Below are 129,442 nucleotides of genomic sequence, written 5' to 3' on the forward strand. Positions count from 1 at the left end.
TGAAACATTTTTCTGGATATTTCTCTAATGGTGTTTTGGGATGAGATTAAAATTTAAACCAGTAGACTAAGTAAAGCAGATTGCCCTCCCAATCAGTTGGAGGCTTACATAGAACCAAAATGCTGACCTCCCTCAAATAAGAGAGAATTCTTTCCATTTGTCTTCTTTTGATATAAGATATCAGTTATCTCCTGCCATTCAACTCATATTGAAACATTAGCTTTTCCTAGGTCTGAAACTGCCAGCCTTCAAACTGGTCAATTCTCGTGGCTCTCAGGCCATCAGTCTCAGACTAGAACTCCATCAGCTCTCCAGTTTGCCAGTTCACACTGAAGATTTTGGGAATTCTCAACCTCCATCATCACATGAAATAAGTCCTTATAATAAAAAGAAATATCACTCTCTCCCCCTCTCTCAATCTCTCTCTCCCTCACCTCTCTCTCTCTCTCTCTCTCTCTCTCTCTCTCTCTCTCTCTCTCTCTCACACACACACACACACACACACCCTACTTTGTCTTCTTTCTCTGGAGAACACTTACTAATACAAAGACCATCTAAAGAGACGGGTTCACAGTTTATGCATTCCACATAACGGGCACTCAATAAAAAATAGTCTCAATTGGTATGATGCAATTGGGTGTCAGGAAGGTTCATTTAGGATCAATCAGATCTGAAATTGAGGTTAGAAATTAGGGCTGGCAGAGTGGCTCAAGTGGTACAGCACCTGCCTAGCAAGCATAAGGCCCTGAATTCAACCCCTAGTACGGCAAAAAAAAAGAAGTCAGATTTCCCCATCCTGTGCTAGATGCTGAAATGAATTAATCAGATGGGATCTGAGTCCTTGAATCCATCGACACACTATGAGTATCTGCTATCTACCAGAACTTTCTGCAGACATTAAAATGTTCATATTTGCTCTGTTCAATAGGTAGCTACCACTCATGTGTGGCTATTAAGCACTTGAAATGTGACTTAGGGACTAGGTTTTAATTTAATTTTAATTAATGCATATATAAATATAAATATCTAGTGGCGCTTTAGAATCAAATCCAAACTCCTAAATACACATGCCAAGCCCCAGAAGGGCACTTTCATATAGATGTAACCATAAAGCCATATTCATCGTTCTTTAGCTTCACGACTGACTGTGTGTCCAGCCTCTAAAAGCTAAGACTTTTCTTGGAGAAACCAAAACAAGTTAACACAGGGTACTTTTCAGGTGTTTTTCCACCTATCTAGTCTTATTTCCCACCTTTTCCAATACAAATATTTTTCCTCAACCAAAACAAGAATCTTATAATTCACCAATCATAATAATGTCACATCTCTCTGCTTTTGCACTTTGAATTCTTTCTGCCAAGATGACATTTCTTGCCAGTGGCTCATACCACACCTGTAATCCTAGCTACTCAGGAGGCAGAGATCAGGAAGATCGAGGTACAAAGCCAGCCTGGGCAAATAGTTTGAGAGACCCTGTGTCAAAAACACCCAACATAAAAAAGAGCTGGTGGAGTGGCTCAAGGTGAAGGCCCTGAGTTCAAGCCCCAGTACTGAAAAAAGAAAAGAGATGACATTTCTTAACTCACGCACTTGAGTCTTCTCTTTAAGATACAAGTCAAATGTTGCCTTTCCTGTTCAGTTTCTTCCAACCACTTCACAGGAATGGTGTGGTCCCTTCTCTGTACTTTCACAGTTCTTTCCTTATGCCCTCAAGACAGTGTACTGTAACTACTTGTTTATTTGTATATCTTCTCCACTAGATTGCAAAAAACTTTTAGAGGAATAGTCTTAATTTTTCTTTGTGTCTTCAACATTTGATACAGGACACAGAACATAATGAGGCTTCAAAAAGTGTTGAATGAAACAATAAGTATGTGACTGTTTAAAAGCTCTTAGATACAAATTTAAGATCTCTGAATTTTAGATTTTTCAGGATCTTCAATCACACACACATACACATGAAAAAAGTGAACAGGGGCTGTGGATGTAGCTCAGTGGTAGAATGTTTTCCTAGCATGGGCAAGTCTCTGGGTTCAGTCCCCAGCACTGAAAAAAAAAAAAAAGAGTAGAGGTATTTGACCTTTCTGGATTTATTTTTGCAAGCTAACCTTCTTTTTAAAAGCTTTAAAAAAAACTGCCCCAGTCCTCAGCAAACCACGTCAGAGAAAGCCTTAGGGAACAAGAGAACAAACGGAGGCCCTTTAGAAGACTATATTTGATCTTAGGTTAAGCTTCCTTTAAAGTAATAAGACTATGGTCACTTATAATAAAAAAAAAGTTTCCCAATGGTGCTGAAAAGCTCTAATTTATAGCTTAAGTGCAAATATATAAACTAAGCTACCTCAAACTAAAAGCTATTTTAGCTTTAGTGGAGTTTTTTTACTTTTATTTTTTGGGTGCAATTTTGTTACAAAGAAAATTATACTTAAAAAGCGATATATATAAATCCTGGAGATACAAGAGGACTGGCTACCCAGGAAAAGCCAGAAAGATATGGTGCTGACGTCCTAGCCTCTACTTGACTGGCAGTTTTCTGCTTGTGCAGGGCTGGGCTGGGTAAGTAGTGATTACCTAATCCTGGAGAAAAAGCTAAAGAATGATGAAAGAGGCTGAAAGAGGGAAGCTCAAGTGGTAGTGAGATCATAGAAACCCATAAGAAGGGAGAGAGAGGGTGAAGAGGATTACTTACCAGGCAGCTTAATATGCAACTCAGACAAGAATCTTTCTAGAAGCCCCAAACCCATGTTCTAGTTCTAGTTGATTTAGCTCAGTCTCAAGCATGGGAACACTGGGAGAGTCCCTGCTGCACAGAGCTCCTCCAGCATAGGGATATTAGAACACCTATGCACCTTATTCTCATGCCTTTCAGGTCGACCTGCTGTAAACCTGTTGTAGCTTACACATTGCTCAACACAAGAAAACTTTTCTTATGGACTAGGAAGAGTTCTTTGTATTGTTGTTGCCCAAGGCCCCAATGGCACATATATACAGGGAGACCAAAGCAGAAAAATCATAATTCCACTCTAGCAAACCACTCATAGCCTCTATTGTATGTGACTTGTCTGGTAACATGAGATTAGAAGACACAGATACAAAATTTTAAAATTATAATGTGGAGGCAGTTTTTGAAATTGACTTCTCAGAGGATCATAAATCTTGGACATATTGAGATAGGAGCTTCTGACCTTCATCTCCAACTATTCCCTTTATCTCTATTTCCTCATTTATTTATTTATTTATTTTGCAGTACTGGGGCTTGAACTCAGGGCCTACACCTTGATCCACTCCACCAACTCTTTTTTTTTTTCTTATTTATTCATATGTGCATACAATGTTTGGGTCATTTCTCCCCCCTACCCCTTGCCTCCTCCCTTCCCTCCCCACCCCCTCCTCTTCCCCCTACCCCTCACTTCCAGGCAGAAACTGTTCTGCCCTTATCTCTAATTTTGTTGAAGAGAGAGTATAAACAATAATAAGAAGGACAAAGCATTTTTGCTAGTTGAGATAAGGGAGATTCCTAGCATTGCTCCCATGTACCTATGTGTTACATTCGAAGTTGATTCTTCTCGGACTGACCTTTTCTCTAGTTCCTGATCCCCTCTCCTATTGGTCTCTGTCCATTTAAAGTTTCTGCATTAGTTCCTTTGCATTGAGGACATCAAATACTATCATGTTTTTTGGGTTTCTTACCTATCCTCATACCTCCCTTGTGTGCTCTCACCTTACCATGTGACCAAAGTCCAATCCCCTTTCTGGATTTGCCTTTGATCTAAAGTCCACATATGAGGGAGAACATACGATTATTGGTCTTCTGAGCCTGGCTAACCTCACTCAGTATGATGTTCTCCAGCCACCAACTCTTTTTTGTGATGGTTTGTTGTTATTTTTTTTCTTGAGATAGGGTTTCGAGAAGTTTTTGCCTGGGCTGGCTTTGAACTGAAATCCTCCTGATCTCCTCTGTCTCCTGAGTAGCTAGGATTATAGGGGTGAGCCACCAGTGCCCAGCCTTTTGGAGCTCTTAAGAGGTAAGCGGGGGGGCGGGGGGCGGTGAAATCCTTAACTATAAAACATTTAGAAAATGAAGAAAGTTAAAAACAAACAAAAAACACCACTCAAAGACAACCAGTATGTTAACATTTCACTATATTTTTCTTTTCTCCATGTCTTTTAAAAATAGTTTTGAATGGGTCACTGATGCCTTAAACCTGTAATCCTAGTCACTTAAGGAGGCAGAGATCAGAAGGACCGAGGTTTGCAGCCAGCCCCTGGAAATTGTCAAGAGACACTATCTCGAAAAAAACCCATCACAAAAAAGAGCTGGTGGAGTGGCTCATGGTGTAGGCCCGGAATTCAAATCCCAGTACCACAAAAAAATAGTTTTGATATATTCTGTACACATTTTGAGAAGTTTTCTTTCCAATATTTTATGATGTCATTTATTAAAAACTCATTGCAAACATCATTTTGTAGCTGTATATTATTCTGTTACAAAAATGTGTCATTGCGCCCCAAATTGTTACTTTTTTTGAGTTGGGGTACTAGAGTTTGAACTCAGGGCTTCATGCTTGCTAGGCAGGCGCTCTACCATACGAGTCACTCCAACAGCACTTTTTTGTCTTGCATATTTTTAAGACAGGGTCCATGAACTAATTGCTCCTGCTGGCTTTGAACTGCTATTCTCCTGATCTCTGCCTCCCTAGTAGCTAGAATTACTGGTGTGAGCCACTAGTGCCTGGTTCATATTGTTACTTTTGATATTACAGATCAATTTGCAATTTGCTATTAAAGATTACTTTCTTGCTCTCTTCAGAAGTATTGCAATCACAAGAATCACAATTAGGTCTACATGGATTTCTTTTGAGGCTCATGATATATTTTGTCATATTGCTATCTATTTTTCTGTTTCCTGTTTTACCATATCTTCATAAACATTGAATTTTAACGTGTTCAAAAGCTTTCCAAATTTGTTAAAGAAACATTTTACCTCAAAAAACTACAAATTCTTTGCAAGTTTGGAAGTTTAAAAGTGTGGGTTTTAATTTTAATTTTTATTGTCTTTCCCCTATACTTTTTTAGCCAATTGTATTTCCTTTGTAAATTATCTGCTCATATACTTCCCCTTTGTCCTTTGGAGTCCTCACAATTTCAGTCTTTTATACATGCTCTTATGTTCTAGGAAGAAGTTTACTTTCTGGGAAAGAACACCATTCTGGAACTGAAGAAATCTGGGTTCAAATCCCAGTTCTACTGTTTTGAGACCAGGAGCAAATCAATTCTCCCTCTAGGTCTCAGTAGCCAGAATTATAAAATGCAGCTGATGGACTAACAGCTCTAAGATCAAAGGAAAGGCTAAGAGTGATGTGGATGGGGCTACTCTCTAAAACTCCTGCTCTCCACTTTGACCAGAGAAAGTCCTCTTTTATCCACTGTTATAAAAATATAACTGAGGCCCTTTTATCTGTAATAGTTTCATATTCCATTATTCTGCTGTACATAGGTAATTATCTAGCTATAGAACAATTCTATGATTTTTTCCATTTTATAGATGAGGAAACTGAGTCTCACTCCATACGAATAAATTATTCTTAAGTCTACAAGGAAGTCACCCAGATCTGCCAAACTCTCATGGTTCCTAGCTCCTTTTTTTTTTTTTTTTTAGAGGGACTGAGATTTGAATTCAGGCCTTCATGCTTGCAAAGCAAGTGCTCTAACACTTGAGCCACACCTCCAGTCCATTTTGCTCTGGTTATTTTGGAGCTGAGATCTTGCAAACTATTTGCCCTGGCTGGCCTTGAACCACAATCTTCCCAATCTTAGCCTTTCAAGTAGGTAGGAATACCTGTGTGAGCCACCAGTGCCCAGCTCCTAGCCCCTCCTTGACCCCAGAACCACCCTCATAATCTGAATCCTGAACTGTTTAGCATGTCCTTCAACATGCATGTTCTTCCCTGAAATGACCCACAAATCTCCACACTAAGCCACTTGAGGTAACCTGTTCTCTACAAACAAAATAAGTAAACTTGGCAGAGTAAAACAGAGCCACCCTGAGTTGCCAATGCTGTTTTGACATAAGAACTAGTGACTGAGCCAGGCACCAGTGGCTCATTTCTGTAATCCTAACTACTTGGAAGGCAGAGATCAGGGGAATGGAAGTTCAAAGCTAGCCCCACAAATAGTTCACAAGACCCCTATCTCAAAAATACCCAACACAAAAACATAGCTGGCAGAGTGGCTCAAGTGGTAGAGTGCCTGCCTAGCAAGCATGAGGCCCTGAGTTCAAACTCCAGTACCACAAAAACAAATAAACAAACAAAAAACTTGTGACCTGGAGCTGGTCACTCACGCCTGTAATCCTAGCTATTCAGGAGGCAGAGATCAGGAGGATCACAGTTCAAAGCCAGCCTAAGCAAATAATTTGAGAGACACTATCTCGAAAAAAACCATCACAAAGAAAGGGCTGGTATAGTGGCTCAAGGTGTAGGCCTCGAGTTCAAACTTCAGTACTGCCAAGAAAAAAAAAACCAAACAAACAAAACTTGTGACTAGTCTCTTAAAGGACTCTCCTATATGTTTGCCAGTATAGCCTTATAAGAATTACTGCACAGTCAGGTATGGTGGCTCAAGCTATAAAAAATCTAAGCACTCAGCAGGGCTGAAGCAGAAGGACCTCAACTTCAAGATCAGCCTGGTCTACACAGCAAATTCCAGGCCAACCTAAGCTACATAGTGAGATTCTATCTCAAAAAACCATAGGCTGACTCAAGTGATGGAACATCTACCAGGCACAAGGCTCTGAGTTCAAACCCAGTACTCACCCCACCCCCCAAAAAAGATAAAAATAAATAAATAAGTTACTTAAAAGCTATGGACTGGGGATATAGCTGAGGGGCAGAGCATTTGCCTAGTATACACAAGGTCCTAGGTTCGACCCCCAATATACAATTGACTTTTGACATACCTCCTACAATTTTCTGAGTAATAATAATTCTTCAAAATTTTCAAGCTTTATTTTAAACAATTATATGCTGTCCAGTATAACACCATCAACCCAGTGCCTTCTTTTTTCTAAAATAACTTCACAGACATTTTCTTGATTGTTTTTCACAATGGTCTTACAAAGCACATTTAAGGACTCTTAACCTCACTATGAGATGAACATATTAAGGCTCAAAGAGTTGAAGAGCCTTGCTTAAATATCATACAGAAAGTAGACTTAAGTTTTCAGTGCTCTTTTCATGCAACATCATTGCATTTGGTATTTGTTAGCTGGAAACCCATATTCAGGCCAGTTTGTCATTATTACAGAGTCCCAGGGAGGACAGTTCCATGCAAACCCTGGGCCACGTGGAAAGGACTAAAAGTTACTTCTCTCCAGCCAAATAAATATGCAGATACATGCATGGAAAATCCCCCTTTTTGCTGAGCACAGTGGTATGTATGCCTATAGCTCCAGCTGCTCAGGAAACTGAAGCAGAATTCCTTGAACCCCAAGAGTTTGAGGACAGCCTAGGCAACACAAAAAGATCCTGTCTGGAAATGAAGGGAAAAAGGGAGAGGGGAATTAGAGATGTAGTTCCAGGATACTAAGCTTGCCTAGCACTAGCATTGTGAGTGCATGAGATTCTGGGTTGCATCCACAGCAACAAAGGAGGAAAAAAATAAAAGCTCCCTCTTCCCTGCCTGTCTACAAGCAAACCACATGTATATACCTCCCTAGGAAATCTAGCTGGGAAGATTGGAGCCAGAAGTCCTAACTTTTACTTCCTCCCTCTCTTCCTCCCCTCCCACTTTTTCCTCCCTCAATCCCTCCCATCCTCCCACCCCCACCTCTGTCTCTCTGAACTAGGGAGAGAGACCAAGTAAAACTAGTTAACAGATGACATTTTATCTGTAAAGGATTTAGCCTTAGAGAAGGTTCTGCTTGGTAAGACACTCTTACTTTAGTGAAAGTTTCCTCCTTCCTCAGCGGTCTGTACCATCCCAGATGTTATGATTCTGAGTTTCTCAATTGTACTACTCTAGCATTCTAAGATCATGAATTCCTAAGGCTCTAAAGTCTCATAATTCTTGTAGAACAACTTGACAAAGGGATAGTGAAGTTGTAGAACAGCCAATTCCTAGCTGATCCTTCTTCCCTCATCTCCAATCAGCTAACCACTGAATTTTGTGTTTAAATGCTCAACTGGCAGAACCCAGGGCCTTGGGCAAGTGCTCTACTATTCTGCTCAGTTGGGAAATACAAAAATTATGTTAGGTGTGGCTCAAGTGGTAAAACGCCTGCCTAGGAAGGGTGAAACTCTGAGTTCAAACTCCAGTACAGCCAAAAAAGAAAAAAAAAAAAAATGCAGCAAACTCATCCACAAACTCATTCTGTGCATTCAGTTAAAATGACAGAGAGGGGATAGAGGGGAGAGATGGCCCAAACAATGTATACACATATGAATAAATGTATAAACAATAAAAATAAGATGACAGAGAGAAACAGTATGCAACTAACAATACACAATTTATACAGTTTGTTCCACTGTGTTAAAATAGATTCACAGAAAAATAAAAGGATGACAAAGGTTAACTGCAATTGTTTCAGGTTGGTAGGATAACACATCGCTTTTATTTCCACTAAACTCTTCATAATCTCCCCGTTTTCTAGCATATGCACTATTGTTTATAAGCAGAAAAAAAAATTTTTTTTAAGTTTCAACGTGTCAGGCCACACCTGGTGCTAACTTATCTGGGAGTTGGGAGAAAGACGCGTCATCTTAAAGGAGGAGGAGTCAACAGGGCTGGCCTGGAAGGGGAGAGACAGCCACTGGACAGAGAGGAGACTGATCCGTTCTGCCGGAGTTCAACCGGAAGCGCTAACGGTGGCACAACGCTGGGCAAAATCCAGTCCCAGAAGCTGAAGCTAACGTGGCAGCCGCAGCCCTGGCAGGCCGGCCGGGACTAGCCAGTCCCACCTTCCTAGGACCGCCCACCCGGCTAGCCACGCCTCTTCCCTCCTCCTATTGGTCCACGGAAGCTCGGTTTTTGTCCCCTCTGACGAGGGTAGGGGCGAGGCCGCCATGCTGAGTGTGGCGGACAGAGAAGGGGTGAGGGGTGCAGTTCTTTCTCACTGCCACGGCTATCTCCCAGGGACTCTGCGCGTGCTCCTCCTTAGTCAGGGTTCTCGGGAACGAAGGAAAGTGGTGGTCTTCTGCCAAAATGATCTTCACTTGAGAACTAGGTGTTTGTGTGAAGTGTACACGTCTCCCAGCGCTGCCTCTAATTCTCTAGCGGGTTTTACTTTAATAGAGGTGATGTCATCCACAGACTTATCCAAGGTCCTAATGCCCGCGGTTTAGGGTCTTATACCCCACTCAAAATCAGAGCTCCTTAGAGATAGGTGACCAAATAATTTATTGTTCATATCTGGAGCTGGACTGTTCTAGGGTTTATAGCTACAGTACATAGCAATCATGAGTTAATTGTGGTGAAATATATGTAAGCAAAATTTTCCATTTTAAGCAGTAGCATTAATTACATTCACAATGCCATGCAGCCATCACTGTTATGTATTAAGATTTTTCCATTATGGCAAGCAATCTCTACATCCATTAAACACTGACTTCCCACTAATCTCTTCCACTAGCTCCAGGTAATGTCCAATTTACCTCCCGTCTCTATGAATTTGCCCCTTCTAGATATTTCACATAAGGAGAATCACACATTTGTTCTTCTCCATTTGGTTTATTTCAAGTAGCATTTTTTCAAGATTTATCCATACTGTGGCATGTATCAATGTTCTGTTCTGTGGCTGAACAATATTCCCTTGTATGGCTATGTCTCTATTGGGTTATCCATTCATCTGTTGATGGATACTTGTTTCTACCTGTGGACTATTGTGAATAATGTTGAGTCTTTGTGTAGTTACTCATTTGAGGGTCCCAGTTTGTCCATATCTTTTCTTTTTTTTGTGACACTGGGACTTGAACTCAGAGCCTACACCTTGAGTCACTCCACCAGCCCTTTTTTGTGATGGGTTTTTTCCAGATAGGTTCTCATGAGCTATTCACCTGGGCTTGCTTCAAATCATGATCCTCCTGATCTCTGCATCCTGAGTAGCTAGGATTACAGGCGTGAGCCACGGGTGCCAGGCTCTCCGTATCTTTGACGATACTTGTTTTATATTTTATTTAGTTTTTGGAAGTACTGGGGGTGTGAACTCAGGACATCACACCTGCTAGGCAGGTGTACTACCTGAGCCACTCCATCAGCCCTATTTTGTATCGGGTATTTTTGAGATAGGCTCTTGAGAACTATTTGCAAGGGGCTGACTTCCAAGCCAGATTCTCCTGAACTCTGCCTGATGAGCAGCTAGGATTATAGACATGAGCCACTGGCACCCAGCTGTATTTTTAAAGCCATTCTAGTGTCTGAAATGGTATCTTATCATGGTTTTGGTGTACATTTCCTTCAGTGATGCTAATGTAATGGTGTTGATCATCTTTTCATCTGCTAATTGCCATTTGTGTATCTGCTGCAGAGAAATGTCTATTTAGGCCTTTGCTCATTTTTGAAATGGATTGTTTGCCTCTTTGTTGCTGAGTTGTAAGAATTCTCTCTATATACTCTGGATATCAATTGTTTATTGGATGTATGATTAGCAAATTTTTTTTCCCCATTATGTGGTTCTTTTCACTCTTTTTTTGGTGGGACTGGAGCTTGAACTCAGGACTTCATGCTTACTGAGCAGGTACTCTACCACTTAAGCCACACCTATAGTCTATTTTGCTGGGGGGGGGCTCCTCACAAACTTTTTGCCAGACTGGCCTCGAACCTCGATCCTCCCAATCTCAGCCTCCCAAGTAGCTAAGATTACAGGTGTAAACGACCAGCACCCAGAACTTTTTCATGGTATTCTTTGTTACATGAGAATTTTTAATTTTAGCAAAGTCCAGCTAATCTATTTTTCTTTAGCTGCCTGTGCTTTGGGGTCATATTTAATAAACCATTGCCAAACCCAAGGTCACGTAGCCATCTCATTTTACAGGTATAGAAAGTAAAGCTTATAGAAGAAAGGCCTGATACCTCAAGGTCAGTGGATGTTAGTGACAGCTGGAGCTAAAACCCAGATTTCTCATCACAACCAATGTTAAAAAACAAAACAAAAACCTTAAAAGCAAGTCACTTAGTGGTTATTGTTATTCACAATAACAAATTACTGCAGAAAAGTTTAAATGTATATATATATAATTATTTTGACAGTAAACAATTCCAATTGAATAATTTTTGATCAGGATTAAGGAAACAGTTGCTTTCTTTGTCTTTTTTTTTCACAGTGCTGTGATGGGAACCTGTGGAGATCAGATTATGAGAACTGGACATAGGCAAGGTGAGATGCAGCTCAACAGCTTTTCCCAAAATGTTTATCTGTAGGCCAAGATTGGCACAGCCCCAGCCACAGAAGAGGACAAGCAGAGTAGCTGCTTCTCTCAAGTTGTTTATGTTCAGAGAAGCAGGAACGCAGGTTTCTCCTGTTATAATGTCATGCCCCTCCCAAGAACTGCCGCTCCACCCTGTTTAAAACAGTTTCTATTCAGTGGATATAAAAAACTCACTAAGGAGGACAGGGACTTTTGCTTTGGAAGTTTTTGGCTTTGGGGCTTTTGGCTTCTGGATGAAGGGAGGCCTTTTAATGTGGGAGGGCTTCAGAAGGGAAAAGGATTGCTGAAGGGAAAAGAATTGCTAAAGGGAAATTGCTAAAGGGGAATTGCTAAAGAGGGGTTGATAGAAACTGCACCAAGAACTTTATACATAAGCTTTAGAAAAGCTAAGCTAAAGAAAAACTACAGAGAACATAGGATAGTGCAAGTCTGGGGGCAAAGACTCTAAGAGAGATTATGCTAAAGAAAAGCTAAGAGAAAACATGGGACAGTGTGAGTCTAAATAAAGAGGTTTTAAGCAAGGTTTTAAAGAAGACTTTAGAAGAAGCAAGGTTTTAAAGAACTGTGAAGGAGTAAGGCCTTAAAGAATAAAGACAGAGAAAAGAAGCAGAGTAAAATGAAGAGAATAATAGAAGAAAGAAGCAATGACAGTTGTGCATCTCCACCAGAGAGCCCAACACACCTGATCCCACTTTCTGTCTGTCTATCCTGTGTCTTTTCTGAAACTCCAGTCACCCCCAGTTTAGCCGAGTTAGGTTCAGTAATAACCAGGAGCAAGAGAAAGCTCTCTCCAACAAGGGAACAAGAAAAAGCTCAGTCCAAGAACCTAAGTCCTCAGGCATGCTAGGCAAGTGCTCTGCCATTGAGTTCCCAAATTGCCACCTTTGATAAAGAAACAAACAGGATTCTGGCTTATCTCAGAACATAAAGTTTATAAAATGGTCTTTTCATTCATGGCTTGTGATAATAGGATTTTAGAAATGTAAATCTTTCCTGGTTTAATTACCTGAAGGGCTCCCTGTCTGAAACCAAGAGCCAAAATGTCAACTTCACTTGAAATTTTTTTTTACCAGTATACATTAATAGAAATGCCCTAACAACTTCAGTTTTTGTTTTTGTTTGTTTCTCTCTTTTTGGTGGTACTAGGATTTGAACTCAGGGCTTACCACTTGCTAGGCAGGCATTCCACTGCTTGAGCCATACCTCTAGGCCAAAATTTGACTTTTTTTTTTTTAATTAAGGGTACATGTTTGAAGTTTATTTATTTATTTGTTTCTTTTTTGCTTTTTTAATTTGTTTGTTTTTTGCTTTTTTGTGTGCTTGCAATTTAAAAATCATTTTATTCCTCCAATATCTATAAAGGAACTTAGATACATTAGGGTCTTTATCCTTACTTTATCCATTAATTTGAAAAGTAAATATTAGGAATTTTCCTTTCTATGTCTTTGGAGTATTGGTCCTTTCCAGGTATTTGTATTTGTTTTTAGAGCTGCAGTGAAGCTCTGTCTTGGAATCAGCTTGTTCATTGTCATTAAAGCATAAATATCTGTGATTGAAAGATTATCAGTCCAGGAGTATAGCTCAGGGTGTAGCTTGCTGAAGGCCCTGTGTTCACCTCTCAGCACTACAAAGAAAGGAAAAGAATAAATGTGTGCTGCTGTGCTTTCTATTTCTAGTGTTTATAAGGTCATTGAATGTTCTCCAAGAATACTGGAGCGTATCTCTTGCCTCAGTTAGCCATAAGGATGAAATCGAATGATGTTTGTAAAGCACGTAGCACCTAGAAAAAACATAATACAGACTTACCATCTCTCAAAGGGAGAGATGAAAACCATAAATATTTCTGTAGAGATGTTGCTCTCTCTCCTTGAAATGCCATACCTTTTGCATTATTTGATAGGAAACTTAACATTAGGATCTGAATTATTAACTCATTGTACCTACGAACTCATAAGTTAGAGAATGAAATTATGAACTGGGGACATGATTCAAGTGGTAGAGCACAAGCCTAGCAAATGTTAAGCCCTGAGTTCAAACCTAGTACTATTAAAAAAAAAGAAGTTAAATTACACTGTAAATTATTTATAAGTTGCAAAGGAGCCTAGGGTTCCTTTATGTACCATCTTCTCAAGTATTTGTTTAGGGATCATTAAATTCCATAAATTCTTAACAGAAGGCAAAACCAATAGCACAAGAATAACAAACCATTATTGATTAAATACCAATCATACAGTAAAGCAAATTTGAAATTATAATTTAAAGAATCATTTAGGTGTTTAGTGTTCTAATCTTTTACTTTACTGTGTGGAGAGTTACAATGTAAGACAGTTCTAATCAATCACAGATATTTATGCTTTAGTGACAAAACACTACCTACCACTGAGCTATACTCCTGGACTGATAATCTTTCCTAATGTGAGGAGTTTTATGAAAGTAAAGATTTGGGTTAGACATTAGGAAAAAACTTCCTGATAATGAAGAACTAAAACAAGGGAGACGGGAAGAAAGAGGACATATTCTTCGCTACAGAGACTGCCAAAAATCAGGTGATGTTTATATGCCTGGAAGCCAACAGAAGAGAAATGCTATCAATATTATCTGCGCTCAGCAATTCTGGGAAATAGAATTTACCTAGAGATCAAAGTGGCAGTCTTTATCTTCTGTGCATTACTGTTTCCACCTATTGTGGAAACTTGCACTAAGCAATTTGCTGCCATTTCTACCTCTAACATAAAAGATAGGCTGGGGATGTGGCTCAAGTGGTGTGATAGAGTGCCTGCCTAGCAGGTTCTGAGTTCAAACCCCAGTACCACCAAAATAATAACAACTAAATATAAGTAAAGTAAAAGGTAATAATTATCTACATCCAGTTATTTGGCTTCTTACATCCAAAGGCATTGTTTAAAGGAAAACTCACTATCTTCCTCCTTTTCTGAAACTATGTGCCTTATTTATTTATTGTGGTACTGAGATTTGAACTCAGGGCCTACACCTTGAGCCACTCCACCAGCCCTTTTTTGTGATGGGTCCTTTTCAAGATAGGGTCTCTCAAACTATTTTCCCAGGCTGGCTTCGAACTGTGATCCTCCTGATCTCTGCATCCTAAGTAGCTAGGATTACAGGCGTGAGCCACCAGCACCTGGCACCTGTGTGCCTCTTTAGTCAATATTTTTTTTCTTTCCTTCCCTTAGAATCAAATTCCTTAAATGAAAATCTTTACCTCCTGCCTTCATTTCTTCATCTTAAATATACTCCTAACCCAACTTTAGCTTCCCAAATTATATCATTGCAACTTCTTAGACCAGGCAAACTTTTTTTTTTTTTTTTTTGCGGTACTGGGGTTTGAACTCAGAGCCTTGAGTTTGCTAAGCAGGTGCTCTTCCATGTGCCATGAGCCACGCGCCCAGCCCAAGAACAGTTTTTGTTTGTTTGTTTGTTTGGCAGTACCAGGCTTTGAACTTAAGACCCTGCACGTGCTTAGGTAGGTGCTGTACCGCTTGAGCCACACTCCCAGCCCAAGAACAGTTTTTTGAGCTATAATTTATGTATCATAAAAGTCACTCATGGCCAGTTACTAAAAAAAAAAAAAAAAAAAAAGAAAAGAAAAGAAAAAGTCACTCATTTTAAGCTCACAATCCAGTGATTTTTAGGAAATACACAGAATTGTATGATCATCACCACAATCTCATTTTAGAACATTTCTATCACCCCTAAATATCCCTGTGTTCATGCGCAATTACTCACCTTTTTGAAATGTAATACAATTTTATTATTATGTTCAGCTATACTAATTATACAAATTAGTGGGGCTTATTGTGCCATTTCTGCACATGCCTATAATGTGCTTTAATTGTATCCCTCCTCCCTACTTCCCTATATTATCTATTTTCCTGATGGCTATAGAAGATGAGCATTTTTTATATATTTATTAATTATGTTCTGTGTGTTGTCTGTTTGAGACAGGATCTCACTCTATACCCCGGCTGGCCTCAAACTTGCAATCATCCTGCCTCAGCCTCAGGACTGGGATTACAGGTGTCCACCGCCATACCTGCCTTTATATTTCTTGTTTTAAGAAGTATCTGTTTAGATAATTTGCTCATTCATTGATTGAATTACTTATTCTTGTTAACTTTGTTCTTTCTATTCTGGATATTTTGACAGCAGATTCAATTACTCTTTACAGTTCTAAACTTAGTTATTCTGATGTATTTGACATACCTTTCTTTTTGAAACGTCATCTTTCTGTGTCTTTCTTGTCACTATTCTCCTCCTAACCTTCTGGTATTTCTTCACAGATTACTTTTTCTTTGACTGATATTTTGCCTGTTCCAGTCAGGCACAGTGGCATGCACCTGTAGTCCCAGCTATTTGGGAGGCTGATGGTGAAGGATCACTTGAGCCCAGGGGTTTAAGGTCAGCCTGCACAATATAGAGAGATGGAAGGAAGGAAGGAAGGGAGGGAGGAGTCTGATGCTCAGGGTCCTGGCCTTCTCGTCTTTGCTGTACTGAAGCGATCACTGTCCATCCTGGTTATTACCTCAACTGCCACTGATAAGCGAATGCCACCAAAATCTCTATCTCCAGCTCACACTTACTCCCTGAGCGCCACACTGATGTGCATAGTAGTAAAAGTACTTATCAACAGTGGTTCATCTCTGGGGCATTATCATAAAATGCAAATACAAAACTCACTGAATTAGAAGGTAAATCTTGTTCTTTTTGGAGAAGGGAATTAAAATTTTACCATATTGTTTAAGTTTTTTGTTGTTGTTGGTACTGGAGTTTAAACTCAGGGCTTCATACTTGCTAGGTGGGCGCTCTACCACTTCAGCCAATCCTTTTACTAAGTTTTCAAAGTGCTGGATGAAATAGGAACTATATATGATCTCTGTGTCTATACACCGAAATATACGCGTCTTAGTAGATCCCACAAGTTAGAGTTGTAAGGTAACTGTACCTCTTTTACTTTGTTTATTTGGATTTAAATTTAGGTTCTTTGTTTCTCTCTCTCTTTCTCTGTTTTTTTTTCTCTCTCCCCTCTCTTCCTCTGTCCTCCCTTTCTCTCTCTCCTTCTGTCTTTTTCTCTCTTCCTCCCTCCCTCCCTCCCTTCCTTTCTTCCTTTCTTTTACATTTGCCTCACCAGTAGATTGATGCAACCTCACAAACAAGACAAAATCTTTTTTCTACTTGGCATTTCCAGTGGAAAGAAAAGTACTGGCACACAGTAGTCAAAGTGTTTATGGAATGCATAAATGAAAAAATAAGTGTTTCAGTGCACAGCATACTGGAAACTGAGCTGGTGTGGACTGTCAAATGTCCTGTTGCATCTTTTCCTCTTTACAACACAATTACAATTTTATAGCAATAATCCATCTTTCTCCACACAACCATATATCTATTTCAGTCATAGTAATTACATTTCTCTTGCAATATGAAGCAATTCTGGCCAATGAAGTGTAATGTGTAGTCTCCTGGAGGGTTCTGGGAAATTTTTTCACTTAGAGGTACATAGACGCATCTCCTTTCTTTGGACTTTATAGCGTCTAGATGTGTCAACTTGAACTATGGCAGCCATCTTTCTAGTTTCTAACAGCAATATCAACATTCTGAGGAAGGCAGAGCAGAAAGACCCTGGTCCTGGTCCTTGTCAACATGGCTGGATGGGAACTATCCAACCCTAAAGCAGTTCTAGCATGGGACTTTATGTGATTTTCCCTATTGTTTAAACTATTTAAAATTGAGTGTTCTGTTTCTTGCAGATAAAAAGTTTCCAACTGATCCTGTTAGTAAATGGATCACATATCAAACAATTGTGCCTTAAAAAAAAACTGTGGAATGGCTGAGTATAAGTTAGGAAATGAGGAGTTTGATGCTAGAGAGAAAGAAAGAAAGAAGGGAGGGAGGAAGGAAGGAAGAAAAAAAACTGCAGAGTATGAACAAAGGGCATATGTGAAGCCTCTTGTAATCTCTCTTGTCTGGATTGGACTACAGGTATAATTTAGCTGTTCCTGTAAGCCTTCTCTGGAAAGGATACACAATGACCTTGATAGTCTCAGATCTGGATAACAGAAATAGCAGTTAATGTGGCAGGTGAAGCTAGGAAAGCAGATAGTGGAATCAGCAATATGAAAGCATCTTATTTTTGGTGGAGAAAATAATGAGAATTTCAATGAACTCTACCATCCAATGCTGGCATTTTCCAACTAAGGAGAGAATCCCTTAGGTAATTTTCAGGATAGTTGATATATATTGACATTAGTTCTTTGCTGTTATCACCATGTTTTTTACACAAGTTTCGCTATGTTTGTCTTTTTCTCCTCCCCTTCTGTCTACTCAAATCCTGCCCATGTGCTTCATGCAACTGATATTTAACCCTTGTTATAACCCCTCTCTCTTCTAATCTGTTACAGAGGCCTTTGTACCTTATTTGTCAGTACTGGATTTGAACTCAGGTGTTGTACTTGCTAAGCAAATGCTCTACCACTTAAGCCATGTCCCCAGCCCTTGCTGCCTTATTTGGCAACTAGTCATGCAATGCTTTGTGAGATCTTTATGATTTTTAAGTGTTCAAATCTTTATTATTTATTTAATTTAATTTTTATTTATCTTTTTACATATCTTTCCTCTTCAATTAAATTGTAAGCTCCTCAACGGAAGAATAGATGTCAAGGTATCCCCACACACATACTTCATCTATTGGATAATAAAATGTATTAAATTGTCACACATTATTTTACTTTTTTTGTGTGTGTGGTACTGGGGATTGAACCCAGGGCCTCTCACACACTAGGAAAGTACTCTATCACTGTGCTACACCCCCAACCCTTTTTATTTGTTTATTTAGTACTGGAGTTTGAACTCAAGGCTTCATGCTTAATAGGCAGGTGCTCTACCACTTGAGCCACTCTGCCAGCCCTTAGTTTTTGTTTTTGAGATAACATGTTTCATTTACCGTTTGTCTGGGCTGACCTCAAACTCTCAACCCTCTGCCTCTACCTCCCATGTAGCTGGGATTATAGGTGTGGTTACCATACCTGACTCTTGTACATTTCAAAAATTGTGGTAAAGACACATAAAATTTACCAGCTTAATCATTTTTATCATTCTTTTTTATTATATTATTGCAGTATTGGGGGTACATTGTTACATTTTCAAAAGTTCTTACAAACCAGGAACTAGTGACTTACACCTGTAATCCTAGCTACTCAGATGCAGAGGTCACAAGGATCGCAGTTTGAAACCAGCCTGGGCAAATAGTTCGAGAGACCCTATCTCGAAAAAAACCCATCACCAAAAAGGGCTAGTGGAGTGGCTCAAGGTGAAGGCCCTGAGTTTAAGCTCTAGTACTGAAAAAGGAAAAAATAGTTCTTACAATATATCATAGCTGAATTCACCCCCTCTATCATTTTCCTTTATCCTCCTCTCTCCCCATTCCTGGAATAGTTTCAACATGTCTCATTTTTCCATTTTCATACATGAGTACATAATATTTCGAGTACATTCAGCCTCCTTCACCCTTTCCTTACATCCTCCCTTCTTCCACTGTAGGATCAACCCCTGACAGGATCTATTTTAGTTTTCTGCTCTCTGTTTTTTTTTTTTAGGAAATACAGCTTTTTTATTATTATAAATTTTTATTAGGATATATTCATTATATGAGGGGGATTCATAGTGAATACCCATTGTCTCTTCCCTTCAACCCCCTCCCCACCCCAATTAAAGCAATTGCAAGAGGTTATTTACTTCTGTTTCATAAAGGTATTTGTTCTCCATTTTTGAAAAAAAAAAAAGCCATTTTTGTTTGTGTAAGATAGCTCTACAGGGAGTTTCCTTTCAACATTTCCTTGTATATACATATTATAACCTGAATCAGTTCATGCCCTCCATTTTTCTCCTTCCTACCTTAGTCTCCTTCTTATGGTGATTTCAACAGGTTTAAAAATTCTATATTCATTCTTGTATAGAAAGTACATCAACCATATTTACTTTCTCAACTTCCTTCTTTTACCTTCCCTCTCCTGTTAGTGACATCCCCTTTTTGTGTGAACTATTTTTCATAATAATGCTTATATTTGTATTGTGTTTGTCTCCCACATGTGAGAGAATACATGCTGCCTTTGTCTTTCTGAGAGTTCTCTAATTACATCCATTTACCTTCAAATCATATCGTTTCATCCTTCCTTATGGCTTAATAAAACCTCATTAAATGTGTGTGTGTGTGTGTGTGTGTGTACCACATTTTCTTAATCCATTCTTCAGTTGTAGGGCATCTGGGTTGCTTCCATAGTTTAGCTATTGTGAACAGTGTTACAGTGTTGCAATAAACATCAGGTATGCAGGTGTATTTACTGTATCCTGATTTACATTCCTTTAGGTACATCCCTAGTAGTGGTATAGCTGGATCCTATGGCAGTTCTATTTTTAGTTTTTTGAGGCACCTCCATACTGTTTTCCATAGATAATTGTTTTTAAATATACAGTTCAGTGTATTTGAATTGTGGAATAGATCTCCAGAACTTATTCTCCTTGCAGCTCTGAAATTCTATACAATTAAACAACAGCTCCCCTATCCTCTTTCCTTTTAACCCCTGGAAACCACCATTCTGCTTTCTGTTCCTATGAGTTTGACTATGATAGATAGTAATCATTCTACTTCACAAAAGTGGAATCATGGAGTTTTTGTCTTTTGTGACTGGTTCATTTTACTTAGCATAATGCTTTCAAAAGTTTGTCCATCTTGCAGCCTGTGGTAGGATTCCCTTCCTTTTAGGGCTGAATAACATGTCATTTTATGTACCTACAGCATTTGGTCTATCCATTTTTGTTTTTGTTTTTGTTTTTTTTTGTAGTACTGGGGTTTGAACTCAGGGCCTCAAACTTGCTAGGCAGGCACTCTGCCGCTTGAGCCACTCCCCCAGCCCTGGTCTATCCATTTTTCCATCAATGGATTTTTGGGTTGCTTCCAGCTCTAAGGTATCATGAATGGTGCTGTTGTAAATGTTTGTGTGCAAATATCTCTCCAAGACCCTTTTTCAATTCTTTTGGCCCAGAAGTGGGATTGTTAGATCATACGGTAATTCTATTTTTTAATTTATTGAGGAGACTCCATAGTTTTCCATAATAGGTGCGCCAACAGCACCTAAGGGTCTCAACTTCTCCACATCATTGCCAATACTTGCTGTCTGTTCTAGTCACAGTATGCATCCTAATGAGTAAAAGCGATATCTCATTGTGGGTTTGATTTGCATTTTTCTGGTGATTAGTATTTCTGAGTATTCATAAACTTGTTGGCCATACTCATTAGTTTTGGAAAAAGTCTTATTCAAGTCCTTTCCCCCTGTTTCATTAGGTTATTTGATTTTTTTCTCAAATTCTTTATCTATTCTGGATATTAACCTCTTATCAGGTTGATTGTCTTTTTTTGAGAATTGAACTCAAGGCCTTATGTGTGCTAGGCAAGTGCTCTACTTCTGAGATACATCCCCAGCTCTAGACTGTACATTTTTAATTACAATGTTAAGAATATATAGAAGGAACCGATTTAACAAAGGAGTTAAAAATCTTAAAAACTGCCTATGTCATTTTGTTGGGAGAGCTAAACAGTTTTTTGTGATTGTAAAAATCATCTTTGCTTTACCTCTTATAGTGGGTGGTAATTCAGTGGTATAGGTATGGGGCATCAAAGAAGACGAGATTTGTTTAAGTGCTTGTGTGCAGTTGACCCCTATTCTTTATTTTCTCTCCCTTTTCCCAAGCACAAAGCATGGTGCCTTGTCTATCTTTTGTCCATACTAAATGTTGAAACATATTAGGAAATGTATAGAGACTTGAGGACAACCTCATGGCTATTGTGATGTTACGTTTTGTCTTACAAAAGTTTATAAGCATTATTTAATCTAATTTAGTATGCATTAAAAACCATTTTAAAGTAAAAAGAAGGCTTATGATACACATTGCTCTGTTTCATTCTCATAAGGACCCTGTGAGGTAGAACTGGTTATTTTATTTATTTATTTATTTTGGTGGGACTGGGGTTTGAACTCAGGACTTCAAACTTGTTAGGCAGGTGCTCTACAGTCCTCCCAGGTAGCTTTTTGAAAAATGAGAACTTGGGTGGTGAGTTGGGTTTTTTTTTTTCCTGCAGTAGTGGGTTTTGAACTCAGAACCTACACCTTGAGCTACTCTACAAGCTCTTTATTTTGAGATGGGTTTTTTTTGAGATAGGGTCTCTCAAACAATTTGCCCAAGTCTGGCTTTGAACCTTGATCCTCCTGATCTTTTATTCCTGAGTAGCTAGGATTACAGGGGTGAGCCACCAGCACCCAGGCCAGGAGGTGAGTTTTTGAGACCTAGTAGATCTGGAAATATTTGTACTTTACCCACACATATAAGTTTGCTTGAGAATAGAATTCAAGTTGAAAATCCTTGTTTAGGAATTGCTTCATTGTTTCCACGTTTCTTTAGCTACTATTAATGCCATTTTAGGTTTCAACCCTTTTAAGGTCTTTTTTCTTCCATGTTGTGAAATTTCATGATGATGCAACTGGATGTGGGTCTTGTTTTATTTTTGCTGGGCATCTGGCATACCCTTTCAATCTGGACATTCATTAGCTGCAGGTGTGGGACAAATTATTTGTTTGTTTGATTGTCATATTATTGTTGTGTTGTGACATTTACAAAAGTTCTTACAATATATCATAGTTGACTTCATCCTTGGAAATATTAATTCTTTTATAATTTTCTCCACACTAAAATTTTCTTTCTTTTCTTTCAATATAATTCTATGTGCTGAGCTCCTGGATTGGTCCTAGATACTCTCTAAATTATATACTGTCCATCTATTAGTTTTTTGCTATTATTTTTGGAACATTTCCTTACTGTTATCTTCCAATTCTTTAATTAAATTTAATTAATCAGTCAATTAATTAATTGTTTATGCTTTGAACCAAACTTGTGCATGCTAGGCAAGCACTCCACCACTGAGTTATATGTCCCAGCCATGAATTGGGTTCTATATTGTAGGATCTCTGTATTTCAAATCAAGAGGTCTTTTCTCTGTGAGATTTTGATCCATCTAGAAAAGGAAGTTTTTATCTCTATGTTCTGCATATGAGACTGGCTGTTTTATTATGGAAGATGCTTGGAGAGAGACAATTGGTTTTCAACCCCTTATTTTCTGACAGCACCTCACCTTGGTACTCTACTCTGTCTGGGTAACAGCCTGGAGCCTCTTGTGTACATTTGTAAGAACTGTACATTCTGAACATACAACTGAACATAGAAGGATGGATGGGTTTATAACTGCTATTTATGCAGGCTTTGGTACAATTCCCTAGCTTTTGGTCCCTCATCTTACCCCTACCTTACGTGGTACCTGGTGTTTCACATGCCTGAGCCTTTCTGGGGTTCTGCTTGCTTCTACTTACTTTGCTCTCCAGGAAGCACTTTCCATGCTCTATTCAGTCAGTTACCACTCTCAGTCTTTGTTTCTCAACCTAAAATATTATGGATATGGATTGGGGATGTCAAAGTCTGGATTTGCACTTTATTTATTTATATATTTATTTATTTAATTTTGGCCAAACTGGGGGTTTGAACTCAGGGCCTCATACTTGCTAGGCAGGTGCTCTACCACTTGAGGCATACCCCAAGCCCTGTACTTTAGTTTTTTTTCTTCTTCTTTTGGAATGGTTTCAGAAAAGGAAGGAGATAGAAATATCTTTAATTTATCCTCCTAAAACTGGATTTGTTTGTTTTCTTGGTAATATAGGAGTTTGAACTCAGGAGCTTATGCTTGCTGGGCAGGTGTTCTACCACTTGAGCCACACCACCAGCCTTTTTGTGTTGGGTCTTTTTGAGATAGGGTCTCTCAAACTATTTGTCCTAAGTAGTTTTGTACCATGATCCCCGCGATCTCTGCCTCATGGATAGCTGGGATGAAAGGTGTGAGCCACCAGTGCGTGGCCTAAAACTGGAATTTTGTTCAATTTTTCCCCAAGATATTGTGACTCATTATCTCACTAGGTAGTCTGAGGTACAATTTCTTTAATAACATTGATACCTTTTCATTTTTACATTAAGTAAAGTCCTAGTCAGTTTGAGCTATTCAAAACTCTGAAGAAAGAAAGATAGTTCTCCAAAAGGTAGTTCTCTTGATCTTTTAATTTTTTTCCAGCGGTACTGGGTATTGAACTCAGGGCCTTGTGCTAGGCAAGCACTCTACTGTTTGAGCCATGCCCCAAGTCCTTTTGCTTTTTAGTTTGGTTTTCAGTTAGGGCCTCCTGATTTGCCTGGAGCCAGGCTTGGACTTCAGTGCTCCAACCTCTACCTACTGCATAGCTGGGATTACAGGAATGGGTCATGCTCAGCTTGTGTTTTGTGCTAGGGTTTCAGTAACTTTCTTTCTTTCTTTCTTTTTCTGGTGTTGACTTTCAGCTGTGATCTTCCTATCCCTGCCTCCTAAGTAGCTGGGTTATAGGCAAGAATGACTACGCTTGGCCTCTCTTGACTTATTACTCAAGTTGCAATTTGACTGTCCAGTCTGTTAGAAATCTTCAGTGCAAGCAGTGTAGGTCACACTTTCCTAAGATATTGTGTTCTTTGTGAAAACAGCAATAGAAGCAGTTTTTCTCTTCTACTTGGAGAGTGATTATCTCTTAGTAGCAGCAGGTGGAGTGATTCATTCTCCTGTACATCTTAGAGAAAACTTTTTATGTGTGGGGGGTAGAGTGCAGGGAGAGAGTTCCAGCAATGTGTCAGGTATTACACATTCTGGACTAGCGTAACAAGAAGTATCTTCTTCCTCCACTGAAATTTCAAAGCCTGGAAGTAACACCCTACTTATCTGGCTCTAAGAAATCATATTATTCATAACAGGGACTGTGATTCACATAAAGAGAAAAAAATGGAATTGTCAAAAATAGATTCTGTATATCAATCTGTAGCAAAAATATCTTCTGAATTAGCGATGAATTGGCTATAATTACAGGAAGGACCATTCTATGTAAGTTCTGCCACCTTCTCCTCTACTTTGACTGACTAATCTTTATTCCTCTTTGATGGTATACCATTATACCATCAATGTACTTGGAAAACAAAGTTTTTAATTTTGGTTCTTCACAGGTTTTTGGGCTTGAACCCAGGGCCTCATGGAAAACAGGCTTTAAGATGAAGTGCCCCCTTTTTCTTGTGGTCCTCTTGAAATACTTACACATACTTTCTCTTAATTGTGCTCATTTAATTGATCACCTTAAGTTATTGAGCGTTTTTCATTTTTATGCTTTGTGTATTGACCCACTATTATTTTAAGTAGCAATGATTGTAATAACCTGGAGAGTGGGTTAGAAGGCATCACGTTTGATGGAATTTGAATTCTTGCCAGAGCTATTGTTTCAAATATGAGCAATATGATTTCAGTCCTTTTACCTGGGCAGTTTTTCTCCTTCTATTGATTTTCTGTCTCTCCAACAGTAATAAATCCTTTTTAGGGAGTAATAAAAGGAAAAGGCAGTTGCAGATGGATAACTACTATGACATTATAGATACACACACGCAACATTGGGTGCGTCATGTACAAGGAAGAGTGTGAGGGCTCTAAGGATCTAAAGATGAGAATGTCAGCTGCTTTCAGCTGTAACAATAACAATGAAATACAAAGACATTCATATTATAAAGGCATTATTAAATATAAAGATGTATTTTTTTTTAAAAAAGAAATCCAGAGAAAGACCAGTTCCAGAGTTGGTATAGTGGCTCATGATGCCTTTTATCTCTTTGCTTAGCCATCATCAATTGGCTGGCTTTTTTTCCTTCAGATTCATATACTAATGTTGACAAGCACTGTTTCAGCTCTAAGAATCAAGTCCTTACACAGTTGCATACAATGGCAATTTTTCAACTATATAATTTTTCATCAAGGAAGAAAATTTATCTCAGAATCCTCTAGTATATCTCCTTCATCTCCCATTGAATTAGATCTAGCCATGTGCCTGTACCATACCAGAAGAGAAGCTGGAAAGTGTGTGTGTGTGTGTGTGTGTGTGTGTGTGTGTGTGTGTATGTGTGTTGTGTATTGTTGGACAAGCAACTAATAGTGTCTAATACTATGTATAAGATGAAATTACTGGAGCATGATGATGCATACCTGTAATCCTGGTACTCAAGAAGCTGAAGCAGGAGGATTGTGAGTTCAAGGTCAGCCTGGGCTCTGTAGAGAGACTCTGTCCAAAAATGATCCTCCTCCCCCAAAAAGGTGAAATCACAGTCCTCCTTCAGGCTTTTTATCTCTCAGGGCACAAGAAAAGCAGTACTTTTTTGTGAGGCAGACACACTAATGGGCTTCAAATAACAGGTCCTGCCAGGTTTCAGTGGCTACTTGGGAGGCTGAGATTAGGAGGATCTTGGTTTAAGGCAAGCCCAAGCCAGTAATTTGAGAGACCCCCATATCCAAAACAACCAAAGTAAAATGGACTGCAGGTATGGCTTGAGTAGCAGAGTATCTGCTTTGCAACTTCAAAGTCCTAAATTCAGTTCCCAGTCTTCCCTACCCCCTCCAAAAATAAATTAAAGGTCCACTTTTAGTTGATCAAACAAAACTACTACAGGTATTTTGAATATGCAGCTGCCAAGCGAAGCCTGTTCTCTCCCATTGTTCCCAGATTTTACTTATGAAATCTGTTTTTGGCATCTTTTTCATAAATAATATTTAAGAATTAAGAGTCAATTTACATAACATGTTTTTTGGGTGAGATTCTCTTTCTCCAAAAGGTTCTTACCCTTACTTCTCCAAATGCTCAAATCCTATTCACTCTTTGAACATAGTGAAAAAAAATCTTATTTAATTTATTCAGCAAATATCTGTAACATGCTTACCATGTAGCAAGCACTCTTCTTCAAGACTTGGGGAAATAAGACATGAACTCTGATCCCATGGAGGTTAAAGTCAGGGAAGACTGGCAATTAACACTGGCAATTAGGCTGGGCATCTGTGGCTCTCGCCTGTAATCCTAGCTATTTAGGAAGCACAGATCAGGAGGATCATGGTTTAAAGCCAGCCTGGGTAAACAGCTGGCAAGACCCTATGTCAAAAAAAACCCAACACACACAAAAAAAGGGCTGGTGGAGTGGCTCAATGTGTAGGCCCTGAGTTCAAACCCCAGGACCGCAACAACAACAAAAAAACCCCAGTGACCTTTAAATGATGGGAAAGAATAGGGGACAATGGGAGGATAGGCAAGAATGCTCACACTGTTGGGGGAGATGACAGCTTAAATGTTTGTGTCCCCCTCAAACGTCATATGTGAAAATCCTAGTCACTAATGTGATTGTATTGAGAGGTGGGGGTCTTAGGAAGGTGATGAGGGTCATGAAGGTGGAGCCATCATGAATTGGACTAGTGCCCTAAGAAAAGAGACCCTGGAGAGCTCCCTTGCCCTCTTTCCCATATGAAGACACAGTGAGAAGATGATTGTTTATGAGTCAGGAAACGGTCCTCAGCAGACACTAAATCTTCTGGATTTAGTGATCTTGGATTTTCCTGTCTCTAGATTTATGAGAAATAAATGTTTGCTGTTTAAACCGTCCAGCCAAAATGGACTAAGACAACTTCTTTAAGGGATAACTGAAGGATGAGAATGAACTGGGGAGAGGAAAGAAGGAGAAAAGGTAGAGAAGTGTATGTAGGAAATTATGGAGGTGAAAATGATGGTAAAAGTGCTCTTTAAACCCTACGCCAGTGGCTCAGGCCTGTAATCCTAGCTACTTAGGAGGCAGAGATCAGGAGAATCTTGGTTCGAAGCCAGATCCGGCAAATATCTCTCAAGACCCTATAAAAAAAAAAAAAAAGAAAAGAAAAATCACAAAAAAGTTCTGGTTCTGGTGGAATGGCTCCAGTAGTAAGAGCGCTTTCATGAGGCTCTGAGTTCAAACCCCAATGCTGCCCCCCCAAAAAAAAAAAAAGGGAGAAAACAGACTCCTAATTCCTTCTTCTCCAAACTAATTTTTCCATGTGCTGAACCCCATAGCACTTAATATGCAACTGTCAGACCATAAGATCTCTGAAGGTAAAACATATGACTTTGAGGCAGAGAGTACTTGACAAATCTGAAGGAAGCTTCAGAGGAGAATAAGGCTGTATACATGTAAATGCGAAATGAAAGTTTAGCTGAGTCTTGGTCGAGTGCACCTAGAGTGCCATCAACCCTGGAGGCTGAGGCAGGGAGATTGTTTAAGACCAGGAGTGGGAGTCGGCCTGGGCAACAGAGTGAGACAGGTCTTTTAAAAAAAGGAAGAGAAGAAAGTTTAAAATATTTAAGGTCTGAGGTGCACTATACAGTTCCTAGAGAAACCCAAACAGCAGGGATGAGTTGATCCATAAAATTCTGGAGGAAGTACAAAGTAATTTTAATTCCAATCCTCAGATGCGACTTTAAAAGCTATTCCAGGAAACCTGAAAACCTGGTATCCATCATAGAAAAAACAGTCACTAACTTTTGTTTGTAAGAGCTTTTAAAATAAGTTTCTTGATATTAGCTGTTCTTTGTTTGCAAGGGTTCTGGGTTACTGTTGGGGAGGGCCCCATCAGTTCTGACAAGTTGCTTGTAAAATAAAAAGAATTGCTTTTATTTGAGGCAGGGTCTTGATATGTAACCCAGGCTGGCCTCAAACTCAAGATCCTCCTGCCTCAGACGCCTGAGTGGGATTACAGGTATTACTACCATACTCAGCTTAAAACCAAATATATAAAAAAATGAAATGTCCATGTCATGACTCAGGTTTTTGTTTTTTCACTTCGTTTTATTTATTTTAGTCTTCTATCATTCCAATTTTAGTATGTGTGCTGCCAAAGCGAGCACATATATTTTTATTTTAGATGCATGTTCCAAAACATGCATCTAAGTCTCTGAGTTCCTCTGAGTCTGCCACCTGACTCAGAGGAATGGGAAATTTCTTTGTTTTTTTTAAGGTACTGGGTATGTGCATGCTAGAGAAGCATTCTATCACAAGCTACACCCCCTGACTCAGGGAGCAAATTTTGATAGAGAAGACAGTATTAGGATATAGTTGTTTTCTTGATAGGCCAGAAAAGATACCATTTTAAGAACTTCAATTCCTTTCAATTTATTACAGGTCAGCAATTTATCCCTAGGATATCCTAGCCCTATCATTTCTAAATCTAAGTAAACAATTATTCCCAGATAATGAGAAAATGTATCTAAGTGAGTTTTGTGAATGATAAGATACTATGCACAAATGTAAGTACTTTTTATTATTAATCTGGGAATAATTCTGACACATTTTTTAAAGGGTCTCCTTCAAGGGCAGAAGTTTCTTTTTTGGATCTGTGACTGAAGTTGTGCAGACACCAAACTCTCTAATTTGATGGTTCTTAGCCTTATATCTTTTACTGATAGACTTTATTTGGAATAGTTTTAGGCTTACAGAAACATTAGAAAATTCTCATACATGCTTCCTGTTTCCTCCATTAATACCTTACATTATTAAGATACATCTGTAACAATTAATGAATCAATTGTATAGATAAAGAGGAGGGAAAGTAAATCTACCCCATACACACTTCAACCCAGGCCCTGTGCCTGGTCTGTATTGTGACTGGGAAGACATGGGGGGACGACAAACAAACAAACAAACAATTAATGAATCAATATAATACAGTAATTAACTAAGTCTGTTCAGATTCCTTTACTTTTTCTAATATCCTTTTTGTGTTCCAGGGCTTCATTCAGTTGAAAATTTGCATTCAATTGTATTAGTCAGTGTCATGTTACTTGTCCACATTATGCTTACTTCATGCCCTTTTTTCTTGTTTTTTGGTGGTACAGAGGTTTGAACTTAGGGCCTCATGCTTGCTAGGCAGGTGCTCTTAACGCTTGAGCCACTCTGCCAGCCCTCCTTTTTCTGTGATGTGATTTTTCGAGATTAGATCTCAGGAACTATTTGCTTGGGCTGGCCTTTAACCTTTATCCTCCTGATCTCTGCCTCCGGAGCCCCTTGTATTACGGGCATGAGCCACCAGCGCCAGGCTAGTTTGTGCCTTTTTTATATTCCTCTTGGTTGTGACAGTCATATTGGATCATGAGCCAGATTGAAAATGTGTATCCTCTCCACAGAAAGATGAACAAGGTCCAGGTGTCTAATTTTCAGAAACTCTGCTTTAGGGGGAAAAGGCCATCTTTGAAATATGCCCTTCCCCAAACACAACAATGGGATCGGACTTTGAGCACATGATAAAAGCGAGAGCACACAAGGAAGGGGTGAGGACAGGTAAGACACCTAAAAAATTAGCTAGCATTTGTTGCCCTCAACGCAGAGAAACTAAAGCAGATACCTTAAAAGCAACTGAGGCCAATAGGAGAAGGGGACGAGGAACTAGAGAAAAGGTTAGATCAAAAAGAATTAACTTAGAAGGTAACACCCACGCACAGGAAATCAATGTGAGTCAATGCCCTGTATAGCTATCCTTATCTCAACCAGCAAAAACCCTTGTTCCTTCCTATTATTGCTTATACTCTCTCTACAACAAAATTAGAGATAAGGGCAAAATAGTTTCTGCTGGGTATTGAGGGGGTGGGGGGAAAGGGAGGGGGCGGGGGGAGAGAGAGAGAGGGAGGTTGGGAGTGAAGGAGGGGATGGGGGCAGGGGGGAGAAATGACCCAAACATTGTATGCACATATGAATTAAAAAAAATAATAAATAAAAAGAAAAAAAAAGAACTATGCCCTTCCCCAAATTTGGGCTCTAATTCACGCTTTCCCTCTAGTTTGTTGTGTTGACCCTTTGCAAGTTGTTTCCCTCCTATGTGGCCTCAGTTTCCCCATCTGTGACATAAAGGGTTTGGGTTACAGGATATCTAAGCCCATTTCTGGCGAGAAAGAAGATGGGCATTATCTGGAGTTATCAACACTTGAGAACAAGATTGGCATCAGAAGATCAAGCCCTGGATCTGCCAGGAAGGGGATGCAGAGCTTCACTTGAAAAACCCGGCTTCCATTTCATGGCTTTATGGATTCTGCAAGTCATTTCCTCCCGCTAGGCTCCAGTTTCCTCATCTACAAAGCAGGGAGGCCCTGCTTCGGGTAGTTATGAAACTCCTGGGAGCAACGGAGGAGAATTATATAGTAAGATGCCATGTGAGGAATTACGATGAGAAAGGATGGAGAAGCTGAGTGAAGGGCGGATCTGAGGGATGAGGCGGGGCTGAGGGTTTAGCAAAGAGGCCCCTATTACACATCTAAGGGATACCCGACCCCACCCGCGTATTGTGCGGGGCGGGGGGTGGCATTCCACTTCTATCTGGGCTCCGCCCTCGCCCCACCTTCCCTTCCCTCCTCCCTTCCCCCCTCAGGGTGTGACGCGCCACACTTCGAATGGCCGCCATCGTACTCCGCTTTCCGTAGTTGGAGGGCCGCGCGCGCTCTCGTGCCGCCAACTCACTCTCTTCTCGGCCCGCCCTCGGCCTCCTCCGATTGGCTTGTGGAGTGAGTGACGTAAGTGCTCCAGTTTCTCCCACCCTCTGCTCCCACCGCCTCCTCGCTTCTCCCAACGGGTGTGGAAACCTAACCTGCCTTGTCTTCGTTGAGAGGGAGGAGCCAGGAGAGCTGGCTAGACCAAGAAGGCACTGCGTGGTAGCGCGCACGTACGGACGCACGCACGCCCGCCGGCAGCCGGCGAAGCGGCAGGCTCGCTCCCGAGTTCGCCTCGCGCCGCGCCAGAGGCTCGCGCACTCAGCAGGTTGGGCTGCGGCGGCGGCAGCTGTCGGAGCCGAGGCGCTGCGTGTGAAAGGTCCCAGACGCATCTGCGGCGCCGGCCTCGTCACACTCCGCCCCCCTCACCCCTGTCTTGGTGCGGGGTGTTGAGGGAAGGGACGACGCAAGCCTTGAGCACCTCGACACCGCCCTCCTTTCCCTTCGCAGCTGCGGGTCTCGCTTGGTGCTAGGCGACTCCGCGGGGAGGCGGCGGCGACTGCCTGTGTGTGTGTGGCCGACGAGCCCTGCTCCGTCCAGCCTTGCTGCTCCGCCCGGCCCTGCAGGGGCCGAGAGCTCGGCGCCCGCCCTTCCGCTCGCCCTTTGCCTCAGCGCGTTGGAGCAGCGTCGGTCCGGGAGGTCTCTGGGCTGAGGCGGCGGCGGCAGCTCCTTCGGCTCCATCATGTCCGCGGGCGGAGACTTCGGGAATCCGCTGAGGAAATTCAAGCTGGTGTTCCTGGGGGAGCAGAGCGGTGAGTGCGCGACTCCCCCGCTCCTGGCAGCCGGCCGCGGCTTCCCCGCACCAACCCCAGTGCGGCCCTTCTGGCGGCCGAGGCTCCTCGCCGGCCCCGTGTCCGCGCCCCGGCGCAGCCCGGCCCTTCACCCCGTCGCGCTTGTGCCCGGGTCCCCTGGCCCCGGCGGTCCCCGCAGCCCGGCCTCCCGTTCAGCCCTTTCTTCCTCCGCTCCCTAGGTCTCCCCTACCCCACCCTCATTCCGTGCCTTTTCCGGTTCTCCGCCCCTCCGCTGGGAACCGCGAGGAGGGTGGGATCTGGGCGTTGTTTCCCCCTGAGGCTGTCCCCGACTCGTGCGGATCTCCTCCTGGAAGGTGGGACGTGGTGGTCGGAGGTTAGATTTTCCACGAGGCGGGGATTCGTCTAGGTTCTGTCTACAGTTGGTGTACCTGAACTGGAGGCGACTTGGAAATGAGGTGGTTGCGGGCAGTGGGGTGGCGTTGGCAGTGACGATTTTTGCCCCTTGGGTTGGGTTGTGGCTTGTTGGAAAACCTCATTTTCTTCTCTTTCGTCGCTGACAGTTCTTTTGGCAGTGTTGGTGCTTTTTTGATCCCTGCCAGATGCTATGTCATGATCGTTTTACTTGGAATTTTTCATATCCCACCTCTCCTTTTTCTCGTTTCAACAAGAAACGGCGTTGGATTCTCTTCAAGGTGGTGCAAACAGGAATACCTGGGGAAATGTTAATTTAATGTTATTAATTTCTTGAATATTTTCCAATTGTGTATTTAGGATTCATGTGAGAGAAGGCTTAGAATAGTGAACATCTTTGTTTTGTAGGATTTCCTTTGGGTAATAGAGTAGTAATAGATTCATCATAAAGTTGTCTAAATTAGATTTAAATCCATTTGAACTAAATGATTGTTTTATATCTAATATTTCATGGTGTCTAAATTAGATTTAAATCCATTTGAACTAAATGATTGTTTTATATCTAATATTTCATGGTGTCTGATGAGTAAAATTGTTAATGTCATTTACCTGATTAGGGTTCTACTGCTGCTGTACTTTGTGCTAGATATGAGATCCTAATTTTGTGATGTGGTCTCTAAGATTACTTATTGCACTAACGCAGTTTTATGCAGTGCTGTTCAAACTTGACAGTTATTCAGATTGTCACCTTCTGTTTTTCTCACACTTTTCATGCCCATCTTTAAAAATTCAGACTTTGAGAGATTAGTTCTAAGTCATCAAGCATTGGATACTTACTTACTAGTTGTCTTAAGTTGGGTTATAGAAAAGCATTAGTCTTTGTTTTGACTGGAAGGCCTATAACTGAAACAAAATTGTATTAGTTGGAACTTGTGTGTGTGTGTGTGTGTGTGTGTGTGTGTGTGTGTGAGATTATAGTGTTTGAACTCCTCTTTACATGCAAAGCCGGCAGTCTGCCACCTGAGTCATATCTCCAGTCCCTTTTGCTAGGTATTTTGGAGATGGGGTCTTGCAAACTATTTGCCCTGGCTGGCCTGGAACTGCTATCCTTCCTATCTCAGCCTTCCAAGAAGCTAGTATTACAGATGTGAGCCACCAGCACCCAGCACTAGCTGGAACTATTTTTCCTGGAGGTTAATACTACTTGCAAAATTTCCTCCAGTTGGTCCTGGGAAATAATTTTTCTTCTTTCATGCTTTTCTTACCCTCTTAATGGTCTCCTTTGCTTATGGGTTTTCCTTCAAGATAAACTCTTAGGGAGGGGTTGGGGGCAGGGGGGAGAAATGAACCAAGCCTTGTATGCACATATGAATAATAAAAGAAAAATGAAAAAAAAAAAAAAAGATAAACTCTTTTCCTTAGGTGACTAACTTGGTGGAACCTGTGGAGTTGTTCCTGGTCCAGCTACTGTTAAATGGTAATTTCAGAACAGTGCCATACATAAAACATAGCTTATTGGCCATTATTGATAAGTAGACTCGAAAGTGTTCATTGTGCACTCTAGGGATGTTATTGTCTGCCTTATGTTGTGATACAGAGCTATTTAGTTTGCATGGAAAACCCATTAATCTCTCTGTCTTGGAAGTTTTTAGCATGAATATTTTTCCCCCCCCTGGTGGTACTGGGATTTGAACTCAGGAACTCAGGACCTCAAGGTTGCTAGGCAGGAGCTCTACCACATGAGCCATGCCCCCAGCCCATGAATAGAGATTTTAACTTCCTAAAGTATCTGCATGTATTTTATGGCTTATTTCTTTTGGGGGGGGGAAGAAAAGGTGGGACTGGGGTTTGAACTCAGGGCTTTGGGCTTGCAAAGCAAGCTCTCTACCACTTGAGCCACACTTCCAGTCCACTTTGCTCTGGTTATTTTGGAGATGGGAGTATCTCAGGAATGATTTGCCCAGGCTGGCCTCCATCCTCCCACTCTCAGCTTCCCAAGTAGTTAGGATTTACAGGTGTGAGTCACTGGCACCCAGCTGCTTTTTTTCATTTTTATTTATTTGTTTATATTTTGAGACTGGGTATCACTATGTAGCTCAGGCTGACCTGGAACTCAAGATCCTCCTGCTTTAGCTTCCCAAGTGCTGTAATTTCTTACTTTCTTTACACCTTTATTAACTCCTCCCCTCACCCGCTTCCCCTCCTTCCCACCTTAAGCCTTGTTAGATTTTTTTTTTAAATACTTTATATTTTTAGATTTACAGAAGATTTAAGAAGACAGTGCAGAGGTTTCATTTATACCCCTTCACCCTGCTCCCAAGTAACATCTTATATTAGTATGCTATTGAAACAGTTATTGTTATTGAAACAATATTTGATGTGTTTATTAACTAAAGTCCGTAGCTTATTTGCATTTCCTTAGTTTTCATTTAATGTCCTTTTTCTGATTCAGTTTTCTTTCAGGAAACCACATTACATTAGGTTGTTATGTCTCTTTAAGCTCCACTAAGTGTTTCTTTAGAGTTATGTTTACATGCTTTTTGCTCTATGGGACTGGGAGGTTAATTATCTTTTGCGATTACTGTATTGCTAAGTAATGCCATCCAATACTTCTGAATGAAAAATTGATCTCTATTTTCATGATCAGTGTCTGTATTATTCTTACGCATTAGCAAAAGTCTGTAGAATCTGTGTTATGTTGATGTAACTGTTCATGAATTATTTATTTTTAGGTCTTAGAATTCCACAAGCCAGCTTTCAGAGACTGCAGTTGTGGCAAAGTCTTCTTTATTTCCCTAATAGCAATTACTGCATTTATAGTTTTGTTTTGTTTTTGTTTTTGTTTTTTATAATGTGTTTTTCATCCGTTTCCCACAGCAGAATGCAAGTCCCATGAAGATAGAAACTATCATCATCTTATTGGTCTGGGGACTTAAGTGGTGAGGCCTTGTTCAATCCCTACTACCACCAAACAACAATTAAAAAAAAAAAAAAAAACCTGTCATCTTTGTTCATTGTGTCCCAATTGCCTAACAAAATGTCAGTGTAAGTAATTGCTCAGCAATATTTGGTGAATAAATAAATGATGGTTGAATATAATAATAACCAATTAGTAGCATCTGTTTTTTTTGCTGTGGTGAAATCTACATTTTCCCTTACGCAATTAATACTTTAACTTTTTTTTTTTTTCCTTTTTGTGGTACCAGGGCTTGAACTTGACCTCACTCTTGCTAGGTGGACACTCTACCACCTGAGCCACTCCCCCAGCCCTTTTTTGTATGAGTATTTTCAATATAGCGACTTGAGAACTGTTTGCCCAGGCTGGCTTCAAACTGGGATCCTCCTGATCTCTGCCTCCTGAATAGGTAGAATACAGGTGTAAGACACTGGCACTTGGCTAACAATAATATTTTATATTTAAATCATTTGATTGTATATAAGAATTCTCCAGGTGCTGGGGGTGGGGGCAGAGAGAGAAAACAATTTAGAGGTTTACCCATTTCCCTTAAAAAAAAGAACCTACACTTCCCCTCCCCCCCCTTTTTTTTTTTTGCAGTTCTGGGGTTGTACTCTGGGCCCTGTGCTTGCTATGCAGGCATTCTACCACTTAAAAGCTACTTTCCAGCCTTTTGTATTTTTTATTTGAGTTGAACAAAAATGGGCCTTTTTGTTGTTGTTAAAGCTGTTAAATTATTTGCTATTAATGTAACACATAAAAGTATGTTAGTTTACTGGGGGAGGACTGTGGGAAGGGGGAAGGAAGGTTGTAAGAGGAGTCTTGCCCCAGCAAAATTAGTGAGACAACTGTATCCTATTCAAAATTAATAAAAAGGGCTGGTAGAGAACTTTCCTAGCAAGGGTGAGGCCCTGGGACTTTGAAGAATGTCATTAAATGGTTTACAGTAGATTTTACTGTATAAATAATTATTACTGATTACTAGGAGATTTCATGGCAGGGTGAAGTGCATACCTAGTACTGCTTCTCTTCTCATTTTATATTGCCTTTTTTTTTTTTTTTTTTTTAGATCTTTCTACATCAACTCTTTTGAATTGCACTACACTAAGTAGGGAAATAGTGTCTTAGTATCTGAGACCAATACCACCAAACACTTTATATTTATTATAGATCACTGGTTCTCAAATTGGTGAGGACCCTAAAGAGCCCTGTATATGTAGTTTATATCAATATTTACTAGATTGAAAATTAACTTGGAAAATTAAAAAATAATTTAATACATTAAGAATAATAGTAATAAACCTATAACATGTTAACATAATCCCTTTTTATGAAAAAGAACTACTTTGCAAATCTCTGATGTCTGTACTTTTTTTTTGGTGGTGATGGTACTGGGGTTTGAACTCATGCTTGCTAGGCAGGCTCTCCTACAGTCACTCCAACAGACCATTTAATGTCTGACTTAATAGAAGACAGCTGCAGTCTCATAACTGCTTCTGCATTCAGTCTGTTATAATATCATACATCAGGTAGGGTTTTAGAAACTCCATTATACACTCACAAAGGAATAAGAGTGAAAAAGCCATATAGCATCTTAATATTACAAAAACTGTTTGGACCTCCATAGGGTTTATAGGCCCCCTAAAGGGTCTTGAAGGAGTCAGTGAACCCCACTTTGAGAGCCATTGAGTTGGATAGTATTGAGCAATTTGTGTCTTCTTGCCAGTTATGTATTGCTAGTTAAGAGACTCAAAGGGAAATGTTTTTCACATCTCCCCCTCCCCCAACCCAGTTTTTTTCTGTACTGGGGCTTGAACTCAGGGCCTTCACCTTGAGCCACTCCACCAACCCTATTTTTGTGAAGGGTTTTTCTAAATAGGGTCTCCCGAACTATTTGCCTGGGCTGGCTTCATACTGCGATCCTCCTGATCTCTGCCTCTGGAGTAGCTAGGATTATAGGCATGAGCTACCAGCACCCAGCTTCTTTTGAAACCTTAAAATCTAACAGTAGAGCACAAAGTCTGGGTACCATGTATTAGCACTGGCCACTGACCTTTGGCAAATTTACTTAACATTTCTTTATGTTCCAGTTTCTTTATAAGAAAAGGACAAGCATTAAGTCTTATTAGACCTATCATATAGAGTGAATGTGAATAAATTAGTTAATAAATGTAAAGTTTTTCTGAGAGCCTGGCACATAGGAAGTGCTTAGTAGATATTTTAATTTAACAAAAGTTTATTGAAAACTAGTAGTCAAGGGGTTTGATAGAGCCTATTCGTAAGGAAATTAGAGGGAACTCAGAGAAGAAATTCATAATATTTAGTTCAGTATTATATAATCTACAGTGCAATATAATAAAAGCTTTTAGTACTACTGAAAAAAGTACTACTAGTGAAAAAAGAAGCAATAGTAGGTATGCCATTCTTCCTGATATTACATATCCTAATTATGTAGTAAAATCCACTGCAAACACTTTATTGATATTCCTAAAATTATATAATACGTTAATGTTAGTATTTTTTTCTCTTCCAGGATTTCATCTAGAAAATACTATGTTATATTTAGTTGGTAGGTCTCCTTAGCCCCTTGTTGGCTTTGACAAACTATAGATTACTCTTAAGTTACTACCTCCTACTCTTAAGAATCTCCAGGAAAACAATTTTTTTTTTAAATTGCAACCAGGTCTTTCTATATTGTCCAGGATGGTTTCGAACTCTAACTCTTGGGTGTAAGTGAACCTCTCGTATGCTTCCCAAGGAGGTGGGACTACTACCACACCCAGTTAAATTTTGTAATTTTTAATATAAAACTTCATTATTTTAATTTTTTTTTCTTCCGTACTGGGGTTTGAAAATGGCCTCACGCTTGCTAGCCACTCCACCAGTTTCATTTTTATGAGATAGTCCTATTTTTTGAGATAGTGTCTTCTTAACTATTTGCTCGGGCTTGCTTTGAATTTCGAACCTTCTGATCTTTGTCTCCTGAGTAGCTAGGATTATAGGTGTGAGCCACCAGTGCCCAACTAAAAACCATCTTTTTTTCTTTTTTTTTTTTTTTGGGTTGGACTGGGGTATGCAAAGCAGATGTTCTGCTGCTTGAGCCACGCCTCCAGTCTTAAAATTCTTTAATCTAGTCTTATGCTACATAGTTGAGGTTTTCTTATTTGGGAGGTAATACTTTATGATAAATACAACTCCAGAGACAATCAGGCTTTGGTTAATCTTGATCCCGGTATTTTCAGAATGACCTTTGGTAGTTTTTTATAAGCTTGCCGAGCTTATCTCTTTTCCTTTTTTATATGACATTTATTAATATGGCAGTGTTTTCTTTCTTCTTTGAATATAAATTTACATCGTGGTTAGGTCAATATTTAATGCTTACATTATTGTTATTAGGGAAGTGATATTCATATTGGAGCCATGTAGCATATTGATAACTTGTACTCTTGCATAAGAGTATAAGTTTTTTTATACTCTTTTTTGTTTGGTTAGTTTCTTTGTTTTCCTTTGTGTTACTATTTGACTTGCCTTTTTCCTGTTTAATTAATATGCATATTATTAATTTATTCTTACTTTTTACCAATGATGTAAATCCTCAGTCTGTAAGACTGCATCAGTTGTTTGCTCATTTCATTCTCCTTGGGACCTTATTCCAGACCCTTCTGACCTGTCTTAATCTATACTAGTTGCCCACCATGACTAGTGTACAGCTGTTAATTTGGTATCTATCTTTATCATCATTCTGAAATTTTCTTCACTTCCTTACGATTGGATCCTGTGTTCCCTAGATTATGGGTTTTCTTTGTTGTTTTTATTTTCTCATTGTATTGAACATACCCTATAGTAGGCAGCTTCCTAATAAAGGGAACATGAAAGAAAAAAAGGATTTGGAACTTGTGTGTCTGAAAATGTATTCATATAACCCTTACACTGGTAAGTTTGGTGGGTTTAGCATTCTAGAGGGGATATACAGAAGTGTTTTCCTTTTATCCACAGGGGATATATTCTAAGAAGAATGGATGCCTAAAACAAAGGCTTATACTGTGCTCTATATATACACTGAATTCTATATACACTGTACATACCTATGATTATGTTTAATTTGTAAATTAGGGATAGTAAGAGATTAATGATAGTTAATAAAATAGAACAAGTATAACAATATACTGTAATAAAAATATGTGAAAATGGTCAAAATACCTTATAATACTCTTATTTACCCTTCTTGTTGACTGAGTAACTGAAACTGCAGAGACCAAAACATCACATAAGGTGGTACAGGAGCAGAAATCAAAGCCTCAGCTTTGGTTGAGGGAGGGTATGGCTCAAGTGATAGAGCATCTATGTAGCAAGTCGAAAGCCCTGAGTTCAAGCCCCAGTCCTCTGAGGGTGATAAAAAACTACCTATGGGGCTGGGGAACTACTATAGTCTTACTTCAGAAGTTTGAAGAAATTAATGTATTTCCTTGTAAATTACAGTGCTGATTGTGCTGAGTCTTGTTCTTTTGACACAATGATGTACCTATTTTCATTTTATGTGCTGGATACTAGGTTTACATCCCTTTCAAACTGAAGACTCATGCTGTTTAGATTGTTTTCCTTCAGTGTGAGATCAAACCTTGGACCTCACATATGCTAGACTCTACCATTGAGCTACATCCTCAGCCCTGAGCTGTCTAGTATAATTTTCTTGCTGGGCGCTGATGGCTTGTGCCTCTTATCCAGGTATTTGGGAGGCAGAGATCAAGAGGACTGAGGTTTGAAGCCAGCCAGGGCAAATAGTTCATGAGACCCTGTCTCAAAAACATCTAACACAGAACAGGGCTGGTGGAGTGGCTCAAGGTATAGGCCCTGAATTCGAGCTCCTCTCCCCTCTCCTCTCCTCCCCCTTAAAAGCACGTTTTGTCAGCCAAGGCAAAAAAGCTAATGAGACCCCATCTCAAGCTGGGCATGGTGATGTGAGTCTATGATTCCTGTACAAGAGGATCACTGTCCAAGGCTGATCCTGGGAAAAACAAGAGACCCTATTCAAAAAATAATTAAAGCAAAAAGGGCTGGGGGTATGAATCAAATGGTAGAGTCTGCCTAGCAAGCACAAGACCTTGGGTTCAGAACCCTAGTACTGTCTCCTAGCCCCACCCCCAAAACACATTTTATAAAATTAATTCATTTACAACTGCACTCAATAGTAGCATTATTTACAGTAGCCAAAAGGTAAAAACAACTAAATGTCCATTCGCAGATGAATAAACAAAATGTGATCTAGGGGTTCTGAGTATAGCTCAGTGGTAGAATATTGAGGCCCTGGATTTAGTCCCTAGCACTGCAAAAATAAGAAAAAGCAATATTATACATACAATGGAAATTCTGACACATTTTACAACATGGATGAGCCGTGTGGACATTATGTTAGGTAAATAAGCCAGTCATAAAAAGACAAATACTATGTTTGTTGGTGGTTTTCTTTTCGGGGGGCAGGCAATACTGGGGTTTTAAACTCAAGGCCTCACACTTGCTAGCTGGCCACTTTGTCAGCCTTGCTTTTTTATGTTGGGTATTTTCAAGATAGGGTCTTGAGAACTGTTTACCCAGGCTGGCTTTAAACCTTGACCCTCTTGAGTAGCTAGGATTACAGGTATGAGCCACCAGTGCCTGACTTTTTTTTTTTTTTTTTTTTTTTTGACACAGAGTCTTGTCTTGTACCCCAGGCTGACCTTGAACTCAAAATCCTGCTTCAGCCTACTTTTTCTGGGATTATAGGTGTGTACCACCATACCAAGATTACTGGTTTGTTTATTTACTATACTGGGGATTGAACCCAGGGCTTCACACTTGCTAGGCAAATGCTCTACCATTTGAGCCATGCCCTCGCCATTTTATTCTTGTTTTATTTTTGATAGTACTGGGGTTTGGACTCAGGGCCTCATACTGCTGGAGCCACTTTGCCAGACCTCTTTAGGATTGAGTGTTTTAGAGATGGGTTTGAACCTCCATCCTCCTGATCTCTGCCTCCTGTAACTAAGATTACAGGCTTGAGCCATGAGCACTGGCTTTATTTTGTTTCTGAGATAGGGTCTTAGTAATTTTACCCTGACTGGCCTCGAACTTGATCCTTCTAACTCTACCTCCCAAGTAGCTGAGATTACAGACATGCACCAACATGCCTGGCTCTATTGTATAATTTTTAAAGTTAACGAGTAAGCAAAAATCAGTTACCTTGTTTTGCCATTGTGCAATGGCAGAAGCATTATCCAGACACCCTACATAGATTTCTCTTTTGAAATAAAGTCAAAATTCTTCTGCCTAGTTAAAAGTTTTTCAGTTTGGTTTTTACCCTCCCATCTCTAATGGTGCTCATCTTTTCTTTTTTTTTCCTTTTGTGGTACTGGGGCTTGAACTCAGAGCCTCGCACTTGCTGGGCAGGTGCTCTACCACTTGAGTTATTGTGTTAACCCTGCTCATCTTTTACTGTTCTTACAAAGCCTAACAAATGCAAGGCCCTGAGCTTAAACTCTAATACTACTGAGAGATAGACAGACAGAGAGGATATTTAATTGATGATTTTTAGAAAATAGTTTCAGTAGAGTTTAGAGGAATAAACAGGCAGTAGGTATGTTAATTTGTGATTTAACTAAATTTTTTTGTGTGTTTGTGTGGTACTGGGGTTCCAATTCAGGGCCTTGCACTTGCTAGGTAGGCCCTCTACCACTTTAGCTATGCACCCAGCCTTTTTTTTTCCCCCTGCTTTATTTATTTTTTAAGTAGGGTCTCGAGTTTTTGCCCAGGGCTGACCTTCGACCATGAACATCCTACCTAAGACCTACATAGCTGGGATCACAGGCGTGCACAACCACGCCTAGCTTGTTAGTTGATAGGGGGTCTTGTTAACATTTTGCCTGGACTCACCTCAAACCTTGATCCTTTTGATCTCTGCCTCCTGAGTAGCTCGGATTATGTTTCAAGGCTCTTAAGATATTTAAAAATTTTTAATTGTGGGAAATTTTAAACGTAAAAAGTACGGAGAATATCATCATAAGCCATCATTAACGCTTATTATCAGTAACTGTCAGTTTATAACTTAATCTTGCTTCATCTATATAGCAGCTCCCTCATCCCCCTTGGGTTATTTTTTCATTTAAAATTCTCTTTATTTTTTAAATGCTATTTGTATATATTAGTCGTACAGGGGGTTTCTTTGTGACTTGTCCATATTTGTGTATGGTGTATCCCCTCCCTCCTTAAAATGAAGGTTTCAATGTCAGATATTTATACATGTATAGAAAATACATAGACCATATTCACCCTCTTCACTTACCCTTCCCTTCTCAGTAGTACCCTCCCTTTATCATGACTTGTTTTACCTTCCTGTCCTGTATTATCTGTCTGTTGTGCCTTGGTGTTTTACCTGTAAATAGATTGTACTTTAATCAGCTAACCACTTTTATTAGTCTTCCTTACCTTTTTTCCCCTACCCCATATTGTTCAGCAGTTTTCAGTGCATTTTGTTGTGTCTTGTTCCTACACAGATGCAGTGTATTTCAATATTGTTTGATCTCTATCTTTCTCTTCCTCTTTCCCTCCTCCTGTAGTCTCCTCTAACAGTCCCACTATTGGAAAAATGTTGTATGAATGTGTTATATGTATGTATTTGTATTTGGGTCTGTCTTCCACATATGAGAGAAACGTCCTTTGTGTTTCTGGCTTACTTCACTTAACATGATCTCTAGTTCCATCCATTTACCTTCAAAAGACTAAATTTCTTTCTTTCTTTTTTTTTTTTTTTTTTTTTGTAGGGGACTGGGGTTTGAACTTTCAGTCCTCACACTTGCTAGGCAGGCACTATTACTGCTTCAGCCACTCTGCGAGCCCTTTTTTATGATGGGTTTTTTTTTTGAGATGGGGTCTTACGAACTCTTTGCTTGGGGCTGGCTTCAAACTGTGATCCTCCTGATCTTTGCCTCCTGTACAGCTAGAATTATAGGTGTAGCTAGCCACTGACACCTGGCTCATTCTTCTTTATTGCTGAATAATATTTGATTTTATATATACCACATTTTCTTAATCCGTTCATCAGTTGTAGGACATCTGGACTGTTCCCATGGCTTGGCTATTATATATAACGCTGCAATAAACATGAGGGTGCAGTGTCTTTATAATGTCCTTTGAATATGTGCCCAGGAGTGGTAATGCTGGATCATATGGTAGTTCTATTTTTTAGTTTTTTGAGGAACCTTGATACTGCTTTCCATAGTGGTTACACTAATTTACACTACCACCAACAATGTATAAGGGTTTCCTTTTCTCTGCATCCTCACCAACATTTGTTGTTGTTGGTATTCTCAATGACAGCTATTCTAACTAGAGTGAGGTGGAATCTTAATGTGGTTTTGATTTGTAATTCCTTTATGGCAAGGGATGTTGAACATTCCTTCGTGTATTTTTTGGCCATTTGCACTTCTTCCTTTGACAAAAAATTTCTGTTCAGTTCATTTGCCCATTTCTTCAGTGGGTTATTTATTCTTTGGGGGGGTGTTTTGGTTTTTTGTTTGCTTGTTTTGTTTTTGGTGTTGGGGTTTGAACTCATTGCCTTATGCTTCCTAGGCAGGCGCTCTACCACTTGAGCCACTCCACCAGTGCAAGGGAGTTTAGTTTTTTGACCTCCCTTGTAAATTCTGGTTATTAATCCTTTGTCAGATGTATGTATAGCTAGTGAAGATTTTCTCCCATTTTATATGCTTCCTCTTCGGTCTGGTGACCTTTTTCTTTGCTGTACAGAAGCGTTTTAGTTTCATGTAGTTCCATTTGCTAATTCTTTCTCTTACTTACTGAGCTATTGGAGTTATATTTAGGAAGTTATTCCCTATACCTATATATTCCAGTGTGTTTCCTATTCTTCTGGTGTAGTTTCAAAGTTTCAGGTCTTACATTAAGGTATTTGATCCACTTTGAGTTGACATTAGTACAGGGTGAGAAATGGATCTAGTTTCAGTCTTCTTCATACAGATACCCAGTTTTCCCAGCATTTGTTGACGAGGCTCTCTTTTCTTTATAGTATGTTTTAGGCACCCTTGTCAACAATCGGTTGACTGTAGCTGTGTGGGTTTATGTGTGAGTTTTCTATTCTCTTCCATTTATCTTTGTGTCTGTTTTTGTGCTAGTACCATGCTGTTGTTATTGCTATGGCTCTGTAGTATAGTTTGAAATCAGGTGTTGTGATACCCCCAGTATTGCTCTTTTTGCCTAGTATTGCCTTTACTATTCCTAGTTTTTTGTGCTTCTGTGTGAACTTTATTTTTCTTTTCTGATGAGCTGGAGTCCCATATGAACTTTAGGGTTGATTTTTCAATCTCTGTGAGGAATGTCATTCAAATTTTGATGGGGATTGCATTGAAAAATATCAGTTGCTTTGGTAGCATAGCCATTTTCATGACATTAATTCTGCTGATCCATGAGCATGGGAGATCTTTCCATCTTCTTTCTGGTCTTCTTCAGTTTCTTTAGTGATTTATAGTTTTCATTGTAGAGGTCTTTCATTATCTTTGTTGAATTTATTCCTAGGTTTTTTTTTTTTTTTTTTTTGGTTTGTTTGCTTTTCCTCCCTGCGGCTATTGTGAATGGAATTGTTTTCCTAAATTCTTCCTCATTCTGTCCATTCTGCTGATTTTTGTTTACTGCTTTTGTGTCCTGCTACTTTGCTGAATGTGCTTGTTTGTTTATTTGTTTTTCCATACTAGCGTTTATACTCAGAGTCTCCACTTTGAGCCACTCCACCAGCCCTTTTTTTTTGTGATAGTTTTTTCAAGATAGTGTCTTGAGAACTATTTGCTCATGCTGTCTTGAAACTGCAGTCCTCCTTATCTCTGCCTCCTGAGTAGCTAGGATTACACATATGAGCCACTGGTGCACTGCCTTACTGAACATGTTTATGTCTAGGAGTTTTTTGGGTGAAGTTTGTAAGGTCTTTTAGGTACAGTTGCTAAAGATATGAGTCTTTATTGAAATATTCTTGACATTTATGTATATAAGTAATGGCTCACAGAGGCCTTTATTTTGGGGATACTCTCCTTTGTATGTTTTTAAGACTTAGCTAATATTTCAGGTTCTCTATATTAGTGCTGTACTGATTAACTTTCTGAGACAGAAACTTTCACAGACTTATGTCCGTGCCATCTAAAATGGTAGTGGTATAACTGGGGAATTGTTTCTTAAATTTTATATAATTTTAATTTCAGTCGTCTCATGTGGCCAATTAATTTTTTCCTGGCCTCCACCCTTCTCTTAAACCTGAAGAATACCTCTTCAGAAATACATACATGTTCACTTGAAATTACCTGCATAACCCAGTGTGGTGGTTCATGTCTATAATCTTAGCATTCCAAGGCTTACGGGAGAATATAAAGTTGGAGTTCATGGGGGAGGGAAGCAGGGGGGAGAAATGACCCAAACAATGTATGCACATGTGAATAAATGAATTAAAAAAAAAGTTGGAGTTCAGCCAGGGCTATGTAGCAAGACCCATTCTTTAAAAAAAAAATCTACATAATCAAAATGAATTGAGTCTAATAGGGAAAGTGATGACTCAGATTTAGACAGATTTTAAGTCATGTTTTAAGATATTTTAATGTGTCTGAAAGTTCTAACTCTCTAATCACATGATTGGTTCTTTTGGATACCAACTTTCCATCCTTTTGGGATTTCCAGAAATCGCCTCATTAATGTAAAGCCAGGAATGGTTAAAAGGGATTTGTAATGAATAATAAAAGATGACTATCACTTCTATTACAAAGAAATGCAAGGGCTGTTGTAAGAGGTATGCCAGGAACTGTGGAGTAGGCCAAAACAAGTATTTATTATTTAAATAACACATCCCCAAATTCATATGTTAAAAGTGTAACCTCCAATACCTTAGAATGTGAGGGTTGTTGGAAATAACCATATGATGGGGTTATAGTGGGGTATGATCCTAATACAATGTGGTTCTTGTCCTTACAAAAAGGAAAGTTAGATATAGGTGTACAAAGGGAGAATGCTGTGTGAAGATGAAAATTGAATTGATGCTTCTGTACACCAAGAAACGCTAAAGATTGCCAACAAACTACCAGAAGCTAGGGAAAGGAATTAGAACAGATTTTTTTTCTCACAGCCCTCAGAGGAACCACCTTGTAATACCGTGATCTTGGGTTTTTAGTCTCCAGAACTGTGAAACAATGAATTTCTGTTCGTGAAACCATTTGTGATGGTACTTTGTAGTACCACCCTAACAAGTTAATACAGTGCTTAATATTCCTTTGCAACCAAATGTAAAACTCCATCTAGCACATCCTGCCAACCATATGTCTCTTTCCTGTAAGACTACTAAATTTTTCTGCCAAACTACCTGTAGTTCTTGGATAAATCCATCTTTTGTGGTTGTTTCCAGGTATTATTTGTTTTCTTACATAATAATATCAACTAACATTTGATTACTAACTACATAGCATGGTCTGTTGTAAGTGCTTTACAATTTTAATTAATGTAATCCTTTAAATTTACCCTCTGAGCTCCTTGGAGAAAAATTTCTTTTAGGATTGGGTCAGGGAAAATTCAGATGAGTCTGGAGTATCTTGTGATAATAGAAAGTAAGGTGCGTAAAAGAGGAAGGGGCACTAGAGCTTAAAAAAGGACACAAGAGCCAGCGTGAAAAAGCTCCCCATAGAGAAAGCTAGAATAATTTGGACAACAAAATAAATAATGACAGTATTATATGTTAACCCACAGAATTATCCATGAATCCGTATTATTATAAATAAATGAAGGGAAAGTCCTTTTTTTCTCTTTCCTTCCCTTCCTTCCTTTCCAAGTCCTTTTTTCTTTCCTTTCCTTTCCCCTTCCTTTCTTTTCCTTTCCCCTTCCTTTCTTTTCCTTTCCCCTTTCCCTTTTCCCCTTTCCCTCCCCCTCTCCCTCTCCCTTTCCTTCCTTCTCTTTCTCTTTCTCTCTGTCTACTGTGTTTTGAAGTCAGGGCCTCATGCTTGCTAGACAGGCACTCTACCACTTGAGCCATGCCCCCAGCCTGGGCATGTTCTTTCTTATAAATGAATTCCAGTTAATAAATGTAGACAGAATGAGGTAATAGAAAAATCTCCTTTAGAACACCACAGTAATAAATGGTTGCAAATAAGATTTCTCTGATGAATGCTAAAATTAGTGGTCAGAAATTTGAGAACAGGGCTGGATTGGAGGTGTGTCTCAAGTGATAGAGTACCTGCCTAGCAAGTGAGAAGCCCTGAGTTCAGACTCCAGTACTGCCAAAAAAAAGAAAAAAAGAAAAATTTGAGGATATTTGCTTAGTTTTAGTAAGGTTAAGCTTCAGCAGTGAAGTTAAGTTAGATCTGACTGAAAGCATTTTAGAAATATTAGAGTGGGTTATGAAATCAAGTAGAGCAGTTCTTTTTGGAAAAGCTAGAAGTGCTCAGACAGATCCAGGAGTGTACCTCAACACTTATACTTATTCTGTGGAATAATTATTGATGATTAAATACCTTAGCTTGCTAGTTTTAGTTTGTCTTTCTTGCCTCAACATAAGCTTTCTTTTTATCAGAACATCTTAATGACTGATTTCATTTATTCTATATTATATAACTATTATATGGTAAAGATGTGAGTTTGGAATAGGAATAAAGACATTAGAGCATAATGCTGTATAAAGTTTGCACACAGGTGGCGGGGAAAAACAAAACTATTGTTGAACAAAAAAATGAATAGTCACAGTATTCAGGATAAAATTAGTTAGGTTCTTGAAATGGTCATTTAAACTTCATCTAGGGTTGAAGGTATAGCTCAGTGGTATAGCGCTTGACTGGTTTGCCTGACATTCATGAGGCCCTCCTTTTCTCCTTCCCTCCCCCTGTCTTTCTTCTCTCTCCTTCCCCCTCCTCTCCTCTTCTATCCCTTCCCTTCCTTTGCCCTCCCCTCCTGTCCCCTCCCTTCTGTTCTTTCCCTCCCCTCTTCTCTCCTCTAGGAAAGGTTTATTTTGTCTCATGTTTTCAGAGGTTTCAGTCCATGATCACTTGGCTTCATTTTTTTCTGGGCTGTGGTGAGAAAACGTCATGGTAGGGAGCATTGTGATGGAGCAAATCTGCTCGCCTCATGGTTGCTGGAGAGCAGTGGGCTTGTAGATGTCACAAATGGCTTGGCCTTTAGTTGGGATTGTAGAGGTGGAATGACCTAAGCAGGCACGTAATGTAGTTCAGGTCTTCTCAGATCTAGCTGCATTTGAATCCTAATTCTGTCACATACATCCATTTAACTCTGAGCTTTCCTTCATTTGTACTGGCAAACCCACTAGTATTAATTACTGGTATTAATTGTACCACCTCTCTTCTATAGTGATTTATTTTGGGGGGAAGTTATGAACTGCTATCTTGTTTGCTTCTTTTTATCTCCATTGTCTTTTAAGACACTCTTTTAGATTTTCCCATTGTAAAACTTGTTTAATAATTGTAATATTTTTCTTAGAAAAGCTAATGCATTCACACCAGTCATCTGCAGAATCATAGGATGCTTGTGAATTTTTGCTTAGATTATTGCTTGAATTAGAAGGATGTGAATTTGAACTGTGAAGAGCACTGTAGTTGTGTGAATTTTCTTCTGGAGAAAAACCAGTTCCTTGATATGTTCAGTGGAGCTACTGCTAACTCATCTCCAGATTCATAAGGCTTCAATTTCTTTAGTTATCATGGACTTTTAAGACTTTCTTTTTCTTACATTCTTCTTATCTAAGACTTCTGCAGGACCAGTAATGTCTCTATTAATTTCTAATACTTGTATTTTCTGTATTATCTTTTCTTGAGGATATTTTCTAGAGGTCTATTCATTTAATAGTTTTACAAAGAACTATTGCTTGGCCTTATTGGTCTTTTCACTTGTGTGTTTGCTACTCTGTTAATTTCTGGTCCTGTTTCTTGTTGTGTCTTTGAGTTTATTTTGCTGGTTTTATTCCAACTTTTTGAGAGATACACACGCTCGTTAACTTTTTAGTTCTTTCCCTCCTATGTTACATATATCTGAAATTGTGTAAGTTTTCCTATAAGTACTGCCAGTAACTTTGAAGTTTGTTATGCAGTATTCTTTTTTTGGGGAGTAGGGATAGTATTGGGATTTGAACTCAGCCTCATGCTTGCTAGGCAGGTGCTCTTACTTCTTGAGCCACCCAGCCAGCCATTTTTTTGTGATGGGCTTTTTTGGGATAGAGTCTCGTGACTGACTATTTGCTGGGAGCTGGCTTGGAACTACAGCAATCCTTCTGATCTCTGCCTCCTTGGTATCTAGGGTTACAGGATGAGCCATTGGTGCCTGGCTCTTTTTTATCTTTTTTTACACAGGGTCTCACTGTCACCCAGGATGATCCTAACTTCCTGGGCTCAGATGGTCTCTTTTCTTTTTCTTTTTTTTTTTTGAACAGGACTGGGGTTTGAACTCAGAGCATTTGCGCTTGCAAAGCAAGTGCTCTACTGCTTAAGTCACACCTTCAGTCCATTTTGCTCTGGTTATTTTGGATATGGGGGTCTCAAGAACCATTTACTTGGGCTGGCCTTAAACCACAGCTTCAAGTGATCTCTTGCATAGCTTAGACTGCAGGTATGTACCCTAGTACCTGACTTTACTTTAATATCAATATTAATATTTACTTTCAATATCAATATCATCTTTTGGTTAATGTTTTCTGTCTTTTTTATTTCAACCTTTTTAAATTCTTACGTTTCTTTTTCTTCTTTTTATCTCCCCCTCCCCCCAGCACTGGGGCTTGAACTCAGGACCTTCACCTTGAGCCACTCCACTAACCCATTTTTGTGATGGGGTTTTTTGAGAGAGGGTCTCATGAACTATTTGCCTGGGCTGAGTTTGAACCATGTGGTGTGAGCCATCAGTGCCCAGCAGTTGAATGTGATTTTGAAGAGTAATTTAGTTTCCCTTTCTTCAGGCAAAACCGTATCTGATTTCAAATTTATAAACTTATAATGTAAACAGGAAAGAAAAATTTTTTTTATTTTTTTATTATTCATATGTGCATACAAGGCTCTCCCCTGTCCCCACCCCCTCCCTTACCACCCACTCCATCCCCCTCTCTCTCCCCCCCATCCCCTCAATACCCAGCAGAAACTATTTTGCCCTTATCTCTAATTTTGTTGAAGAGAGAGTATAAGCAATAATAGGAAGGAACAAGTGTTTTTGCTTCAGGAAAGAAAATTTTCACAAAATCATTACATAAGAAAAGACTCAGAGACTCCAACATATATGCTATGCATAGAGAATAAGTGATAGCTTTCTGGGATTGGTAAATGTTTGTCAAGGATGGGAAATGAGACTAGAGGCTAGATTCAAATTTGTAAAGGTCCTCAAACAGCTGTAGCTTCCAAAGATTTTTAACTTTATCATATAGCTACTGTAGATCTCTGGAATGTTTAATAAACTGAGGAAAGTTGCCTCTGGCATTGTGGTGATTGGATGCTGTGTAATGCTTCTTTCTCTTGTTTTATTTGTATCTGTGCGTGTTTATTTCTGTTTTTTTAAAGTTGCACTTTTGTTTTTATTTTTGGTGGTCCGAGGTGTGAATTTAGGGCTTGAAAGTGCTAGGCAGGCACTTGTTTATTGCTATCAATAGATTGTAAACTCCTTTTAAATCTGGATCTTATTTGTTTTGCTTTCTTATCCTGTCTCTTTTCACTAGCATTTAGTAGTTTTGGAATGAGCTGAGAAATAAATAGTAGCCATTTAAGCATAACAATTTTTGTTTAGTTTTGATTTTTGGTGAGAATAGCCAGTGGGTTTTTACATTTAGGTGTTTTTCTTTCTTTAACTTTTATATAAGTTTTTTTTTAAAGGTTTAATTTTTTTAGATTAATTTCAGGTTCACAGCAAATTGCAAAGAAAGTGTAGAGATTTCCCATATGTTCCCTAACCCACACATAAATAACTTCACCTGTTTATCAACATCCCCTATCAGAGTGGTATACTTGTAAAACTGTTAAACCTGTTCCGAACAGAGCACATGGTAAAAAAAAAAAAAAAGATATGTCATTATCACCCAAAGTCCATCATTTACATTAGGGCTCTTTGTCAGTGGTATACATTCTATTTACTTGGGATTATAGTTCATTCTTTTTCCCTCTCCCTCTTGCCAAATCTAGCCTCAAACTCTCAGTCTTGATGCCTCAGCTCCCTAAGTGCAAGGCTTATAGGCATGTACCACCATGCCCTGCTCATTGTAGTCTTACAGAGTATACAGAGTATTTTCATCTCCCTGAACCTCCTGTTTAGCTCTCTCTCTAATCCTTGGCATACTAATATTTTTTGTTTTTACTGTCTCCTTAGTTTTACATTTTCTAGAATGTCTTATAGTAGTTGGAATCAAGCAGTATGTAGCTTTTTTGGATTGCTTTTCACTTAGTATGCATTTAAGGTTTCTGCATATCTTTCATGGTTTAATTTGCTCCCTTTTTTGTGCTGAATAAATGCCATTGTCTTTGCATACCACAGTTCATTTATCCATTACATACTGAAAGACATCTTAATTGCTTCTAAGTTTAACAATTATGAATAAAGCAGCTATAAACATCCCTGTGCACATATTGTTTTGTTTCTTGTGGTGCTGGGGATTGAATCCAGGGCCTTGTGAATACTAAGCAAGCACTCTTCTGCTGCTGAGCTGTATCCTCAGCTTCCCATGTGTAGTTTTTGAGCGGTTGTAAGTTTTCAACTCCTTTAGGTAAAAACCAAGGAGAACTCAGTTACTGAATCATATGGTGACAGTATGTTTCACTTTGTAAGGTAAATATTTTTTGGTTTTCTTTTGGATGTCTTTATTTATCATCCTGGAAGTTCATTCTACAGATTTAATTATTTATTGTACCCGTGCACACCTGCAATCCTAGCACTTGAAAGGCAGAAGCAGGAAGTTAGAGAGTTTGAGGTCAGCTGGCTACATGTTGCAACCCTGTCTCAAAAAAAAAAAAAAAAAAAAACCTTTATTAAAAACTCTTTAACATAGATATGATTTATTTCAACAAGTATTCTGTACCAAATTGATTGTTTCCATTTTAAAATATGATCATGTAGGTGTAGTTTGTTTTGTTTTGTCTTGCTTTTGTCTTGTTAGCTCAAGCTAGCATGGAACCGCAGATCTTCCTCCTGCTTCTCTGACTCCTGAATGGTAGAATTCAGGGATGCACCACCTTACATGATGTTTGGGATCTTTTTGAGACCAGGTCTCCCATAACAAATTATGACCTATTTCATAATTTTTGATCAGTTACATTGCCCAACTAGTACTCAATTAGATATTTATATTTTTACTCTTTTCCCCAAAGAAGTAAGCCTCTGGAAAGGATCAGTGTACTATAATTATTGTTGTTCAAATCATGTGCTTTAATTTTAAGAATAGAGCTAAGCAAAAAACACTATCTGTAGTCAGTGTTCCAACATGGTAACATAGAAAAGTACCTAGGGATCACAGTAGAAAAGCCCAGTTGCAACTAAATCTCATTGCATTATCCTACCCAAGGATATCTCACTTAGGTGTTGTAATTTTACAGCAAAAAGGAATTATTTAAACCAAACTAAGCTACTTTAGTGTTACTAACCCACTCAGTAACCTTAAAGTTTAAAAATGTAGTAGCTATCATTTTATAACCTTAAATGAAATTAAGATTTTGCTTCTCCTAAAATTATAAAACAAGCTGAGCTCAGTGGTACACATCTATAGTCCAGCTACTTGAGAGGCTGAGGCAGGAGGATCGCTGAGACCAGAAGTTTGAGATCAGTTTAGACAAAGAAGAATATTACTTTATTTACAAACATTTCACAATTTTCTAGACACCTTTTAGCTATAAATCTCTTACTCAATTCCACTGGGGGCAGAGAATGTAATCCATATGACTTTAAAAATGAAATTTGTCAAGACTTGCTTTATGGCTCAGAACTTTTGTTTTGTCCACCCACCCCACCCCCTGCCCTGCCCCCCTTGGTAATGCTGGGTATTATACCAGGGTTTCACGCATGCTAGGCAAGTGCTCTACCATTAACCTGACTCTCCAGATCCTAGCACTTGTTTCTCAACTATTAGGAGATATTTTCCTGTAGATGTATCTTCACTCTTCTAGTGAGACCTTTGATTGACAAAGAAGGAAATCTTCCAAAATGCTTTCTAATTGTTTACTACATTCACTGGGCATGTCTAAATCATATTAACTACTTTGCATGTATTAACACTCTTCAAGATAGGAAATTATCCTTATTTTATAGAAATGGGAAGATTAATTAGATTGTACAAGCTACATAGCTGATAAAAGGTAGGTTGAAGAATTGGCAAATTCATAGAGATAGAAAGTAGATTAATGGTTGCTAGGGAGTGGGGAGAGAGGAGAAATGGGACTCTTGGTATATGTAGGGAATTGGTTCCAGGACCCCCATCGATACCAAAAATCCATGTTTGCTTAAGTCCGTTATATAAAATGGCCTAGTATTTTTACCTATGCACATCCTCCTGTGTCCTCTTTTCTTGCTGTATACTTTAAATCATCTCTAGATTACTTTTAATACCTAATACAATATAAATGCTGTCTAAATAGTTACTAATACTATATAGTTTAGGGAACGATGACCAGAAAAATATCTGTTTATGTTAGTATGGACACATTTTTAAAAAAAATTTTTTTCAATATACTATTGGTTGAATCTGTGAATGGAGGGCCAACTGTATATATACATCAGAATGGAATATTTGACATTTTATTGTACTCTTCTAAACCAAAATAAGCTGTCTTGAGTGAAAGTGTTGCTTTTTGTATATAAAACTATTGCTTCTTTATAGAGGACTTAAGTAGACATTAGTGTTGTCAGTTGATCAGTCAAGAGTGATGTAATGGTATAATGATGACAAATGATATATATTTCAAAATGATTTATATATTAGTCCTAGGGATCAAACCCAGAACCTCCCATGTAATGATGTAGTGATGACAAATGATATATACTTCAAACTTATTTATTACTCTGAGGTATCAAACTCAGGACCTCCTATATGCTAGGCACATATTCTTACCAGTGCATACTTGAAGCCCCTAAATATCCTCCCTCCTGCCCCCCCCCCCTTTTTTTTTTATTTTTGAGACAGGGTCTTGCTGTGTAGTCCACGTTGGCCTCAAATGGGCTATCCTACTGCCTCTGTCTATAGAATGCTGGGCTTATAGGCCTTTACTACCATTCCTGGCTTTCATGTTACCATGTGTCTCAAAAAATTATCCTAGTATTACAGACTCCCACCCATGGGGTATGGGTGATCCTGTTTTCTAGTAGCTTTACTAATACTGAATTTGAAAGTAAAACAACCAAAATGTGTCTCACATTTATTTATTTACTTATTTATATTATTTTTGGACAGTGCTGGGGATCAAACCCAGGGTCTTGTGCCTACATTCTACAACTGAGCTACATTCCCAACCCTCTGTCCTCCCATTTTAAGTGACAAAATGTAATTAATAGTATGCAATACCATATAGAATCCCTAGCCTTTTTTCTATTTATAGATAGGATTTCTTCCTTCATTCCTTAATTCTGTTGTGTTGTTTTCAGTTGTGGTAGTACAACTCCTGTCTTTGCTTTCAACCATGAAATGGTTCTTTTCTTTGAACTTTATATAAATGGAATAATACAATATATATAGTTTTCTTTTTGAAATTATTTTTATTACTGTTGTACTAGGGGTATATTTTGACATTTACAAAAGTTCTTATATCATAGTTTAATTCACCCCCTCCATCATTCTCCTTTATCCCCTCTCCTGTATTTTCTTTTATGCCTAGTTTCTTTTATTCTATGTGTATTACTTGTGCATCACTGTGGCCAAAATGCCTGACAGAAACAACTTATAAAGAAAAGAGGAGAAGTTTATTTGAGCTCACAGTTTCAGAGTTATTACTCCATCATGACAAGGAGGGTGTGGTGGAGCAGGATGGTTCACATCATGGGGGCCAGAAAGCAGAAGAAGTGGAATACCAGAAAGGACCAGGGCAAGATACACACCTGCTGTGATCTACCTCCTCCAATTAGGCCCCACCGCCTGTCTTTCACCACTTCTCAATAATGCCATCGTATTATGAATTCATTAAGGGATTAATTTATACATTAGATCAGAACCCTGTTATCTAATTGTTTATGAAAATTCCATAGACACATAGGTATGTTTTACTAAAATTTTCTAGATGTTTCTTAATAAAGTTGACACTCAAAATTAATCATTACACTATGTAATGTTTGGAATTTATTTGTGTAGTTTTTATATGTCAGTAGGATATTATTTTTGTATTCTCTCTCCCTCCCTCCCTCCGTCCCTCCCTCCCTCCCTCTCTCTCTCTCTCTCTCTCTCTCTCTCTCTCTCTCTCTCTCTCTCTGTCTCTCTGTCTTGTACTGGGGCTTAAACTCAGGGCCTCACTCTTGCTATGTAGGCACTCTACCACTTGAAGTACTTGGCCAGTAAAACTTTACTTTGCTTTGATGGAGATGCCATTTTGAATCTGTAGATTAGTTTAAGAGTCAATTGACAATATTGAATCTTCCAAATCTTGAACATGGTATATCTCTCCATTTAGTCAGGTCCTCTTTAATTTCCCTTAGTAATATTTTGCAATTTTTCAGTGAAGAGTTACTCTATAATTTTTGTTAGATACTTAGCTGTTTTGATGTTGATATTGTCATAAGTGGGAGGTTACAAAATTTCATTTTCCAGTTGCTAATATATAGAAATACAGTTTATTTTTGTATATTGACCTTGTATTCAGTGACTTTGCTAAATTTACTTGATACAAAAAAATGCATTCTTTTGTATCCTTGGTCATGAGTAATACTGGCCTTTAAGTTTTCCTTTTTTGTAATACATTTTTTAAAAATCAGAGTTTTATAAGCAAGATTGATTTTAATATTCAAAAGTTAATCTTTCTAAGTCACTAAATAGCAGGGGGAAAGTTAGTAGATATAAGCAAGTTATTCCACAGAATTCAGAATCTGTCTGTGATTAGTTACAAACCTCTAAGAATAGAAGCATGGGGTCATTAAAAAAGAATAGAAGTGTTGGGCACCAGTGGCTCACACCTGTAATCTTAGCTACTCAGGAGGCAGAGATCAGGAGGATCTCGGTGTGAAGCCAGTCTGGGCAAATAGTTGGCCAGACCCTATCTTGAAAAAACCCACCACAAAAATAGGGCTGGCAGAGAGGTTCAGAGTATAAACCCTTAGTTCAGACCTCAATGCCAGGAAAAAAAAGAATAGAAGGTGTGGCTCAAGAGGTAGAGTGCCTGCTTTAGTAAGCACAAAGCTGTGAGTTCAAACTAGTACCGCCAAAAAAAAAAAAAAATCTAAATTTGATAAATGGTATTTGCTATTCCTCCCTCAAAAAAAAAACACTACAAATAGCATCATACTTAATACTGATCTCTTTTCTCTAATTTAGGAAACAGACTTTAATCTCCATAGGAGTATTTTAAAGCTAGTCCTAGAAATCTATCATTATATAAGTAAATATCTCAGCAATTAACCTGTATGGCAATGAAAAATACACAGGGTATGTTGCCCATGGTAAGTAAGTGATTTCATAAAACATTTATTTCAGTAATGTAATTGTGTCCTGGTTTGGTACTTAAAATTTGTTTCCCATTATGGTTAGGAAACCTAGAGACCACTGTTCTAGAGGTTGAGTCTTTTTTTTCCCTCAGTACTGGAGATCGAATGAAGGCATTTAATACTAGCGAGCACTTGAGCTATGCCTCCAGCCCTTTTTGTTTTTGAGGTAGGGTCTTGACAACTTTGCCCAGGCTGACCTCCAACTCTTGATCTTCCTGTCTCTGCCTCCTGAGTAACTGGGATTACAGGTGTGCACCCAAACCCAGTTTGAGGTTGAATATTTTTATAAGTTTAAGTACTGATGATTTGAAACTTCCTTTAAATGAAATGTATGCTAGCTGTCCTACTGAGGCTGTTTTGTGACAGATTTTTTTTCTTTTTTGGGGGGCAATAGTAGGGTTTGAACAAGGCTTTGCCTTTGCTAGGTAGGTACTCTACTACTTGAGTCACACTCCTAGTCCTTTTTACTTTAGTAATTTTTTGAATAGGGTTTAGCTTTTATGTCATGCTGGCCTGGACCATTATCTCTTCTTTATGATTCCTATGTATGTGGGATGACAATCATGAGCTTCATGCCCAGCTTTTAATGGTTGAGATGGTCTTGAGAATTTTTTGCCCAGACTGGCTTCAAACCTCAATCCTCCCAATCTCCACATTCTGAGTAGCTAGTAGTTTTTTCTTTTTTTGCTGCTGCTGTTGTTTAGAGTGTATGAATATTGAACTTTTAAATAAACTTTATTTTTTGAATAGTTTTAGATTTACAGAAGAACGAGACTGTACACTTCCCATAAACCATACCTAGTTTCCCCTGTTGCTGATCTCTTTCATAATACAGTGTATTTTCATATTTTGTGTACCAGTATTGTACATTATTATTAAGTAAGATTCATCCTTTATTGAGATTTCTTTAGCTTAACCTAGTGGCCCTTTTCTTTTCCAGGATTCTGTCAGATATCTTATTACATTAAGTCATTATTTATCTTAAGCTACTCTTGACTGTGATGGTTTCTCAAATATTGTTTGTTTGTGTTTGATGACTTTGACCATTTTGGGGAGTAATTATCAGCTATTTCTCAGGATAGTCCTCTTTTTGAATTTGTGGCTTTTTTTTTTTTAATTTTTTTGTGGTGCTAAGAATCAAATCAGGATCTCACATAATTAGTAAGGCATTATACTACTGAGCTATGACCCAACCCTGTTATTTGTCTTTATTTTTAACTGGGGTTAAAGGTTTTTGGGACTAATCCCTCTGTGAGGTAGTATACTGTAAATAAATGTAGAATGACCTTACTAAAGGCTGCAGTGAAGTGAAAAACTCATCTTTAAAAACTATTTGTGCATTGTCTGGCATAGCATAAATAATGTAGCATATAAAGAGTCCTAAGCTAACCATAAAAGCCTTCTTTTTTTTCCTTGCCATATTAGGGGTTGAACTTAGGGCCTCACCCTTGCTGGGCAGGTACTCTACCACTTGAGCTACTCCGCTAGTGCTTTTCTCGTTTATTTTTGAGATATTGTCTTGCTTTATGCCTGGGCTGTCCTGAATCTCAATCCTCCTGTTTGTGCTTCCCTGCCTAACTTCGATGTCAGGCACATGCAGTTGCACCCAGCCCAGTGGTTAAGATAGGGGGTCTTGTGAACTTTTTGGCCTGGGCTAACCTCAAACTGTGATCCTCCACATTTCTGCCTCCTAAGTAGCTAAGGTCATAGGCTTGGGCCACCATGCCCAGCCCTTTTTACTCTCAGTCCTGCTGCCTAAACCTTCCACTTGCTAGGAGTAAAAGCACATTATTACCCCTTTTTAAACTATATTCAGAGCACCTTGGTTGTTGTTGAGCCCTGTCAAGATCCCTCTGCTTTAGCATCCAAATTCTTGGGTTATAGGCATGTATCACCATACTAAGTTTACTGTATTTTTCAGTACCTTTTGATGTTTTGCTTTCTCATTAACACTCCTCATTAGAAGATTTTAAATCCCTTTTTACTTTTTTTTTTTCTTCATCATTTGGTGCTGGGATTGAACCCAGGGCTGTACCACTGAGCTACATCCCAGCCCCTTTTTACTTTTTTATGAAGACATTTTACCTTAACTTACTAGGTTCTTAAGTATTTCCATAAGTTTACTTACTTCTTAGATTTTAGAGTTTTAGGGTCACACTCCCACAATTAATATATGATCTTTAATTCCAAACATGCTTTCATCAGTGATGAGTGGTTTTAAAAGTTTGGGTCAGGGCAGGTGGAATGGCTTAAGTGATAGAACACCTGCCTAGCAAGCCTGACGCCCTGGGTTCAACCCCCTAGTACCGATTTTTAAAAAAATCTGGCTGGGCGCTGGTGGCTCACACCTGTAATCCTAGCTACTCAAGAGGCAGACATCAGGAGAATTGAAGTTCAAAGCCAACCTGGAAAAATAGTTCATGAGACCCTATCTCAAAAAACCCTTCACAAAACTAGGTGGAGTGGCTCAAGGTTTGGAACCAGTACCTCAAAAAAAAAAAAAATCTAAAGATTAAGAGGATTGGAGCAATAAGGAAATAGAACCAATTTGAGATTTCCCTTAAGTCATCTTCCATGGATTATTGGTGAGAAAATTTCCTTTGTTCAGATTAACTGTTTAGCATGAATTCCATTCCTGTGCTACTTTATTGCTATCAGAATTAAAGGTCTTCCTTTCTTCTTCTGCTTCCTTTTCCTCTCCTTCCTCCTCCTCTCCCCACCTCCTTCATACAGTTCTGCTATATAGCCCAGGCTGGCCTAGGTCTTGGAATCCTCCTCCCTCAGCCCAGTGCTGGGATTATAGGTATGTGCCACCACACTGGCCCAAAGCTCTTCTTTAAACAGAGGAAGTTGGCAGAAGATACTACATTTCTGTCTCACTAATTCTGGAAAGGTTAAGAATTAGGAAGAAAAACATGTATTAGCAAAAACTCTTTCTCTTCACAATTGTGAACCTGTTTGCCTGGAAATAAAATGCCATTATATCATTTTGGAAAAATAAACTACAGCTGTTTTTTAAAATCTTAATTTTCTACCTGGGGGCTGGTGGCTCACACCTGTAATCCTACCCCAGGAGGATGGAGGTTTGAAACCAACCTGAACAAGTAGTTTTCAAGATCCTATCTTGAAAATAACACATGGAAGGACTGGTGAAGAGGCTGTAGAGGCAGAGTGCCTGAATAGCAAGCTTGAGGCCCTAAGTTCAAACCCCAGTACGATCAAAAAAAAAAAAAAAGTTCCTTCTACCTTCTGAAGTTATAAAATGAACACGATGACCCTACTTAGAATATCAAAAAATAAGATAAAAATCTTAATTTTCTTATAATATTCTTTAGGTGCTAGTGAGGAAGAAAATTAGAAAATTGTTCTTTGGCTCTTTTGGAAGGGGGTGAAGTAGAGAAAAGAAAGTTTTGGTCTCAGAGGAATAGAGATGGTTACTCACCTGCCTAGAGACTTGTATCCATTTCTGTACTCTGTTCTTCATTGATCTCTTTTTCTGTCATTAAACCCATACCACATGTCCAGATTCCTGTAGTTTAAGTTTTGAGGTTAGAGGCTATAGATTATTAAGATTTGCTCATTGCTATCAAAATGGTTTTAAATACTCTAGATCCTTAACATTTCTCAAGAAGCTTTGAAATCTGTTAGTCTCTGTTTTAAAAAGGTTGAGTTTATGATTAGGCTTGTGTTGAATGGGTCATTTGGGGACAATTAACATTTTAACATTGACCAACTATATAGTATATCTTTCCATTTGTTTAGATTTTCTTGATTTTCCCTCTGCAGTGTTGTATTCACTTTAGTGGTCTTAGGTTTCTTGTTAATTTTATTGCTAAATATTTTTTATCTTTTAATGTTTTTATATATGGAATTAAAACAAATTTTAGTTATTTGCTCCTAGTCTTTAGAAATGTAATTGCCTTTGGTATATTGACCATCTTTACTGAGACCAGTGGTTTTTTTTTTTGTTTTTTTTTTCCGGGTTGGGGGGAGGAGGTTATGGAGTTTGAACTTGGTCTTGCTAGGCAATTGCTATACCACTTAAGCCACACACAGTCCTTTTGCTTAGTTTGTTTTTCAGTTAGCGCCTCTTGTGTAGTTGAGACTACAGGCCTTGTCCCACCATTCCCGGCTTGTTTGTCAAATAGGATCCTAATTTACTGTTGCCTGGACTGGCCTTGAACCTCAGATCCTCCTGTCTGTCTCCTGAGTAGCTGAAATTATAGGCATGTGCCACCTCGCCTGACTTTTTTCATGTTTTCACAGCCTATGAAAAAAGGGAAATATAAAGGTCAGGATCTAGTCTCTAAAAATTGAATTGAAATAAAAACTTACTTAAATTCATGCAAAAATATAAATGGATAGTTATGGTTTTTATCCTCCCCCAGTGTATTTACATTTTGGGTAGATGTTTGTTTACCCAGTTCCTTTCTAATTAATAGAATTTCTTGTATTTGTTTTGTGTTCACTGAGTTTGTGCCAAGTGACTGGAGAAATAGAAAGTGATTAGATACGTGTTTTTTTTTTTTTTTCTCTCAGAGAATTTGCTCATTAATAAGGAAATTGCCAGTGTTCTGTGATTTTTGACCTAGTAGTGCTCCTAAGAACACCAATACAAAATAGAGTTATGGATCTTTGGGATTTCTCTGTCAGAAAAGTAGAGATCTCATCTGATTCTCAGATAAGAGTTTCAAAACAGCTTTTCATGTCACTTCTTTACCACTCTTACATAGTCTAGTTTTTACAGCTTTCATTTCCCTCTTAGAACTCTCTTTTGTCCTTTTACTCCTAGTGATTATTTGATTCACTAAATAAAGAAGACCTGAACCTTCATGAATTCTTTTTGTTGGGGCCCAATAAATGTCTACCTGGCCTTTTGTGAATTAGGGATATCAACATACTTGATTGCTTTCTTCCGTCCTGTACAACTCTTCCTTTTCCTCAACTCTTAACTAATTAAATACTCTTTACCTGTGTTTTTAGTTTGAAGTGATTATTGTGTTTGTAGAGAAAGTCATTTTGGGGCTAGATGTTTTTAATTATGGTTAACTACTGTGGATGTTTTCCCACTGTATTTAATTGAAATTCTTTATAGAATTGCCTGAGAACCCAGTGTAATATGTTCACTGAACAAATCTTTTTTTCTTTTCATTTCAGTTGGAAAGACATCTTTGATCACCAGATTCATGTATGACAGTTTTGACAACACCTATCAGGTATTTTGTTTTTGCCAATTTTTTAGTTGTCTATTTTGTTACAAGTAATACTGAAGCTATTTTTTAAAGTACCTTTATTTACACGCAGTCATGGATGTAAAAGCACTTTCCATAGTCTGTAAAATTACATGTAAATACAAAGTATAAATACCCATGGTCTTCAGCCTTATTCAAAATCTTTTGAAAGATTGTCTTTAATACTATTGAGGAAGGAATTAGAGGTTATGGTAGAAATTCTCTTATAGAAAATACATTTAAGTCTAGGATTCTGTAACATTTTGATCTACACTCAGAAGTCAAGAATAAATGAGTAATGAAATTAGAAATCATTAACAGAAGGAAGTTTGGGAAATTCACAATTATGTGGAATTAGAAATTCTTTTCTTAAATAATAAATGTCAAAGATGAGATCACAAGGGAAAGTAGAAAGTATTTTGAGATGAATGAAATGAAAACACAGCATAACAAAACATGGGATACAGCTAAAGCAGTGCTAAACAAAAAAAGAAGAAAGATATTAAACTTAATGACTTAACCTTTCATCTTAAGAAACTAGAAAAAGGAAAGCAAATAAACTGAAAGCAAGCAGAAGGAAGAGGCTGTTCTAAAATGTAGGTTTTATTACTTAGTTATGATGAGGCCAGTAAATAGATAAAGTTGTGATTGCCATTGAAGTTTGATATATGTAGATCCCAGGAGAAGAGGGATGTATGCCATACCCTAGACTGACTATATAGGTGAGCACTGGGCTCAGTCAGGTGTCTGAGCTGTTCTTTTTAAGGAAGTTTAGGTTATTAATGTCTTAATGTTTCATCACAGAGAAATGATAAATGTTTGAGGTAGTGGCTGTGCTAATTACCTTTTATGGTCATTGCACAATATAAACATGGATCAGAGCATCACTGTTGTACACCATAAACTTGTACAGTTACTTTGTATCTGTTTAAAAGTACACACTCAACAAATGAGGAATAGAAAGGAACTTCATCAACATGATAAAGAGCATCTATGAAAATGCCACAGCTAACATGATGCAAGCCTGAATGCTTTTTTTATAAGATCAAAACAGGAGGGATGTCTGCTGTTAGAATTGCTTAATTATAATGCGAAAAATGAGCAATCTGAAAAGAATAAATCAGTAATTTTAAGACTGAGTACTTTTACTTAGGCTTTAAACACATGGTAAATCTTTTTCTGTATTAACTTAAAAATTATGGTTATTATACATATTGTATAAATAGATGAGATTACCTGGTAGGTTTTTTTTCTTTTCTTAATGTTGTTGCTAAAATTTTTTCAAAAGGCCCCCTTAACCTATTTGTTTTGTTTGGTTTTGACAGTATTGGGGGTTTGAACTCAGGGCCTCATGCTTGCTAGGCAGGTGCTCTACAACTTAAGCCACTCCACCAGCCCTTTTTTGTGTGGGATATTTTCAAGATAGGGTCTCAAAAACTATTTGCCTGAGCTGGCCATGAGCAGCGATCCTTCTGATTTCTGCCTGCTAAGTAGATTGGATTCTTACAGGTGTGAGCCACTAGCACTGGACATTGTTTTGGTTTTTTGAGATGGTCTCGTTGGGTAGCCCAAACTGGACCTTAGACTCCCAATCCTGCCTTGGTCTCCTGAGTGCTATGATTACAGGTGTGTACGATCATGCCCAGCTACTTACCTATTTTGAATCTGTATTACTGTGTAGTTGATAAAGAAACTTGATTCCAGTTGCTTTGCCTTAGTTTTATATCGCAGGTTAATCTGATTAAAACAATGATTTCTGTAGCATTACTATCAGTTATTAACTGTTCTCATCTCAGTTATGTTCTCATTTCAACTATTTACCAACCTTTTTATTTTTCAGGAAGCTTTTAGGATAAACACAAAATTTGAATCTTTTTTTAATATGTATAGATAAATTTGAAATCTTCTTTAAAATGTATTTTTCCACTTTGAAATATTTATTTCAGAATATGCCTTTTGAATTGAATCTCTTGAAAAAGTTGGACATTTCTTTGGTACTTTGATTGTTTTAGACCAGTTACTTAATTTTTTTGGAGTCTGTGTTTTCATATCTATAAAATGAAAATTATAATCCCTATACAAGGTGACTTCTTTTTGGAAAAAGAAGTTCTATTCTTTTGTGATTATTGTCATTTACCATTTAGAAAACAACATTGCTTGTTTTGATTTCATTCTTCCTTCAGTGACTAGCACTTGTTTCATAAAATGCACTTGTTGCATTTTAGGCAACTGTACTTTCACATAGATGTTCTACTAGCCTTCTATACTTTCTTTTCCATGATGTCAGTCTTCTCTAAAAATCACTGGTTCATTTCATATATTCCCTTCTTAGTCCACTATCTTTGATTCTAAAATTTTTATTCAGGTACTCTTATTGTAATAGTTCCACAGTTCACACCAAAACCTCACATTCGTTAATTATAATCTGTATGTTTGTAAACATCAAGTCCTTTGTCCCTATCTTACTTTTCTCCTTTTCTAGCTTAGACTTCATGTGAAGTATATTTAACATTCTAGCCTCTTTTTTTTTTTTTTTCTATTTTCTATTTTTCCTTTTTTTTTTTTTTTCCGGGGCTGGGTACTGAACTCAGGTGCTTGTACTTGCCAGGCAAGTGCTCTTCCACTGAACTAAATCCCCAACCCCTAGCCTCTTTTTTTTTTTTTTAAATTTATGTTCAATCACATCTACCAGACACAATCCATACTGTAGTTGAATCCAGTCATCTTTTTCTCTTAAACACATTGATGTTGCTAGTGTCAACTAGATCACAAGTTCTGCCAAGCACTCTTTGTAGTAACTATTTCATGCTTATTCTGTACTCAAACCTGAATTTTACCACTACTACTACTTTTCTCTAACCCTCACTTTGAATATCATGCTTCTTAGCAAAACATAAGTTACCAGACAGGAATATCCTTATTTATTTTTCTTAAATCAGCTATGTACATTTAACTACATATATATGAATCTTCTTTCTCATTCCAATATAATAAAGTTGTTTTTGTCAAAAGCTAGTCCTAAGTAGCTTTTATGTTAAATCTTACCTTCTCTAGCATTCATTACACCCAACTCCTAAATTACTCTTTAATTTATTTTCTATAATTTTTGGTTTTAGGCCAGGCACTATTCTACCTATTGGGTACACAGTAGTAAAGCCTTGCTGTCATGGAACTTCTAGTTGGGAGACATTGTACAACTAACAAGCAATCAGATAATTTACTCATCTAGTTGAAAGTGCTATGAAGAAGTGCCTTTAAGAAAAAGTGGTCACAGCATGATAATGGCTATGGTCTTTATAGTACCTAATTTACAAGTCACAAACTTGCCTTTTGGGAGAGATAGGCAGTACTGGGGATTGAACAAGGCCCTACTCATGTTTGGTAAGTGCTCTTCCACTGAACTGCATTCCTAGCCCCAATTTGCTTTTTTTTTTTTTCCTTCTGCTTTTGGCCTTGCCAACTTTCTAGGCAGGTACTCTACCACTTGAGCCATGCTCCTGCTCTTTTTGCTTTTAGATGTTTTTCAAATAGGGTCTCAGGTTTATACCTAGCCAGGCCTGGACTATGACCCTCTTATTTACCCATCCTACGTAACTGGGATGACAGGTATGTACCAGCACACCCAGTTTTATATTGGTTGTGATGAGGTCTATATAACTTTTTGCCCAGGATGACCTCTAACCATGATCTTCCCATCTCAGCCTCCAGAATAGCTAGAATTACAGGTGTGAGCTCCCACACTCAGCTTCATTTTACCATTTATTTATTTATTTATTTATTTATTTTGGTGGTACTAGAGCTTGAACTCAGGGCCTCATGCTTGCTGGGCTTGCTATGCAGGCACCCTATCACTTGAGCCACTGCCACGCCACCTCATTTTGCCATTTTTAAAGGAGAAAGAAGTTACCCTCTATGACTATTACATAGTATAAAATTTACTTTCATTCCTTTGTTTCCTGTGCACATCAGTGAATATACTTTAATGTTTAAGTTCATAAATATTTACCAGTGAATATTTACCAGTGAAGATAAAATGAAAAGTATTCAGGGGATATCATTTTCTGTTTTTGAAATCACTTTCTTTTCTTTTTTTTTTTTTTTAATTCCTCTGCAGTTTGAGGGAATGAGGGCCTTGCACATGCTAGGCAAGCACTGTACCACTGACCAACCCCCACTCTCAGTCCTTTGAAATGCTTTTGAATTGCTGTTTTGCATGCTGTTCTTCAGAGCAACCATTCTGTAGTTTATATTTAGTAATGGTATAAGGTAGTCAGTCCCCCATTGGGCAGGAGGTGTGGCTCCAAAGGTTGAGTGCCTGCCTAAAAAGTGCAAAGCCCTGAGTTCAAAACCTCAATACTGCCAAAAAAAAAGAAAAAAAAGGCTAAGGCAGTCCCCATTATCTATGGTTTCAGTTACCTATAATAAGCCTGAAAATATTAAGTGGAAAATCTCAAAAGCAATCAATCCATAAGTTTTACCTCGCCATTCTAAGTAGCGTGTTGAAGTCTCTTGCCATCTTGTTCTGTCCAGTCTAAGATGTGTGTCATTCCTTTGTCCTTTGTATCCCTGGTGTATATGCTATCTGCCTGTTATTCATTTAATAGACACCTCATTTGTGATAACTTCGGTGTCACTCAGATAACTGAGATGTCTGTTACATTACAGTATTGCTGTGCTTGTATTCAGGTAACCTCACCAGAATTGGCTGGAACCTTGATCATGGACTTCCACCCTCCAGAACTTTAAGAAAATAAATTACTGTTATTTCATCCACTTTCTGATATTATGTAATGGCAATTCAGGTAGACTAATACAACATTAAAAATTAGTCCTTGTAATATTAGTACAATGAAGTTCAAAGTAAAAGTAGAAAAAATATTTGACAAAATGTATTATACTTTAAAACTGTCAGAAAACAAAAAAAGAAAAGAAAACAAATAGAAAGTCTCTTAATGTAATAAGTTACCTGTCAAATTCTACAGCCAAAAGCCAACACCATATTTAATGGTGAAAGACTGAATGCTTCCCCGCCAACATCAGAAATAAGGAAATGATGTCTTCTCTTGCCACTTCAAATTAAAAACATCTAGGTTGTAAAGGAAAAGTAAAACTGTCTTCATTCTCTGATGGCATTATCTTATATATTAGAAAATTCTAAGGAATCGATTTTTTCAATAAAGAATACTGTGACTGGTGGAGTAGGTCAGGTGGTAACACACCTGTTTAGCTAGCATAGGCCCTGAGTTCAAATTTAAATAGAGAATACTTGAGTTCAGTAAGATTGCAGGATACAAGATCACTAAACAGGGTTAGTTGGAGGTGTGGCTTAAGTGGCAGAGTACGTGCTTGGTAAGAGTGAATTCAAACCCTAATAACACACACAAATCACTATGCAGAAACCATTTGTATTTCAGGGCCTGGAGGTTTGGCTAAGTGATTGAAGCAATTGCCTAGTAAGTACAGGCCCTGTGTTTAAACTCCAGTGTTGCCAAAATAAGTACATACGTACAAACATAAATAAAATCTTTGAGCTGGCAGTGTGACTCAACTGATAAGAGTGCCTATCTAATAAGTGCTCCCCTGAGTTCAAACCTCAGGACTATCAGAAAACCAGAAATACTTTTGTATACTACCAATATACATTTGAAAATGAAGTTAAGAAAAAGGTTCCATTCATAGCACCATGACAAAAAAATTAAATACTTAGGAACAAATTTAATAGTGTCATTGCTGGGAGAAATTAAAAAACACACAAATGAAGAGATAGGTTCATGGGTTGGAGACCATATTGGTAAGGTGGCAATTCTCGAATTGTTATATGGAGGACTTGATAGTATCTTTATTCCAGGAGGCTGTTCAGAAATCAGTATGCTGATCCTACAATTTATATGGACATGCAAAGGACCACAACAGCCAAAACAATGTCAAAAAAGAAGAATCAGGTTGAAGGAACTATGTGTCCTAGTTTTTGAAAATACAACTGTAAAACTACAGCTTTCAAAACTGTGTTATTAGCATAAATATATGTATATATATATATTTATATTTATATACACATATATGTGTGTATATACGTATGTCTGAGTGTATACATATACATGTGTTGTCTAGAACAGAATTGAGAGTCCAGAAACAAAATTCTACATTTATGGCTGGGCATGGTGGCTCATGCCTATAACCCCAGCTATTTGTGAGGCAGAGATGAGAGGACTGCAATCAAGACTAGCCCTCCCCCGCACACACACACCAAAAAAAAAGTTAGACTGTTTCTCAAAGAATAAGCCAGGCATGGTAGCTATGGAGGAGGTATAGGTAGGAGGATTGTGGTCTGGGACTATCCCAGGCAAAAAAATAAAGGGCACATTGACTCATGCCTATAATTCCATTTACTTGAGAGGTGGAGATCTGGAAGATCAAGGTTTGAGGCCGATGCTGGGAGAAGAAGTTAGTGAGTTCCCCCCCTCCCACCACCCAATCAGTAGCCAGGTGTGGTGGTATGTGCCTGTGATCCCAGCTACACAGAGGCCATAGATAGGAGGATAGTGGTCTGAGGCAAGCTCTGGGAAAAATGTGAGACCCTACCTGAAAAATAGCAAAACCGTTCTGGGAACATGGCTCAAGTGGTAGAGCATCTCTTAAAAAGAAAAAGAAAAAGAAAAAAAAAAAAAAAAAGGAAAGCACTAGTCCTTTCCACTATGTTAGAACAATTGGATATACATATGTGAAAATAATAACTTAAATCTTTACCTTATACCATGTATTATAATTATCTAAAAATAAATAATCTTAGCTGGATGCTAGTGACTCACATCTGTAATCCTGGCTACTCAGGAGGCAGAGATCAGGAGGATCTCAATTCGAAGCAAGATGGAGCAAATACTTCTCGAGACCCTATCTCGAAATACTCAGCACACATACAAAAGGCCTGGTGGGATGGCTCAAGTTGTAGAGTGCTTGCCTAGCAAGTGTGAGACCCAGAATTCAAATCCCAGTACCACTAAAAAAAGTAGATAATCTTAAATGTCAGAGCTTAAGCAGTGAAATTTTAGAAGAAAAATTTTAAGGAAAATAACTTCAGACTCTTTTTTGTGGGGCTGGGGCTTGAACTCAGGACCTTCATCTTGAGCTACTCCACCCTTTTTTTGTGATGGGCTTTTTCGAGATAGGGTCTCACAAACTATTTGCCTAGGCTGGCTTTGAACCACAGTCGTCCTGATCTCTGCCTCCTGTGTAGCTAGGATTACAGCCATGAGCCATGACTCCCAGAAACTTCATACTCTTGAGTTAGGAAAAATATTTCTTTCAACACTAAGAGCATGATCCCTAAAAAAAAAAGAAATTGGTAAATTGAATTTTATCAAAATTAAAAAACTTTTGTGCTTCAAAAAGACTCCATTTTGAAAATGAACACAATCCATGAGGTTTGAAAAATCCTCTGAGAGCCGCAAATAATCATATTTGTACTATTAGTAATAGCTAATGGATGAACTTCTTACTCTGAAATTAGGAATTAAAAGGAAAGACTTGTCTATGCAGCCTTTTCTTTTGCAAACTATACTTCCAAGGTAGCCAAATAAGTCTGCTTGGTGAATTCTGTGTAAGATTCTATCTAGTAAACATTATAGTAATAACAGAATTAGAAAATTAAGTTTTTGTAACTATAATGGCATAAGGTGACTTATCGATAAATGTTAAGCCCATTGGGTAAAGAGAACAGAGAAGTGGGTATTTGCAGGATCCTAAGAAATCGTCTTATGGAAAGTTGGTCATGAGTAAATAGCAGTGAGTGGATCATATTGTCATCCACACTCACTGATGAGTATTAGTCACACTAACAGTGTATGTTGTATGCCTATTAATGTGAAAGAATGTGAAATACCCAGAACCACCTACAAATCTAGAACATGTTCAGTCTAAATCTTATCAAGTCTTAGAGTTAACTTATAAGAAATATGGAGGATAGAAGAACAAGTTGACACCATAAGGAGGTAAGTAGACAGTTTTAAAGTTGAATCACTTTCCAGATCAGCTGATCCATTTCTTCCAAGTCAGTTGCTTGGAGGGAAAAAAGGTGAATATAGTTTAAATTTAAATATTCTTATGATAGAAATGGCTGACTGCAATCTATGGACCTTGTTTTACTAGAAACCATAAAGATTGTAGTTGAAAAGATGACAAATATAAAACTGACCTTTCTTTTCTTCTTCTTCTTCTTCTCTCTCTCTCTCTCTCTCTTTCTCTCTGTCTCTGCCCTGAGATCAAACCCCAGTACCACCACCACCCAAAAAAAAAAAAAAAAAAAAAAAAAAATTTGGAAGTCCAGGTGGAGTGGCTCATACTTGTAATTCCAGCTACTTGGGAGGTGGAGATAAGGAGGATTAAGGTTTGAGACTAGCCAAAAAGTTAATGAGACCTCATCTCAAGCAGCAAGCTAGACATACTGGTATATGTGTCTTGATTTCAGTTATGCAGGAAGTGCAAATAGGATCTGGGCCCATGCTGCCCTAGGAGAAAAGTGTGAGACACTATCTGAACAATAACTAAAGCAAAAAGGATTGAGCACATGGCTCAGTTGGTAAAACACCTGTCTGGCAAGGGTGAGGTTCTGAATTCAAACCCCAGTACTACCAAAAACATTTTTTTAGATGATATATAGCACCCTACATAGGAAAAATACCTTGAAAGAATATCAAGTATTGTCTTTGAATATGAAGAATTGACCATACATGGTAGCTGCCAACTTAGTTATCAGAGTTCTTCTTCAGTGATTTTTTGAAGGTTCTCTACTCCTTCTCTCACCTTACACAACCAAAGGACTTCTGAAATGAACAGTTAAAGAGTACTTATCTCATTGCTAGTTTATTATTCAGCATACTTGAGTTTTGTTTAATGTATGTATGAAACTTAGGTTTTATTTCACAGAAATTTTATGTAATTCGTGATTCGTATTCTGTATGTAGTTTCATTACAATGAATCAGTTTCATTTTAAAAAGAAGAAAGTTGTTGGAAGAGTTCTTAATCAGCCAGATTTTAGGCATTATTTTATTTTTTTGTTGGGACTGGGTTTGACCTCAGGCATTTGTGCTTGCAAAGCAGACTTTCTGCCGCTTAAGCCATACTTTCAGTCTATTTTGTTCTGGTTATTTTAGAGATGGGGTCTTGTGAACTATTTGCTTGGGCTGGCCTGAAACCACAGTCCTCTTGATTTCAGCCTCCCAAGTAGTTAGGATTACAGGTGTGAGCTACTGGCACCCGACCCTTATTTCCTTCTTTATTCTAGTCTTTGCTTCTTTTTACTTCCTTATTTTTCTTTACTTTTTTATTAGTGGCCGAAGTAGCAGCCAGACAACAGAATTTTATGTGTTTGGACCACAGAAGAATGGTGATTATCATTGTATGATACAGAGGAAAATTTGTTTTCCTTACCTAATTGCATTTATGTTGGAAGAATCACATGACTTTTGGAAAATCATAATACTTTGGGTCTCTGGTTATCTGTGGCCTCAGGACATTTGACAAGTCATTATAGAGGAAGTTTAGGCAGATTAGCAGTTTATATCAGCAGTATTTTATAAAATTGTTGTTGGGACTAATAACACCATTCTGACTGGGGAGCATTAAGTTGTTCAAGCTAAGGTTCAAATACATATATTTGAATATTCATAACAAATATGCAAACTAAAATTCTCATTGTCTTGTGTACAAAATGAGAAAAACAGGTTGAGAATAAGGTACCTTTTAGGAATGTGTCATTATGTACCTTTTATATGATCATGTAAAGGGCCTAAAATAATCCCTAACACAGAGCAAGTGCTTAATAGGAGACAGCCATTATTACTAAAAAATATTGTTTGTTCTTACTTGACTGTAATATGGTTATGTATCTATTCATTATTTCTTTCATATTCATAAATCTCACTTGCATCCTAAACGTGTGGTCACTATCAAGCTATTATTGTTTGTTAACTTCTTTGTTTTGTTTTGTTTTATAGGCAACAATTGGCATTGACTTTTTATCAAAAACAATGTACTTGGAGGATCGAACAGTGAGTAATGTTTTCAATGTGCAATTCTCTGCAGCACTCCAGGTTAGAAAACTGTGATCAAAGTTATTATCAGTGATTGTCACCATCAAAAGTACTTGGCAAAGTTACCAAAGTTAGGGCTTGAGAAAAGTTGTTATTACAGAGTGAGTTAGTTGTTCTTAGTATTCTGATTTACCTCCAAGTGAGATCCAAAGGAGAAGAAAGCAATGTTTTTTTGTAAAATCGTGATGTCCTTAGACATGGAAAAAATGACAACATAGAGTTTTAAGAGAGAATAAAAAATTTTCATGAAGAAATTAGAGCTGCCAAAGACTTTTTGAATACCACTCGAGACATTCTGAAAGACTTCATTTGAATATCACAGTTTGTGAATTCAAGATTTTCTTTGTCAGAATAGGATTCATACCAACATTACTAAAGAGGGTTATGTGTATTTATTTGTTGGATTTTTATCTTCCTTTTTATGTTCCCTGTAAATTCTGATCCCAGCCCTCTACTTCTTGAAAAGATTCCTGTCACCTTTACAGAGAATAACTTAAACACACTATTGCAGGACCTGTGTGAAAAAGAAGACATTATTTATCTCCACCTTTAGTTCTTAAAGTGTACATTTTTTCTCTTGGATGTTTTCTGTTATGTTTTCATATATAACATACCATTTCTTTAAAAGTAAAAACTTGGAAACTGCTTTGTAATGGTAAGAGAACTTGATGCTTGTTTTGGGGCTTTTCTTCCAGTATGTAGATGTGTGAAAGTAAAGAAATTTTTATGTGAAACTGTTAAAAAATATTCTTTTTGTTGCATTATCTACAGTGTCCTGGGGAGAAATGTATAAAGGAAACATAAGCACAGTATTCAAAGACCCAAGAAAGAGACTGATTTTAGCTTCAGAGAGGCTTTCAAAAAAGCATTAATTCCTTCACTGTGATGTCTAGTAGCCTGATATACTGCTCATTGACATTTATCCTGTTTTCCCTTTTATGCTTAGTGTTTAAACATCAACCGTTATCTAAAGGCGTAAGATTCAAATAAGTTTATAGGGAGGGAAAAAAGGGAAGCCATATTTCTGATTCTATGAAATCTTTCACAGATTTTTCAGTCATTTATCTTCAGAGCAAGCAATTTTTTAATATTACTTCTTTTTGAAAAGGGAATTTTGTGTTATTCTCATCTTCACTCCCTTGCAAACTTTTCGCATGAGTCATCTTCCATTCATCCTAGTGTTATTGGGTTTTTGTTTTTGTTTTTCTTTTGGGGGTTTATTTATTTTTTCCCATCCCACAGATCAGGCTGCAGCTGTGGGATACTGCGGGTCAGGAACGTTTCCGTAGCCTCATTCCCAGTTACATCCGTGATTCTGCTGCAGCTGTAGTAGTTTACGATATCACAAGTACGTATGTTGCAATGGCTTGACCTTTCTTATTTTTCTTGCTTGTTTGACTGATTTTGTTGTTAGGTTCGATTGCAATTATGGGACACAGCAGGTCAAGAGCGGTTCAGGAGCTTGATTCCTAGCTACATTCGTGACTCCACTGTGGCAGTTGTTGTTTATGATATCACAAGTGAGTGGGGGGGATTATGCATTTCTAATCTCCTTTCAACCTTTAGTTTAGCTGCATGCATGTTCTTGTCTTGTGCTTGTTTTTCTTACTGGCATGTAAAAATAAGTTTTATAGCAAGCTTTATCACAGACCAGTCAGGTCAGAAATGTTTGTTTTGGTGTTTATACCAGTGTGCTTTATTTCTACTATGCCGGGTTTTTCATTGCAGAAACTGTCCTTTGGGTCCAATTGTAAATCTTTTTTCAGGCTTCCTGTGCTGTCCCATTTTTATAGTTGAAGAAATACTTACTTTTTCATTCATTTGATCTCAGATTTCTCTAAAATAATCTACACTTAAACCTCTAACCAAGTTTTCTAAATCTTCTTTGGCTTCTGTTGAGGCTGTTAAAAGCTTCCACTAGCTCTCTTTTCTGTACTTCCCCTTCCAGCCATTCTCTCTCTAGAGAGGAAGACAGAGAAACACAATGTATGTTTTCTGTTAAGCATTTTTGTTTGAATCATATCTTGATTCTGTGACTGACTTACTTTGTTGCTAAAAAATCACACTTTAATTTTTCTCCAAGAAAAAATTAAAATGAGAAATGAAACAAAAATGGTCTTTTTCCCAAAGACCGAATAATGTCTTTGGCCTTTTAAGTGACTATAGATTTGCCATGGACATCCAGTAACCGACAAGAAAATGCTCTCTGATTAAAACTGTCCTTGTAAATTGGTTTATTACGTATGTAAGGCAGCGCTTAACGTCATTCCATAGAGTGATCTGTAATTTATCGGAAAACCAGGTGAGACAACATCTTGGACTTTAAAAACACATATATTGATTTGAGCTGGTTACTAAATATTTTTATGTATCTGCTCAATTAGAGGTCAGCTTCTAAACAGTAATTGCAATGGAAAGATTAGAAGTTTGCAGTCAGGGATTTCTTTTTTCTGCTTTTTTTTTTTTTTTGAATAGGTGCTATGTATAAGCCAAGACCTTTACTTTGGGTTGCTACTTGTTTTTCGTTTTTTTTTTTTTGAGAAACAAAAAAAATGTATGTTCATTATTATGCATTGACCAGTTTTGTAGCTTTAAAATGTTTGTGTTCACTTTAACCTAAGCGAGCAAAACTTGTATTTTTCTTTTAAACTTCCACAAATGTGGGCTGGTTGAGTGGCTCAAGTGGTAAAGCACCTGCTTAGTAAGGTGAAGCCCTGAGTTCAAACCAAGTACCACTAAAAAAATTTTTTTTAATCCACAAGTGTGGTTAAAATATTAGTAAGCTATTTCTTTAGCTGCTGATAAAGTCCTCTACTTAGAATTCAACCCTTGAAAAGAGAATTTTGTTAGAAGTAAATCTGGTACACCAAACTAATAAACTTAAGGTTAAAATGATCACAAACTAAGGAAGCAATGCAAACACAGTGGTGTTGAAAGCTATTTAAAGGCTTTACAGATTTTCTGGATGTGTTGGAACTTACTGGCTGACATACTTTGGGAAATGCTTTCTTTGTCATGTTGGTATGTGTAAGTGATCAAAAAAAGCATTGAGACAATGTAACACCATATTATCTGCCATAGCTGTCCTTCCAATTCAAAGTGTTTTATTTTTTTCTAATTATATAGTACATTGCACTTATTTGGTTATTGTCAAAAAAAAATCAAACTAAAATAAACCTCGAGGATTGCTTTCTTCAGATTTGTTTAGATCACTGACAGTTGTCAGATAAAATGGGGTTATGTTGTAGGCACATTAAAAGTGGGCTCTTAATGTGCCATCCCCCACCCAACTTTCAGGGTATTTGGATGGAGTGGTGTCCTTCACTTGGAGGCATTTTCAGTAACATTAATCTCTCTGTCTACCCTCCTATACCAGATGTTAACTCATTCCAGCAAACAACAAAATGGATTGATGATGTCAGAACAGAAAGAGGAAGTGATGTTATCATCATGCTAGTAGGAAATAAAACAGATCTTGCTGACAAGAGGTATGAAGTGATTTTGTGTGTATGGAATTTTGATTTCTGTATTAAGCAGTCTGTCATTTTTGTTCACTAAAAAATTGTTTTGAGTGTGGGGCGCATGGCTAAAGTGGTAGAGCATCTGTCTACCAAGTGTGAGGCCTGAGTTCAAAGCCAGTACTGCCAAAAATAATTGTTTTGAAGAGAGGCATTTTAATCCTTGAGTTTTATGTGCTCCTTTAGTTTGGGAACCTGGACAAGTGTAAACATTAAATTCAGTTCGTAAGGAAAAGTGACTTTTATTTTGTATAAGGACATGAAAAAGCAAAGCAAATCTTAGCTGTAGAAATTATTCATAATGATTAAATACACATACTTTTGTAGTCTTGATATAATTCAGAGATAGTATATATATGTGTTTAATTGTACAGTTGTGCGTGTGCAGTTGAACTGAATAGTGTGATTGTGGTACCTTAGTCAAATGATCAAAGCCATATTCAAGTCACAGGATGCAAAATATATTAACATTCATTGTAGAACCCATGGTTTGAATATCTGCTTTCAGCGTTCTTAAGTGATACTCTGCATATTCTTTCTTTCTGCTTTAAATAGGCCTGTCCTTAGTATTTAATAGTAGGAGCTTGTAGTGTTTATTTGTATATTCATGATTTGGATATTGAGATTTGGGTAATGAACTTGTGTTACTAGGTAAAATATTGCAGTGAAGTCTAATGTTCAAAGGTTTGTGGTGATCTTGAGCCTACTCTCTGCACACTGCACCACAAACAGAATTGATAGTAAAGTTGCAAAAAAATCCTCCTTAATTTAAAAGTAAATTCCAAATATGATTTCATGTTTTCTTTTATTGTTTTGGCTTCTTGAGACAGTATCTCACTATGTACCCTAGATTGGCCTCAAACTTGTAATTCTCCTACCTCTAGCCTTCTGAGTACTCATCTTTTTGTACATGAATTGCTGTGATGTACATCTTTACTTTATTATCTTCATTATGAAAATTTGAAGATTACAATATTCACTCCAGTAGAAAGTTCCTAGGTAACTTCATTTTTATTTGAACTTTAATTTTTTTTTAATTTATTTTGAGACAGGGTCTCACTTTTTAGCCCAAGCTGGCCTTCAACTCACAATCCTTTTGCCTTAGCCTCCCCCTGCCCAAGTGCTGGGATTACAGTATGCACCACCACACCTGATCTAATTCCTCCATTTATATGTAGAAAAAAAATGTGTATCTGAATGTTTCACTTTATAGCCAGAGTCATCTAAAGAGGATGCTTTTAAGCATCCGTTCTTTTATTTCTTAATATTTCAGTTGAGTGCACAAATGCTAGAAACTTAAGTTCAATTTGCTTTTTTTTTTTTTTGGCAGTACTGGGGTTTGAACTCAGGGCTTCCCATGGGGAGTCAGGGCACTCTGCTACTTGAGCCATACTCCCAGCCTTATTTTTGGGATAGGGTATGGAGTTTTTGCTCAGGCTGGCCTAGATGGCAATCCTCCTATTTAAACTTTCCATGTAGCTGAGATGACAGGCACATACCACCATGTTCAGCTGTTGGTTGAAATGAGGCCTTGCTTACTTTTTGCTCTGGCCTCAAACTGCTGTCCACTCAAGTGGCTAGGGTTACAGATGTGAGCCACCATCCATGCCCAGCAATATTTTTTTAAGGTAATATATCTTAGCTGTTATGGAATTACCACCTTCTCAGTAAAATCTTCCATAGTAATACCTCTCACCCACTCATTTTAAAAGAATTAAAGCTTATTTATTTTACTAAAATGATTTCTGAATGAGCTAAAGATTTAAATTTTTTTAAAGCATTAAAAGAGAACATTTCAGTAGAGAATGGCCTATTGTAAGCATGACATGAAATCATGAAGCCATAAAGGGAATGATTAATAAGTCTGAATACATTAAGATCATATTCACCTGTTAGATTGACCACGATTCAGAAGATTGATAATATGCAGTATTGTCAAGAGTTTGAATAAATACAAACTTTCCTACATTAACAATGTCTGAGTACAATTTTGGGAGGAAACAATTTGACATAATAATTTAAAATACTCACTGACTCACATCTATCTCTACTGTCACATAGAAACATGTAAAGATGATAATTTGAGAATGTTTCTTGTGCTGAGCACAGTGGCTCATACCTGTAACCCTAGTTACTTAGGAAGCAGAGATCTGGAGGACTGACCTTTGAGGCTAGCCCTGGCAGAAAAAGTTAGTGAGCCAGGCTGTTAGAGTGGCTCAAATGGTAGAGTGCTTTGCCTTTCAAGTGTGAGACCCGGAATTCAAACTCAAGTAACTGCCACGGGAAAAAAAAAAAAAAATGAGGGAGACTCCATCTCAATAGATAAGCCAGGCTTGTAGTACATACCTGTGATCCCAGCTACATTGGAGGCTGTGGGTAGAAAGATCATGGTCCAAAGCCAGCACTGGCAAAAATGTGAGACACTCTCTCAAAAATAACCAAAAGCAAAAAAGGAGTGGGGGTGTGGCTCAAATAGAGCCTGCCTAGAAAGTGCAAGGCCCAGATTTCAAACCCTAGTACTGCCAAAAAAACATTTTTTTTTAATCTAAATGTGGCTCATATCTGTAAGCCTAGCTACTCAGGAGCCACAGATCAGGAAGATCATGGTTCAAAGCCAGTCCAGTCAAGTAGTTCTGGGAGACCCCATCTTGAAAAAAAAAATCACCCAAAAAAGGGCTGGTAGAGTGGCTCAAGGTATAGGCCCTGAATTCAAATCCCGGTACCACAAAAAAAATACTTTATAACCTTTAGAAAGAAGGGAAGAATTTATTGATTGCTGCCATGTCTAAAAAAAGAAAGAAAAAACCCTGGTTCTTGTAAAGAATCATGGTTCATTTTTTAAATTTTTGGTCCTACATCTAGATACAGGGATCAGTAAGTCTTGGATAGAGTCTTTGAATATGTATTTTAAAGGATCTTCCTAGATGATTCTGATGCAGTTAAACCACAATTTGTATGATTGTCGTAGCTTCCCTCCAGCTATTTTATTAAGAGAACTTACAGATTCCCTCATGCATATACTCAGGATTCTAAATCCTTCCTGATTTCTGCCCATAATCCTTCATTGGTGGGACTTTTGGACTAGTGAGCATTCATTCAAGAAGTATTTATCTAGTGTTACTTTCCAGATACCACATTTCGAGTAGTACCTTAAAAGCAAAAATTATCATCAAGAAGCTTCAGAAAGCTTTTATTCAAGAGAGTGATCTAGACAATAAATAAGTCAATAAGTGAGGGGCAATGGCACATGTTCTATAATCCCAGCTATTTGAGGAGGAAGAACATGAGTTTTTGGCTAGCCTGGACAACATAGTGAGACCCCATGTCAGAAAAAGTCAATAAAATGCAGTGTATCTTAGGTATAGTGATGCATTCTAAGGAGTAAAATAATGCAGGAAAAAGGGGGCATGAAAAGTCAATAGTGGATTTGAAATTTTAGATAGGTTGTCAGTGGAAGGCCTCTAGAGAAGGTGATGGGTAACTTTTGAATAAAGAAGCAAAGGAAAGCAAGGAGTATGTAGAGGGGGAAGTTAAATATTTAGCTATCTTTTTCTTTGGGGTACTGGGATTTGAACTCTCAGGGTGTCATGTTCTTGCTCGGCAGGAGCTCTACCACTTGAGCTATACCTCCGTCTCTTAAATACACAGCTGAAAAAAAGTTCTAAGCAAAGGGCTCAGAAAATGCAAAAATCTTTCTTCAGTAACCCACTTACTTTATTCAAAGAATAGCAAGGAAACCTATACAGCTGGGCAAAAAAGGATGATGCAAAGAATAGTAGACAGTAAGTAGATAATGAAGGCCAAGTCACATAGGGTAAAGTAGAAATTCTAAATGAGATCAGAGGATTTTAGTAGAGGAGTTACTTTTCATTCATCATTCTTTGTTCTTTTGAAAATAAGGGAGGAAGAGTAGATAGGAGATCAGTGAGGAGGCTAATTTAAGGCTATATAATCCAAGCAAGAAATGGTCATGACTTGGAGCAGGACAGTGATAGTTTATATGATGATAAGAGGTTAAATTCAGATTTATTTTGAAGGAGAGCTGTTAGTATGTACTGATACAATGAATGGAATATGTACTGATGGATGGATTGTACTAGTGTAAGAAAAGGAACAGTCAAGGATGATACCCATATTTTTGACCTGAGTAACTATCATTAACTGAGACGAGAAAGGCTGCCTAAAAAGACTGATTTGGGAGCGAATATTATGACTTCAGTTTTGATCATGTTAAGTTTAGAATGGCCGTTAGATAGATGGATGAATTTGGAGTTCAGAGCAATAGGCCGGGCTAGATGTACAAGTTTCAGTCACCAGCATGGATGCTGTTTAAAGTAATAAGACTTCGTGAGATCACCAAGAGAGTGATTGCAGATAGAGAAGAAGTCTAAGGAGTACATTTTAAGAGTATCAATTATTTAAAACAAGGTTTCTTAACCTTGGCACTATTGACATTTTGAACCAGATAGTTCTTTCTATCTGGTTCAAAATGGGGGACTTTGCTATTCATTGTAGCAACCTCAGTGACTTATACCTATTAGATATTGGTAGCACACACACCTATACACATTGTGGCAACCAAAATTTGTCCCACAATTGACCCTGGTTGAAAACCACCAATTTAAAAGTTAAAGAAATAAGGAGAACTGGTTAAATAAACAGAAAGCAAATAGCCTCAAGGTAGGAGAAAAATCAGGTAGATATAATGTTCTATAGATAATTCAAAATGTTTCAAAGAGAAGACAATGATTAACTGTGAAGATGCTTTTTAAGAGGGGGCTGTTGGTAAGTGGTAGAGTACCTGCCTGGCAAAGTGTAAGGCTCTGACTTCAAACTTCAGAGATGCAGAAAAAAAGAAAATGCTTTTTAAGATCAAATAAAATGAAAACTTTTTAACTATTGGAATTAGAAATTGGGGACTTGCCTAGCATGTGCAAGGCCCAGAGTTCAAACCCCTACGCTGCCAAAAAAGAATGAAGAATTTGGAAGTTATTAACAGTGTTGACAAGTAGTAATATTGGAGTGGTGGGGTTGAAAAGTTGACTGCAACTGGTTCAAGATAGAATGCCCACCAGGTACCAGTGACTCACACCTGTAATCAGGAGAATTGAGGTTCTTAGCCAGACTGGGTGAGACCCTATTCAAAAATACCCAACATATAGAAGGACTGGTGAAGTGGCTGAAGCTGTAGAGCATCTGGCTAGCAAGCACAAGGCCCTGAGTTCAAACCCCAATACTGCCAAAAAAAAAAAAAATTCTACCTTCTAAAGTTACAAAATCAAAAAGATGACCTCACATATAACAGAAAAAAGAAAAAAAATCCAATCACAGCTATAACATATACTACCCAAAAGTCTACCCTGGGAAAACTTTAAAATACTAAGGAAAGGGTGGGAGGTGTGGCTCAAGCAGTACAGCACCTACTTTCCAAGCACAAAGTCCTGAGTTCAAACCCTAGTCCCACAGGAAAAAAAAAAAAAAACTAAGGAAAGACTCAGTGTAGATGTAAGTGTATAGACAGACATTCTGCCTTTGTATAGGAAAACTTGAAAGTTATTTATGTTTATTTCTAATTTAACACAGTCCAATAACCAAATGCTATTAGCTCTTTTTTCCCTAGAGTTAGACTAATTGTTTGTGTCAAGAATAACCATTTCTTAAAAGCCCTTAAAAAAAAAATCCTAGATACTCAGCAGGTGCGGATCATGTTTAAGGCCAACTCAGGCAAAAAAGTTCACAAGCCAAGACCCCATCTCAACCAATAAAAAGGTGGATGTGATGATATGCAGTGCATGCTATGCCAAAAGATAAATAAGGAAATGAAATCAGACCTGCCCCAGCATAAATATGAGAACCTGTTTTAAAATAGCTGAAGTAAAAGGGCTGGGGGCGTGGCTCGTGGCAGAGCACCTGCCTAACAAGCGCAAGACCCTAAGTTCAGACCTCAGTAGTAGGGGGGAAACACACCTAAGTGTCCTGATGAGTAGTTGCCTTTCCAAGTATTAAAATATTTGTAAAGCCTCTAAGAGTACCTGCTTCACAAGCACAATGCCCTGAGTTCAGACCCTAGTCCTACCAAAAAAAAAAAAAGATACATTGGTAAGAATACAAAGTATGTATGTATAAGAGTATTTGCTGTAGCACTGTTTATAATATCTAAAGACTGTTAAGTAAGCAACCCAAATGTCCACAAAAGGAAAATGATTTGATAAATTTACCTATTCCTTACAAAGGAGTAATAGGCAAAGTGTCAAAAGGAATGTGGAATTAACATGGAGTAAATCTTTACGATATACTACAGAAAAAGGACTGAGTAGTTTGTAACATGCTACAATTTAAGAGGAAGATACGTATGTTGTATATACTTTTTTTTTGGTGGTGGTGGTGGGGTTTGAATTCTGGATCTCTCACTTAGTAGGCCAGTGCTCTACCACTTGAGCCTTGCCCAACCCTTTTTGCTTTACTTATTTTTTTCAGGTAGGGGCTCACTTTTTCTGCTCAGGCTAGCCTGAACTGGGATCCCACATAACTGGGGTCATAGGCACATGCCACCACACATAGCATGTTTTTAGTTGAGGCAGGATCTCTAACGTTTTCCCTCACTCGAGCTGGTCTGGAATTGTAATCCACTGCACCTGGTGTATATACACATATTATTAAAAACAAAACATAAGCTGGTCATGGTTACAACTGTAATCCCAACGCTCAGGAGGCAGAGACAGGAAGATCACAAATTTGAGGCCAGTCTGAGCTGTATAACAAATCCCTATCTCAAAGAAACAAAGGGTTAGAGCTGTCACTCAATGGTAGAACATTTACCTAGCTAACACAAAACCCTGGACTTGATGCCCAGCACCGCAAAAAAGATAAAAACAAAAACCAGAAAACCAAAGTGGAAAGTCTAAAGAAAATCTTTACTTATGAGGAAAGGGACAAATTAAGGAGAGCAACACAGAGGCTAAACTTCTTTTAAAATAGCTTTTTTTGTAGGTTGCATAATTTTAAAACCAAATTAAGTAACATAAAAACAATTCCTAAAAATGAAAGTGGAAATATTTGAAGTAGTCTAAAAACACAGTAATTCTCACTGTACATCTAAAGAGAATTATGTCCCAGGATAAAAAGAACAGCAAAAAATTCTATTTTAGTAAACATGTTGTTGCTTGTTTGAAACTATTATGTGCATTCTGCATAAAGTGAAAGAAATATATAAGAGCAATAAAGAGCTATAGTAAGAGCTATAGTTCTGAATAAAAGTAACAAGTACTTATATGAATTCATGGCTTTTTAATGCTTTAAAATTTTTAAGGCTGGAGGCATGACTCAAGTGGTAGACCATTTGCTTAACAAATGCAGGGCTCTGAGTTCAAACCCCAGTGCCTTCAAAAGATTAATATTATTTAGCTAAGTCTATTGAAAAGACCTCATCCAGGAGAAATAAGCCCAGACTATCATCTCTAAATACCATTTCTCTTTAAAGGAACCAGGGCCACTCTAAGAAGTGAAAGATTGGGACATGGGGTAGAAAAATGGGAAGAAAAAAAAAATGAGCCTGTAATATGTAAAGCACAGACACTGTTACAACACCACTGGGGTTGTGTCGAACTTAGTAACCAACTCAAAGCTCTAATAGTCAAGATAGAAAAATTCGAGAGTGAATAATTGCTACCAAATGTTTTAAGACCTTCCACCTTCTCATTCCTCTCCCTTCCCCGTAAGTACCACAGGATAACCAAAGAGTTGAGAAAGTTTTTCTTTAAAGAAGTATTTCATTGCTGCAAAGAGTATTAGGAAAATTGGCAGAACCTGAATAAAATCTATAGATTTAATGGTGGTGTGATTTTGATAGCTAATTTTGCAATTTTAATTATTCTGTAGCCATCTAAGAAACTGTCCTTATTAGGAAATTCACAGTACTGAATATCGAGATAAAGGAGATAATCTTGCACTTGAAGAACTCACCTTTTGAAGCATATTGCTAATTATATTGTATCATAAAATACCCTCTGAAAGAAATGTTGAAGTATTACTTTGTATCAAGAGGTTTTACAATTCTTGCCTTTGACTGACTTGTTCCATATATAGAAATCCACCAATTCAACCTAAGGAAATAACCCCCAGTACACAAAATATTAAGCACAAAGATATTTGGAGCAGTGTTTTTCACAATAGTATAAAATTGGAAAACATTTATATTTCTAACAGTTTAGGAATAAACGTCCGTAGCACATTGACAGATTATCCAGCCATAAAAACTATTTTACATAAAGTTTAGAATCACAAAGGCTAAATTGCTTGATTTAATATTAAGGGAAAGAATCAGGTAATGTAAGTTTTGGTTTTGTGGAGGGATTTTTTTTTTGGAGGCAGGGGGGCAGTACAGGAGATTAAACCCAGAGCCTTGTACAAGTTAGGCAAGTGCTCTACCATTGAGCCACATCCCCAACCTGTAAGTTTTTAAAGGTGAAGCTGGGCGCCAGTGGCTCACACCTGTAATCCCAGCTACTCAGGAAGCAGGAGATCAGGAGGATCATGGTTCAAAGCCAGTCTGGACAAATAGTTTGTGAGACCCTGTCTTGAAAAAACCCATCACTAAAAAAAAAAAAAAAAGGGAGGGGTGCTGGTGGAGTGGTTCAAGGTGTAGGCCAAGTTAAAACCCCCGTATATATGTGTGTGTGTGTGTGTGTGTGTGTTCCTGGCAATTGAACCCAGGGTCTCACCCTAGGCAAGTGCTCTTCCACGTGAGCCACACCTCCATCCCCAGAAGTGTACATATTTTAAGCATACTGCAGATTGATAAATTTTCAAATTAACTTTCCTGCGTAACCAGCATCTTTATCAAGAAAAGTTTTTTTCAGAACTTTGTTTGCAATCGTTAACATTTTTTTTTGGTGTGACAGGGGTTTGAACTCAGTGCTTCATGCTTGCAAAGCAAGAGTTCTTCTTGTACAGGTTATCTTTTTTTTCTTTTTCTTTTATTATTCATATGTGCATACAAGGCTTGGTTCATTTCTCCCCCCTGCCCCCAACCCCCTCCCTTACCACCCACTCCGACCCCTCCCTCACCACCCCCCTCAATACCCAGCAGAAACTATTTTGCCCTTATTTCTAATTTTGTTGTAGAGAGAGAGAGTATAAGCAATAATAGGAAGGAACAAGGGTTTTTGCTGGTTGAGATAAGGATAGCTGTACAGGGCATTGACTCACATTGATTTCCTGTGCGTGGGTGTTACCTTCTAGGTTAATTCTTCTTGAACTAACCTTTTCTCTAGTACTTGTTCCCCTTTTCCTATTGGCCTCAGTTGCTTTTAAGGTATCGTACAGGTAATTTTTTGAGATAGGGTCTCAAGAAATATTCCTGGGCTGGCCTTGACCCGCAATTATCTCAGCCTCCTAAGTATCTAGATTATAGGTGTGAGCCGCCTGTGCCAAGCAGCATCTTTCATAAGTAAGAATTTGTCTTTTAAATTTTTTTCTACAGGCAAGTATCAATTGAAGAGGGAGAGAGGAAAGCCAAAGAACTAAATGTTATGTTTATTGAAACCAGTGCAAAAGCAGGATACAATGTAAAGCAGGTAAGTATCCTTTAAGTATGAGATGATGTGACCATATTGAAAAAACATGAAATAATTTTGTGTGTGTGTGTGTGTGTGTGTGTGTGTTAGCAATGCCACGCTTCATGATAGAGCAATGTGTTTTCTAATGGTAAGAAAAATATAAATGTGGCATAGTTTCGGGGACAAAGATAAAACACTTGCCAAACTTCAGATTACACGGAATAACTTTGGCATGATTACAAACTTTTAAGCTTTCCATATTCTCAGTACATCTCTACCTCATTTTACAGGTAAGCTTTTCTTATTTCAGAGTTTGATGGCAGCTCTGTAATCAATGAAAGCAAGTATTTGCTTTTTCCAAAAACACATTCTGATTACTTTATCAGAATGCTAACGTTTAAACAGCGTTTACAGCAAAGACTATGTTGCAGGAAGGAAGGGGACAGTAAAATTTAGGTACACCTCACATTTTCAAGCTGTTTTCTGCAGTGCCAGTCAGCAAAACTCATTTGTTTGATTGGGAATATGTATCAGAGTAGTAGTCTCGGATTTATAGGATTTATGGACAATGTACTTTTTAATTGAGAATGATCAACAGAGAAAGGGATCACTCATCTTACCTCTAACTGTGATAAATGACTCTCTTCTGTGTTTTCATAGATTCCAACCCTCTATGAGACCACTCTTATCTAATTTACCATAGTATATTGAAATTTTCTCTTTCATCAAAATTTTATATTCCTAGAACCTACCAATGTTATGGAATATAGTAAGTAATAAGTAGCTGAACCTGTAGGAGCCATAGAAAACTCAAGATTTTGAATAATAGAAGTTCTGTCCCACTACAAGAATATCTTTTTCTGGGTTAATGTCTAAAAAAGGCATTAGTGTGGTTCTTACACCCCAAAGTTCTCCTTTAGGCCTAGAAGCTCTAAGAGTCATCAGGTAGTCTGTAGAGAGCACTATTGATAGCTAGTATCTTCATAATGTTTAATTGCTTCCAAATTTAGATAACTCCTAGGATGTTGAGAAATAGGGTATGTCATTAATTTATTATTTAATAAGCAGGGGTTTTTTTGGTTTTTTTACAACTTTTATTAAAATAAAAGTTGTATATTCTAATCTGAAATGCTCCCAAAATCTGAATGCTTTGATCACCTACTTGATGCCATAAATGGAAAATTCCATACCTGGTGTCATGTAGTAGGGCAGTCAGAACACAGATACACTAAAAAAAAGTTGTATTAAATTGCCTTCACACTATATGATATAGAGGGCATCTGAAACATGAACGAATTTCATGTTTAGACTTGGGTCCCATCCACAAGATAGCTCATAATGTACAATTTTTGGTACAAAGCTGCCTTCTACTTCTTTTTGTACCTTCCTTCTTAGCTCACAAAATCATTAACATGTTTTTCATTTTATAGGTAGTATCATAATATATTAGGTTTTTATTTCAGTTTTTAAGAGACTATATTTTGTTAGCTTATATAATTCAGTGACAGAAGAAAAAAACCGCGTGACCCTCAAGTGAGAGAACTGAAACCAAGAAGAAAATAAAATCTTACATTAAGCCAAGCACAGTGGCCCATGCCTACAATCCCAACTGTTTTGGAGGCAGAAATCAGGAGGGTCATGGTTCAAGGGCAGCCTGGGCAAAAAGTTAACAAGACCTCATCTCAACCAATAAGCCAGGCATGGAAGTGCATACCTGTGATCCCAACTACTCAGGAAGCCACTAGTAGGAAGATCACAGTCGGAGGCTGACCCTGAGAAAAAGATGAGACCTACCTTAAAAATAATTAAAGCAAAAAGGGCAGGCTGAAGGTATGGCTCATATAGGATAGTGCCTACTTTGCAAGCATAAGGCCCTAAGTTCAAACCTCAGTACCGCCAAGGGGAAAAAAAAAAAAAAAACCACACACACATTTAGTCCAGGCATAGTGATATATACCTACATATATATAATCCACCACTTGGGGGACTGAGGCAGGAGGATCATGAGTTTGAAATCAGTCTAGGCTAAATAACAAGACCCGTCTCAAAAAACAAATAATTATAAGCACATTTAAATAAGTAGTGTAAATTTTCTCCTTGCAACTGACAGTGGTTAGTCATATAGACTATGTTTCTGTTATGTGGGAAAATGCCTTGTTGATTTTTAATGCATTAAGTTAAAAGTACATTATTTTTTATGGGTTGTCTATTCCTTGAATTTTTTATAAAATACCACCTCTTTCTCTTGCCTTCATCTCTGCTGAAATGAAAAATATGTTTAATATACATTTAGCCAGATGGCCAAGTATTAAAATTATTGAGGCCCAAGCTGAATATCATTATGTAGAGTGAATTTTTGGGATACAGAAATAGATCTAAAACTTTATCCTAGAAACACTGTCAAATGTTTGATATAGTGCCACAGCATGGGTCACAATACTTACTGCTGCCTATTTGCAATACTAAATAGATGATTGTTTTCAGCTGATGTTGGTGAGGAAACTTCTTTTTTCTTTTTTTTGCTTATTTCCCATAAAATATGCTTTCCTTCATACTCCGTGTCCTTTATGAATGGATCAAAGGTGACTTATTAATATGTATTGTAGGTTCTCCTGGTGCATGAAATTTTGAACTGACAAAATTGGTATTCTGCTTTTAATTCACTAATGCTAATACACCAGAACTCAAAAAGATTAGTTATTTGAAACTGGGCATTCTTATATAGATTGAAAGACCTGTCTTATGCAGTTAGTTATTTTGATTTGATATGTTGGTAATTTATAATACTACATGATCAGTCAGGCATGGTGGTGCATGCTGGAAATTCAAGCACTTTGGAGGCTGAGGCAGGATGATTGCGAGTTCAAGGCTAGCTTGGGCTATAACCTGTCTCCAAAAACAGAAAAAGCCTACATGGTCTTTGATCATGCCAATTTCTGTCATACCACAAATGATGTTAAGGTAAGCATTCTGCAATTCAAAATTTAGTAGCTGGTTTGGGTTGAATAGTGAGGCTAGGGCCTTACTTTGGCACATATCTAAAATGCTACTGAACTTTATAGAACCAAGACAATTACAGTCTTGGTTGCTCTTCCCCAATCAGTCTGTCTTCTGTGTTCTTAGCCTATCAGGCTATTGTATATAGCTGATTAAAATTTTACTATTTTCTCTTCTTTCCCTTTCCCTATATGTATTACACACTGTTCTAGTTCCTCATTTCTGACTTTCTGTTCATTCTGTTCCTTTTCAGTTTAAGCATTTATGGAGTACTTCATACAATATGTTTTTCAGCCAATTGATTTTTTTTTTTTGTAGCACCGGGGTTTGAACTCAACAACCTCACACACTTGCTAGGCAGGTGGTCTTACTGCTTGAGTCACTTGGCCAGCCCTTTTTTGTGATGGGTTTTTTTGAGATAGGGTCTTACGAACTATTTGCCTAGGCTGGCTTCGAACCTCAATTCTCCTGATCTCTGCCTCGTGAGTAGCTAGGATTACAGGCGTGAGCCACTGGCGCCCAGCCCCAACTGAAATTTTAAAACTGCTTTAAACCCCAACTCAGAACTCAGATAATCACCTCTTGGAGACTTTTCCCATTGTTCTGAAGAAGGCCTCCTTACATGTCTGTATTCTCACACCATTTTCTACTGGCTCAGCTTGTAGTCACATTTTGATCTAAGGAATTGAGTCCATCTCTTGCCAGATTAAGAACTCTTGAATTAAAACAAAACGAAACACTATCTTGTTCTTTTCTGTATTTCTAAAGAGCCTGAGAGATGTCGTAAGTTAGTAGGTGCTTCTGGGGAGATACATCACATGTCTTAACTAAAAGAGAAATAATTGAAATTATCAGGAGTTTCACCACCAGTCTACTCAGTAAGTATATGCCTAAGACTGGCACAATATAAAAGAGGTATGAATCTGTCAGTCCTTCATTCAGTATCTGTTTCCACATGGTTCTCAAACGTCTTTACCAGGGATCCAGGAATGGTGGTTCGTACCTGTAATACCGCACTCTGGAGACTGAGGCAGAAGGATGGTGAGATTGAGGTCAACTTGGGCTACCTGATGAGCACTAGGGTAGCCTGAGCTATACAGTGGGACTCTTTATTTTGGAAAACAAAACCAAACTGTCACCAATGTGAGACTGGGTTTAATTAAAACATATCTCATAACATACCTCAAATGCAGCCAACCACTTCCACTGAGATTCATTTAGATAATGGCGGAAAGGCCAGTTGTGTTGGATTTTAGAAGTCTTATGTTAATCTCTAACAGCACTTTTCTAAGTAATTGTTCAGGCTAATTTTGAGTAGACTCACTTTCACTAAATATAATGCATTTGAATTTGGAACCTAAACATATATGAAAGATAGAATGCCACCGTACTATTTTACTAAATGAATGTTATGTCCTTTGTCTGAGCTTCTGTAGTACTTAATGGCTCAAATGACATTTTGCCGCTTGCTTCACAGCTGCTTGTTCACTTCTTGTTTGACCAGTTAGAAAGCAGAGATCATGTCTTTATTTACTTTGTATTTGGCATGCTTTTCATATAATACTCATGTATAGAATGAGTAGACATTTTAATATGCCTTAATGATGCTAAAGTTGAAGTGAGGAATAACCTAGAAACTTGCAGTCTTATAACTTGCACGTCCTGTAACTTGCGATTCTGTTGTCATCCACCTTGATATCATCTCTCTCCCACAGCTCTTCCGACGTGTAGCTGCAGCTTTGCCCGGAATGGAAAGCACACAAGACAGAAGCAGAGAAGACAGTATCCTTTCTTTTCTTCAGAAAATTTTACCTGTTACTACTAGTCCTTAGAGCCCTACTTGGTTGGCTAAGGAATATTGTGCTATTGCCTTTTACAGCCAGGGATTGATGACTTAAAATGCACAGAAACTCAGGTCTTGTATAGCACACGACACATAGTTATCCAAGTACATTCTTTGAAGCCTGCTGGTCACTGTAATTATTTAGTGAGAGTGATTTTTTTATTGTTCGGGTGTTTTTGTGTTTTGTATTTTTGGTGGTACTGGGGCCTGAACTCTTTGAGTACTTGTCAGGCAGGCGCTTGACAACCTTTTATGGCTTTAGTTTTTTCTTTTCTTTTTGTTTTAATTATTTTTCAGACCTGGGGCTGGCTCACACTGCCTTCCTACCAGCTCTGGCCTCCTGAGTATATCACCACACCTGGCTTACTGATTGAGATGGGATCTCTCACTCTTAACTTTTTGCCCAGCTTCAGTTGTGATCCTTCTAATCTGTACCTCCTGAGTAGCTGGGATTATAGCATCTGCCTGCTTTAGTTATTTTTTTTGTTTAGATGGGATCTCATGCTTTTTTGCTGGCCTTAGACTGTGATCCTGCTTCCTATTCCTCCAGTGTAGCTACAATGCCCAGGTTGTTCTTTGAGGTAGCATCTTGGTTTTTTTTTTTTTCTGCCCTGGAACTGTGATCATCTTATCTTTGTCTCCCCAGTAGCTGAAATTAGAGGTGTGAGCCACTGTGCCTAGCCACTTAGTTGCTTTTTAATGAGTAGGAAACTCTTAGAATCCCTGCTTCATTTTGAGTCCCGTTGACTCTGGGTTTTTTCTCCCAAATTATATCATATTTTCTTTTCCTACTTTTTCTAACATTGAAGCTTTCTACTTGGCACAGGCAAGAAATAACTCAGGGGTAGGTATATAATCCCAACTACTCAAGATAGGATCACAGTTTGAGGACTGCCAGGGCAAAAGTTAGATTCTTTCTTAGAAACAAGTGGTGGACTGGAGGAGTAGGTCATGTGGTAAAGTACCTGCCAAACAAGCATAGGATTCTGACTTAAAAAAAAGCCATATGTGGTGATGCATGCCTGTGGTGCCAGCTACTTGGGAGACAGAAGTAGGAGGATTGTGGTCCAAGTTTCGCCTGGGCAAAGTTACCTCGAGATACTAACTGAAAATCAAAACTAAAAGCAAAAGGACTTGGGGCGGGGGGATCTAAGTGGCAGAGCACTTGGAAGCTCAAGGCCTTGAGTTTAATCTCCAGTACTACAAAAAAAAAAAAAAGAAAGAAAGAAACAGAATGGAGGTTTATTGTAGTGTGTAGTTTCAGAACAGAACATAATGAAACACATCTAATAAAAAGTTATTTCCAAGGATTCTGAATTTGATGTTTTCGTTGTTTTATGATTTACCTTATAGCATTTTTCAGTGCTACAGAGTTTCAAGCTAGAGTTCATAATATTTTATATTCAGCTCTACAAACCTTTACTACTTTTAATGACATAATGTGTTCTACTAAGTTGAAGTGCTATTATTTGTTAATTTGCCCCTATTATTGGAATTGTCTTGTAGGCTATTGTCATAGTTTTACTATAGGTGATTCTATAAAGAGTATCATTTTCATATGGTTTCTTGCTCTTGCAGAATAATTTCCTTAGGATAGATTCTCTTGAGTAAGATACATATCTCATTCTGACCATGCTTACATATAATAGATACAAGCAAATTTATTCATTAGAACACCTCATATGGTGAGGTAGCTATGTAGAAAATAGTGACTGTTGGGCTGGATGAGTGGCTCAAGTGATAAAGCACCTGCCTTGCAAGCATGAGGCCCTGAGTTCAAACCCTAGTACTACTAAAAAAATAAAAATAAGAAAAAGAAAATAGTGACTGTGTAGTCTCTGAAGACAAATAGGGAAATAGGGGTTTGCCAAAGAAGTCATAGTTCAGCAGAATCAGAATTGTACTTTGCCACTTGTGACTCCTTAACTTTTGTTCCAGTGATTGACATAAAACTGGAAAAACCTCAGGAGCAACCAGTCAGCGAAGGAGGCTGTTCCTGTTAATCTTCCATGGCATCTTCAACCCTTCTGCAAAAGCTCACTGCTTTGGCCCCCATTCTCTTTCATTGACTGCAGTGTGAATATTGGCTTGAACCTTTTCCCTTCAGTGATAACGTATTGCAATCCATCATTGCTGCCTGTCTCGTGGAGATGGTCTATTAGCTTCACAAGCACAAAAAAGTCAGTGTCTTCATTATTTATATTACAGAAGAAAGCCAAAATATTTCAGCATAATCCAGTGATGACTTTAAAGAATAGATACATTTTCTTAACATTTTTCCTTTTTTAATGTTATGATAATGTACTTTAAAATGATGGAAATCTCAACAGTGTGAGCGTGCTTGGTTAAGGAGCTGTATATTCACCGCAGCATTTGCCTACCTACTTGCTCTCTGATTTTCTTACCTCTACTTTACTCCCTTTCCCTGTTGGTACCCTCCCACAAAACACATGAGGTGGCAAGCAGCAGTCTGACCAAGCCCATTGGAATAATCCTTTAATTTTACTGATTCCACTTGCTCTAGGCCATGGGACAAGATATCCAAAATTATTCTTACGCACTGATAGGAATTACTTAGACCTTTGAGGTTAGAACTCAGCTATCATGGTGGGCAGTATTTGAACGAGGAAAGGGTTCTGGTGTATCTTTAAAATGAGTCCTAAAGAATCTACTGAGTACTTACAAGTAGAGAAGTATAAAATGTATTTCTGACCAATAGATTACCCTTTCACATGTGCTTTATTAGATTCTGGGAGAGAAAAGTAACCAAGTGCTTCAGAACAGGTTTTTAGTATTCATTAATTTAATTAATGATAAAATCATAAAGTTCTATTGAACTATTTCTCCCAAGATTTTTAAATTGTTGAGGTAGTTATTTCGTTTAAAAAAGAAAAAATCTTTTTAAGCAATAGATTTCACTTGGGTTTTCTTTTTTAAAAATGCTATGCAGGCAAGGCATTGTAACATTCAAATTCCTTTAGAAGAACCAGTGGAAAAGTTTGAATTTGACACCATGGTCAAAACTACTGTAACTAGTAGAAATAATGATAATTAAAAGCTTACCAGCAAAGGAATATTTATAGAGTAGCAAACACTTTGCTGTGAACACTTAAAGTCAAACTTGAAAATGGAAGTAATTTTCTTATAAGTCCTTAAAGGCAGATTAGAAGAAGCATACTTTGAAGAGGGAAAGGAGAGAATGGAAATAAAAGTCAATATTGTGCAGATTTATGCCTTATTTTTTAGCATTTTTTAAATGTTGGGTCTTTCAGACTGGTTTGCTTTTAACTAGATCTGTATAGTTTAGGTAATTAACTCGTGATTTAGTTTTATATTTAAGCTATAATTAATCTTTTTCTTTGGTGATATTTATTTCTTTGCCCTTTTTTTTAAACTTTGAATTTCTGGGTGTTTTGTTGAATCTGTTTAGAGCTTCATCACCATGGCAATATGTATTTCCCTTAAAACATTGCAAACCAATATACTAGGAGTGCGCCCTTTTAATCTTTACTAGTTATTGTGAGATTGCTGTGTAACTTAATGAACACATTTGTAAATACATTGTTTGCAAGGGAAATTTTTCTGAGTTACAGCTCAGAAAAAGCCTACTGAATTTATGTTGTAAGCATTACTTAACACAGTATAAAGATGAAAAGACAACAAAAGTAACTTCATACTTCTTTATCTCCTCATTGTAACAAAACCCTTAACTGGGAAAATCTTATTCCCCTCTTTCTCTTCCTCCTCCCCTCCTCACTTGTTGTCACCTCATAATATTCAGAGAGCACTTGATTATGGATCTGAATAGAGATGCTTTCAGATAATCATTAGCCCACATACCCATAACTTATACTCAAAGATGGGATGGAGTTGTAAAGTGCTTTTATAATACAATATTGTTAAAAGCAAGGATTGGCTCTTTTGTTTTATTTTGACATAGCATGTCCTGAAATAAACATTAATTCAATATGGCAGATGGGTCATATTCTTTATTTGGAAGTAGTTGTGGTTTCTGAAAAGGGGGTGATTGTCTTCCTACACTGTTGGATTTAGTTATTTTTATGTATCTCTAACAAAGTAGCCATTATGTTGCTTTATTATTTACTTTTTTATTTAGCTTGGAGTTCTTCAACTGAAGCAGTAAAATGTGTTCATAGTCCTCATTTTTTAATGAACACAATTTTGTTGCCAAAATATATATAAATACAACATGAAAGAAAATCATTATTGACTCGGTTTCCCATTCCTGCCAAGTGTTGAATTAGCACATTCTACTTCTTCCCTCCCTGGAACTATAAGGGGAACGTGGAATCCAGAAAAATAACAAACAAGAACAAATGTGAAAAACTTGCGAGGAGTTAGAACTCTTTTAAGTTGGGGAACTGGGAAAGTGGCTGCAATTTGAAAGACATCCCTGCTCTAGGTAGTAATGATATACAGTCATGCTCAACATAACAACATTTTGGCCAATGATGGAACATGTATAAGATAGTGATCACATAGAATTATAATGAAGCTAAAAAATTCCTGTCAACTAGTGGTATTGTAATATCATAGCATAACACATTCTTCACTTGTCTGCTGATGTAAACATGCTCTGTGCTGCCCATCATAAAAGGATAGCACACACAATATATAAACTTTAATTTTTCCTTGAATAGAGGCTGGACCTAAGTGACTTGCTTCTAAGAAATAGAATATAGCAAAAGTGTTGAGATAATCTCAAAGACTGTGGCTTTTGTATTATTCTTAACCATCTAACTCTCTTACCTCTGTGTTCAGCAACCTGCCTATGAAGAGGCCAATGTAGCAAGGAGCTGAGGGCGGCCTCCAGTCAACAGCAAGTGAGGAACTGAGGTCCTCAGTAAACAGCCCACAAGAAACAATGAAGAACAAGCTGCCATGGTCTGAGAAAGATTTGCAAATCACATGTTTGATAAAGGGCTAGATTTCAACATATATGAAGAACTCTCATCATTTGATAGAAAAACAATCCAATAAAAAGCAGTCGGGAGGGCTGGTGGAGTAGCTCAAGTGATAGGGCGTCCTGAGTTCAAGCCCTAGTATCACCAAAAAGAAAAAAAAAAAGGCAGACGCTGGCACTGGTGGTTCACACCTGTAATCCTAGCTACTCAGGAGGCAGAGATCAGGAGAATTGTGGTTCCAGGACAGCACAGGGAAATACTTTGAGAGACTCTGTCTTAAAAAAGCCCATCACAAAAAAGGGCTGGTGCATTGACTCAAGGTGTAGGCCCTGAGTTCAATTCAAACCCCAGTACTGGGGGGGGGGAAAAAACAGGCAAAAGATTTGCCCAAATACTTCAAAACAAAGAAAAGACATGAAAATATACTTGACATTGTCACTGTGAAAATGCAAATTAAAGCCACAATAAAGCTGGGTGTGATTGGGTGATTACATAACCTGTAATCCCAGTACTCAAAAAGCTGAAGCAGAAGGATCTGATGTTCAAAGCCAGCCTGGGCTACATAGTGAGACCCTGTCTCAAAAAAACAAAAACTCATAAAAGTCCTAATGAGATACAACTACACACATTAGAAAAGCTAAAATTAAAAAGAATAACCATACCAAGTGTTGTGAGAATGGGAGTAACAAACTCATAACCAGCCGCTATGAGATTTTGGAAAAAAAGCGTGTCAGTTTTTAATGTAATACACATTCACATAACCCAGCCATTCCAAGCCTAACTTTTCCTACAAGTGAAGTGGTATGTCTATAGAAAGGCTGTATACAAATGTTCATAGCAGCTACGTATATTAGGTAAGAACTGGAAATATCCTAAATGCTCATTAAAAGATGAATGTATATACATTCATACTTTGGAATGCTTTCAGTGATGAAAGAATTGATAACATATAACATGGATGAATCTCAGAATAACTGTCCTTAGTGAAAAAAGTTTAATAAGGAGTATCTTATGATTCCATTTATATAAATTCTAGGAAATGCCATTAGTATAGCTCACGGGTTGCCTGACGATGCAGGAAGAGTAAAAAGAAAAAGGACATGGAGAAACTTGTGGGTGATGGGTGTGTTTATTCTTTGACTGTGGTGATAGTTTCACAGGTATATACATATGTCAGAGTCTTATCAAATTGAACACTATAAATAATGTGCAATTTTCTATCAGTTATACCTCAGTAAAGCTGTTAATATGTAATAATCTAATAGAGGAGGGAAATTTTACTAGTAAAACTTAATTATCCTGAAGAGAAATTGGTATCTAAACTATTGATTATTCTAATGTATACATATCTCTCTCTCTGCTTATGTAGATCTTCCTTTATTTTCTCCTGACAGTCTAATATTTTTACTATATGGAACTATATTAAATTTACAGGAAAATTGAGAAGAGAATTCCTGTATACCTTACACCAAATTTTTCACTGTTAAATCTGACTTTGATACAGTACATGTGTTATAGTAAGTGGACCAGTATTGATACGTTATTATTAACGAAAATCCATAGTTTATTCATATTTAATTAGCTTTTATTTCATGTCTTTTTTTCTGTTCTAGGAATTTATCTAGAATACCTTATTACATTTAGTTAGAAATTTCAGTAGTCTCCTTTTCATTGTAACAGTTTCTCAGATACTCATTTCTTTTAATGACTTTAACTTTTTGTTTGTTTGTTTCACTATGAATTAGCAAAAGCTGGCCTCAAACTCCACATCCTTTTGCCTCAGGCTCCCAAGTGCACCACCATGCCCAGAAGACAACACTGCTTGCTTGTTTGTGCAGGGATGGCACAGGGCTGTTTGCCACATGGTAGGCAAGCTCTCTACCACTGAGCCACACCCAACCTCCCACCTTAATGGTTTTGAGAAAAACTGGTCGACTATTTTGTAGAATACTCCTTGATTGGAATTGATGTTTTTTCCTCGTAATTAGACTGATTCTGTAAGTTTTTGTGGGGAAGAATTAGCAGTTCTACAAGGGAGATTTGTTTCTTCTCCCCAACTATTATTTATTCAACGTATATAATTTATATATAATATTTAAATATGTGTGTCTTAATGCTTTTCGTACTTTATATTACTTTGCAGTGCTGGAGTTTAAACCCAGGGCCTTGCACATGCTACTTAAGTATGGACCTCTGCGTTACATTCCCAACCCTTGGAGGGGGGGTGTGGGTGTGGGTGTGTGGGTGTGGGTGTGTTTGCCCTGGCTGGCTTTGAACTGTGAGCTTCGACCTGTGATCCTTCTGATCTCTGCCTCCTGAGTAGCTAGGATTACAGGTATGAGTCACAGCACCATGCTATTAAGTGCTGTTTTCCTGCCCCAAATGATGTGTTAATGTGGAATTTTGTTTCCCCTTCTGCTAATGCTGTGTATTACACTGACTGATTTTCATACCTGGGGTCATATTTACATTCCAGGAATAAATCCTTCTTGATCATGGTATATAACCCTTTTTAATATGCTGTTGAATTCAGTTTGCTAGCAATTTGTTGAGAATTTTTATGTCAGTATTCATAAAGAACATGGGTGTATGATTTTCTTCTATTATGGCATCAGTGTGGTGCTGTTTTCTGGAAGAAGTTAAGAAGTATTATCCCTTCTGTTTTTTGGAATAGTTTGTAAAAGGTTAATATTAGTTCTTCTTTAAATGTTTGATAGAACTCACCAGTGAAGTTATCCGGTCCTGGACTTTTCTTCATTGATTTTTGATTACTGATTTGATCTTACTAGTCACAAGTTCAGATTTCTTACTACTTTTTCTTTTTTTTATAGCATTGGGAGTTGAACTCAGGGCCTCACACTTGCTAGGCAGCCATGTTTTGTGTTGGATATTTTCAAGATGGGGTCTCTGCAATTATTTCCCTAGGCTGAACCTCGATCCTCCTGATCTCTGCCTCCTGAGTAGCTACGATTTACAGGCATGAGCCACTGCACCCGGGTTTCTTTTCCAGTGTTTAAGAGACAAAGTCTCACTATATTGCCTAGGTTCATCCTTCTACTTCCAACCTATTAGTACTGTTTTTGTATTTTAAAGAATGTCTTTTATACACAGCATATTGTTGGATCTTGCTTATTTGTTTATTCTTACAATCTCTGTCTCTTAATCATATCTACACTTATTGTAATTATATGTTTGGATTTAAGTCATATTTTTTGTGTTTTTTTTTATTTCATCTGTTTTTTAAATTCCTCTATTGGCTTTGTTTTCTTTTTAATCTCTTTCATTACATTTTTCAATGGTTGTTCTAGGAACTCCAATGTGCATCTTTGAATTATAAGCATATATCCTAGTATTGTACTAAGGTACAGGAAACTTACTATAGTATGATTCTGTTTTCCCATCCTGTACTATTTTACGTGATTCATCTATAATTTTACATAGACTTCTAGATAATAAATTACCATTGTTAAATATCCTTTCATTTTGTAAATATTCCAGTGGATACATCCTTCCAGATTTTGGGGGATTTTTTTGTTTTTGTTTTTGAAGGCACTGGTTTGAACTCAGGGCTTCATGCTTGCAAAGCAGCCATACCTCCAGTCCATTTTGCGCTGGTTATTTTGGTGATGGGGGTTTCATGAAGTGTTTGCCTGGGCTGGCCTCAAACCATGATCCTCCCAATCTCATACTCCGACGTAGGTAGGATTACAGGTGTGACCCACAGTGCCTGGCTGACTTAGGGTGGTTTATTGTGCAACTATGAACACTTTTGTGTGGTTTTACTTTTTTTGAGGGGTGAGAACAAGCATATGTTTGTGTGGTGTACCCTACAAGTAGAACTGACTGGTTTGGCTTGCTGATTCATTTCCAAAACAGTTATACCAGTTTAGACTAATTCCAGAGATTTTGAGATTTTTAGTTGCTCCATATCATTGCTTAATGTCTTTTTCAACTGTAGGTATTTAAGTGGAGGTATGGTGCTATCACATTTTAATTCAAAACTTTTTTAAAAAACATTGTGCTGACCAAACAAAATGATATGTAGGCACCAGATGTATCCATAGGCTATCTCCAGATTATATTATCCATAAGGATTGTTTGTCTTAATGTGAATGTGAGTAAGTTAAAAATTGTGTCCTGGACAGCTGAAAAATTAAGCATTCGTGTTGCAGACCTACTAGTAGAAAGATTCTAAGGTAAACTGCATGTGGAGCAGCCATTCATACTGATTGCTCTGTTAGGGAGAGTGTATGGGAAGCACCTTACACAGTGTGCAGAGATGTTTTAGGGAAATTCAGGATGATGGGAGTAAGGTGAGAAGTAGGGACTTTTCCAAGAGTAGGCCAAGAACTTACCCTTTATGGGGAAGATAAGGGATAATTTCATTTCCTTTTTTTTTTTTTTTTTTCCCCTTTCTGTAAAGTCTGAGACACACATCTTGATGGGTCTGGACATGACATGGAGAATGAAAAACCAGGACAGGAAAGGAAAGCCACTCCACACTGATCCCAGGTGGGGAGAATTAGACATCCATTTAAGAGACTCTTGTCAAGATTTCCAGCAGATGGCCGGTGAAGAAAGCTCCCTTTTTCCCATAATATACAAGAAGAAGGTGAGTCTCCTAGAGGAAGGGAGGCTGATTTCTGCTTTGTAATCAGAACTCTTTCTCAGCCTATTAAATGTCTTTCTCCATTCTCCAAGGCTGGTAACTAACCATCAAACCTCAAGGTCTGTGCTTTAGGTTTAGGGGAGATGGGCTGATTGGAATGTGGTTCTCACAATGAAGTCCCCTAGGGACCATTTAAGATGCCCCTCCCCTAACATCTGCAGGAAATTCTAGGGCTAGGCAGTACTGTGGTCTGAGGTCCAGAAGCCAAGACCCAACCTTAGGAGTTCTCTGGAGGTGGATCTCAGCTTAGCTGAGGAAGGAGATCCCTTAGATTGAGCAATCTCACAAAAGAAGAAAAAGGAAAAAGTGAACCACCTGTTCCTGTGGGTAGCAGAAAGCAGAGCAGTATTCTGGATGGAGGACTCAGTTCTGAGATGTGGTTGTTCACTTGGTTTTGGAGAAGTACTCAAACTGCCAAGATGCTCAAAGTGCAACAGACTGTCACTGTCTTTAGAATCCCCACAGGCAGGAGGCTGATGGAGGCAGGATGGTCCCAGAAATGGGCCTGCAGGCAGGAGAGCTCCCCCAGTAAGCTGACCATGAGCAACCACGGAGTGGCTGGGCTGCCCAGACAGTTTCAGAGTTGCTTTTGTCTGAATTTGGACTATGTTGTCTACAAGGATTAATGTTTATCTTTGAGTATGTGGTTTTTCCAACTTTCAATTTGAATATGTTCTTCCCTTGTTTCAAATATATTTCAGGGTCTTTGTGGCCCTGGGAAGTCTCTAGTTCAAGCTCCTTCCCTGGCATTCAAGGCCTCTGGAGGTCTGACTCTGCTGACCTCTTTTTCTCCCCTTATCTCCCTCTGCTGCCTGATCACACTGTACATCCAGCCTCAGCCATTAAACTCCCAGCACTGAGTTGGTCCTTGTTTCCTGTTTACCTAAGTCAGCAACCCTCATCAGACTACAATTGGAGGAACATTTGTCTTTTAAACCAGTAAGACAATTACCCTCCACCTTCTCTACCTCACCTCCTCCCATACCCTGGGTTAAGGGCACCTTTGTGTCCCTATGGCCTCAGGGCTATCATTTCCCACCACCATGATATCATGTTGTCATAGTCTGTGGCCATATCTGAAATAGACAGACACACAGCTCCCTTGAGTATTGAGACCAAGTCTCATTCATCTCCTAGTACCCATCTCCCAACTCTGTCCACAGAATCCTCTTGGGGAAAGGGTTTACTACAAGAAGAGATGTTCATGCCATAGAGTTGACTGGCTTAGAGTGGCTCTGGTCTCCTCTCTGGGAATTGTTTTTCAGCCAGGTAAGGAGCCACATGGGATTCACAGTGAAGGACAGTGGACAAGGTCAGCACCCTACATTTACCTCCAGATTCTGACCCAGCATGTATGACAATTGTCTTACCTTCTGCAGCTGTTTCTTACAGTCTGAGAGTAACACTTGGCCCAGGGGGTTGTTGTGAGGACCTAGGCAGTGAATTTGAATGCTGCCACCTCTGCCCAGCACTCAACTGCCCTGCCTAGGAGCTCTCTGGTAACTTGTTTAACCCACATTCATGGGAAGAATGACTGAGACTGAGCCCAAGAGATTAGGCCTGTTCTCGGAACCAGCCTTGGAGATGGCTTAATAGGGATGCCACTAAAGGACTGAGGGGGTAACTAACCACCTGTTAGAATATTAAGACTGAAGTCTACTGGGTCCTCAAAACGCAGGGCAGGCTTTGGGCCCCTTGGATGCATGACCGTGCATGCCCACAGCTATTGGGCTTCTCCAAAGGCTGTTGGATGCATGCTTAGCCTACGCTGCTGCCACTTCTTGGACTGTGCCCTATGCTCACAAGCCTGGCCCATAGGGTCTCTAGAACCTGGCACACCCATCATCCCTCCTCACTATGCAACCTGCTGTGACATGATTATTGAACTTCATGGCACTCTCAGCTTACAGGTAAGGCCATTGTTCCTGCTGTTCTTCCGACTGCTCTTTCTGCCTAGAAAGCTTTCCTTCCATTCTCAGACTCCTTCCTGCTCATCCTTCAAGACTCAGAATAAATTTCTTCAGCAGACTCCTTCCTGCTCATCCTTCAAGACTCAGAATGAATTTCTTCCTGTGCCATAGCTTTCCCTGATTCCCTTGGCAGAGTTAGATACCTCCTCCTCAGAGCTCCCACTGCACTATGTTCTTCCCTCACTGACTCATTACTGTTTACATTTCTCCCCTCAATGTTGATGTCTGGAAGGATGGCTGGGGTAGACAATATTTTTGCCAATTCTAATCTATTGATCCTACTTCTGGGCCCAGTGCTCTAAATTTCCCTTGGGATACCACCCTGCCCCTTCCATAAGCCCTATTATTTCAGGTCCGCCTTCAGATTACCATGATTGATTTAGGGGTGGCAACAGGACTTAATATTCACATTGTTAGAGGAAGAGAAGCTCTCTTAGCTGGTCTTGAACCCAGGAGGGCCTGATCTGGAGCTGCTGCCTCCAAATGAGCCAACTCAGTGACTCTAAAGATGTAAACAAAGCAAAGCTACAATGACAATGTTTGAGCCAGTGAGTGGACCACACAGTGTTGGACTTCTCAGTTATCCCAGTGTTTTCCCATTGGCTTATATCAGTTTAAGCAGGGGGTTTTTGTCACTTGCCTTGAGAACCTAACACAGGATGAGTTTTTTCCTTCCCTGGTCACCTAATCTCCATAAGAATAATTCATTGATTCAACTTTAGAGGGATGGGAACCTACTGGAAGACCCTAACACCACAGGCCTCTCACAAAGCATCAGCTCAGACAAGAGACTCTGACATAGCTTCTCCTCTTCAGCCCTCAGAGATGGACAGCTTCAGCCTGCCATCTTATGGGAGAGAAAGCAAGGTCCAGAAAGGTTAAGTGGCTCATCCCAAATTGTTCAGTTAACATGTCACCAGTTCAACATCAGACTACACTCTTACTATACCAGAGAAGGCACTAGTGGACTCTGGGTCACAGAGCTGTCCCTGGGAAACGGCTTCCTGGAGGAACAAAAGTCAGAGCCGGTTCTAGAGCCAACCACATCTTTATTAGTCTCTGCAGCTGAGCCAATAGAGCCATCTTCAGGGTACTCTGGCTACTGGGCAGGAATGTTAGCATTTCTATTGGCAGTTGGGACCGGATGCAAGAAGAGTCTGGAACGGGACGAAAAGGGGAGACTGCTGAACCACCTGCAGGCAGGCACATGAGAGTCTTCCCAGGCTGGTACAAAGGTGGGTCAGGCCCTATAGGGAAACCATGGCATCTCTCCTCAGAGTGACAGAGAAGACAAAGCCTCAGATGGTGACAGTCACAGCAATGGATAGAGAGCCGAGCTCCTGAGAGTGGAAAGGCATTTCCTGATGGAGGCATCTTCCTAAGGCCAGAAGTCTCACCTGTCCCCTAACCAGGAGCCCCAGGTTCAGCTCAATTGTCATGGGGAACAAGTGGACCTAGAAAGCTGGTAGTGGAAAGGATGGAGCTAAACTCAGGGAGAGTTTGGATCAGGGTATATGTTAGTACTAACAAAGCAGGCAAAATATTCATTATAGTTGCAATCATGAAACGTCCTTCCATAAAAAGCTCACATCTCCCCTTTATCCAGCAAGCTCCTCAGCCTTGGAGACCCACCATAAACCCACTCCTGCCTCCACCCAGTCCAACTGAACTCTAATTTTTGGACATGTCCCTGGATGTTCACAGCTCCACATGCTTGCCAACAAACAGCACTCCCAGCCTACCTGCCTTGCTCCCTGCCCCATGTCCTTTTGAAAGGACAGATAGCTCTGCAGCTGTCAAGTGTGTGTTTCCTCCTGTTTTTCTCACCAGGCCTGGAGCACCCCCAGGAGAGCAGAGAGCAAGCTCAACTCATGATGTCTCTCCAGCGCCTGGGGAACTTGCAGTCAGATGAAGTTAGGTTTGTTGTGTCCTGGTGTGTTTGGAGGAAATATATTCCTATGTGGTTTCTGGGGTGTCTAGTGGTAGATGTAGCCATGCTTGTGCCTGAGATGACAGCATCCTAGGGGGCGGAGGAATAAGGAATGGGAGGGATGGTCCAAGCCCAGAAGGGGCTAATGGAGAGGAAAGGGCAAAAATGAGACAGGGTTTGGATGGTGGATACTGGAGACGGGGGTTCAGAAGGAAAGGGGATCTAGGGGTGCACACGCAGGGTCCAGCACTCTGAGTCCCAAGGCTCAGAACCAGCAAGGCGACCACATGAGGGAGCCGAGCGCGGCGCCGGTGGCAGCCCCCGCAAGCATGCCCATAGCTAGCGGGGCGCCCGAGCTGTAGCAGGGATCCTCTCGCACTATCACGTGCGTCACGCCGGGGCCTGCGGAGAGAGCCCGAGAGGGTCAGGGACTTCAGAGGATGGAATAGGGTAGTCTCCGCTCCTTTCTTGACTCCTGCCCAAGCCAGCATTAAGGCGCTAAGCCCATTCTCTTGCTCCCCAGTCGGGGAAAGAGATCTTGACGTGGTAAGGGCTCCACCCCGCTGCTTCCAGATCCTGGATCTGCTAAGGACGTTCTGGGACCATGGGGCTAAGGCGGAGCGGCAAGAAAACCCCGAGATATCCGAGCACCACCGCGCCACCCTTGAGCGGGAAGAATGTTGCCATCCCCGCACTAGCCACCAGGGATCGCTACCGTCTCAGGAACAGTGTTGCTGGGCAGTGGAGCTGGGTGAGGGCCAGGAGCAAGGTCAGCTCTGGAGTTAGGAGGGCTACTTTGAGGCTTGGGGTGTGGAGAGGCGTGTGAAAGATCCTGCCTGGGAAAATCCGTGGACACTAAAAGGGTGAGGCAAGCAAAGGAACTAACCTGCGTATGGCGGCCCGTAGTAGCTGCGGACATACGTGGCCTCGTGCGCGTTGGGGGGCACCACCTCGTAGTAGTCTTGGTACGGGCTGTAGACGCGCACCTGGAGGGTCCAGCTAGGTCAGCTCCCAGGAGCTTCGTCGTCTGTGTTTGGTCATCTCGACCCCCTCCCCCATTCTTCCCAAAGCCCCTCAAAGCCCACCCCCAGGCATCAGCAAGCCATTGGAGAAAGGCCCTGACTCCCGGGACATAAGGTTCATAGTCCTTGTCCTCTAAAACTTAAGCCATTACAGCCAGTTTCCAGTGATACCCTTTTTCTCACCTTGCTCAAAAATGTTTCCGTTGCTCCTAACTTCCCTTCATAGGCAGTCTAGAATTTGCTATCACCTGTACAATGGGCTCACTTGGAGAAACCCAATGGATTTGTCTCCCCTAGTTGCAGGGAGCGGAATATGGCCAAGTTCCAGGCACGAAATAAACGGGTTGGGGAGGAAGGAAATGAAGGTAGGGAGGCAAAGTAGCTAAATAACTATTATCGAGCATCTACTGCGGAGCAGGATCCTGAGGGAGTGTTCACATATGTTACAGCCTCTAATTCTTAAGGCCGGTGTTATTATCTCCTTGTACCACAGAGCTGGGGAACTGAGGCTGTCAGTTCTACCCAGAATATACTTCTGTCCTTCCCTCTCCCCCATTAGATTTCTACTGATCCTCAGAGCCTAGGTCAAAAGTCACCCACTCCAGTAGGAGTGGCTCACACCTGTAATCCTAGCTACTCAAGAGGCAAAGATCAGGAGGATCCCAGTTCCAGGCCAGCCCAGGAAAATACTTCACCAGACCCTATCTTGAAAAAAACCATCGAAAATAGGGTTGGTGGAGTGGCTCAAAGTGTAGACCCTGAGTTCAAACTCCAGTACTGCAGAAAAAAATTTTTTTAAGTCACCCATTCCAGGAAGCCTTCCTGGTTTCAGAAAGAACTCTTTCTCTTTGACTTCTCTGTGGACTTTGCTGGTGCCTCTTGGCCTTTGTCTTGGCCCTTTGCCTGTATCTCAAATGTGAGCTACTATGAGCAAGAACTCATTAATTTGTGTCACTAGCAGGAGCTAGCATATGACAGGGACCAATACATACATGCCAGATTCAATAGAGGCTCCCAATCCAAACCCTTCATTTTACCTATGGGGGAGCAGACATGGAGGGATCCCTTTCTCACTTGGATCCTTCCTTTACCCTGTATCTCTCTTGCTGAGTTTCACACCCCTAGAAGCCCAGGCATCTCAAACTCCACTGACTCTAATTGGTTGCAACACCTCTCCATCTCCCAAACCTGCTCCTTTTCCCACAAACACTTTTCTCTATAAATGCCACCACCACGCACTCAGACCAAGAATCAGGATGGCACCCTTTCTGCACATTCGCCTTCCGTGTCACATCAGCCACAGGGTCTAGCGTTTGATCTTGTAATGCATTTCTGTCCATCCTCTTGGCAATGCCAAGACAATAAGGAACTTGGAAGCTGTGAGTAACCTTGAAAAAACACTTTTCAAAAAATGGTTGGAGGGAAATCGTCAGACTACAGAGGGCTGAAGAATATTTGAGAGGTGACGGTTAGAATCAAGATGTCATGACATTTCTTGCAAGAATCTGACTGTAAAGAGGGGTTCTCAGTCTCAACTTGTGATTTGGAGTCTCTATGTTATTGAGAGGGATGCCTTCTCTCTTCTACTTCAACTACCTAACTTGTCTTTCAGACTCAATTGTTCTCCTTGAACCGCAGATTATGTTGGGGGTCCCACGTGGACACCCATAACCCTTGACTTTCCTTTCTGACAGTACTGACCAATGACAATATGTTATTGTGTCCCTCAGTTTGTCTTTCCTAGAAGACTTGGAGATCAGACCTGACTTCCTATAGTAAGTATCTAATAAATGTTTACTGAATTTAGTTCAAGTGAAGCAAATACAGAGCCAATCTGGAAATGTCACCGAACTCTAGTTGAGGTTCAAGAACAGGTAGTCCCAGGACAATGCAAGAGACCCAGGCACAATGTGATAGGTCCGTAATCTTAAGGAACTCTTCTTGCTGGGTTCTCTCCATGAGGGTGATCCAGTAAGGCTTTCTGGTTTGGGTGGCTTCATGCCCAGTAGGGTTAGAGAGATTTACGCACTCAGATCCAATTTTACTATTTGGGAAGCTGAAATGCAATGCCGCTGCCTGCCCTGCAGCTGCAGTGAGCCAATGAGACCCTGGAAAGGGTGGAAAACACCAGTTCATGTCCCTCTGGGGCACCTGTTTCTATCCTCCAGGTCTGGGAGGCCCAGAAGTAAACTCATATAGATCACCTGGCAACAGGCAGAGTAACATCCAGAGACCTCAAGGGCAGATCCTGAGGGCTTGATCTCTGATCCTCCATCTCTTCCAAGACCCAGCCCCTTCTGCAGGCGGGGACAGTGTTGGCCAATCAGGGGGCCATATGCAAATAATTCCCTTCTGATAAAACTGTTGCATACTTAGGTTTACAGTTTTTTTCTTTGGCATTGCCACTTTAAACAAATTTGAATCCTAGGCTGGGCATGGCGAAATGGCTCAAGAATGATGATCTGAAAGTCCAAGGCCTGTCACTGATGAATTGAGTGACACTTGATCAAGTTAGGGGACCTTTCAGAGCTTCAGATTTCTCATCTGTGAACCCTCCCAAAGTACTGGGAGAATTCAGCAGAACCAGATCTGTCCAATCAGGTGGCCCAAGCACTCTGGGCTTAATGGTTCTGCAAGTCACAATCACCAGAAGCGATGTCTTCCCCTGCCCACCCCCCCCACCCCACCCCCGCCACCACCTTTTTTCAGTGCTAGGGAATCAACCCAAGGTCTCAGGCATGCCAGGCAAGCACTCAACCACTGAATTACACCTCCAACCCCAGAAGTGATTTTTCAAATGACAGATTCCCAGGCTAGGGATGTGGAAAGTGCTTGCCTAGCTTGTGTCAGAGGCCTCAATCCCAGCACATCATCTACATGTTTCCTAGGTTGCACCCCAGACCTAGGCAATTAAAGCATCTGGATAGAGGACATTAATATTTGTTGCTGTCGTCTTAAGTCACTAAGCAATTCTAACACACAGCCTCATTGAGCACCTGTGAGCAAGGAAAGAGTTCACAGTTGACTGGAAGACCACAGGTATGTCAACTCAAACCCCTACTGCCATCCATACCATGCCAGACCCTATGCTGAGTACTGGGAACAGAAAAAGGACTCAGGTCCAAATCCTGACTCTGAAGAACACTCAGGGCAAGGAGAGGCAGCCCCAAACTAAGTTATAGGATGACGTATTAGTGCTATCTTGGCTTCTCACTCCCTGACCCCTCTGTCCTTCCCTCACTCAGTGAACACTCTCTGAGGCCTATTTATGCCAGCCCCTCATCTGCTAGAAATGAAGAGGGTCAGAATAGACTGTCCCCATCACTGAGCATTTATTGAGCACCTGCCGTATACCCAGCCCTGCACCCAGCTCCCTAGGGGCAGAATTAATCAGACCTGGTCCTTGCCTTAGAGGAAGTTCCAGGTCTCAGGGAAGACTGGACAGGCAGGAATGAGGTAACTCTGAAGCCAGGCAAAATAAAGACAGTACTAACTAAGCATTAGTGCTCCTAGACCATGGGAGGAAGTGACAGTGTCTGTAGGTCTGGGAAGTGTTCCCTGAGGAGGTGGCAGCCTTTGAGATGGGCATCAAATATGAGCATCAGGTTGTCATGTGAAAGGGGAAGCTGAGGGTCTTGGTGGCAGAGAGAGCAATGGCTGGAAGAGGAGACAGCTGGAGTGGTAGGGACAGGGGGTATAGCAGAGTGGGTAGAGCACAGGGGTGAGGGATGTGGCAGGCGAGATGGTCAGATTCTCCAGGCCTTAAAAGCTGGGCTGTGGTTCGTGTCCAGTGAATAAAGGGGAGCCACAGGATATCTGTAAGCAGGGAGGTGGGTGTGACAGATGGCTTCAGAGGCTCATCCTGATGGCCAGAGTGGAGGTAGGGAGGGCTGAGCCAGCACTTACCCAGATCCGCCTCTCAACCTTACAGGGGCTCCACGAACAGGTCACACACCTGACCTTGGGGCAAACCCGGCGGCTCCTGGGTGGGATGGTGGCTCCAGCTGGGGCCTGCTCAAGCCACAGAAACCCAAGAAGGGGGAGGGGGATGTCAGAGGCTCTTTACACCTAGAGAGACAGAGCACTCTTACCAGGCCCTACCAGAACCCTCTGCCAGCTGTGCTGGGGCAGGGGTGTATCCTCTTCCTCTTCTTCACCCTGGGTAAGGCAGGGGGGAGGTTCAAAAGAGGGCGGTGACTGCTCAAGTTACACAGTGAGGAAGGGCAGCAGCTCTTTCCAGTCCCTTCCCCTGTTTCAGGCAGCCCTGATCTATCCTCCCTCCCACTTGGTCCCCTTTACCACCTCCAAAGCCCTGCCCCTAGCTGTGTCCCCCGATTCTGTGTTCCCTGGTAAAGCCAGGGTCAGGGACTCCTCCAGGAACCTCCTCCCAGAGTGGGGTATGAACCTGTAGCCCATGGAAGGAAAAAGCACAGGTCATTTCTACATAGGGAGCATGGACAGGAGGAAGCCCACAAACAGATGTGAATACACAGAGGCAGACACAAAGACATAGGCACCAACATACAGGTGCTTTAGCAAGCCAGGGGCCCAGAGCAATGTATGCATATGGAGCAGAGGAAGAATGGATGGGGGTACAGAGAGCAGTGGTCAGCAGAACAGTGGGGCAAGGCAGAGAAGGGACAAGGCAGCTTCATAGAGTCACAGAGTGCAGAACGGTCAGCCCTCGCCTCCTTCCTTCTGCCTGTCTTCAGGGGAATTGATCAGACCTGCTCAATCGTGGCTTTGGAGATCAGAGCCCAACCTGGGCCCCTCCTCCCTGAGGATCACTGTTCCACTTCTGGCTCCCTCCGCTCCATCCTCCACCTGGAAGCCTAGGGCTTCCCCCAAGATCTGAGCACAGTCCTCCCTGCTTAAGGGCCTTTATTGCTCCTACAACCCTCAGGAAAAGTTCAGTTCCTCTAACTAGACTTTGAGGCCCTATGTGACTGGCTCTGATGACCTCAAAGGTCATCTCTCCGATGTCATTCACCCCATGTTAAAACCTCCAACTAGGCCAGACTATATCCTTGGAAGCATAAATGTGTACATGCACTCACACATTTATCACTTCCCTGCCTCTGCACACACGACTTCTTCCACAGATACCTAGGCTCCAGTACAGGCTTCTCCACTGACTTAAGCCTCTGAGACTTTGTACAAGCCACTTCCCCACCTGTAAAAATGGGACTAATAACAGCAACCCCAGTCCTCCCCTACCAGGGTTGTTGGAGGATGAAGTGACATAAGGGATGTCAGGTGCTCAGCAGGTGAATGTCCACAGGGGTTTCTAAATGCACACAGTCTCCTCCGCTGCTTCCCAGAGGATTCTCTCTCTAGATGAGAGAGGTAACAGGAGGTGGCAAGCATAGATTCTGGAGTCTGGCAGACAGGTTTGCAAACCCATACCTCCATCAGTCACTAAAAAATCTTTACTTCATTTCCTACATCCTGTGATTATCAGCCTGCCTGCCAGAAAGATCTTACTCCAGAACTTCAGCCTATTACCTCGAGACTGTCCCAGCCTCCTCCCTGGTCCCTGGGCATCCACTCTTACCCTCTACGATCCATTCCCTACCTACCAGCCATACTGACCTTTTCTGCTTTGTTAGTTAGGTTTTTGTTGTTGTTGTCTCATTATGTAGCCCAAGCTGGCCTCAAATTTGTGATTCTGCTGCTTCAGTCTCCTGAGTACAAGGATTACAGAAGTGTACCACCACACCCGGCCCCACACTGTTTGAAAATACAAATGTAAGCTGGGCGCCTGTGGTTCATGCTTGTAATCCTAGCTACTTGGGAGACTGAGATTGAGAGGATCACAGTTCAAGGCCAGTCTGGGCAAATATCATGAGACCCCAACTCCACAATAGCCAGATGGTAGAGTGCCTGCTTTGCAAGCATGAAGCCCTGATTCAAACTCCTATTCCACCAAAAAAAAAAAAAAACACACGCACGCACACGCACACACAAATGTGATCTGGCATGATCATGCTATCACATCATCCCTTTGCTTAAAAATGTTCAATGACTTACTACTGCTCTTAGCAGAAACCAAATTCCTTAACACGGTCCACAAGGCCTGGCTATGTTAGCTCTCCTTCTCCATTGTCTCCTCACTCCTTGAGCTCCAGCCTGAGTTCCTTCTGTTCCTCAACCTGCCAACATCTTAAACTCCCCCCAGGCCTTTGCACATGCTGATCCATCTGCCTGGAAAGCTGTTCCCTTCACTACATCCCCACACCTCTCACCCAATTTCTGTTTATCCCTCAGGTCTCAGCTTAAGCATTGTCTGAATTCCCACCTGGATCAGGTCACCAAAGGGTTTGTCAGAGTAGTTACCACTACTGAAATGGATTTTTTTTTTTTTTTTTTGCGGTACTGGGGCTTGAACTCAGGGCCTTGCGCTTGCTAGGCAGGCACTCTGCTACTTGAGCCACTCCAATAGCTTAAATGGAATTATTAACTAAGTAACTGTCACAGGTTATTTCACACCTGGCTCCTCTCTAGGCTGGTTCCAGGAGGGCAGTGCCACATTCCCTTGGATCCCTCTGATCCCTGGCCCTTGGCACAGTGCCTGGCACATAGTAGGATTTGTAAATATTTGTTGTGTGGATGAATGAATGTCCATCTTAGCATCTGCAGAGAGGGAACAATAATTCCAACTCCACAGGACTGTTATGAAGAGTAGCTGGAATTACACCTGCACCTCGCCGGGCACATACAGTTGCTCCATAAAAATTCCTTTCCTCTGGCTGCCATGCCTCCTCCTTTAACAAGTCTTTGTTGGAGGTTCCTCTCCCTCCATCCTCTGAGCACCCTTTCTCCATGGGGGGACACCGGGCATCTGAGTGTCCTCCATCTAGAGCCTCTCCACGCTAGACTGAGAACTTGTGGCAGGTGCAGACCGAGTCTGAGTCACCCATGATTCCATGGCACACAGGGTGGGAATAAGAGGAAGAGAACAGGGGCTCACCGGGGTGGCGTTTGCCTCCATCAGCGCTGTCTTCCATGCTCTGCAAAGCAAAGTCCCCAGACCATGAGGAGGGAGTTCAGGGGAAGGAGCACTGGGCTCTTACATTCTAGACTCCTCGCGCCAACCCAGCTGAGGTAGCCCCAGTCTCTCCCGAGCTCTTGGATAAACATTTTTGCATCTACCCCTCCCTAGCCCTAGTCCCATGAATGGACCCTGGGTTAAGTTGATTCACTCTTAGTCCAAAATCTCTTCCTCTCTAGAAGCCCTGATTTTCCCATCTGTACAATGGACAGTTGGGCTTGGGGGGGGTCTTTTAGGGGCCTTCTGATTCTGACCTGCCCAGGCTCTAGCTACAGCCCACTTCCATACCCCAATCCTACAAACACAGCTCCCAAGCTCTGACCCCAGAGTGCCAGGAATACCCAGTGGACACGGGACAATTGGGCCTTTGTTGGTTGCCATGGCACCTGGCTGGGGTGGACAAGGCAGCTCTGTGCTGTCTGCCGAGAGCTCAACTTCCCCCGCTCCCACACAACCATCTCTTTCCTTCTCCTCCAGAACAAAGGCCAAGCCCCTAGGGCAGAGGTAGGAAGGGAAGGAATGCAAGGGCAGTGAGGCTGAGGATACTCTAGGCTCTCAGTGTGGAGTTGCTTCTGATATTGGGGTACCCCTACCTGGAACACAGCTGCTTCTGCAGGCAGGTCCAGGTCTACCCCTCAGGTCAGAGTCCCCCCATAAGAGCATCTGCTCTGAAGGCAGAGCGGGGAAGGGAGAGTCCTTTGAGATGTTACATGTGTTAGCTCCCAAACACCTGGTTTTGAATGCCAAGGGACCATGCACCTGAGGCAGGGGGGTACCTCTGCCTCCTCACCCTGAGCTCATCATAGAACACACAAGGAGGTCACCATATGCCACACCAATCCCCAGGAGCCATTCAAATCCCTTCTACCAAGCCTCCAGGACACAACCTTGGCTGGTCTTAGTCCTCTCTTTCTACTGTCAGGGAACCAGAAGACTCAATGAGGAGGGGTCATCTGGTAGATTCCCCAAAATCCTGCCCCATCCTCTTCCGGGAGCCACTCACATGGCATCATCCCGGGTCTCCGCACACAGGTGCAGGCGGGAGCCCTCCCGCAGGGTCACGGTGAGCAGGCCATCTCGGCTCCGGCCCTCTGGGGGCTGCACATCTGGAAGCAGACACACATATATGGAGTTTCCATGAGCACAGGCTGCCCAATAAATCAGGAACAAGAAAAGGAACTATGTAGCCTTGACTATGTAGTGAGTTTGAGGCCAGTCTGGGCTACATAGCAAGACCCTGTCTCAAAAAAAAAAAAAAAAAAGGCAGGCATGGTTCAAGTGATAGGTCACCTACCTAGCAAGCATGAGGCCCTGAGTTCAACCCCTGGTACCACCAAAAACAAAAAACAAGAAGTAGGGATTGACTTCTTTGGGTCCTAGTTGCTAGTCATTGCTAAACTCTGATCCCACACCCTTTCTTGGGATTCTGCTGAACTCTTCAAACCCTTTCAACCTTTCCACATTACTGGCTTCCTAGGCACATCTCTCAGTTACCCTACTATTGTGACCTGAGACTTGGTTGAAACAATTAGATTTGCTGTGTGACCAGTTACGTAACTTCTCTGAGCCTCCTTACCCCATTTCATCTTCATCCAATTCCTAGCACCTAGAGGGCAGGAACTGCATCTGACTCACCTCTGTGATACCACACAAGGTAGGAATTCAACAAAGGACCAGTTTCTTAATTGACAGCTAAGTGACCTACAGTCGACAAAGTCCCCAAAGGAGTGCTGTCCAAGCTCTCAGAAAGCTGCAGAGAGCTTTCCAATTGCACCCCTCGTCACAGTGCCGTAGAAGTGCTTGTGCTCACCGTGACACTCTTGGCCGACCTTTATGTCACGGACGTTGAAGTGGATGAGCACACGGTCCTCCTCGTCCTGCGCAGTCTCATCATGATAGTAGCCCAGCGTCCCATCCAACCACAGAGCGAACCAGTTACGCTTCCAACGGCGGAGGATGGAACCTGCGTGATATTACAGCCTCGCCAGGCTGGGATCCTAGGACCTGCTGGGGCCCAGGTGGGCTCCCAGGGTACTGTCAGCCCAGTCCCCAGTGTTGTAACCTCTTCCTTGTCTATGCACCCCTTAAAACGAGGGCGGGACCTCTGTCTGGCTCAGCCCTTGTATCCTGCTGGCCTGACACATAGCACAGGCTCGATAAATGCATTGAATGCTGAATGAATGATGAGACCTGTTGCTGCCTCCATCTTCTCTCTTTGGCTTGTATGCCAGATCTGCCCCCACCCCCACACCAGCCTGGGGTTCTGCAGCTACCCACACAGGTCCTAAAACCCAGCAGGACCTGTGTAGCGTTTGCTGAACGGAATGAACTGAGAATGATGGGGGCCATGGAACACAGGGCCCCTAGGATGGTTCTTTCCTGTTCAGATCATAACTGACCAGAAGGGGTTCTGGAAGCCTTGAGACTACTAAGCTTCAGACATTTTTCTCACTGGAATTGTAGCAGGAGAGGGCAAAATGGAAGAGGGCTTCTTGGAGTTATGAATTCCAGAGCACAGAGGCATTTCTCATTTTGTTCAGGACTGTGCTGTGTGTGCAGCCTGGGTTGGACACACAAGAGGGTCAAACCCAGTCCTTGCCCTAAAGAGGTCACACAGTCTAGGGCCAGTATAGGGTGAGAGAGTAGGGAGATCAACAGGGAAAGACAGTTATAGTACAAGCCAGTGTGGGAACTGACCATCTCTGTGCTACAAAGGCGGGGGGGTGGGGGTGGGGTTATAGGAAAAGGGTGAAGGGCTCATCTAAGAAGGGGACATCCAGCTGGGTCCTGAAGAGTAAGTAAAGTTTGCCAAGCAGTCAGGAGTGGGAAGGACTTCAGGCAGAGGAAATAGCACAGATGAAGGGGAGGATAGAAGGTCCTGGAGTCTTGGGAGAAGGGTTCACTTGCACCCTTCCCTCACCCCTGCCACAGGACAAGGTGTGGGGCAGACAAAGGCTTGTACCAGGATCACTCACTCTGTCTCCACAGCCAACCGCCCCTCACCAGGGCCATTTCTTCAAAAGGACTTTCCAGGGTGGAGTCAGGTGGGACCTGTCAAAGGAGCCAGGACACACAGGCTCAGAGGCAGCTCCAGACAGGCTCCCTGGAAAGATGCTCCCAGGCCTGTCCTCCCTGAGGAGCCACTCAGGAGATGTTTGAGGCAGAGCTAATAAACAAACACAGGCCAGGCAGCCTTCATCTCCTCCCCAGGCTCCGCTCCAGCCAGAGAATGGTAGCACTGTCCTGTGGAGTCAGCAGGGCAGCTGTGACTTGACATGGGAGGGGTGGGGATCAGAAGCCCAGATTCCAGTCTCGGCTCCAGACCCTTGGCTCCTCACCCCTCAAGACTGGCCTGTTTCTAGATCCTAAAAGTGTGTCCATGAGGCAGGTAGAGTAATTCTTAAAACTAAAGTATTAGAAAATGAGATTATGAAGTGGTGGCCGCATGGAATATCAGGATCATGGCAATGAATGAGAGACTTCCATGAAAGACCTCACATTCGGGCCCCATGGGAACCGTATATGAAGTATATAAAATAATTGTTTGCTGGGTGCCAGTAGCTCAGGCCTATAATCCTAGCTACTTGGGAAGCTAAGATGGAGAGGATCATGGTTTGAAGCCAGCCAGGGCAAATAGTTCGGGAGACCCTTCCTCCCTCATCTCAAAAATAACACCACCAAAATGGACTGGAGGCATGGCTCAAGTAGAGCGCCTGCTTTGCAAGCGTGAAACCCTGAGTTCAAAAACCCCAGCTCCACCAAAGGAAAAAAAAAAGTTTAACAGCAGCTATGACCAATGTATCACTGTGTGCAGGGTATACTTCTCTGCCCTCACCTATTACCTCATTTAAATCTCCAATAGTCCTTGCTATTATATCTATTTTAGAAATGAGGAAATTGGGGCCTGGTGTGGACCAGTTACCTGCACAGAGCTGGGATCCACACCCGCAGTCCTGGCTTCTCACCATGATACCAAAAGGAGTTTTGAAAACACACAGTGTCTAGGTCGGACCTGATTACAATTAATCATAAATTCGTGCAGGTGGGAGACAAGCACTTGCTAGTCTTTAAAGATCCCCAGGTGATTCAATATGCAGTAAAGTTTGGGGCCCACCGTACAGACTGTACTACCTCGCTGTATCCCACCACATCCCTGTTTGGTGGGAATCTTAACCTCTATTTTACACATGGTCGAACTAAGGGGCAGCAAATGACTCATCCATGTAAGTGACAGAGCTTGGGTTGGAATCCAGGGGCCCTCTGTTGCTGAGGACGACTTATTTGCGAGCAGGTGCCTCCGCCCCTCCCCCACTTGTTCTCACCTGTTGCTGCGTACCAAGGGTTGGCACACCTGCACTGGAAACCTGGCCTAGTATCTGTTTCTCCTGAGCCTCCCTCCCGTCTCCAAGTTCTGACGTAGATCAGACAGAGGGCCAGGTGCGAACTCCCTCTCAAGCCCCCTTGATGCACCCACCTGTCTACACCTGTTGCAGATGCTGCTGCCAAAACCGCCGCTATTCGACCCAGCTGCTGCCCAACCTGCCGCGCCTGCTCTTTGTGCGCCCTAGAGAGCCTGGGGCATTTCATTCCCCAGGCTGCGCCGGGGGCCTAGCTGCCCCTGGGCCCTGCCCTCCAGACCCGCTCCACCCCCAAGGAGGGGCGTGAGGTGGAGCGACACGATGACCGAGGCATGCTGGGACTTGTAGTCTGCAGCCCTACAGCTGGGCAACAGCAGCTCTCTTCAGCAGCGGGGTGCTGACCCCAGCACTGATGAATGGACACCTGCGATTTTCTTTTTCTTTGTGTTTTGTTTGTTTGCTGGTAGTACATGCCTGTAATCACAGCACTTGGGAGGCAGAAGCAGGAGGATTGTGTGTTGGAGGCCAGTCTGGCTTACATAAGGAGTCCCTGTCTCAAAAATCCAAAATAAATTAATACATAAATAAAAAATAGAAGAAGGAATAATATTAGGTGGTGGCCAAAAGACTGTAACCCGTACAGTCCATTCACTGCACAAACTGTCCAAGAACAAGGCCATTAGGAAGTTTCGCAGAGTAGGTGGAGTTGTCAGCGCCTGTATCCCAGCTACTTGGGAGGCAGAAGCAGGAGGATGACCTTGAGCCCAAGAGTTCAAGGCCAGCCTGTGTAACATAGCAAGAGAACATCTCAAAGAGAAAGAAAGACAGGAAAGAGAAAGGAAAGGAAGGGAAGAATGAAGGAATAAAAGAAAACAAACAGCAGCATTGGAACCACAGTCAGGGAACCATTAGCAAAGCAATTGTTTTGGATGCCTAAGTGCTTCCCACACTATATGCAAAGCTCCATCACTGAGAGATGTGTCATTCACCGCAAGGTAGTCAGGAATCTCCTGGAGCAGGAAGGACCAAGAACCCCACCTTCACTTAGACCTGTGGGTACTGCCCCATAACCTTCACCAAAACCCAGGCAAGGATCTGAGTAACTACGCTCTGGAAATATAATTCAATGGAAGTGATACTTAAGAAAAAAAGAGAGAGAGAGCGCGAGAGCCTGGCACAGTGGTAAGCACCTGTAATTCCAACATTCAGGAAGAGGAGGCAGAAGGATCATTGGTTTGAGGCCTGCCTGGGCTACATAGTGACACTCTGTCTCAAAAACAAACAAAAAAACAAACAAAAACCAACCAAACAACCCCCCCTCAAAACTGTGATCTCATTTTCTAGAAAAAAGTAAAGGTGCAAGGAGAAGCCAAGATCCTAGTTTTGTGTGTGTGTATGTGTTTGTGGTACTGGGGTTTGAACTAAGGACCTTATGCTTGCTAGGTAGGCAGTCTACCACTTGCGTCACTCTACCAGTTCTTTTTTTAGTTTGGGTGTATTTCAGACAGGATCTTAATTTTTGCCCAGGCTGGCCTGAACTGTGATTCCCTCTGATCTCAGCCTCCCAAGTAGCCAGGATTACAGGCCTGAGCCACCCACACCCAGCTTGTGTGGTTTTATAATGCTCAGTTTGTACCATTAGGCTATAGAGCACCATGTGACAGACCCTTCCCCTTCCATCCCCTGGGTGGAGTCTGGTGGATATAAACACAGCAAAAGCAAAGAGTGTGGTCTAACAGAGAAAGAAGAGTTTGTCTATGCCCAAGAAGTTCAAAAAGGCTTCTGGGAGGAGATCGAGTAGCAGTTTCCTAGGACAAAACTAAGAGGACAGATGAATGCTGGTGTGAATTCGAGGGTCTCCAGTGTGTGTAGAAAATGCACCGTGCGGGAGGGCGTGGGGAATAGCAGGTGGTTGCAAGGACAAAACGGGAAGACCTTGGGAGACAGGCTTAGAGTTTGGACATTATAACTTAATGAGTGTGCCATTGGGGAGAGGCTTTGGAGATGACGGGCTAGGTGGTGCGATTGGTGGGTTGGAAAATGGATTTGAGGAGGCCCAACTGGAGGAGGAAGAGCAATTCTGTATCAACGGAGTCTGCCCCTCCAGGATCATCCCCCACCCCCACCTGCGTGGAAGCAAACGCAGAATATCTAGTCGGAGATCAGGGCTGCCAGGGCCTAAGAGGCTCATGTCCCCATCCCCTATTTGGGAAGGGTCCCCACCCCCTCTGGCCTTCCTCCTGTCCCAGAGAACTCTTCCTTACCGGAGTTGCGGGACTCATGGTTGCCCGGCGGTCAGAGCAGCATTTCCGAGAAGACTCAGGCAGGGGGGCAATCCTGTGAGCACCGTAGAGATAAGGAGATCAGGAAGGTGCTCCCAAGTGGGGGCCTGAGGGAGAAGGCAAGGAGGGGCCCCACACATCCTAGGGAAAAGTCACCCTCTTTATCCAGTCCTCTCCCCGGAACGGTCCGGACTGATCTCAGGCTCTGACCCACAGTTCTTAGTCAAGTCGTTCTTGATTCCGAGGTGGCCAAGATCCAGCGTCCAGTGGGGGGGGGGGGGGGCGGGGGAGGGGGCAGGGAGGAGGGCCGCGGGATCAGTCCCGCACCCTCTGTCGGAGGCGGAGCTAAATCGTTCTGCAGCCGGGCTGGACTGTGCACATCACCCCAGGCCGGGTGCGCGGCCTGGCTCCTTAAGCCTCCCTTGGTCCTCCCTTTCTTGGGTCTCTGTACTCTTGACCTCCAGCCACCCTGCGCTGCAGCCCTTCGTGCAGTGCGTGCCTTGCTACGGGATTCGGTAGGGCTGATCCTATTAGCCTTTGAGTTCATCCCCACTTAGCAGCCCCAGGAACCAGACCTGTTTTTCATCAGCGTGCCTGTAACTCACTCTCAGGTCCCTGGACCCGTCCACCCCTTGCTTCCGTTTAGCTAGGTTTTCTGCTCCCAGAGCGGGATGGAGTGGGGGGTGAGAAGGAGGAAGGTAGCAAAGAAGGAAAGGAGGAAGGGAAGGAAGGGGGAAGGGGGAGAGAAGGAGGGAGGGAGAGAAGCTAGTCTCCAGATGTAGACCTGGACCTGCCGCCTCCCAGCCTCTCTCCAGCTCGCCCTCCTGCCTCACGTCTCTTAGATGACATTCTCCAAATTCAGACACCAGAAGAAAAGGGAAGATTCTCTGACAGCAGTGCAGATGCGGGGGAAATGGGAGAGGACGCTGGGCCAACTAAAACCTCAGACATTGGTACCAAATCAAAACGCAGGTGGACTTGGCTTGTGTCTCTGAAATGTTGGCCTGCGACTGTCTTGGAGAAGCTAACAAAAGGTGTGGACTGACTAGGCATGGTGGTGCAAGCTACCACACTTGGGAAGCAGAGGCAGGAGGACAGAGAGTTGGAGAATGGCCTGGGCTACATAGTGAGATCATGTCTCAAAAAAAAAAAAAAAAGTTGTAGATGCTCCCCAGGGTGGGAATGCCTCTTGCATATAATCCCTGAGCATTATGCTGGTTGTTTTTTGCTTGTTTTGGGGGTTTGTGGTTTTTGTGTTTGTTTGTTTGTTTTTAAGAGATCTATGGATCTTGTAGATCTGGAACTCACTATGCAGTCCAGGCTGGTCTCGAACTGTAATCCTCCTGCCTCAGCTTCCCAAATGCTGGGCCATCATGCATAGCTTTTGCTTTGTTTTGTTTTTCTTTGTCATGCTAAGATCAAACCCAGGACCTTGTGCATGCTAGACAGGCACTCCTGCAGGCACTCCTTCACTAAACTGCACGCCAGCCCTGTGGTTGGTTTTAACCTTACAGTGTAGAACGTGGAGTGGAAAGACTGTGCCTTGACCAGTGACAGCAGGTCCTCGGCTCCATCAGTTCTGACTGGGTTTATTTGTTTAATCAACTAAAACACTGATAGCAAAAGCCAAGGAGTAACTTTCATGTTCCTGCTCTTACTTTGGCACATAGGACCACTGGCACAGAGAAAAGCATTCTGTATTTGACAGTATGGTAGGACAACAGCTCACAGGTAATGTATTGTTTAGGACACAGGTGGGCAGTCTCATCAAATTCACATTTCCTGCTTACATTTTCTAAGCAGTACATCTGAGAACGGCTTACATTATCGCTTCTAAAAATGCCCTGGAAGTTTATAAAGAAGCAGATGTTTTTTCTAGGGAAAAGAACACAAAATTTATTACATGCCAAAGGCATGACAGTGTTAGACGTCTTAAGATGCAATTTGAAAAAGGTAAAGCCACTTGTATGAAAGTTTTTAATTATATTTTAGTGATATGTAATTCACATGCCATAAAATCCGTCTTTTGAAATGTATAATTCAGTGTTTTAACATGTTCACAGTTGTGCAAGTGTCACCAGTAATTTCAGAACATTTTCAGCACCCCAGAGAAAAACTCTATGCCCTTTATCAGTCACCCCAATTTCTAAGTTTCCTCCAACCCCTACTAATCCACTTCTGTTCACCTCTATCCATGTGGACTTAGCTTATTCTGGACATTTCACATAAGTAGACTCATGCAATACATTACCTTTTGTGATTTGCTTCTTTCTCGGACCATGTTTTCAAAGTTTATGCACGTTGTAACAACATCCCACTATCTGAATATAACATGTTTTATTTATCTGTTCATCAGTCAACAGATACGGAGTAGTTTTTACTTTCCTGCTACATACATAATACTGCTATGAACTTTTGTATACTTTGTTTTTGGTACTCAGGGCATTGCACTTGCTAGGCAAATGCTCTACACATGAACCACACCTCCAACCCTTTTTGCTTCAGGTATTTTTCAAATAGGGTCTAACATTTATGCCCAGGCTGGGCTAGACTGTGATCCTCCTATTTTTGCTTCCCACATAGCTGGGATAACAGGCACACACCACCACACCCAGCTTTTTAGTGGTTGAGATGGAGTCTCATTAATTTTGCCCCTCCTGATCTCAGCCTCCCAAGTAACTAGGATTACAGGTATGAGCTACTGCACCCAGCTTGTTATACAAATTTTTGTCTGTTGTTGTTCAAGGTTTTTGCTTGTTTTATGGTGCTGGGAATCACATTGAGGGTCTCACACATGCTACCCTCTACCACTGAGCTATGCATCACCCTGTACTTAAGTTTCTGTGTAAACAGGTTTTCATTTCTCATGGGTGTGAACATGCTGGGTCATATGGTAACTCTATGGGTAACATTTTGAGGAACTACCAAATTGTTTTCCTAAGTGGCTGCATTATTTTGCAATCCCACTAGCACTCTACAAGGGTTCCAATGTTTCTGAGTCCTAGTCAACACTTAATGTCTGTCTTTTTTGTTATAGCCATCTGACTGGTTGAAATGTGCTATCTTATTGTGATTTTTATTTGAATTTCTCTAGTGATCAGTGATGTTGAGCATCTTTTCATGTGCTTACTAGCCATTGTGCTGTTACTTTTGGAGAAATGTTTAGTCTTCTGTCCATTTTTAATTGGGTTATTTGGCTGGGCACAGTAGCTCATTTCTATAATCTCAGCTACTGAAATTATAGGAGGGTTGTGGTTCAAGGCCAGCCCAGCTAAAAAGTTAGTGAGAACCTGGAGCCAGTGGCTCAATGCTTGTAATCCTAGCTACTCCAGAGGCAGAGATCAGGAGAATCGCAGTTCAAAGCCAGTGCAGGCAAATAGTTCAAGAGACCCTATCTTGAAAATACCCAACACAACAAAGGGCTGGCAGAGTGGCTCAAGAGGTAGAGTGCCTGCCTAGCAAGTGTGAGGCACTGAGTTTGAACACCAGTACCACACACACACAAAAAAGTTAGAGGCGGGCACTGGTGGCTCACGCCTGTAATCCTAGCTATTCAGGAGGCAGAGATCAGGAGGATTGAGTTTCGAAGCCAACATGGGCAAATTGTTCATGAGGCTTATCTTGAAAAACCCTTCACAAAAATAGGGTTGGTGGAGTGCCCAAGGTGAAGGCCCTGAGTTCAAGCTCCAATACCACACCAAAAAAAAAAAAAAAAAGTTAGTGAGAGCCCATCTTAACAAATAATTACAGTCTGGGCATACCTGTAATCTCAGCTGAGTGGAGGCAGAGGTAGTAGGACCGAGGTCCATGGCCAGCCTGAGAAAAAATATAAGACCCTATCTCAAAAATAACTAAAGGAAAATGGGCTGCGGGTTTGGCTCAAGTGATAGAACATGAAAGGCCCTGGGTTCAAATCCCAGTACTGCCAAAACCACATATAAATAAAATTAGTTTACTTGTTTTTTATTTTTGGGTTACAAAAATTTTTTAAGCAATCAAGTATACAGACAATTCAAATTTTTGAAGAATGAATAAGTGCAATGACTTAAGGTCCTTGCAGGATTTCAGAATTTTGAGTTAAAGAGCCATGTGGAGATTCAATGGGCCCAGAAGGTAGCATTTCTGACATTTTCTGGATGAGGGTATCCAGGGAAAACCCATCCCATGCTGTCCTATAGGAAGGTAATGACCTCCAGCTAGAAAGCCAGGTCCAAGAGACTCATCCAAGGTTCCTGAAGCACAATGAGTGCGATGGTTAGGTGGTGGTGTTTGTTTCTTTTGTTTGTTAGTTTGTTTTTGGTGGTGCTGGGGATAGAACTCAGTGCCTTGCCCCTGCTAAGCAGGTGTTTTACTAGTTGAGCCATGCCCTCAGGTCTGTAATGGTTAGGCTGGGCTATTGCCCTCAGTTAATTAATCAAATATAAATCTAGGTATTGATGTAAAGATATTTTGTAGATGTGTGTAACTGAGTTAAGTAAAGGAAATTGTTCTTGATAATGTGAGTGGGCCCACCAGATCAGTGAAGTTCTGAATTATAACGCTGGCTTCCATGAGGAAGAAGAGAGTCCGCTTGTGAAGGGCTGCCAGCCTGCGCACCAGATTGCAGACTTGCCAGCCCCCACCCTTGAGCAAGCCAACTCCTTGAAATGAATTTCTTTATCTAAGAGTGTATCTTCCCCTGTTTCTATTTTCCTGGTGAGCCCTGATGAATTCAGAGAAGAAGAAGATATCTTGCCATGAACTCCCCAGTTGAGTCTGTTGGAAACACCAGACTCAGGAGTAAAATAGGAAAGCCTAACAGGCAAGGCAAGGAGAAGGTCTCAGGGGTGGGTATTGAGAACCTCCTATCTCAGAGCAAACAGCATCCCATGCCCAGAGATGCGGAGGTCCAAGTTCTCCCAGAAAAACTGCACCATCTGGACCCTCGGATTTGTGAGGAGCCACTTCTGGAAGTTCAAGTTTAATCATCACTTGCACTATTCTTTGCATGCTATCTAGGGATGAAGAGGTTTCTTTCAGCCTCCTGCACTTTCCACCAGTGGTCATGAGCTCTTAGTTCACAGGAGATAAGCTGGCTTTGTAAAGAGCAAATGATTCTTTGCACCTTTGCTTCAAGGTGTTTGACTTGCTTTCTGAAGGTCTTTAGTTCTTCATTTGCTTAAAAGTTTCCTCCTCTTGCTTCAAGTAAGAAATCTTCCTGAAGACATCATCTCTCAATAGACTCCTTTTTTCTCTTTTGACAAGTTCAGTCACTTCATTTCCTCCCTCATGAAAGTTCTGATCTTCACTTTCAATCAAGGTTTGCTCAGTCTCAAGACTTTTTAGATTATCTGTCATGTTGGCTTTTCTACTTTCTTCTTTAGTAATGTTGATGTAGAATTGATTTTTCTCTCTATGTTGGGTGTTTAAGTGAACCCTTGACTTTTTTACAGTCAATTTGCTTCTGGCTCCTCTTGCCTTGCCATAAATACTGTATTCACTTCCTGATTCCAAGTTACTATCCATATTCTCTTCTCCAAGGGAAGCTGTCAGGTCTCTTCTCTCCTTCTCCTTTTCACTCTCCCTCTTTTCCTCCTCCTTTCTCACTGGGGATGGAACCCAGGGCCTCCCACATGCTAGAGAAGGGCTCTGCCACTGAGCTACAGTCCCAGCCTGGGTCTTTTGTCTTTGGCTAGCACTCCTCCAGAGCCTTGACTAGACTCTTCCTATGTGCCCTAGAATTCTGTAGTTGAATTTTTTTTTTTAACAACCTACATGTGAACTCTCCATTTATTCTGGGAAGAGTTAGAGTAAGCATCTGAGCCAATGAGGGTTGTTGCCCAAAATCGTGTTCAGAGGTCTCAGGTGTGTAATATGCACAGCCAGTGTGGTGCTCAGTGTGGAGATTGGTGCAGAGGTGACATCAGAGCTGCAGAGGATCAGGTACATACAATGAGCTTCAGGGCAGGACAGGCCTTCTGGACTGCATAAGAATGGCCAGTGGTTATGTGGCAGAGAGGTCTTCCCTGCCAGACAGGAGTTAAGTCGAGTCTTTCTCCTTTAGCCTGTAATTATTTTAAGTTAGATTTTGCTTTTCCATTGTGTTGGTTCATCTAGGTCTTGATACTGAGGTTTTCCTTTTCTTAGCTGGTTTGCTATTAAGTATAAAATAGAGCAAACCACAGTACTGGCATATCCAGGTCAACAGGCACGTCTGGGCTTTTATCTGTTTTCACTGCAGAGGAAACTCGACAAGAGCTTTGATACAACTCGTGCTAAATTGGGAATGGTACGTTCTTGACACTGAAAGTACTGTTAACGCACAATGACAGCACACATTAATGAGCTTCCCTTGATGCTGGGAAAGTGAGACTTGGTCTCCATTGTCAGATACTTCTGCATACAATTCCAAAGCATCTCCTGAGTTAGCCCACAGTCCAGATTTGTGGGAGGACCCAGCACCTCTGGGTACCAGGCCATGCAGAGTGCCTTACTGTTGCCAAGTCCTTTTGGTGAACACACTGTGGAGAGCACTGGGTGAGATTTGCCTCTGAAACCAAGACTTCCCCCAGCAAACGGGGAGACCTGAATGGAGAGGATGAGTGGTGGAGGGACAGGTCCAACAAAGAACTCATGTATGCTTAACCTTGTCCAAGACTGCCATTTTTCTCTTCCTTGGATGTCTTCCTCTGTGGCCCTAGAGGAAATGTCCCTGTGCCTGGAAAACACATTCTCCTACTGCCCACACAGGACCATCCTGTAGTTATAGGACCTCTTCATTACTGTGTCCCCACTGCCCAGGGCAACGCCTGGCACAGAGGAGGTACTCACTGCTCCACACATGTCTGTAGAAGAAATGAATGAATGAAGAAGGGACAGAACCATAATGTACTATGGTAAAGATTCACATATACTGCTCTGTTGACTTGGCAGGCGGCCCCCTTAGGAGAGCTGAAAACTTCTTTCAGACCTTGGTACAGGGTGGTAGACAGAAGAAGAGGCAGTAACTGCTGTGGCCTGGATTCCTCCAGCCACCCTCCCACACCTCCCTTCCACCCCCATGAGTCTTTGAACAGCTGCTTGGCCTCTCCTTTCCTCACCTGTGGGTGGGGGGATCACGGTCCATCAGGGGATTGTGGTGAGGATAAACACCAGGGTGGATGTAGGACCTGGCAGGTGAGGGATTCAATACATTTTATCAAACTCTTTGATTCCACCATCAAAATATTAGCAACTCCTGTTTTACCCAGGTTTGTTTAGCAAGGGCTTTCAGATAAGAGAAAATTCTTTTTACTGTTAGAATAGTATGTCCACTAAACATAAGAGACTCTAGCAAAGCCTACTAGAATTAATAAGAGAATTCTACATAAGATAAACATAAAAAATAAAAGCTTTCGTTTTTTGGGTTTGGGGGATGAGACTGGGGTTTGAACTGAGGGTTTAGCGGTTGCCGAGCAGGTGCTCTACCACTTGAGCCCAGCCTTCAGTCCATTCTGCTCTGGGTTTTTTTGTTTTTTGTTTTTTGTTTTTGCAGATGGGGGGGTGGGTCTCTTGAACTATTTTTCTGGCCTGGCTGCTTGGAACCACAGTCCTCCCAATTTCAGCCTTCCAAGTAGCTATGATTCCAGGCATGAGCCATCAGCACCCCACTGGCACCTGACTGAAGCCTTTTTGTTTTTTAAGAAAACTTTACACTGAGCTGCAGTAGTGCCATCTTACCCATAGGGAATACATTCCAAGATTTCTAGTGCTTGCTTGAAACCACTGACAATGCCCAAACCTACGTAGACAATGTTTTTTCCTCTACATCCAATGCATATGATAAAGTTGAATTTATAAATTAGGCACAGTTAGTGATTAACAACAGTAACCAACAGTAAGAGTACAATTATAACAGCATATTGTAGCAAAGATTATGTAAAACTTATAATTTGTTGGGCTGGGGAGTGGCTCAAGTGGTACAGCATCTTCCTAGCATATTGCAAGGCTCTGAAGTCAAACCCCAGGACCAAAAAAACTTATGAATTGTTTATTTCTGTAATTTTCCACTTAGTATGTTCAGAAGTTGGTTGACTGTGGGTCACTGACACCATGGAAAGTGGGTAAGGAGGACTACTGTATAACTAGCAGCTGCAGACTGTCTCCCTACCCCCCCCCTTTTTTTTTTTTTTTTTTGCTAGCTTCCCTTTCCTCCTTCCCCTCCTCTAGAACCTTGGGCCCTAGGTCTGGTTGGTTCAGCAGCTTTTCCTGCTTTTGGCTTGGGGCAGTGTGGAGTGGTGCCCATGACCTAGCTTTTCTTGTTCCTCAAGGAGCATGCACTCCCACTCTCACATTTGGGAGCAAGAGGTGTCACTCATGTTTAGATCGAAAACTTACAAACCCGGGGGTGGGGACCGCATTTATAGCCGCGACCAAAAACTGCGAAGTACTTCAGAATACATTTTCTCCAGGAAAGTCTTGGACCCGCGCAGCGCGTCGCCAGGGCCTGCGCTCCTCTCCAAGTGCGGAAGCCCCAGGCCGCAGGGCGCCCTGCCAGGTAGCCAGGCTTCAGTCCTTTGCGGGCGGGCGGTTCCCGCAGCGCAGGGGGCTTTGGTGACATAGGCCGCACAGGCCAAGGCCAAGGCGGAGCTTTGGGGGCCGAGGCGCAGGAGGACGAAGGGGTGGTGGCGGAGGAGGAAAAAGAGGAAACCAAGGAGGTGACGGTGGAACCTCCTCGGCCCGCAGGTGACTTCATTTTTTGCAGAAATGTCACCGAAAATCTGGTCCCTGGAGAACCGGTTAATGGAGAGAAGGAGATGGCAGAACTGAATACCAGCCTGGAACCAAGCTGGCAGCAGCACTCTGGGAGTCGTGGGCCCGGGGCTCCACCCCCGGCGGCGTCGATGGCCCCGTAGCCCGGTGGTCTTGTCTTCTCCCACAGCTCTGACCTTGACCTCTTTAACTTGGCCAAGAAGAGAACAGACGTTATTCCTGTGATCGAGGATGTTCGGCACCCACAAATAGCTTTTCCCCAACAGTAGATGTAGGCTTTGCCACCGTGGCCCAGGCACACCAAACGCAGATGGTGGCCTTGAATGCTCACGCCCTGCTGCATAGTGGTGGACACTTCGTGCTTTCCAATAAGGCCAACTGCACTGACTCCACAGCGTCTGCTGAGCCCCGGGGTTGCCTCTGAAGTGAACTGAATTGCCTCGGGAGCACTTGACCCTAGAGCCAAAGCTTCTGGTGTGTACAGGCCACACACAGGTGAAGAACTGAAGCTCAGAATGCCGCCTGGATTCGGAAACGTGTGTGTAGCTACAAAAACACTACCTAAATTTAATGGAATTCCAGCTAGAATAATATCAGCAAATACTGGAAAGTAACATATTCTTCCTCCTCCTCTTCCCCTTCCCCTTCTTCCCCTTCTTTCCCTTCCTCCTCTCCTCCTCTATCTCTCCCCCCTCCTCCTTCTTTTGGTTCCTCCTCCTCCTCCTAGAAATTGCCAAAGACAGTATAAAAAATAAGAACAGAGGAGGAGACTTGGAGACTTGCTCTCCAGAAATCAGGATTGAGCAGAAAGCTACTAAAATCAGAGCAATGTGTGGCAGAGACTGATAATTTACCCCTAGTATTCACACTTTTGGGCACAGAGCTACTTGGAATAAAGACCACATCCCCCAACCTATCTTCTAGTTTAATATGACCAATTTGTGAGTAAGTTCTGGCAAAAAACCATATAGGCAGACATGTCCTATGCAACTTCAGGCAAGGTCCTTTCAGAGGGCAACACATCTTTCTTTGTCCCTTTCACCTTCTTTTGGTTGAAAAGCAGCTTTTTTTGGCTGGAGCTTGAGGACCATTTTGGATCATGAGAGGGAAGGTATATGTTGAGAATGATAAAACAGTAAGATGGAAGTGGCCTGGGTCCCCAAAACTGTGGAAGCCAGTCCACCTTTAAGCTGGACTTCCTTTTTTATTTTTTGTGGCACTGAGGTTTGAACTCAGGGCTCATGCTTGCTAAACAGGTGCTCTTACCACTTGAGCCATTCCACCAGCCCTTTTTGTGATGGATTTTTTAAAGATAGGGTCTCAAGAACTATTTGCCCAGGGTTGGCTTTGAACCGCAACCTTCCTGATCTCTGCCTTCCTAGTAGCTAGGACTACAGGTATGAGCCACAGGAACCTGGCTTGGCCTTCCTTTATGTGAAAGAGAAATAAGTTTTTATTCAGTTTGAGCCAATATTATTTTAATTTTTCTAAACTGATTGTAACTGATATTAAATTTGGTACCTGAAAATACCATACTGTAAGTGATAGGACCTAGATGGTAAACTAATGAATGCAGTTGGGTTGCAGATGGCAAAGACCCCAACACTGCAGACTGGAAACTTGTGATCCTTATTACACAGTAGTCAAACATTTGATTAGTACCTTGTGTATGACCGGCATGGTGGTACACACTTTTAGTCCCAGCAGTTTGGATTCTGAAGCAAAAGGATCTTGAGTTTGAGCTACCTTGGGCTACATGGTAAGAACTTGTCTCAAAACAAAACAAAACAAAAACAATTTGTGTTTGTTTTAGTTACCTATTCCTGCGTGGCAAGCCTCCAAACTTAATGGGTAAAGATAACAAGCATTTTATGATCTCTTACTATTCTGTGTGTTGACTGTAATTCTTCTGTATGGTTCTTTGGGGTCTCACATGTGTCTTTCATGAGATTGCAGTCAGATGGTGGCTGGGGATGGATGTCCAGAATGGCTTAAACCTTGCGTGTGGCATCTTCGTGAGATGTCAGGAGGCTGTGACCTGTCTCTCCATGGCTTAGCCTGGGCTTCTTTACATGGTGGCTGGATACCAAGAATGCAAAAATAGAAACTGCCAGATCTTCTAAGGCTTAGGCCCAGAAATGGCAAATGTTGGTTGAAGTGGGCCACAAAAGTAGTGGAAGACACCACCCCAGGCTGCAAATACTGGAAGATGGGTTCCTTAGGGAAAATCTTCAGATAGTAGATCCCTCACCTTGGACAGCAGACCATGGGATGACTGAAGTTACAGTAATGAAATGTAGCAATGTAGAAATGGTAAGAAAGAGCCAAAAAAAAAAAAAGCAGTGCTGGATGTATCACAATACCTGGCCTTAATTATACTGCAGAGCTATAATAACAAAACCAGGATGGTACTGGCACAAAAACAGACACAAAGGCCAACAGAATAGAATAGAGAACCCAGGGCTGGATGTGGTGGTTAATGCCTGTAATCCCAGCTACTCAGGAGTTGGAGGAGGGAGGATCATAGTTGAAGGCCAGACTGAGCAAAAGTGAAAGGCCCTATCTGAAAAATCAGACAAACAAAAGTAAATGA

General features: G+C 40.4%; 2 protein-coding genes and 1 pseudogene across 7 annotated transcripts; 2 read left to right on the forward strand and 1 right to left on the reverse strand.

Moving 5' to 3' along the window:
- The first annotated feature begins 28,890 nt into the window (after positions 1–28,890).
- On the forward strand, positions 28,891–29,050 carry LOC141416693 (small nucleolar RNA SNORA51; annotated as a pseudogene).
- Positions 29,051–31,176: 2,126 nt separating this feature from the next.
- Rab6a (RAB6A, member RAS oncogene family) lies at positions 31,177–93,884 on the forward strand. 5 transcript variants are annotated; one of them, XM_020176714.2, is made up of 8 exons: positions 31,177–31,659; positions 61,835–61,893; positions 71,902–71,955; positions 73,240–73,345; positions 75,374–75,485; positions 84,997–85,090; positions 89,785–89,851; positions 91,851–93,884. In XM_020176714.2, the coding sequence occupies exons 1-8, from the start codon at positions 31,590–31,592 to the stop codon at positions 91,913–91,915; spliced, it is 627 nt and encodes a 208-aa protein (XP_020032303.1). In that variant the 5' UTR covers positions 31,177–31,589; the 3' UTR covers positions 91,916–93,884. The 5 variants fall into 5 exon arrangements, with proteins under 5 accessions (XP_020032303.1, XP_020032302.1, XP_073939542.1 ...); XM_020176713.2 differs by lacking the exon at positions 73,240–73,345 and adding an exon at positions 73,412–73,517 and having other exon boundaries at positions 31,185–31,659; XM_074083441.1 differs by lacking the exon at positions 31,177–31,659 and adding an exon at positions 31,920–32,012.
- An 8,621-nt stretch (positions 93,885–102,505) lies between these two features.
- Plekhb1 (pleckstrin homology domain containing B1) lies at positions 102,506–116,122 on the reverse strand. 2 transcript variants are annotated; one of them, XM_020176712.2, is made up of 8 exons: positions 115,954–116,122; positions 114,455–114,530; positions 113,290–113,442; positions 112,483–112,585; positions 111,399–111,438; positions 108,335–108,439; positions 104,293–104,392; positions 102,506–103,808 (listed from the first exon to the last, which is right to left on the reverse strand). In XM_020176712.2, exons 2-8 carry the CDS (start codon positions 114,489–114,491, stop codon positions 103,672–103,674), a joined length of 675 nt encoding a protein of 224 aa, XP_020032301.1. In that variant the 5' UTR covers positions 114,492–114,530; positions 115,954–116,122; the 3' UTR covers positions 102,506–103,671. The 2 variants fall into 2 exon arrangements, with proteins under 2 accessions (XP_020032301.1, XP_020032300.1); XM_020176711.2 differs by lacking the exon at positions 108,335–108,439 and having other exon boundaries at positions 115,954–116,120.
- Between the last annotated feature and the right edge of the window lie 13,320 nt (positions 116,123–129,442).

Source organism: Castor canadensis, chromosome 1 (genome assembly GCF_047511655.1).
Source record: "Castor canadensis chromosome 1, mCasCan1.hap1v2, whole genome shotgun sequence".
Taxonomy (NCBI): Eukaryota; Metazoa; Chordata; class Mammalia; order Rodentia; family Castoridae; genus Castor; species Castor canadensis.

Excerpts from the sequence above, each read along its gene's own strand:
- Plekhb1 (XM_020176712.2), bottom strand. The coding sequence starts at position 114,491 with ATGGCCCTGGTGAGGGGCGGTTGGCTGTGGAGACAGA. Across the intron at positions 113,443-114,454 it reads CGGTTGGCTGTGGAGACAGA|GTTCCATCCTCCGCCGTTGG; the intron begins GTGAGTGATCCT and ends AATATCACGCAG. Across the intron at positions 103,809-104,292 it reads CTACGGGCCGCCATACGCAG|GCCCCGGCGTGACGCACGTG; the intron begins GTTAGTTCCTTT and ends CTCTCTCCGCAG.
- Rab6a (XM_020176714.2), top strand. The coding sequence starts at position 31,590 with ATGTCCGCGGGCGGAGACTTCGGGAATCCGCTGAGGAAATTCAAGCTG. Across the intron at positions 75,486-84,996 it reads ACAGATCTTGCTGACAAGAG|GCAAGTATCAATTGAAGAGG; the intron begins GTATGAAGTGAT and ends TTTTTTCTACAG. Across the intron at positions 89,852-91,850 it reads AGACAGAAGCAGAGAAGACA|TGATTGACATAAAACTGGAA; the intron begins GTATCCTTTCTT and ends CTTTTGTTCCAG.